Below are 132,294 nucleotides of genomic sequence, written 5' to 3'. Positions count from 1 at the left end.
ATCTAGGTGGACAGTATATTATTGTCACCCTACCAGGAACGTCTGAGTGACAGCAAGTCTGTGCGGCTCATCTGGGAAGAGATAGTCCAAGGAGTTTTTACAGCTGAGACCTACGTAGTGAACGTTGGCTCCTTTGCTGAGGATATTGTTTTGAGACCGTTTCTGGCGCCATCTAAAGTTAATTTTTTAAAAGCCTCTCTTCTACTAAGTGCACATTTTCAGTGAACAGATTAATATGGACCTTACTGAGGCACCCTTGGGCCCTAGCACAGACGTTTAGTGTAATCATGTGTGTGTGTGTGTGTGTGTGAGAGAGAGAAAACAGTTGTAATATTTTAAAGAGCAGGGATGCTGATTCGTAAGCACCCTCACCGAACGTTTCTCGTGTGTTGAGCTCAGGGAAAAAAATTGTTTCCAGTCCAGTTGACTTTGAAGCAGCAGAAAGGCAGCTGGGGAGGGTAGTGATTGGCTAGTGTCTATAGCTTCACCAACAGCAGTTGTTTGGCCCCAGTTTTTTAAAAATGTGTCTCAATTGGGAGGAATTTAAGGAGGGATACACGTTAATTTTTTTAAAGGTGTCAGCACACCTAGTACACAAAGAGAAGGATGAGAGTCCAAGACAGCTGAATGGATGGGTGATCCAGTGTTTGGGTGGAATGAATGTCTGTAGTGCAAATCGTTAAGTTGGGCTTAGAGCCAGGGTGAGGGTCCAGCCATGGCTGCTCTTAAAAATCTTCTCTGTCCTCACCCAAAAGCTCTTGACCCTGTTCTGCCTGTTCCGTCAGCACGACCAGGCAGGAGGGCACCCAGCCGAACGTGCAAACTGCCAAAGAGGTGGCTTATGCATTTTGGAAGCGAAATGGGTCCAGAGGACCATGCCTTAGATGTCACTTCAGCAGGGCTTTGTGCCCCTGGAGACACCAGTGCCCACAGGCCTCCTGTGGATGGGGCAGAACCACGCACAGAAAAGGATGCAGCCGTTCCACTAAAAGTCCAACGAACACACAACAGTACCGGACGCAGCTCCTCGGATGTGCAAAAAATTAACTTTAGCTGGCAGCGGAACCAGTTTCTAAAAACTCTTCTCGACTATCTCAGTCCCGCCGGAGGGGAAATACTTGTGACCCTTCCCTGTGTGAACCCCACCCGCTCACCCTCCTTCCTTGTCTAACTCCTTTTCTTAACATCTGTAAATATACAAGAGAAAAGAAACATATTTACTGAAAGTTGTTTTAATGCTAAATATTTTTCAGAGGTTGTTCTGCATATTGATTCCACTGCTCCTTTCATGCTTGAAGTGTCAAAAAGATTTTAAAAATAAGCCAAATTATATTTTAACATACGTCAAGCACTTTTTTTTTTATAAAAATGCATTGATTTGTGGGTGTTTATACACTGAATTCCTTCATCGAGGTCTTGGTGGCATCTTAATGTGTTTGTGTGGTTTCATAGCCCAAAAAGTGTTTTAAAGGGTTCTGGTGTTTTGTTCCATTTGTTTCTGGCAACAGAAGTCTACTGAATAAAGTGCTTCCATTTGAAAGCAAAGAAAGATCTGGTGAATGGTGAATTGGGAGGAGGGGGAAACCCGTTCTAAATATATATGGAAAAGAGTTTTTCAGACTAAGTCTAGATGGTACTAATTTTTACTCAAGGAATAGTAAACAACTGGCCTGTTTCCTTCCAGAGGAAAACAGTGATTCACTCCGGAGGCATTCCATGCTCTTGTAGAAGGACCTGCAAGAGGCAGAGCGCAGGCAAAATCTAGTCCCAGGGAAGAACAGCCATTGGCCTGCAGTGGCTGCGGCTGATACTCCTGTGCATTTCTTTCAGTCGACGCATGCCAGCTGCCACTTAAGATGCCAGCCAGGTGGGCCCAAAAGGGAAGGGAGCAGCTTGGGGGCGTGGGGGGGGGGGCTGGTACGAGGTGTGAGTAACCATCCTCTATTACAGCTGTCTTCAACCTGTCCAGATTCAGGATCCACCTTTAACTACCACCACCAGAGCCATGATCCACCCAACAGCTGCTGACAGAGCTATCCTTCTCCTCGAACGTATTATCAAATCGCCCTTTAAAGCCATCCAGCCTTGATGAGATGAAGCACACACACACGTGTGTGTGTGCGCGTTTGTGTAAAGTGCCTCAAAGTCACAGCCGACTTATGGTGACCCCTGGTGGGGTTTTCAAGGCAAGAGACATTCAGAGGTGGTTTGCCATTTCCTGCCTCTGTGTAGCAACCCTGGACTTCCTTCGTGGTCTCCCATCCAAGTACTCACCAGGAGATCAAATAGGCTGGACCATCCAGGTCACGCCAAACACATATTTGCTACAAGAAAATTAGTAGATTTCAGCCTCTCCCTGAAAACCTTTCTTTCTCATCCCAGCTGGCTGGAACAGTGGTGCGAGAGGACTGCCTAACACTATTCTGCTATAATTTCATGCAGATTCTGGGACTCAAATTAAGTCCTGCTTTGCACGGTGCACCCCACAGGCCATTGCTGGCCCAGGGACCCTTTTCATGTGGCCTGCAAAGAAGCAGGGCGGGAGCTTCCAGCTGGACCTCTAACACCGAGCCAAGCCTCATCTCTTAGCCTTAGGAGACATGGTATTGTCCAAAGCACTGCTGTCATTTTCACCAATATGGAGACCATGGTCCTTGTCAAAAGGGAGCAGACCCTGCCCCCCCCCCCCGCCCACAACAGTTTTTGCATCTCAGGGTGGCCACAGCATGGCAAGCAGGAGGCAGAGCGCACAGGGGCAAGACACTGACCCAACATGAATGCCAGTGAGTTTATTGGTGGATGTTCTCAGCACAAAGGAGGGACTCGAGCAAGAGCACAAGAGTTATATTCAAGCTCACTGCCCTGTGGGGCAAGAGACACCGACTCACACCTGATAAAAGATGCAGAGAAATGGCAGTGGTTACAAGGTCTCCAGGTGCTCCGTGGACACAAAAGAGGATTTTGTGTGTGTGTGTTTACAAACCCACACCAGCAAGGAAAATAGAGATACATGGAGTAATATCTGCTTTCATTTCCAGTGGCCTTTTGCACCAAACGCTTAGCATTAAAAACAAAAACAAAAAAACACACCCTGTCTCAGAAGACCCGCATTTACCGAAGATCTTTGTCCTCATCATCCCATTTCTCTGTCCCCACAGAAATCAGCTCATCTTGCAACTCACCAAAACAAGGGGGAGTGAGTTGGCATGTTGTTTCCTGGATGAGCGGGTGGAGAAGGGAAGAGACAGGGGCATGGTAGGGGCCTCTAGACAGCCAGGCCCCTCCGATGCAAATGTCAAGCTGCCAAACACCCCCTCACTCTATAGATTCTGTGTTAGCCAGAATGTGGCCATCTGCAGGAATGGGCTCTCTCCCCGCCCTTTCTCCATCCTACTCCTTTCCAGTTGGCTAGCAAGAAAAAAATGCAGCAGCAGTGCCCCCGCCCCCCCAGAATGGTGGCTGCCTCCCCAAGTGCACCATGCTGCTTGGGGTACGCGGCCATCCCCAGAGGTGCCCCTCTGCACAAACTGCTTACACATCCTGGGTCACGAGCAGCTCCAATTTCAGCATCGCTGCCAGGCGGCTGTGGCAGGAGGAGGGGTGAGCTTGCCCCTGCCTCTCTGCCTGTTCAGTGTATTCTGCTTCTCGTTGCTAGGTGGGCTGCAGCGCCTCAAGCGCAGGAGGGAGAGAAAGCCTTCTTTCTCAGGGATGTTTGCTTGCAGCAAGGTCCCCAAGATGTGCAGGAGTCAGGCCAAGAGAGAGGGCTTGTCCAGCTGCCTCTGCACACGCGAGGAGCCTTCCCTTTCTTCAGGGAGGCCAACCTCAGTGGGAAGGGGGGGCCAAGAGGCTGAGCGGTGTGTGTTTGGAAGGGGAGAATGGAAAAGAATGTGAAGAAGGCGCTTGGAAATGAATTAATAAATTCATGGATACCCCCCCTTCCAATGTTTTGAAAAGCTCCTTCCCATTGGGACGGGAAGCAACAGGGAAGGGAGGGCTACTGTGTCAAAAATAGGAAGGGACTTTCGCCCTGTGCCTTTAGAGTTGCAAACTGCTTCTGGATGAGAATATCTTACAACCCCCCCCCCCCCGCCAATGTTCCCAAGTCCTCCAGAGTCTTGCTCCAGCAGAACCTGCTACTTCAACCGCTGAAATGGTGCAAATCCAAGAGAAAGGTGCGTGCCTACTTGCGGTACCCAAAGAGCGGGCAAAGTGACAGCTACACAAGGCCACCAGGCTCACCAATGGGAATGGCACAGATGAGAAGCTACACAGGCAGCAGGGGATTCTCCTCCTAAGGTCCTTTGCAGACACAGCAAGCACAACCCAGACCACCCGCCGGAGCTGTTTGGGAGTGGTGCGGCACACCAAGAGTCCCGGCAAAAATGCCCTCTTTCTCAGCCGGAGACACGCAAACTCCGACGGAGGCAGCCTTGCAGATCATATCTCGCCTGTGAGGCTGCAAGCGAAGAGCTCCAAAGGCCTTGGAGGCTTCGGTTAGCTTCAAATTCACATCAGGTTCTAGTCGCAGTGTTATTCACTATGAACAGGAGAGGGCGGTTGCTGCAGCTTTGTACATCTGAATTCCAAAAAAACAAGAAAGTGTCCGGATCTGCTCCTGGGATGCTGAATGTCCACTGGCCAGGGAGAATCCAGACGCTGGCACAGCCTGGAAAAAGCAGAGACACAGAGACAAGGATTACCCCTCTTTCTAGCGGGCATTCCTCTCGGCCCCACCCGGTCCTTTTCATCCCGATTCTCCATGCTTGACGCAGCCTGCAGCCCAAGTCCTAAGGGCTGCTCTCGGGTCGAGTATTGGTGAGCGTCCACCAGGAATGGCGGCTGCTGTGCCATAAGGTGCTCTCAACCACGAGGTGGGACATTTGCCATATTTACATACTCAGGAAAGCAAAGGAAGAGTAACTGTCAGTGACAAGTGGGGTGGGGGAAACTGTAAACCCCAGAGCACTTCCAGACACCCAAACATGAACCCACAAGTATTTCCAAACTAAAAAACTAAATGCATTAATTCAATAATGCCTTTAACTAGGGCTGTCGATTCGGTTCGGCCTGAACCGAAAACAGCTGAATTTCCCCCGATTTGGCGGTTTTTCGGTTTCAATTGAACCGAACTCAAAAAAGGGGGGAAACGGGGAGCCGAATTCAGCGACTTCGGGGTGTTCTTGAATAAATTCGGTGAATTCGGGCCCTTTAAACAGATCTGCGCCTTCCAGCTGGAAGGTGCAGATCTGTTCCCCCCCCCCACGCCTTCAGGGAGCTTCCCTGAAGGCGCGTGGGGGTCTTTAAACAGATCTGCGCCTCCAGACGGGAGACACAGATCTGTTTAAAGATCCCATGCGCGCGTTCAGGGGGCTTCCCTGGAGAGGCATGGGGTGCCCTTTAAATAGATATGTGCCTCCCGGCCGGGAGGCACAAATCTATTCCAAGCCCCCTTGCGCGCCTTCAGGGGACTCCCCTGAAGGCGCACGGGGGGGGGGGGGGCTTTAAATAGATTTGTGCCTCCCGGCCGGGGCCCCCCAGCAGGAAGGCGCAGATCTGTTTAAAGAGCCCCCCGCGCGCCTTCATGGAAACCCCGTGAAGGCCCGCGGGGGGGGGGGGGAAATTTCCCCCCAACTCCGGATCTTGCCCGAATTTCGGGGATCCGAAGCGGGGGAGTTTGGACTTCGGCACGGCCCGAATTTAAAAGGGCCGAATTTTGCCAAAGCCGAACTTTACCTAATTTTTTTTTTCAACAGCCCTGCCTTTAACACAGGGAGGCTCAGAACGAGCTCCTGGGCCTCTGGATTTGTTTACTAGGACTTAAAAGTAAAAAACATTCGGCATATTTTTAAAAAAATGAATTGTGAGAAGAAGCGACTGACTGAACCCGTCCTGACAAGCTTGAGTCTGGAGGACCACTGAGCTTCTCAAACGACAGTCAGAACTCACCTCTTTGACTGATTCAGAGCAGCGTCTGAAGAGAAGCTTCCCACAGGAGCAGGGACATATGTGGAACGTCACATACGCTGTGGCCTGTGGGGTGTCCCGAGACTGGCAGTGGCTCTCCAAGGTCCCCAGCCCTCTGCTCTTGCACGCCCCGCTCCCAGAGATCATTTCAATGGGAGATGGCAGGGACTGAACCTGGGACCCTCCTGCATGCACAGATATCACTCTGCCACTGAGCTATGACCTATTCTAGGGTTCCCCAGTGTGGTGCCCGCCATTAGTTCCCTTGGTACTCACCAAGCTTTTCAGTAAGGGGGTGGAGCAATTCTAAGGCCTGGCTTTTCCACTGGAGGATCAGGCAAGCGTTTAAGCACCTGGGTTTCCCATAGTCAGTGTGTGGTTTCCCTCCCCCTTTAGGCTTTCCTTCCCAGGAGGTGTGAGGAGGGAAGTATTCCATTCACCTCCTTGAAGGGCTGTCATAAGAGGATAGTGCCGAGTTGTTTTCTGTTGCCCCAGAAGGTCAGACCAGAACCAATGGGTTGAAATTAAATCAAAAGAGTTTCCGTCTAGACATTCGGAAGAATTTTCTAACAGTTCAAGCGGTTACTCAGTGGAATAGGCTTCCTCGGGAGGTGGTGAGCTCTACTTCCCTGGAGGTTTCTAAGCAGAGGCTAGATGGCCATCTGTCAGCAATGCTGATTCTATGACCTTAGGCAGATCATGAGAGGGAGGGCATCTTGGCCATCTTCTGGGCATGGAGTAGGGGTCACTGGGTGTGTGTGGGGGGAGGTAGTTTGGAATTTCCTTCATTGTGCAGGGGGCTGGACTAGATGGCCCTGGTGGTCCCTTCCAACTCTCTAATTCTATGATTCCTGCAGAAGCCATTTTGGGTTTGGCTCTGCCTCTCCTCGAAGCCATTTTATGGGTGGTTCTCACCCCCCCTCAAAATTCCAAATGTGCCCGCCAGCTCAAAGAGGTGGGGGTACCCCTGTCCTGTTTCCATGATATGAACACATGCAACACCTTGCACCAAGCCAGCGCATTAGTCCACCCGTTCACCACTGTCTGGGCTACTGGAGAGCCCTGCAACAGGCCAGTGTTCCCAGGACCTTCTGCCTACAAGAGATCTACCTCCCCTTTGCTGTCTGAGCATCCTCCTGACTGCTGGGTGTTGCCACTTCAGTAAGGTAATCTCTCTACCACTACTCTTTTGCGGCTGAGGTCGGCCTCAATTTAATGCCGACATTCTCCGAGATGAAGCCTGGAGAGAAACAGAAGCCCCGTTCTCTTGTTTCAGCCTACAAGAGGAAGAGTTGGCTCTCAAGTAGTGCTCAAGACCTGTTCCTGGAGGCCACCTACCATAACTGGCTGCAGAGAGACGGCAATGTCAGCCTTGTTCACTGGAAGCCTCAGTTCATACAGTCACTGTTAAAGTCTGGCTGCCAACCCTCCCAGAGCAGCTGCCCTCAAGCAACTGCCAGGCTGAGGGGCCCCAGCTGCCAAGCCAGGACTGGGAAGGCTGCCTTCTGACTACTCGCAGGATGACCCGGCGCCAAGCCGCTCTCTCTTCCCCCAGTCCACCTCACAGGGCTCTCGTTATGCTCTGAGTTCTTTGCAGGGAATTATTAGCATTTTATAAGCTGCTTTCAGCACGTAAAATGCGTCACTCACACCCACACAGTTATCTTGGTGTCATCCTTACAACAACCCTGTTATGTTACCCCCATACTGCCTATGAGGGACTGAGGCTGAGAGTGGGTGGCTTGCCAAAGGCCACCTTGTGAGCTCATAGAAGAGGTGAGATCTGAACTGATGACCTCCTGCAGAGACAGACTGGGAGGGGGGGAAAGACCCTGGAAAAAGGCCCCATCCCCATCCCGCCCCCCTAAAAGAAGGAGGGTGAGACACCCTGTCTGTCCCACCCCTCGCCCCAGCCACCCAAAGGAGGGAGGGGATGCAGCCTGCCCACCCAGTGGGCCGCACAGCCTCCCCACTGCTGCGTGAAGCTTGGGCAAGCCGCCCACAGTTCACGGCCCAGCCAAGGTATTAGGAAAAGTCCTGTCCTATCAAGAAAAGTCCCACTAGCCACAATGGCCAGTCTGCCCCTGACCTCCTGGATCATGGCGCACTGTCTTAGCCACAATGCCACAACTGTATGTCAAAAAGGTAATCAATAAAGGTTAAAGAAATCTTGTACTTTGACCCACAGGAGCATGGTGAGCAGCACACAAGAACGGCAAACAAAATTCTCCATGAAATGTTTTCCTCCTGCTTCCTCTAATGCCCAGTAGATGGCGATCATGGATTCCAGATGCCTCACTTTGGGGGCCGGGAGGAGGAGACGGAGGCCCTCCTTCCTCCTCATGCGGACCCTCCCTTTCCAGCTGCCCCACAAGTGCCCCCACCCCATCGCGACTTCTCTCAGACAACCTTCTCTCTTGAACCCCTCAGCTGAACTAGGTCTGTCTGACTATTTATTTATTGGAAAAGCTAAAAAAGAAAAAAAAGAGCAAAGGGGGAAATCTCAAAAGCCAGCAACTAAATTAGAATTAAAAAGAAAAAGTACACATAAAATAGAGCCAAAAATATAACTATGGTGGGGGCAGATCTACACATATGTTTTTAGATATTTGGAAACCTTTCATACAAACTTAAGTCCATGCGCAATTGTCATCTATATCAGGGCTTCTTAAAGTTTTCCCATTCACGACCCCTTTACGGCTGAGAAATTTTTACACAACCCTGGGTATATAGGTATATAAAATAGGTATGCCTTGGATTGAGAGTGGGGAAAAGGGTGCCTGCAGCAGGCTCACCAGCCCAAATTGGGACTGGGTGGGGGGAGCCTTGACTGGCTCATAGGCTGAATAAGAGCTCTCAACATACGGCTCCCACGGGCCCTACGTTTCACACCCCTGGTTTAAACTATCAGCTGAACTAGGTCATGCTGACAGAAGCAGAGACCCCTGCTAAGGATGCTGTCCCTGCACCCCATAAAGAGAAGCTGCTGAAGGAGAGACATAAAAACTGGTTTACATGAGGGAGTTTCCTCACCAAATTCAGCCTGGGACGTTTAGCAGGACCATGAGGGGATCCAAAACAGAAAACCCCAACTGACACACCACCTTCCTGCAGTTCTCCCTTCATTATAAAAAATTCTTTATGACCCGGGCATTTTGCACAAAATGCAAAAGATACCCAACACACACATTGACTCCAGTACAAATATGTTTTCTACAAGTAAGAGACCATTTAAATGGTACTTTCAGCGTTGCCAGACTCGGGGGGGGGGGGGCATCCCATCCAGGGCCAGGGCCATCCCATCCAGGAGACCTCATAGGTGGCAGGAGGATTACCTGCCAACACGCTGGGACCAGCTGTGGCTGCGGCCAATGGCACGCGGTGGATTTTTTCACTTGAATGCAAAGGAAGGGAGCATCGGTTGAGTGTGGGTTAACCCTCATTTTCAAGGGTTTGAACTAACAGCAGAAGCTGCTGTAGCTCAATGGTCGAGCCTGTGAGTTTGCATGCAGAAGGTCCCAGGTTCAATCCCCAGCTTCTGCTGTTATATTGGGTAGCAGAGAGTGGAAAAGACCCTTCTCTGCTCATGACCCTGGAGAGCTGCAACCAGTTAGACAGCATTAGGGAGCAGCAGAAGCCTACCGTTCTCTGTTCTGCTGTGTGTTCAGCCATTTCCACTCCTGGGGAGTGGAAATTCTGCAAACTCTGATAGAGCAGAACTCTATGACTGGAGAAGGAACAGCCTATTCTTTGTTTACCCCTTCCCTTTTTTTAACCCACATTTTCCCCCAGTGTCTGCAGAGACTGCGGACATGAGGAGCAGAAGAGTTCTGGTCCAAGCACTCAGAGAACCAAGTTCAAGTACTTGGATCACTTCCAGAGAGTCCAGAAGGCCACAATTCTTGGGCTCTGAGACTCCACCAAGACCCTTGTAGAATGTTCTCCAAGTGAAGTCTTGGGATCAAGAGAGACTGTGGCTCGGTGGTAGTGCATCAGTTTGGCATGCAAAAGGTCCCAGGTTCAATCCTCAGCATTTCCAGTTAAAAGAGCAGGCAGCAGGTGATGCGGAAGACCCCTGCCTGAAGACCCTGGAGAGTCGCTGCCAGTCTGAGTAGACAAAACTGACCTTGATGGACCAGGACTCTGATTCGGTATAAGGCCACTTCATGTGGGTTCATGTGTCAGACTGTGCATCAGAAGTCCATAGGGATGGAATCTGGATCTGGGTTTGACTACATCATCTGATCTAACTGGGTGCCATAACCAGCCCACACAGCACTGGGTAGAAGAAGAAGAAGAGTTGGTTTTTATATGCCAATTTTCTCTACCATTTAAGGAGAATCAAACCGGCTTACATTCTCCTTCCCTTCCCAAAACAGACACCTTGCGAGGTAGGTGGGGCTGAGAGAGTTCGAAGAGAACTGTGACTGACCCAAGGTCACCCAGCAGGCTTCATGTGCAGGAGTGGGGAAATGAAACCAGCTCTCCAGATTAGAGTCCACCGCTCATGTGGAGGAGTGGGGAATCAAACCCGGTTCTCCAGATTAGAGTCCGTTGCTCTTAACCACTAAACCAGTAGCCTGACTCTACATAAAGGCAACCAACCTCTCGGACTTCAGCTTGTGACTGTTTCCCCAGCATACCTTCCCCGCACGTTCCGCCATCACTCAGGCAGCTCGGGTCTCAGCTTCGATCTTCTGCTCCCCGTGCAAACTCTCCAGCTCTTGCACTTGCGCCACGTTCTGCCGGATCGCGATTTCGGGACCCCCACCATATAGCGTGCTCAAGTAAACCCAGGTCTCCTCGGAAATTTGCCCATAATCAGCTCCTGGAGGGGAGAGGGAAATGCTGCCAAAGAGGACTCCACTCGCTGCTGTTGCAGCGCTCCCCCATCATCTTGTCAAAAACACCCCAGCAAGGTAGGGCACTACGTCTTGTAAGTCAACCTGCTCCCCAGTGAATTCTGCCTACGGCTCCTCCCAAAGACCCAAGCTTTCAGTTCCACCAAGATCTGCCCCATTTCCAGCCCCAGCACAAGAGCGGGATAGGGACGGACAAGAGGGAGGAGGAAAGGAAGAGGCACCAAGGAGAGCCTTACCCTGCTTCACCTGCATGTGGCCACCTCCTTTCGCCACAGCAATCTTGCTGTTGTCAATTGGTCCGGGCGGCTCTGCAAAGGAGAGGGGAGTTCAGAAGCTTGGAGGGCTTTAAGAGCGGAGTGGACATGTTCATGGAAGAGAGGACTCTCCAAGGCTACTAGTCAAAATGAATGCTAGTCATGATGGATACCTATTCTTTACAGTCTCAGAGGAGCATGCCGAATATATCGGGTGCTGTGGAACACAGGCAGGAGAATGCTGCTGGAGTCGTCTTGTTTGGGGGCTTCCTAGAGGCACCTGGTTGGCCACTGCATTGAACAGACTGCTGGACCTGATGGGCCTTGGTTTGATCCAGCACGGCCTTTCTTATGATCGTATGTTCTAAGCTGCTCCCTCCTGGCCTCCCCGCCTTCCTTTCTCCTCCCACGCCGATGTCTGCTTTTGCTGCTCAGCCAGAGTCCGCATCCACTCGAGAGGCCATCAGTTCATACGGAAAAGGGCAACTCGAAATCAGTTTCAAGAGAACCTTGCCACTCCAGACACATCTGCTCAAAAGGCAGTGCCACAGTCTGGGTTTTCCTGGTTGCGTTCTCAGGAACTGTCACCCTTTTCTGTCTTGTCCTTTGTCTTAAGGCAGGGCCCCTGGGTTGCTTCCTCTTCTGACCTGCATGGCTAGGAAGAGTCGTCCCCCCCCACACACACACAGCTGCCACTTCAAATGGATCTACTCTGCTCTTGCCTTGTGCATATGAGAGTTTTGCAAAGAGGTGGCACTGACGGAAACCTCCTGAATTGCCGGGCTTTGGGGCTCCGGTGTCTGCAATACTTTTTTCCCTTCCATACTTGTGTGTGGTATTTATTTACCCATCTAACTGCAAAATGGTGGCATCATGTATCTGACAAAGCAGGTAATGCTCACTCTCCTAATTGGCACCGTCCAGCCTAACAGTTCAGGACTCTACCATTTCTTTGCTTCCTTTAGCTGCCTGCTTAGATTAAGCCATAACTAAAGGAATCTCTGGCTAAACCTTAATTTAAAATAAAGCATCTTGACCATAAAATAATTTGTCTCCATTACTGGGTCAAGAGATTCACCCAACAACAGATGTCCTCTTCTGCCTGAGAAAGACTTGATTTCTGAATTCAAATTGGCAGCATACACCAATCTTACGCAAAAAATAGTTTAAACATTACCTTTCCCCACAGAACCCCCATCAGGAAGAACTGATCAAGACTCACCTGAGGCATAAATTACCCACCCCAACTTGAGGCAGACTGGAAGGTGGCACAGCCAGAACAGTGATCTGTGCAGAGATACAACGGTCAACCTCCTCTATAGGCAAATACTCCAACTACAGGAGCCTGCTCAAATCAGGAATACACATCAGACAGACAAAGGGAGCTTTGGTTCTTGAAAGCCCATATCCCAAAAATCTTGTTGGTCTCTAAGGTGCGACTGGACTCTAATCCAGCTGTTTTTCTGCAGAGTAACACAACTACCCTCTGAAACAACAGGCAGAACTGCCCAAAGATGGAAGGAAGGAACGTGGCACTGTCCCTCTGGCCAAGTGAGCTCAGACGTTGCAGCACAGAAGACTGCACTGGACTACAGAGCCGGGCCAGCCAGATCCCTCTGCTCCTCTCCCACCCCCCACCCCCGCTGCCCTAGCCTCACCATTGTCTTTGCCTTTTACGAACGCCTCCCACTCACGGAACCACTGCATGCTGATGCAATAGATGACGCTGGGGGACTCCTCTGCCTGGAACGCCTTGTTCAGCTGATGGCCAATGCAGAGAGGGCGAGGAAGGAGAGGGGCACAGGAGGGGTTAGTGGAGCTGCAGGCAAAACCACGGCCACCCCCTGCCAGGCTTCTGGGCTGCCCATGCCTGCTTAGCTAGCAGATGTTGGGGAAGACCCTCCTTTGTTCGAGAACCAGAAGAACCACCAGTTCGAGGGGCCAAGGTGGAGGTAGAGGGACCCATGGCCGGGTTCAGCCCAAGGACGCTTCCCAGGAGCTGCTGACCCTCAAGCTATTTCTATCTATCTGGGGAAGGGTCCTAGGGTTCAGCATCGGAGCACTTTCTCTGACTTGGAACAGGGAAGCGTCAGGCCCACATCTGCGCCTGCTCCCGACTGCTGCCAGAGACCCCCTTACCTTAATGAAGGTGTCGATCTCGATCCTCCTCCTCTTGGCCAGGGCTTCGATCTCCACTTGGCATACTGAACACACATAGAGGTGGTTCACGGCTGGGCCACCACCAAACCTGAACATAAAGGAATCAAGATGCAGAGGGTGCTCCCTGTATCTACAGTGGGGACTTCCTTCATGTAATGCTAGAGGTGGGCAAACCCAATGTTTTTGCCCTCCACAGGGAAGACAGAAGCAATTACGCAGAGTTGCAAATATCTGCTAGCCCCCATTTCTGGCCTCTCTCCCCTGAACATTGGCCACCTGCTTGCCAGCCTCTCTTAGCAGCTACAAGACTAAAAACTTGATTTAAAAACACAGGTCCCAAGATTCTCAGGATGTTGAACTATGCAGATGAAGGGGGGGAGGAATCTTGCAAGATGCTAAGGGCCCTCATATCTAGTGGTCACGTGGCTCTACAGAGCATGCACCCGGGAGAGGAATCACAGACACACACACACACCCCGCACCCGGGGACACATTCCACAACTCCTGGCACTGCTTGTGTGAAGCTGGCCTTCACATGTTGGGTGAGGGTCTCTTCGCCCAGTCTAAGTCAAAACAGCCTCTGCATCAGAGAGCAGGGCTGCCTGCCGGCCTACCTGTTATACAAGTACTCCCACACGTTCTGGGGAAGAATCACCACGAGATCGTCGATGTAATGGTATTTATTTGGAGGGATGCCTGCGCATTAAAACAGCATGTCAGCCAAACAGTGCACTCTTTGGGGAGACACAGGATTGCGGTAACCAAGCCCTTTTCCTATATGCCTGCGAGGAAAATCGGGCACCTGCCACGAGGTACCAGCAGGTGGAGACTGAGCCAATGGGACCTTCTGTGCCAAAGGCAATTCCCTCACTTCCCAGCCCAATGGGCACCAGTCCCTTGGGGAATCCTACATCGAGGAGGACAGCTGAAAGGGGATGAATGTGAAATGCAGGTATTTAACTGCATGGATGGAAACATGTGAGGGCAGACACAAGGCTTAGCACTTCAGTGACAGTTAGACCGACAACTCAGAGAGGGCAGAAGTCTCTCTTCAGCACACTGGGCTATTTCGTTGGAACATGAGCAGAGGCTGCAAAGGGGCTCAGGAAACAGCCATTCCCTGAACAGAGGGGCTGATCTCTAGTAAGGGCCTAGATTTATGTTGCTACTGGAGTGTACTTTCTGTGCTGTGAAATTCTGAGCTGCTTTAAGCCCCCCACCCAGGAGAGAAAGGGAGAGAGAGCACACGTGTGCAATCCAAACTATGCAAACAAGCCAGATATATTACTTGGCAGCTTGCAGAGGAAATTCTACCAGTACGACTGCCTCCCCCCCCCCCCCGCTTTTAAAAGGAGCTCCCCACCTCTTGGCACAGGCCCCAGTGACCTTCCCAACATGAAGCAGCCCCCTCACCTCCGTGGGAGCAGAGGAAGGTGTGGTTGGTGATGGGCCCCGGCTCTGCAAAGGTGTTGAATTTGTTGAGCCATTCCCGGGAGATGTAGAACTGCAGCAGACCGGGCTCCTTCATGGTGGCCAAGGAGACCACCTTCTGACGCTCCCGCACAGCCTCCTCGCTGCTCTTCCTGGGAGGGGAGAGGCGAAAGGGAGGGAGACTCACAGGGTGGGGTGTGAGGTGGAGCAGCAAATAGCCAGCCCTGGGCCTTGCCTGCACCGTGCTTGAAGGCCCCATGTGTGGCAGCCATCACCTCCATGGGAGAAAGGGGGCTCCCCACCGGTGCCCACCTGGCAGATTGATTTCATGTGTGAAGAAAAGACCCTTCTTCGAAACCCACCACCACCGCTGTTGTCATTTTAAGTGAGAAAGAGTCACATAACTCAGTCTGACACCCTAACCAACTCACTCCACTAAGATCTGGAGGATGAGGGTTCAAATTCCCAACTCTACCAAGAAGTCCACTGGTTGACTTTAGAGCAGTCACTGGATAGGACAGCAGCACAAAATGCCCACTTCACACCTCCCCCACTCCCCAGCATCATGTAAAGCACCACATTGCTGCAGGTACCATAAGAGCAAAGCTAGGGAATACTGATGGGGGGAGAGGGAAGAATGAAGAAGAAGAAGAGTTGGTTTTTATACCCCGATTTTCTCTACCTTTAAGGAGTCTCAAACTGGCTTACAGTCACCTTTCCTTCCCCTCCCCACAACAGACCCCTTGTGAGATAGGTGAGGCTGAGAGAGTTCTGAGAAGTATGACTGGCCCAAGGTCAACCAGCAGGCTTCATGTGTAGGAGTGAGGAAAGCAACACAGTTCTCCAGGTTAGAGTCCCCTGCTCTTAACCACTACACCATGCTGATAGATGACAGAGAGAGAAACCACCTATATCCACTGAGGTATTTCTCTTCTGACCCACTAAAGGAATGTCAGATCCTTGGGGAAAGTTGGAAACAAAGCTGTTCTAGGAAAAGAAACTCAATTAGAATATTTTCCAGTGTTCTGTTTTACAGATCGGCAGACTAAGCAGCCGCTCAGCCATTACTCTGCACACCAAACAAGGGAGCATTCTGGGCAGTTCCCTCCTATGTCTGGTTCATGCACACAGCAGATGAAGAACAGAGTATATATATACATACCACTTCAGTCTATTTTGAATACTCTTAAAAAAACTTACTACAACTTAGTGCAACATAAAACAGCTGGACTAATACCTCCCTCCTAGAGATGTGTGCATTTTAGGTTTGTTTTTTGTTTTGTTCTTTAACTTCCAGGGAATGTTCTTGATGTTGGGAGCGTTCCAAAGCCGGACCCTTGCACAGTCCACGCTCTCCTTTCAAGACTCCCCCACCTTGTTAGGCATCATGGCTAGACTGACTCCCATTTTCAAAAGGCAGAATTAAATATTAAAAAACAAAAACAGAATGCATTTCCCCCAGATTTCTATTCCCCTCCCCTGGAAACAGAACACTCTCCCTGCTATAGTGCCTCTGACATTTCTAGAAACGTCTCCAGTGAAAAATGCCCTTATGGGCTGATCGCCCTTGGCGTGACCCCTCACCTGTAGAACAGGACGTAGGCTTCTGCGTTCTGCACGACCGTCTCGTGCACCTCCGTGACATACTGGTCGTCAAATTCATACCACTGGCCGTTGATGACATTCTGGCAGTAGGCAATGTAATGCCCACCTGCAAAAGGAGAAGCCGCCTTGAGCGCTCTCTGGGCAGACCTGCTTGACCTGCTGAAACCGACAGGCAGATCTGAAGATGGACACAACCCAGCACTCCTTCAGCATTTGGAAGTCACCGCTCCATGACACTGTATGGTCCACAAGCATAAATGGATTTAAAAAAGAAAACTAGAGGCCTTCAGCTAAATATTTAAAATGTTTAGCTGATCAATAGGGGCCTTTTCACTCATCTGGGCACATCTATATCCCTTGCTAGGCATTCTCTGCCTTCCAATTTTCGATCTGCCTCCAGACCCCTTTGAGGAGTGCGGGGTGTGTGTGTCTTTGAGGCCTCTGCCTTCTCTTTGACTGGCCCTTGTCTTTTACTTCTCTTTGGCTGAGCTACTCTGACATCAGAGAGGGCTGGCAGTAGGCAATCACTGTAAGAGGCAACATCACCACCACAAAATCCCGCAGCGCATTACAACATAAATATTCAATGATTATGTGGAAGGTGGACTTAGTAGAGGCAGCTAGCTGTGATGGACAGCTGGAACCGTGGCTTCTGATTCTGAGAAAATTCACACCAACTAAGAGATCTGGTGACAGATTTCCAATTTAGCTTCCCTTTCGACGTCCAGCTAACCATGATCCGAAAGACAGTGGGACAGATCGCACCCAGATTCCTCATCTCAGCTCTCACCCCTCCAGTACGGGTCTCCTCGCATGCACCTTCTGGACCCAGCAAAACAACAACGAGAGGAGCCAACTTACTGCCCGCAGTGCCATGGTGGCAGATGACAGACAAAAGGTCATAGGTCGTGATCTGAGAGACGCTCTCCTTGGCCAGGAAAGGCCGGAGGTCCAGCCCTTCCAAGGGGAAGGAGACGTGGCTGTTGATTTTGAAGGAGTACATCACCTCGTGCCGGAAGCGCTTCAAGTGGATGCACAGGATCTAGGGGAGGGAAGGGACCACATGCGAGCAGCTGGCAAAGCAGAATCTGAAACCGTGACCTGAAGCCACCCATGGACAGAAGCCCAGAGATCTCGAGAAGCACGCCTTTGACTTCACCCCACGCACGCACACACACACTCTGTCACAGCTGACCGTCAGTAGCAGGGCTTTGTGGTTAATGAGACTCTGCCAGCACCTGGCCAAGACTGAGCAGTTTGGGACAACATCTGAGCATTCTGGTCAGAAGCAGGCAGGGAGCACAGACTGCGGTTTGCCTCCACACCCAGAACACAAACTGCAGTTGGTGCCATCATTTGGTGCTGTGACTGAACCAAGGTCTTTGTGCTGGGAAACCCCACGGTTCCTTGGAAACTCATCGGCTACTCGTTTACTGGAGTAGTAATACTGTACAAGCTGGGACAACAGACCCAACGTTACTGATCCATGACACTGCAGGGGAGCACTTGGTGTGTCCTAGACCACCACTCTTGATTCATGCAAGGCAACAAATATTTGTACAGTTGGGGGGGGGGGTTGTAAAACCAAGCCAGAGTTTGACGTGGCATCAGAAGCATGCCTGTGTGAAAACCTCTGAAGCCCAGTGCCAGGGGAAACATCAGGGGAAGGCCTCTATGTCCTGTTGTTGGACCTCCAGAGGAACTGGTTGGCCGCTGTGTGAGACAGGTTACTGGACTACATGGACTGCTGGTCTGATCCAGAAGATCATCCTATGTTCTTAATCCCAGGATAAAACTACTGCATAAAGGAGTTATCATGTCAGTGCTTCATATCTGGTCAGTATCCCCCTCCACAATCTCAGGATAGCTTTCACCTCAATTCTGTTTCAAACCATGCCAACGACTTTGCTAGCTGGACATTACTCCCAAACACCGTGGGCCTCTCCATCAGTGCATTTGTGGAGCTGCAGTTCAAGAGGACCTCATGCATTCTATTCTATTCTGTCCTTTTTATACAGAGCTTCTAAATGACCTAAATCTCTTTTCAGATTTTGAGAAGCTGCGCTTTCTTCCTCTCAGACTGCCAATCCAGTTGTCTCCTATAGTGTTGTCTCCAGAGTAGATCCAGTTGTCTCTTTGCCTTATCAGCCAAGAAAATTCGGGCTGATGCTGAATTTAATCAGGGCATTTTTTGGTCAGTCTGTTTTAATGATATTATTTATAACTAGGTTTTATATGACAGATTGTAATGGCCGGCAGCAAACAGTAAACTTTATCGTATTGTATTGCATAACGGAGTCGAAACCACTAGCAACAAACAGTGTCAAAAGTTCCACCAGGAAGTCTCACCTCAGGGAGTCGGAGGACTTTGCAATATTTAACTCCATTCCGCAATCTGGAGAGGGAGAGAGGAAAAAGAAGGGGGGGGGAAATGACTCCGTACTCAGTGAAATTATTAAAAAATGCCCCCTCTTTGGAAAGCCAGCTTTCTGCCTCCCCTTCCCAACCACTGAAAATTCTCCTTCCATTTTAATAGGTTATGAATTCAATACGGAAGCAATTTGGTATGCTGTGAATTTATGTAATGAAACTGACAAGATTCTGAATAATAGATTTTGAAAAGAAATTATTAAAAGCAATTGATTGTTCATAAAATAGCAGTATCAAACTTTTTAAAACATAAAACCAGTCTGGAACAGCAGAGCTTTGTGCAATATTGATCTGGGATACTGTTCTGTTGCGCCTTCAGCTCCTCTTTGATTGTGAAGTGTTTTAAAATTAAGGACAGGAAGGAAGGATTTGGGTTGAGGAGGAAGGATAAAACCACCACATACAGTTGTAAAATGGTTGGGTACAGATGAAGAACACAACAAGCCAGTTTCTACCTGCTTCGGGACTCCACAGGCATGAATTTATAAATGGACTAAAAAAGAAACAACCCTGCAAAAAAACTCCAAACAGAAAGCTGCCCTGGTGAGGACCGAACACACTCCAAACAGAATGTCCAGAGCAGCAGAACCAGCTAAAAAAAAGGGGGGTGGCGGAGGTGGGACGGGACTCCTCAAGCTCCAGAGAGGGCCTGTTAACCACAGCAGTTTCTACATTTCTATGAGCACCATCTGCTATTTTACTTGCATAGTGCTTTATGAGATTATAAATTGTTGCTTAGTTTTAGTTGTTATCTAGTAGGATTTTATTGTATTTTATTATACTATTTTTATTGTATTGTTTATATATTGTGAGCCACCCTGAGCCCGGCTTGTGCCGGGGAGGGCGAGATGTAAAGCTAAATAAATAGATAAATAAATAAAGGGGGAAGACTTTTGAGGGGTGGGGTGAGATTCCCAAATTGTGTCTGCCACCTCATCCGCTCGATTTGCCACCAGCTGACCCTGCATCACAGTTTCCGGTCTCCCTTCCGATTGGGACCCAGCATTTACTGTCTCATCATCATCACTGTGGCACCCGCGTCAAATAACTAGGAGAGGAGATGGAAAGAAAACAGCCCACTCCACAAGGGCACCATGGGAAGAGACACTGAGGGGAGGGAGGGTGCAGAAGAGGACTCCAGAGACTTACTTTTTACACCGTTCACAACTGTACATGTTGTCACCTGCAGGAAAAGGAAAGGAAGACCTCAGAACAAGTACACATGGACACATGAAGTTGCCTTATACTGAATAAGACCCTTTGTCCATCACAGTCTGTACTGTCTACTCAGATGGGCAGCGGTTCTCTGGAGTCTCAGGTAGAGGCCTTTCATATCACCTACTTGCCTAGTTCCTTTAACTGGAGATGCTGGGAGTGCCAGAAGGGGTCATCCCCAGCAGTTTGTGGCATCTGTATCGCTTTCCAGCACCTGGGAGCTGGCACAAAGGCTGCCACAAGGGGTGAGCGGCAAAGCCCCGACTCTGGACCCACATGGCAGCTCCTCATGGGGCCATCCTGCAGGCATGGCAGATCCATCTCTCTTCCCGCCGCTGGGCTCTCTCATTTGGAACTGCCTCACAGAGGAAAGAAGGAGTCTGCCCACCTTGTTAGCATTTAGGGGAGTCTACAAGGCAGTTGTTTCGAAGAGCTTTCTTTGGGAGGAGGTGAAAGCTTGCACCGGCTGCTTCCATGCAGCAAGGATGTTCGGTGTTCCTTTCATCACAGCCGCAAATACAGCAGCATGTGTGCTGGCAATAGAGCTTCCGTGTGGAAGAGTTTTGCACACTTTCCTCTGTCAGGCCTCCGTGTCTTCCACTTTCCCTGCCACAGCACCAGAAGGCCTTCTGAAAAATCAGGAATAGCTACAGCATTATAGTGCTATACCAATTACCTTGGTTTTGTGGGGGCGGGGTTGCTTTAAAGGACTTCAGAGAGCCCTCTGGTGGCACCAGCAAGGAAAACGGGAGCTGTGAGGGGCTGTCAGCAGGAAAACACTGCCCAGATGGGCAGGATCTTTGAAAATGCACACCCGTCCTCCCAGATGGCGGGATAATCCGCTGGGACTGAACTCGCCCCCAAAAAGATTAGAACAAAGCTGAGTTGGGAAACAGTGTACTGAGAACAGTGAAAAGACAATGACGGCACAATTCGGCTGCTTGGATTCTCCACCCCCCACCCAGCAGGAGTGCTCCACATCAGAAACTAAACAGGAGAAAAAACCCTCCATGTGCCAACCAGGGCTTTCCTGCTGTGGTCATTCCCCCCCCCCCAAATGCCTCTTATTTGTGTATTTTTTTCCTCAACTTTTCATTGACTTTTCTGTTTTCTTGAGTTGATGGCTGTATCCTAAAACAGTACAGGTACAGGTTCATCTCCTCAACGAGAACCAAGCCTCTTCTTAGCGTTCTTTGGGGAGAATAACTCAATAGGACAAGCGTCACTGCCAGCAACTCACAGGGAGGCTTTCTCAGGTGTCCCACTCCCCTGCAAAACATACCTTTCAATTCGTCAGCAGCAAAGAAGGCAGCCAGACAGTCCTCCAAGGTGACCACTGGACCCCAAAACCAACTGGGGATGCAGGAAACCACAAACCTGGAAGGAAGGAAGGAAGGAAGGAAGGAAGGAAGGAAGGAAGGAAGGAAGGAAGGAAGGAAGGAAGGAAGGAAGGAAGTTACTTGGCACTGAGTTACTCTGGACTCTAAACATTCCTTCCCAAGGCGGCTTTGTTCCTACAGATGTCTTCAGGATGGAAGAATCTGGCCTCTTGTATATGATCAGCAGGTCATGGAGGGCCGAGGACTCATCCAGACCATACCCTTCTCATACTCCCCGCAGGTCTTCAGGGGAGTGCAGCTACCACTTCACTGCTCACTGGGAATCCTTCCCCCTGGCCTGTTCCAACCAACATGGACAGTACAGATGAACTTTTTCCTGCCCTGGAGACCATCTACCCAGGGTTTCCACAAGGAAAGCACATGGCTGGGACTCGCGTCTCAGACCCCACCCAAACATTACTCAACAGCACCCCACTTTCTGAATTAGGGTGGAAGGGCCATGGCTCAGTGGCCGAGCATCTGCTTAGCATGCAGGAGGTCCCAGGTTCAATCCCCGGCATCTCGAGTTAAAGAATCTGGCAGCAGAGTCTGATGTGAAAGACCTAAGACCCTGGAGAGCTTCTGCCAATCTGAGTTGACAATAATGATTGTGATGGACCGAGGGTATGATGAAGCATGAGGCAGCTTCATGTGTGTTCATGCGTGTGTGACCAGCTCCCTGGTTCAACACACTGCAGCTAATGGGCTCATCAGCAAGGATTGCGTGCTGAAGAACTAATCCTTTTATTTAGGGAAAGGGGTGGAGGAGGCAGAGACTGCTTGCTATCGTTTTTATGGGGCAAGTTGAAAAATCACCACAGCATATAGAGCAGTGGTTCCCAAAGTGGGCAGTACCATCCCCTGGGGGGCGGTGGGATTACCTAGGGGGGCACTAAGAGGCTAGAGGTGGGGCCCTTCAACTGTGTTGTTCACTAATTTACAATAGTAAATGGCACCATGCTGGCAAATTTGGTGGAAACTACCAGAATTTTTTTCCAGACTTTGAAGAGCTGGTACCACTGGATCAAGTCTATCAGTTTTGTTGAATAAAGTTCAACTAAAAAGTTTTAATATGATTTTGAATAGATGTGCAATTAATTGTTACTGTTTTGAAATTTTATTGTTATTATCTTCTTGAGTGAGTCATGCAAACTCCCATTTTGAACACTGCTTTTTATAGGATAGGGTAGGGGGTGCTGGGGTTGAGGTTGTGGCACCAAGGGGGCAGGGCAGTGGCCCGAAAAGTTTGGAAACCACTGATATAGAAGAAGAATAGTTGCTTTTTATAACCCGCTTTTTATAACCCACTTTAACCTTTAAGGAATCTCAAAGCGGTTTACAATTGTCTTCCCTTCCCCTCCCCACAATAGGCACCTTGTGAGGTAGGTGGGGCCGAGAGAGTTTGGAGAGAACTGTGACTGGCCCAAGGTCACTCAGCAGGCTTCATGCAGAGGAGTGGGGAATCAAACCCGGTTCTCCAGATTAGAGTCCCCTGCTTTTAACCGCTATACCATGCTAGCACCCCCAAATTAAATTTTTACTTATAAGAGTTGTCAATCCAGCCCTAAAATGCCACCCCACCACTCTGAACAGCCCCCCCCCCCCTGGCTCTTGTACCTTCGGATATACTCCATGATAAAGGCAATCCAGCCCTGCGAGGCATAGTTGTCCCCGCAGGCTCCCGTCTTGGCCGGCACATTCTGGTAGATGGCCGAGTGCAGCTTGGCCAGGTCCTCCTTCCCGGGGATGGGCAGCGACAGGTCCTGGAATGTCTCAACAGTGGTGGAGACCTACAAGACGCCGCAGGAGAAGAAGAGAGCTTCAGGGCTTGCCCTTTTCCAGGAACGCTGCCCAAACGCAGCAGGGACTCCCGCAACAGCAGATGTGAACACATGTGAACACATGAAGCTGCCTTATGCTGAATCAGACCCCCTTTGGTCCATCAAAGTCAGTATTGTCTACTCAGACCAGCAGCGGCTCTCCAGGGTCAGGCAGAGAAAGGTCTTTCACATCACCTACTTGCCTAGTCCTTTTAACTGGAGATGCCGGGGACTGAACCTGGGATCTTCTGCATGCCAAGCAGATGCTCTGCCACTGAGCCACAGCCCCTCCCCAAAACAGGTTGGGCAGCCGAGCTGTGACGTTTTGTCTTTGGGGTGGAGAGCCTCTTCGTGCACTCTGCTGCCAGTATGGGAACTGCCACAAGGCTCCTTCTGGAATAGCAGGGATGTCGTGATAAGCCCTGGCCCATGTGAAAGAACCCCCGCTGCAGCTCCTCCTGCTGCACGCGTCTCCTCTCCTGGGAGTGGAGCAGTGTTCCGATGGAGAGCGGCTGCTGTGTGAGCTCTGCCTAGGACTTCCCACACTACCTGAAATGGCACAGCAGCTGCCCACGTGGCCTCGAGAAAGGCCAGTTCTTACGCTGCCTTAGAGGTGCAGCTTCTGCTTCTTTAAGTCATAATGCCTCGTAGAGCAGCCCTTACAGCACCATGTAAGGTGGGCCACAATTATATTGCAGATGCAGAAGGGGGGCAAACCCCAGTGTGAGCAGATGCCGCATGCCAAAGACCTGCTACTGAGCCTGCAGCCGAGAGGAAATTCAACAACCTCCCTGACAACCTCCCAGATTGGCTTTTAGCCCCCACACTACATAGCAGTTTTGTGGTCGCTTCCCATGCAACCGGAACAGAAGAATTGGGAGAGAGGAGGCAGATGTCATGAATCCCCAGCTTCCCCACAGTCTCCCCAATCCCAAGGCTATCAGAGTGGTGAGAGAAGTGGACCCTGAAGCAGCAGCAACACCTTCTAAGACAGAGCAAGAATCAGGCCTGGCTGGCTTACTAGAGCAGCAGCAGAGCCATTTGTTCTCAGCACCAAACAAATAATAATAATTATATATTATTAAATTCTGCATTCGGGCAAATGGAAGATTCGCATCAGCAGATGCAGAACTGTGCAACCTGTATAATCTTTGCAACTTCGCCAACGTTCATGTTACTTTGCATAACTTATTCTGAACCTGTAAGACACAGAAAGAGGCACCGAAGCAGCTCTGGAGACCTTATTCAGTCTCCCCTCTGCTTCCGGAGATTTCAACCAACGTGCGCCACAGTGGCAAGGGCTGGAAACATGTTGCTTTTAAAGCTGAAATTCTCAGGAACACCAAGCACCATCTTCACATTCTGCATTTCCCTCCAGGTGGAAGCAAAGCGCACACCCTGGCCTTGGCATAGGCAACGGGAGTCCAAGGCAAACCCAGATTTGCATCTTTCTTGCAGCTATTAAAAGCTTGTTGGCTGACATCAAAAGTGGTTCCTTCAATTTATTCTCCTTAGTAACACAAGCCATTCTGCAATGAGTTAGCTGCTCCCCCTATGCTGGACATTCAATATAGTTCTGCTTGTTTTCCTGGAGCAAGCAGGAGGAGCAACCTGACCTGGAGTCCCTCCTCCACCAATGTGGAACCCATCCACTGCCAACATGGTAATAGGGTTGCCAGCCCTGGGTTGGGAAATACCTGGAGATGTTGGGGGTGGAGCCTGAGGAGGGTGGGGTTTGGGGAGGGGCTTCAAAAGGGTGCAATGCCATAGAGTCCACCTAAAGGTGGAAAATGTGCTTCTGCTCCTCAGCCTATTCAATATACCGGGTGCAGCGAATGCACCACCCACCTTCCAAGAAGGCTCTCTTGACACGCTCCTGCCCAGTCTGGGCTCATCTCCTTCCATCTGGGCAGCATTCCCACCAAGCCACCCAACAGTGGCCTACAAAGGAGAGGTGCCACTGTGGCAGGGATGCAGAACTGAGACCCAGCAGTCAGGAACCTTTTCAGACAGCAGGTTCAACCATCACAAGACTGTCCAGCCAGGGGAGGCATCTGGAGGAAAGGAGGTGCAACGTACCCTTGGGTTCCCACACCCTCTCTCTCCTTCCCACTCTTACCCCCCAGCCAAAGCGCTTCTTCCTGGACTGCTGCCCAACCTGTTTGCCGATCTGAGCACGCAGCAAGCCACGCACACTCCGATCTCCCCAAATGCTCACGAGGGAGTTCCTCCCCTCACAAGAATTCAGGAACCATTTGGGCTGCCTTAGTAACCTTGTAAATTGGCAAGGCAACCCCTGCATCTTCCAGCATGTTGTTAAGGGGTCTCAGCAGACAAGTTAGTTTCCTCAACCTGGCCTCCCCTGACCCTGCTGCTGTGGCAACAGGATTGGACCTCTCTGCCAAGGCAATGCAGCAGCAGGTGAGGAAGACATCTGACTGCGCTGCAACAGAAGTCAACCTGGCACACGAGTACAACTTGCTACACAGTATGGAAAGAGGGATAGGAAACGGGCAAGGAGCAGGGGCTCTTGTCCCGAAGGGAATGGGAGGAAAGCTGAATGGAGGCTGTACGGTGACCCAGGGGCGCATTGAGCAAATGGCGGGTTATTTTCCATATTGTGCTGCTCAGGCACTAACAGTGGTGGGGGTTAGGATTGTACTTTACGCAGGTGACCGTACACCTTGAAGCATCCCTGCAATCAGTTGAAGGCATGCTCATAACAGTGACTCATGCAGAGGGGTGCTTCTGAAGGCAGGTAATGCTTTGTTTTCAGACTAAAAATAAACCTTGGCAAGTACATGGGCAAAAGGTGGGGAGGAACAGCCCAGTAGAAGAGAATTTGGCTTTCCACACAGAAGGGCTTGAGGTTCACAGGATCTCGGGCAGCAGGTGAAACAGACCTTTCTGTGCCTGGGCCTCGGGTCTCACTTATGGCAGCTTCCTGTGCTCACACATAAGCATGGTTTCCATTTTTAGCTGAGAAAAAGGGAACGCATCCCTGCTAGAAGCATTCTGGCAAACATCATGCTCAGGGATGCAGGAAAGGGTTCCCAGTGGCTGTCCTGCAAGCACGATATCCGTCTCCCAGAGAAGACGTTTTCAAAACGCACACCTGTGCCTCTTCGCAAGGCCTGAGCGCCCTTCAGCCCTCCAGATCCCGAAGAACTGTAAGCAAAGACCACCTCCCCACAGGAGGGGACCCCGAAAGAGCCAGTCCCTTGCCATTTTTACTTGATCGGCAGCAGTAAGGAGACGCACTCTGTCACAGGTGAGGCACTGCACGAGGCTCAGGATGGAGCCGTCGAAGATGTCGGAGATGACGCTGCGGTAGCGGACCTCCTTCTTCTTTTTGCCAGAGGCCTGCATCTGGGCTGGAGAAAAAGGGGGGAAAGAAACAATTATCTCACCATCTCTTGGTAGAAGATGTCCAGGGAAGCTGAGTGCGCCTGGTGGCAACTGAACACTTGCTTTGAGAAACATGAGCGCTTCCAAAGAAAAAAATTTACACACACAAACTTTTGACAGTTTTAAAACATCCTTCCTGTGCTTCCCCCCCCCTCCCCCAATTCACCCCCTTTGTGAGGCAGACCCATGAAATTTAGCCTGGTGCAGAGGGAAGAGTAGGACTGGAGAGTTTCGGGTTCAAATCCCCATTCAGGCTTGGGTGATCTTGGGCCAGTCACTCTCTCTCAACCTCACAAGGGTATCGTGAGGATAAATCAAAGGAGGCAAAACCCATGGATCTCACTGTGAGCTCCTTGGAGGAATGGCAGAATGAAAATGGGATCGGACAGATGGATAGAGAGGGTTGCCCCCAGAAATGGAGGCCCCCATATGAAGCTCCCTGTCCCTATCTATGGAATCAGGGACCTGCACTGTTGTCGATACATCCGACAGAAACGGGGTAGAAAGTAATATGCCACTTAGTTCTACGGGTATTTCCGACTGCCCTCTACCACAGAAGAACTCCCTGCAAGTAGAAAATCGGTCAACAAGACTGCCCAGCCTTTTGCCTGTCATGATGGTTTTTCTGTTTGCAAGGGGGTCTTAATATAAGGGTGTCCCAGAACATGGTATGAAAACAAATGTGCTTGCCCTATCGTAAGGTTTAGAGCAGGAGTGTCAAGCATAAGGCCCACGGGCCAGATCCAGCCCCTTGAGAGATCTTATCTAGCCCACAAGCCAGCCGAGGCAGCCACCCCTCCCCCACTCTTGACCTGGGCTGGAGAGGCATGGCCCGACCCGACAAAGTGGCATTTATGTCATATCCAGCCCTTGTAACAATTGAGTTTGACACCCTGGTTTAGAATTTATGCAGAGGTCAGGATCGTGGGTGGGGGCGCTTTTCCATACTCTTTGCCATACTCTTTGCCACTGTTGGGAGGCGTGGCACTGCAGCTAACCACAACCTAGGCCCCAGCGACGGTAGCTTCCCTGCAACAGGTGCCCAAAATCCTTGGGCCTGCCCTGACCCTCTTGCCTCAGGGCTACATTTTTGGCAGGAATATTATCCAGTATCAATACACACTCGGATGCAGAGAAAATTATATTTCTATATTGATGCACATGCATCATATAGAGTCTCTTTGTTTGCTCTTGCAGCAAAGAAAATAAGGTCTAACGTGGTATCGGAAGGATCAGCTACTTTTCTTTTAGACAGAAATGTTTTAGTATATCCTATTATCTATTTAATATTTTACTTGCAAATCTATTGTATTTGTATTTTATTTATTTGTTTTAGCAAACTGTGATGGCCAATGGCTAGATACAATAAATCTTTCATTCATCCGTTCATTTCCTGACTTGAAATCCCCAATGCGTTACGCATATTTGTAACTTACTGAGCTCCTCAGAGATACTTCAGCTTGCTAAAAGTTAACCCCCTGCAAAAAAAAAAAGCCTTTCACATTACACACCTGTGCTTGTCCCAGCAGGCAGACAGATGGAAACCATTTGTGAGCTGAAGCATCTCCCTGCAGCCCCCCAAATGCCCTAGACTGTTCTGGCTTTACCTTTTGACCACCCAAATGCCCCAGACTTTCTGGCCTTACCTTTCTTCAGTACGTAAGAGGGTCCCAGCCTCACTGGGCTCGAACGTGGAGGACTGCTCGAGAGCTTGGAGTGCATGTCCTGGTGAACAGGGCTACAGGGTCGAGAGGAGCAGCGGGTGTATGCATCATTGTCTGGTTCTGGGGGGAGGGAAGAAGGAGGATACACAAAAATCTGATTTGCCAACTCCATCACTCAAGGGACCAACTCCCTCTACCACTCAACTATTTGACTTGAATCCTGACCATACTGTATTACAATGCATTAAAAAGTCTCTGAAAAGGTTTTCTTTAAGCGTACTTTTTGATCAAATCATTTCCAGGGAGCTTAGAATCGATTCACACAATAGTGGCAGCACAGCTTCAGATGGAATGTGGCTCCCAGTTCATCTCTTTATGTTGAAACCGCTGGGTAGGAGGGGGAATGCAAAACCAAAGATGCCCCCCTTCCCTGTTCTCTGGTGTTCCTACTACTATTGCTGGTGCCGCCACCAGTCTAATGGAAATAGCCCCAGATGCCTGCTGCCAACCAACACCCATTGACCCTCTCGCTAGCAGCAGTGGCTTCTGCCGCACATCCCCCCCTCCCAGGTCAGAGAACATGGGTTAGGGCTCATCTCCCGGTAGTGGAGCTGCTAACAAAGATGCTTCTGTGAAGCTCCCATTCATTTCAATGGGGTTTGCACAGGATGACAGGAAAGGGTTTTTGTCCGGGGGAGGCAGGACAAATAGGAGACAGAGGAGAGGTTTGAAAAATAAATATGAACGGTGGAAGAACATTTCTTTTGCTATCTCCTACAAAACTGGGTCACTCAATCAAAACGAATGGCAACAGATCCAGAAGAATTTTAAGAAAACTCTTCTTCATGCAACACAGAATTAACTTGCAGAACTCACTGCCACAAGGTGTAGTGATAGGCCGGCTTTACAGGGACATCAAACAAATGCACTGAAGGACAAGCCCCTCAGGGTCTACTGATCATGACAGCTAAACCGAGCTTCCATGTTCAGAAGCAGAGTACCTACGCAAGCTACCTGCTTGTCAGCCAGGGCATCCATTCGGACCCCGGATAAGCATATGTTTAGTATCAAAGCCACTTCCTTTCCCGTGGGAAGTTGAAGTATCGGTGTGAAGACCGGAGGCAGCGATCTCCACTTCAAAGTAAGCCTTCCAATGGTAAAACTGCTATCTGCTCTCGAGGTGACAAATACTCTTCCTTTGATGTAGCTTACCCTTTCATGTCCTACCAATGATGTAACCAAATGTATTGTATGTTCCCTATAAAGATGCCCTGTATTCCCCATATCTGCATTCTGACCTTAAGTTCGTTAGACCTACTGACCTGTTAGCTTTTCTTAATAAATCTTTAAACTCTCTGCTACGTCTGGAGTAAAGTTTATTGCTGAGACGCAATGGGGTACTGAAGCCTGACACTGCTGGGCAGCAACAGAAAGTGAAGGCAACTCATGATTAGACCTTTGGTCTAATCTAGCAGGACTCCTCTTATGACCTCCTGGCTTCCCAGCACCTTGCGCCCTTTGCGGGAGGGCACCCAGATACTTTAGGACAGCCCAGTCCTCACTCCCATTCATTTCAGTCAGGCAGGCATGAAAGGAAGATAAATGTACAGAAAAGTAGCACTAATGACTAAATGGAGACTGTTCAAACAATACTTATACCAATAAATATAAATATGTAACCAAATCACGATTGTGTATATTGATTTTATCACAACGTGCAATATATATGCTCTTAGAGAATCACATATGCTGTTATGCAAGGATACAACAATAACACACAAGTATACAAAAATTACATCCTGGTCATGATATTCCACTCAAAACCATAAACTAGTGCAAGATGCATGCCAATGAAGTAGAGAATCCAGTGTCAGTCACTCTAAGTGGACAACCAGGACCGAATAAACCTCGGTGAAAAGGGACTTTTACCGGAACCCCTTCTCTTCGTTAGTTGGTCTCACTATGATTTTTCTACATGCTTCTATTTCCAATTTAGGATGTTTGTACAGCGCTGGAACCTATTGGGTTACCATTTGTACACTCTGGAACTTTCTAAATGTCAATTGAAGTTTGCAAAGTTGTTTGTTATGTTGTTGTTGGTGTAAGTTGTTGGTGTAATTTTTGTATGTGTGTGTGTGTGTGTTAAGAGCTGTCAAGTCGCTTCCAACTCATGGCAACCCTATGAATCAATGTCCTCCAAAATGTCCTATCTTTGACAGCCTTGTATACTTGTAGTATTATTGTTGTAACCTTGCATAACAGCGTGATTCTCTAAGAGCATATATATTGCACGTTGTGATAAAATCAATATACACAATCATGGTTTGGTTACATATTTATATTTATTGGTATAAGCATGTCAACATATGGTCAAAGTTATGGCTAGTCTGCAGTTTGCTAAACAGATCATACTGATCAGAGTGACAGCTAAGTCATGTGATGATGCTGGTCTGATCCAGTTTGTACAGCCAGGAATGGGGATTTCCAGAATGACTCATCTCAGGTGAACTGTGATTGGTCATAAATGTGTATATAAGTCTGTGTAGTGAATGTGAGTTACCTCTTGCCTGAAATATATATGCTGGCGGAGCATGCTGTTGCTCAGAGCTGTGAATGTTAACAGCCAAAGGACTCTGTGTAGATATTGTAAATGAACTGTACATAGCAGAACTGCGTGGTGTGAAGTTGCTACCAGGTAAACTCCTGAAGTCCAGACAAGCTGTGCGCGACAGAGTTATGGGCCTAGATAGACTGCGCTGAGAGCTGGAGGTTCTATTGGAGTTGGTGAGCTACTGCTGTGAGTTGCTGCTGTGAGTGGTTTGGATGTCTACAGAGGCCAGCGACGCTGAGGACCTTGATGTACAGTCTGAAGACGGTTCAGTTGTTTCTGACAAAGAGTCGGAGGAGGAACCAGGGGAAGATAATCAGCTACTGCCGGTGAGCGAAGATATCATGGCGCAAGCTGCTTCTGCCCTGCTGGTTGATAAACTGACCGCAGATAACTATGCCGTGTGGTCCCTGCGAATGGAGCATTATCTTAAGTGTGAGTCATTGTGGACGTATGTGGATTCTCCCCCACAAGCTCCCACGCCTGAGGAAAGTTTAAAAGACCAGAAGGCATTGGCCACGTTGATATTAAGTGTTGCTGATGACCAGTTGGTGCATGTGGCGGGACAGGGGTCAGCTAAAGATGCCTGGAATAGCCTTAAGGCTGTATATGTGCAAGACACGGCTGGATCCCTTATTTCCCTGATGAGAAGGATTTATAGAAAGACTATGGAGCCAAATGAGAGTGTTAGAGCTCATTTGAATACCTTAGCCACGTATTTTCAACTGCTGGCTCAGAGGGGAAAGCAGATTTCTGACCAGGACCAGGTGTTTATTGTCTTAAGTTCCCTAACGGAGCGTTTCAACCCACTTATCTCAGCCCTTGAATCTGTGGATGCAGCAAAATTATCTTTGCAGTACATCTCAGGGAGATTGTTAGCAGAGGAGGCGCGATATACGCAGCGGGAGTTGGCAGTCGGCCAGACCGGGAGCTGTGCCAGGCAAGAGATAAGGAAGGATACAAGCCTCAGCTGTGAAGCAAAAGTCTCTGAAGCAAGTAAGCCTATACCTGTAGCTTTACGTGTCAGATGTTACAGATGTGGGAAAGAGGGACACATTCAAAGATTTTGCCCTGCTGCAAGGAAATACAGAAGGAAAAAAGACTCAAGTTGTGACCAAACAGCAAGCTACGCTGGTGAGAGTGAGTCCAGACTCCCTGAATGACTCTTGGATAATTGACTCAGGAGCTTCACAAATATTTGTGAGGGAGGAAAGGCTACTAATGAACTCACATCAATCGGCGTTAGGTCATGTAAGTTTGGCAGATGGACGTTCTGCAACTGTTTCGTGTGAAGGAAGTGTAATGTTTGGAAGTTTAAACCATACATTCAATGATGTGCTTTGTATACCCTCTCTTGAGAAAAACTTATTAAGTATAAGTGCACTAGATTCTGCTGGATTCAGTGTGACTTTCAGAAATAAGTGTTGTAATATTCTCAGAGGTGATAAGATTATGGCAGTGGGGAATTTGAAAGATAATGTGTATGTGCTAGAGAACATGGCAGGTAAAGCACAAACAGTGTTAAATAAAAACCCTCACCATAAATGTATACATTTGCTACATAGAAAACTCGGCCATGTGGGCTGGGGCACCTTGAATAAAACTCTTGCCCTGCTGGGCAAAGAGAAGGTTGAAGGGTGCAAAACATATCTGGATTGTGATGTGTGCAAGCAAAGTAAGTCCAAAGCACACCCAGTTGCACCAGAGAGTGATAGAGTAACAAAACCCCCTCTATATCTTGTACATAGTGATGTGGTAGGCCCTTTCCCAGGCAGTATATCTAAAAGAAAATATCTTCTTCTTTTGATAGATGATGCCACAAGGTTCACATGGGTGTATCCCATAGCAAAGAAGTCAGAGGTGTGTGACACTATAAAGATGTGGGCTAACAATGTGCAAAGGCAATTGGGGCATAAAATTTGTAAGTTCCAAAGTGATTTTGGGGGCGAGTACATGTCTGGTGAAATGGCTCATTGGTTTAAGACTCAAGGTATTGAACATAGAATTGCAAATGTATCTATGAGTCAAGAAAATGGTGTTGCAGAGAGAAAGGCAGGAGTACTGCAAACAATGATAAAATCAATGCTACTTGATGCTGGATTGCCAAAAATGTTCTGGGCTGAAGCGGCAAAAAATGCTTGTTATATATCAAATAGAATTTGGACAAGTGCCACAAACAATATTCCATACAAGGCTTTGTATGGGAAAGATCCCAGTTTGGATCATATCAGGATATTTGGCAGTAAAGCATGGGTTAATATACCACTGAAACAACGTAGGAAAGGTGGTGAAAGAGCAAAAAAGTTGACATTCCTGGGGTATCAGACAGGAATGAAATCTTACCGTTTTGTAAATAACCAAAATGCATTAAGTTTCAGTCGTTCAGCTACATTCTGTGAGGATGCTAATTGGCCTAAGATACATGCAAACCAATTACCATTCACAGTATTGTTACCTATGAATGATGATTCTGATAACATGCCAGAGGTAAAACAGGAGGTGCAGTCACCAATACATGCAGACTCTGAGAGTGCAAAGTGCAGATCAGAGAGTAGTGCCAAGAGTGTCCTCTAGATCTACAAAAGGTATTCCACCTCAAAGGTATGGTGTAACTGCTAACCATGTGTTTGTTAAAGTTCCAACTGATTACAATGATGTGTTAAGTCTAGCCTCAGAAGAGAAAAATGCTTGGCTGCAAGCCATGGAGGCGGAATATAACTCATTGGTGTCAAATGAAGTATTTTCCTTATCCGAATTGCCGGCAGATAAGAAAACTCTGAGTTGCCATTGGTTGTACAGACTCAAAACCTTGCCAAATGGGAATGTTAAATATAAGGCAAGATTAGTTGCGAGGGGATTTACGCAGGTGGTTGGACAGGATTATTATGAATCATTTGCCCCCACGATTCGCATGGAAACAATAAGAGTTGCATTAACCAAGGCTGGAGCAGAAGGAATGCTAGTTGATCATTTTGATTTTGATACTGCATATCTGAACGCATCTATTGAGGAAGAGTTATATCTTGATCAAATACCAGGGTTCAAATGTCAAAATGCCAAAACAGTATTAAAATTGCACAAGGCATTATATGGCTTAAAGCAATCTGGACATGCATGGAATATGTGTATAAAAAATGCTTTAACCAAAAAAGGGTTTAAGCAGAGTGTGTCTGATCCATGTCTGTATCAAGTGGAAATATGTAAACAAACCTGTTATTTATTACTTTTTGTGGATGATGTATGTTTAATGTACCACAACAAGGAACAGCTGAAATGGTTTATGCAGACCATACAGGAAATGTTTAAAATGAAACATCTAGGCCCAATTAAGAATTACCTAGGGTGCAAGTCTCCAGAAATGAGAATGGTTGGTTTGAACTAAGCCAGGAGACTAAAATAAGTGAATTGCTGGAGAAGTATAACATGAGTGAAGCGCATGAGGTTACAACACCTATGACAACAAGTTACAATAGGGAACCGGATGATAAAGTGTTTGAACAGAAAGGATTGTATCAATCACTAGTGGGATCTCTACTGTACATAGGATGTTGGACCAGACCTGATATATGTGTTGCTGTTCACTGGTTATGCAGAAAACATGCCTGTCCATACCAGAAGGATTGGGTGGCGGCAAAGAGAGTTCTAAGATATTTAAAGGGAACCATAGCCAACAAATTAGTGCTGAAAGCAGACCAAAAACCAGCATTAATGGCTTACAGTGATGCCAGTTGGGGTGAACATAATGATGGCAAGTCCACAACAGGATTTACATTATATGTTTTAGGATCCCTAGTACAGTGGAAAACAATAAAACAAACCAATGTTTCCACAAGTACATGTGAGGCAGAATACTCAGCTTTAAGTGATTGCCTAGTACAATCAGAATGGTGCATTCAATTACTGTCTGACTTGAAGATAGAATGTACGGTACCAATAACTATAATGTGTGACAATACTGCAGCGCAACAATTAGCAAATGACCAGGGAGTGCGCACTAGGAGTAAGCACATTAATATACGGTATCAAAATGTACGGGATGCTGTGAATAGAGGGATAATAAGTCTGAAATATTGTACCTCTGAAAATAATGTAGCAGACATATTTACTAAATGTTTGAATACTGAAAGGTTTCAATACTTAAAGAAATGGCTGTGTTTAACAAACATTTGACTAGGGAGGCGTGTCAACATATGTCAAAGTTATGGCTAGTCTGCAGTTTGCTAAACAGATCATACTGATCAGAGTGACAGCTAAGTCATGTGATGATGCTGGTCTGATCCAGTTTGTACAGCCAGGAATGGGGATTTCCAGAATGACTCATCTCAGGTGAACTGTGATTGGTCATAAATGTGTATATAAGTCTGTGTAGTGAATGTGAGTTACCTCTTGCCTGAAATATATATATGCTGGCGGAGCATGCTGTTTCTCAGAGCTGTGAATGTTAACAGCCAAAGGACTCTGTGTAGATACTGTAAATAAACTGTACATAGCAGAACTGCGTGGTGTGAAGTTGCTACCAGGTAAACTCCTGAAGTCCAGACAAGCTGTGCGCGACAAAGCATTGTTTGAACAGTCTCCATTTAGTCATTAGTGCTACTTTTCTATACATGAAAGGAAGAGAGACACCTGCTGGGGCTGAAAAAAAGAAGACTGGAACCCTCTTAGCAGATGCGCACTAATGAGCCAAGCTAGTTTACCTTTCTTTCCCCAGGGAACACTGGGAACTGTAGCTCTGTAAGGTCAGCAAGGAGATCTACAGTACAAAGTTCTCGACATCACCTTTGCAGGACCACAAGTGGTCATGGGTGCGGGGGGGGGGGAGGCATGACAGCTCATTCGGTCTAAAATCCATGGGAATTGGTAGTGCTTCCCCCGCCCCCACTGCGCGCAGAGATCAGGCACTGCTTTCATCCTCAACAGTACCTGGCGTTCGTGAAGGGCTGACTGGATGAGGAGTGGGAAGAGGGAGGGTTTCCGGGGAAGCCCTGCCATCCACGGGCATCACAGAAGTATCTACGTCAGCATCCTCATCCACCTGTTCAGAGTTGCTGCGCCGGTGGCTACATGTAAACTTGCGGTCCTTCAACCTCTCTTTTTCAGAGATCCCCCTTCCGGCCTCATCCTGGATCAACAGCTCTGCCTCCACCAGCAAGCCTCCTGTTTTGCTCTGCCCGTCTCCTTCGCCTCGGTCACTGCTCGAGTCACAGGAGAGGAATTCGTCCTCCGAGGGACAGCGGTCGCCCTCTCGCTTGTCATCTGTGTCGCTCGAGTCAGAGTCCCGCGTCTCAGCGACGATCGGCTCCTTCAGCTCTTCGTGAAGCTGGTCCATCAAGCAGCGGAGGAATTCTTGTGTGTCCTGGGGAAAAGAAAGAGAGAGACCTACGTCACTGATGGCCAAGGGGAGAAAGACACACTGATCTGCAAGGTCAGCCTTCGCCCCAACAATGACTTTTTTCTTTGTTTCCCCCTGTTCTTAGACCAGGGATGGGGAACCTCCGGCCCGCGGGCTGGAAGCAGCCCGCGAGTTCATTTTAAACAGTCCCTGGCCCGCCTGCCAAGGCTGGGAGTTCCAGGGCCTGCCCGCCGAGGCCGGGAGCTCCACGGAGCTAGCTGCCGTTAGCCAGGGTCTCCTCTCAGGCTTTGCTGGGAGGCAGGAGTGCATGCCAGCCCTGAACCTCTCTCCCCCTCCCAGCTTGCCTGTGTGGCGGGGCAATCCCCCGGCCACACCCCTGTGCGGCGGACTAATGCTGCTGGGGCGGCCAAGACTCGCGCTGCCGGGCCTTGCCGGCCTGCGCGCCAGCTTGGTGGGCCCCTATACAGCCCTCCCCCTGCTCGACCCCTCCGCAGCCAGTGCTGAGGGGGCGACCGAGATTGGTGCCACCGGGGTCTTGCCGGCCTGCGCACTGCCCGCCCCGCCAGCTCGGTGGGCCCCTGTATAGCCTGTCTGAAGGGTGTGGGTGTGGGGGAGGTGGCGGCGAGGCCTGGCCGGGTGGGGGATCATCCTCCTCCTCCTGCTTGCCCCGGGCACGTGGGAGGCAGTGGGGCCCAGCCCAGTTGGCAGGCGCGCCGGGAGCCCGGCCAGGAACTCCGTGGGAGTGGCCAGCTCCGCCCCAGTGCACCCACTCCTGTGATGTGCCGCGCCACGCCGCTCCCTTCTCCCTGGCCAGGCAGAGCCTGCGACCTTCGCCCCGCTGTCGAGTCCCTCCGGACAGGCAGGCAGGCAGGATGTGGCCCCGGGCGCTGCTGTTGCTGGAGCACAGCCAGCTTGCCCGGAGTGCCATCCCTGCGGGGCGCCGCTGGCCAGGGAGCGTGGCTCAGCGCCATCGGGGCAACCCACCGCTCCTGTCCCCGCCTCCAGGCAGCCTGAACCGGTGGCTGATGGGCCCGCACCCTTCAGCTGCCTTTGCAAAGGGCCCCTTCCTGCCGCTCGGCAGCCTCCACTGAGAATCCCTGGGGAGGGGGGGTTACAGTTCTAATTCCTCTCTCTAAGAGGGTCTGACATTCTTCTCTCCCCCCACCGCAGAAGAGCTGCTCTTCAAGTTCCGGATGCATCAGGCGTTGGGCTCGGCTGGGCAGGGGCAGCTGTCAATGGGGCAGGACGCCGAGCCTCCGCGGGGGGGGAGGGGGTCTCCCGGCGCCCTGTTCGCTGCAGGCTGTTCTGTGCACCCCCCGATTTCTCTGTTGCGGGCCGAGGGCGGAGGTGGGGCCGTGTGTGTGTGTGGGGGAAGCGGGAAGGCTTCATTCCATTCGGGTGTCTGTGGGGGAAGGGTTTTCTCTCTTCCTCTTTTTCTGTCACTCTCGCCTTTTCTTTGTCTCCCTCTTTCTCCATCTTTTTCTCTCTTTCTTTCTTTGTCTCCCTCCATCCTTTTTTTCTTTCTCTCTTTCCCTCTCTTCCCTTCCTTCCTTCCCTCCCTTTCCTTTTTTCCTTCCTTCCCTCTTTCCCTCCCTCTCCTAAGGTTGCCAACCTCCAGGTACTGGCTGGAGATCTCCTGCTTTTACAAGTGATCTCCAGCCAATAGAGATCAGTTCCCCTGGGGGAAATGGCCCCTTGGGCCATTGGGCTTTATGGCACTGAAGTCCCTCCCCAAACCCTGCCCTCCTCAGGCTCCACCCCCAAAACCTCCCAGTGTTGACAAAGAATACCAGGCAACCCTAGAGCCCCCCTCCCAAAATTTACGGCCGGATGGCCCCTGAATGATTTTGTAAATATGCAAATGGCCCTTGGCATGAAAAAGGTTCCCCACCCGTCTTAGACCGAGGTCTTGAATAATAAAACCGTAAAACTTAAATAAGACCCATCTCTAAAAACACTTCCCTTCGACTCTTCTCTGCAGACTCCAAAAAATGAACAACAAAATAAGTACACTGAGGATCAGAGTCCAATGACCTCAGTCAGAATCTACTAGCACTAAGATGGCAACAATTTACTTGATGGATCAGAACAGATCAAGGACTGCTGAGCCAAGAATTCTGCAGTCAGTGTTCTGCAAGATCCAGAAGGTAGGCTTGAAATGACAGGAAATCCGCCATGTTTTAATAGTCTTGCAGACACTAAACCGTCTCTGTCTCCAGCAGCAAGAACATATCTAAGCCCCATGGATGGAAGCAGAAATCAAACAGACCCTGGCCTGTTAGTCAACTCCCTGCGAGGCCAGCAAGACCCCCCACAGTGGGTATCAAAAGAACTTGTTAGACATCTGATTCCTGTAAACAACTCTGTGAGATGCGCTAGCTCAGGTCCTTCCATTCAGAGGTTCTTGCTACATGCCCCTCTTCTCGGCTGGAGTTCTCCGTCAACTGAACCTGGGCCAATCACAAGGCAGAACGGATTCCCAGTTCAGACTGCGAGTGCATCCCTCAAATGCATCAGAGAGAAAGGTTGTAACTCAGACCTTTCCATGCCAAGCTCACTTTATATTTGCAGAGAGGGGGTGTCCAAAAAAGGAGACGCCCACTTCCCTGCCTCAAGCAGCAGAGTCCATTTCACCAACTGCTGTATGCACAGACAGGCCTTAGATCCCTCATATTTAGCAAGCTCCCACAAAGGTGGTTGTGCTTTAGATCATGCCCTGCTGTTTCCCAACACCAACAAAGGGAATGTTACTGTTTAAAACAATATGCCCTTTAGACATTTTGGCAATCTTATGTGGCACAGAACCAAAATGAAGCATTTGGGAATTGCAGTGGTTGTTTCTACACTGAAATCAATAAGGGGTGGGGTGGATCTCAGTGGCATGCCTCAGGCACAGCAGGGTCAAACCCGGACCCTGATCGGCAGCTTGAACCCACACAAGATGTAGCAATCCACTTCCTCACGGATGCAGGGAGGACCTTACATCAGCACCTCAGTACCTGAACTGGCTTCCTAGAACATTCAAAAGGAGCAGCTGCTATCCTGGAGGAGGATGCATTTCTTACTGGCGTAACAAGAGGATCAGAAAGTACCAGGCAACAGTGATGCTCTTTACGGGCTGACTCACCTGTTGTGCGTACCCTCGAAACATGGGATTGACCAGCTTGATACCATGGGACAGGCTGCTCGGGACAACGTAGCTCGGGCTGATTAAAGGAAACCAACGCAAAATTAAAGGAAACCAATGCAGGGCAATGACTAAACTGAGGCTGTCATACTTTGGTCACAGTCTGAGAAAACAAGCATCACTGGAAAAGACAGTCATGCTAGGAAAATGGAAAGCAGCAGGAAAAAGGAAGACCCAACAAGAGATGAATAGACTCTATAAAGGAAGCCGCAGCCCTCAGTTTGCAAGACCTGAGCAAGGCTGTTCAAGACAGGACGTTTTGGAGGACATTGATTTATAGGGTCGCCATGAGTTGGAAGTGACTTGACGGCAACACACACACACACAACATAGGGAGCCAGCGTGGTATAGTGGTTAAGAGCGGTGGTTTGGAACACTGGACTCTAATCTGGACAACTGGGTTTGATTCCCAACTCCTCCACATGAGCGGCTGATCTGGTGAATCGTGTTGGTTTCCCCACTCCTACACTTAAAGCCAGCTGGGTGACCTTGGGCTAGTCACAGTTCTCTCAGCCCCACCTACCTCACAGGGAGGTAGGGGAGCGGAGGGGAAGGTGATTGAAAGCCGGTTTGATTCTTCCTTAAATGGGAGAGAAAGTCGGCATATAAAAAAACCCCAACCCAACCAAGAATGAAAGCCACTTTATGCATAAGGGTCAAAGGCACGATTCACCAGCCAGATCTTTGACTACAGGCTTCTAGTACAGCTTAGTTTGTTTATTGTTTGTTTCTTGTTGTTACAGCCAATGGCCAGCATAAAATTACAAAACAATGCAGATACATATATGCCGTTAAGTGAAGATAATAAAATAACATGATATCCTAAAATAGACAAGTTAAAATACATTTATCAACATATTGGGAAAAAGAAGAAGAAGAAGAAAAACCTTGGGTCACCCATCACTCATCATCTGCTGCATCACAAATAATATAACCCCTTCTGTTTTGAGCATTCCAACAAAATTTGGCTACATCATAGGATAAAGCAGGATTTTTTATCCTCGAGCAGAAATTGAATAATTAAACTCTCTTTGGTTATAGATTGATGTAAAAGGCCAAATCGTTGTAACCAGGGTTCAATTGTGGATCTTCTAAATTCCAAATAAAATTCGCAATGTAATAAAATGTGTGACAGGGACTCTTCCACTCCCGCTGTACATAAGCATTTTCTCAGCTCTCTGGGTTGATTTAAGAATCTATCCAGGAGAACAGCCGAGAAGAGGGCATCAAATCATGCTCTAGAGCAGAGCTTCTTAAACTGTGGGTCGGAATGTTGGGGTTGCGAAAAAGTCAGGCGCTCCATCTACAGCAGCCCGGAACTGCTCTTCCTGGAGGCTGTGATCCGCCCCAGCTGACCACCTCGCACCTCCTGCACTCACCTCATCCCTTCTTCAGCCCGCGAGTCAGCTGAAGCAGCCCCCTCCCCCTATCCGGGCTGCAGACTTTGAAAGGGGGAAGAGAGAGGATGGCCTCAGAGAGGCAGCTGCAGCCCAGCTGCTCCATACGCAGCCCTGGCCGAGCACGTGAGCCTTTCCCTCTGCCGCATGAGTGCAGGAAAGCAACAAGAGGCTCAGCTGCACATGCTCTCCCCTCATGGCGCAGGCGATGTACACTTTCGCAGCCCTGACTTAGCTGCGTTAAGGGGGAAGCAAAAAAAAGGTAACTTTTCCCCTGGCTCTCGAGGGCTGCCCAGAACAGAAGGGATTAAGGCAGGAGGCAGCCGCCTTGGAAAGGAAGGTGCTGCTACCGCATACCTGGGCAAAGGGCTCACACCTGCACGCTACCTGGCAGAGCAGGGGAAAGTTTGCTCAGAGTTGTGCGCCCCTTTGGGTGGGATCCTGCGCCCTGCAGTCTACACTTGAGCAGCCCACGGTAAGTGCTCAGGGCCAGCAGGGACAGAGGAAGGAGGCATCAAGTTACTCACTGCGGAAGGCACCTCTGACTCCTGAGACCTTTTCTATTGTCCCTTTCTTGCGGATGCTCAGGGGCTGGAAGGGAAGACTACATAATTCTACATAAAAAAACCCCAAGGCTTGATCCTGGCATCCCTCCCAGGTGGTCCTGCAAAAAGCCCCCTCACTTCCGGAGGGCCACGATCCTTCCCGGGTGCTGGATTGTTGCCCAACTCAAAGCCCCAAAGAAACATGTCGCAGCCTGTAGGATCTCTGCTGTTGTTTTTTCCAGTGTTCTAATTATTTTAATACATTAATTTTTCAGTGCACCTTTGGGCATAGCAGTAAATATTTCCTTCTCGGTTGCATGTGTCAGAGTCTGCTCCTTCCTGGTAGTTTTTGTATGTGTGTGCACATGCAAATGGGTTTGTTGGGCTCTTTGGCTTTCTTAATGCTTAAAGAAGTTTGGGAAGGGGGGATTCAGAGCAAGTTTGACCAGAGGCTGTTCTACAGTTGGATTTGTTCAGTCTTAATTTGGGTAGGGCTGAAGTTTGCTTTGCAGGCTGCGAAGGGGGGGATGTACTAAAAGGAATGATAGGATTGCCTATTGGAAACAATGGGAGACGCTTGAAGGCCCACTGGAGATAAGAGGAGCCAGGAATGCCAATTGCCTTGCATGGGCTCCATTGAAATACATTACAGCACAAAAAAGGTTGCAAAGAAAACGCGGAATAGATTTTTCATTATGGTCTCTGGTCCCAGACAGACTACTTTGGGTCTGGAATGACAGCCTCGAGTGGAATGATGGTCCATAGGAATAGAAACAGTGCTTTGGGACTGGAATGACAGCCCCCAGAGTGGAATGACTGTCCCTAGGAATAGAATCAGTGCTCTGTCAAGGGAATTACAGGTCACTGGAATGACAGCCCCTTGGAACAGAATCTGGGCTCTGGGACTGAAATGATAGATCACAGAATGGCATGACAGCCCCTAGGAGTAGCAGAAATGTTCTGGGAATGGCATGACAGCCCCCAGAGTGGAAGGATGGTCCCTAGCAATAGAAGGAAGCAAAGACAGTCATTCAACTCTACAGCTGTCATTCCATTCCCAAAGTACTGATTCTCTTCCTAGGGATTGCCATTTCACTCTGGTGGCTCTCATTCCGGTCCCATTAATTGGCTTTGCCTGTGTCTGTGTAAACCAAAGAATTGATTTAAAATAAATTTCTTTATGATTTATTATCAGTAAATGTTTGATTTGTATACCTGTAGGCCTGGGGTCCCTTAAAAAATTCTCAGGTGAAAAGGGGTCGCAAGTGGAAAAGGTTTAAGAAGCCCTGCTCTAGAGAATGCCCATCTCAATTGAGGTGATGTAATGTTGAAGAGATATGGGGCCATGGCTTTGCCACCACAGGATAATAAATCTCTATACACCCCAGAAAGTTGTGCCATCTCCGACTGATACTCCATATCACACAAGCATTGGTGAACTATAGCTTTTGCTCTGTCCAACCCTAGATCCATCAAACGCACAGGATTGATGCCAACTGAGGAAAGTTTATGGATTATCCTAGCTGACCACTTTAGATACAGAGTAGCTGATAAAAAATATCTTAGTAGACCTATTGGGTTAAGATGCATTTTCAGCCAGTAATTAATAGTGAGAAGCCATATCTTTGTTTCCACTTTGAGGAGGCCAGCCTCCAGTCTGAGTACAGCATTCAGTATATAGTTAGGTACATTAAAAAGAGCCCTAAAATAAACAGACTGAACTCTTTCTAGTGTGGTGAAATTAGTATAGAAACCCAATTGTGCACCGTAACGAAGTTGGGACAAGGATTTGGCATTAAATACCTTTATGGCCGCAGGTATACACCCCCCACCCCTTGTCCTAACGAACCTTAAAACAGCATTAGCACTCCTTTGCGCTGACATAATCACAGATTGGGTATGAGCAGTACTCTTGCCATTATATGAGTATACTACTCCCAAGTATCTGAAGGAACTTGCTCAATCTGACATTCGTTGATTTGCCATGATGATTTCCAATATCATGAATTAAAGCACATTATCTTAGACTTCTCATAGTTAATCTCTAATTGATCTAGGTGGCACTGTCATGTTCGTTTCTCCAGTGCACATTTTAACCCCTTCTTAGTTAATGCAAAGACAACTGCATCATCCGTGTACATGAGAATAGGAAGTTTTTTCTGGGCGGATAAATATGGAGCAGTTACATTCTCGTTCTGCAAGCATGTTAGAAGAGAATTTATATAAATAGTAAAAAGAAAAGGGGCTAGAAGGCAACCTTGTCTAACCCCTCTTCGTGTGGGTACGGGGTTAGACAACTGGCCATCCAAACTAACTCTTATCTGTAGACTTGTGTTTTCGTGTAGTTTTATAATTAGTCAGAGAAGCCGTTTATCCATAAGTACAGCTTAGAAACGACGCCTAAAAGGAGGTGCTGCTATCCCATATTGCCTTGGGGGAGCATGCATTTTTTAGTGCTACAGCAAGGGGGGGGGCAAAAATGTCTTGGCAAATATTGTCGTCTTACAAATGTTGTTAGCTACTTTGAAGATACCATATTTTAAAAAAGATTTAAATCTAATACTTTGGTTAATATGAAAACTTAGAAGCATCCAATCTTCTCATGGTCATCAAGTACATCTCTTGCAGTTAGTTCACACAGAGACACTTGCTCAATCCCGTCTCACAGTGGGCTATTTTTCCACATACAGGGTTGCTCCCCCCAAACTGGTACAGTCCAGGAAAAGCCTGCAAGCTCTCTTTCTATGTATGTATTAGGGTTGCTAGCTCTAGGTACTAGCTGGAGATCTTCTGCTATTACAACTGATCCCCAGCTGATAGAAAGCAGTTCACCTGGAGAAAATGGCTGCTTTGGCAATTGGACTCTATGGCATTGAAGTCCCTCCCCAAACCCTACCCTCCTCAGGCTCTGCCCCCAAAACATCCCGCCGGTGGCAAAGAGGGACCTGGCAGCCCTAGTATGTATGTATGCATGCCAGGCCTAAACTGGAAGCAAAAAGAGTGCATTGGAGGTCATTTAATGTTTCTGAAAGAAAGGGGAAGATCTGCCGGAGGGGTCTTTTTTCCAGAAGAGCCTCATTCACAAAAGGCAATATTTCGCTTGGTTTTACACACAAACATACCCTGCTCTCCCACTCTCTCTGCTGGATTTACTTACCGCTTCTTGTGCCACACTTCAGAAATCAGCTTTTGGTAACTTTTGCAGAGCGCCGGCTTCTTGTCTGTGCGCACGAGTCCACCACACTCCAGGAAGAACTGTGTGAGTGGGGGGCTAAGAAAAAAAGACAAGAGGAGGGTCAAGTGAGAATTTTGCTAATCACTTTTTAAAAAAAATTAAAGTGAAAACATGGAGGCCTTTCAGAAAAGCTAAGCTCAAGAAGCGACGGTGCAGCTCAGCATCCCCACTCTGTCTTAAAGCATTTTTGCCATTCCATCCATTCTATTTTAAAGATTTCTACCCTGAGTTTCTGCCATTTACTGGTTCAGCGTTCTGAGTAAGCCTGAAAGCTGCCAGTTGCTGAACACTGTGGCAAGAACTATGGGGCTATTATGGTTCCTAGAGAACCAGGCCCACAAATTGGTACTGTGCAAAAGAAGAGCAACACAAAGTTCAGCTAGACAGCTGGGACAGAAGTAAACAAGCACCGTGCACTGTTTAAAAAAGAGGAGCCTTCCAGTTTCATGCCCTGATAACCCTCAAAAACTCACTCTCTCTCTCCACAAAGAAGCAGCACTGCAAGAAGAATGAAAGGCCAGAACCCCTTTCCCTTGATATGCTAGAATCACAGAATCATAGTCGGAAGGGACCACCAGGGTCATCTAGTCCAACCCCCTGTACAATGCAGGAAATTCACAACTACCTCCCCCCACACATCCCTAGTGACCCCTACATGCCCAGAGGATGGCCAAGATGCCCTCCCTCTCATGTCTAAGGTCATAACATCAGCATTGCTGACAGATGGCTCTCTAGCCTCTGCTTAAAAACCTCCAGGGAAGGAGCGCTTATCACCTCCCGAGGAAGCCTGTTCCACTGAGGAACTGCTCTAACTGTTAGAAAATTCTTCCTAATGTCTAGATAGAAACTCTTCTGATTTAATTTCAACCCATTGGTTCTGGTCTGACCTTCTGGGGCAACAGAAAACAACTCGGCACACGCCTCTATATGACAGCCCTTCAAGTACTTGAAGATGGTTATCATATCACCTCTCAGTCTTCTCCTCTTCATGCTGAACATACCCAGCTCCTTTATAGGACTTGGTCTCCAGACCCCTCACCATCTTTGTTGCCCTCCTCTGGATACGTTCCAGCTTGTCTACATCCTTCTAAAAATTGCGGTGCCCAAAACTGAACACAATATTCTAGGTGAGGTCTAACCAGAGCTAGTTTTCTCCAGGCAGGGAGCTGGTTCTAGCTGAGCAAATGGCGAGAACCAATCCTCCTCTTAGGCCCATGAGTTCATTCCTGATTTCCTGAGGTACACCCACCCACGGGAGGAGGGATTTATTTCCTGGAGCATCCTGGCGGCCTACCAATTAGAGAGGGCTTGAAGTGCAGCGTTCATGTAACAGGAGTTCCCGAGGTTTTTCATTCCAGTAAGGCCTAGAGAAGGAAGCAGAAAACAAAAGTAGAGAATGCTGTGTTTCACATCTCATCCTCTTCTCCTTTCAGCATCCTTGCCTTTTTCTTCCTTCAAGGGAAGGACAATGAGGTCTTTTCCAAAGTCCAAGGCCATGAGGGCTTACCTCTTGGTTTGAGATCATCATCTTCTGATTCTGACTCCCCTTCGTCAGCCACTGCAATTGGAACAGCTTTCAGAGGATGAACAAGTGGAGGAGAGTCCTGGACATGAAGATGGGGCAAAAGGGGAAAGGGGGAAAATCAGTGGTGAGTCTTCTTTGCAACAAGGTAAGGATACAGAGAAAATACAGCCAGACACTCAGATAGCCAGCATACAGCCAACAGTTTTACAAGCACGCCAGCGAAAACACGTACCTGGTCTGTTCCTTTTGACTGTGGGGCTGGACTGTGGGCGGCCAGCCGCTGGTCCAAGAATACCTCCTTTTCACATGCATAGCACCACACCCGGAATGTCGTCAAATTCACTGTCAGATTGTGCTTTTTGGCCTAGTGCATTAAAAACAAAAAACAAAAACAGAAATGCAATGAGACGGCATTTCATGTTTCAGATTTACATGCCCCAATAACCAGGAATGTACATATTACAGACTAGAGCCATATATAATCTTCCATAGCACTCAGGGCACATATTCAAAGTAGTCCATATCTCAGTGATATTTTATTATTTATTTACTTCATTTACACCCCCACTTCTCTCCCCAATGGGGGACCAAAATGGCTTACAACCATTTCCTCCTCTCCATTTTATCTTCAAAACACCCCTAATAAGGTAGGTTAGGCTCAGAGTGTGTGACATGCTCAGTGTTACTCAGTAAGTTTACATGGCAGTAAGAATTTGAACCTGGTGTCCCTCAGATCCTAGTCCAACCCACTAACCACTACACTTACTCCCGAACACTGTGGACCTCTCCTCTATGTATTTGTGGAGCCATTCCAGAGGACCTAATTCATTACACCTTATTCTGTCCTCTTTACACAGAGCCCAGATCTAAATTTCTCAGAGCATTTCTAAAGGTCCTAAATCTCTTTCCAGATCCAGAGAAGCTGCTCTTTAACTCCAATCAGACGCCAATCCGGATGTTTCCTACAAAGTGTCACTCTTAGCTTTAGGAGCCAAGAAAATCCAACCTAAAGCTGTTTTTAATCCGGGTGTTTAACGTATTTAATTGCTACCTTCTTGGGGGTCAGACTGTTTTAAAGTTATTTTAATGTTATTTTGTTATTTTAATGTTTTGTATGATAGATTGTGATGGCCTTTGGCCACAAACAATAAACTTTATCAACCACTACACCATGTTGGATCTCACATGCTTTATATGCAGACGGCCCCTGCTTCAGTCTTCGGTATATAAAGGAACTCAGGCCTCAGGCTTTAGGAATGAACCTGTGCTGGAGATCCTGAAGAGCTTCTGCCGGTTGGAGAAGGAAGCTCCAAGCTATGCGGGCGGCATAAAGTGGATGCATGCCCAGATGATGGGAGGGCCTGTATCACAGTGGCAAAACATATGCTCTGCAGGCAGAAGGCCACAAGTGGAGAGGAGCTCAGAGAGCAGAGGTGCAAGAGACTTCCTTGGCTGGAGGCCTTGGCGACTGGCCGCCAGAGCAGGCAGTCCTGGAACAAACAGGCCACAACATTTTTAAAAAATTATCAAGCTCTGTGTGTGGAACCTGTGCTGGACATTCAATGTTGCTATTAAGTTTTTTGGTTTGCAGGGTTGTGTCATCTTGCACAATTTGTAGTTTTGTTTTCCTTTTGCAATGACAGGTATCTCAACCTCAACTTTTCTGCTCTGGAAGACCAGCAATTGTGGGAAAACAGAAGCCACAGGATCGGAACTATATAAAGCAATCCCAATGGAAGTACCCCTCACCAGTGTCCCAACAAATCAGATATCTTTCCAGACACTCTATAGCACAAAAAACATCGACATATTTTCCAGTTTGTTTCCCTGCTCATGAGGCCTAGAAGAACCAGCCCAAAATAAATAAACGTGGCCATGTGACATCCTTTTGATTCTGCTGAAGGTACTACAATCCATCTTAGAAACCAAATCCTGTGTTCCAAAGGGCAAGAAAGCCAGCAAGATGTCAGATCTAGGCTCAGATTTGGGAAGCCTCATCTTGGAAGCTCTCTGGCTGGCACTGGGCAAATGGGCTGAATCTACTTCACGTGGTTTGTGCTGAAACTAAAGTGCTACTTGGAACTCCTTTGAAGAGAAAAGAACACAAAATCATTGTAAGCCCTTGGCAGGGCTCATCGTTTTTCAAGGCATCCTGGACTGGAGAGAGGACTGTTCAAAGTGCAGTTTAGGTACTGGGATTCATAGAAATATATGAAGTTGCCTTCACTTGAGTCAGACCATCAATTCATCTTGCTCTGTCTATATATACTAACTTGCAGCAGCTCTTGAGAGCTTCAGGCAGAGGAAGCCTTGCCCAACATCTGTGCCATAAGATTCTTTAACTAGAGATGCCAATGATGGAGCACCAGGTACTTTCTGCATGCAAGTAGATGCTTGACCACTGAGTTCTAGTCCCACCCCTTCACAACACACCTGGCACCTTGTGACAAAGGACTCTCACCTGTGCATGAAGGGTGCTGTGATCAGTAAAGGATTCCCCGCAACCAACATAAGTACAACCAACCTAGAGAGAGACAAGACAGAGCAGACACGATGTATAGAAGCGGCAAAAGAAACAACAAAGGGCAAAGAGAAACTGTATGTGACAGACATTCCCAGAATGTAGTGATCTGACACCCGAGATGAAGAAAATGTGCCCGATGCAATTCTGCACTTTACCAGTTCTGCACTTTACCATGGACTTGGTTTAAAAATGAGGAGAACTTAACTCTTGCAGACAGAAACGCATCTTTGAAAGCAAAGGGTTTTATCGTTTTTTACCTGAAGGCAGGCCCACAGGTTTGGTCCCCCTGCACCGCAAGACTGGCACGTCCCCTGGGTTCGCAAGGAAAGAAAGGAACAAATCTCAGGGGACCTCAATCCTTTTTTATGGCCCACAGGCCATTGAGAAACAAAACCCCCCCACTATTATAACATTAATAATGTACATCAAATCTCAGCATACATCATTTATCCTAGTATATCTAATAGTTTACGGCAGAGGTCCCCAACCTTTTTGAGCCTGCGGGCACATTTGGAATTCTGACAAGGCATGGTGGGCACAGCAGTAACATGTCTGCCACAAAAGGGCAGCAGCAGGATGCGGAGCCAGCCACAAAATGATTGCCACAGCTTAACTTCTGTAACGCAATATAGAATCTTTGTGCTGAAAAAAATCTGCACAGCCAATCAAACCTACAACAGTCAATCAAAAGTCTTGATGGGCAAAATCCCCTACCTGGTCCCACCCGCTTCCTAAAAACAGTTGGCAGGAGCCAGAAAAGGTGCCAGTGGGTGCCATGGCACCCATGGGCACCAAGTTGGGAACCCCTGGTTTAAGGGTTAAAATCTGAGTAGATAATACACCGGACATTAATTCGGCCTATATGTTTAATGCAGAGAACAGAAACTTAGCCACAGACACAGGACATTAACAATCCCTGACTGTACCGGCAATCTCTGACTGTAAGAGTGAAAGTCTTCTGCTCAAAGAATAGTTTTTTTAATCAACCAACACAGTTTCCAATAAATCCAAGGGCCCCTGTACATGAAATCTACAATGGAAAAACACATGAACTAATGTTTCAATCCGGTTAGCAGAGCAAGGACAAAAACTACAATTAGATGGAATGTTTTTGCATCTTTCTGTCAAGAGTGCAGATGGTAGCACGTTAAACCTAGCCAGCATAAAAACATGGCAATATCTTGGTACAGTTTGTATTGATAGATAACGTGCAATCCTCAGAAAAAAGACTATTATCCCAAAAGTCACTCAATTTTTCCTCTTAGGAACAAGCATCAGAGGTTTAGGGCATATATAATTGCTTTGAGCTCATGTCAGAAAAGCGGTATATAAATATTTTAAATATATAAATAAAAAATGCCACCAAGGACTTTTGCAGGTTTTTTTTTGGGGGGGGGGGATTAAAGCCTACAGCACCCGGTATTCCCAGGCAGTCTCCCATCCAAGTACTAACCAGGCCTGACCCTGCTTAGCTTCCGAGATCAGGCATGTTCAGGGTAGTATGGCCGTAGGCAACTTCTGCAGGTTTAACTGACCTTTCCTCTTCCCATGCAAACCTGAGATCTGTAGCTCTGCATGGTGAAGCCAGGAATCTCTAACAAACAATCCTCAGCATTCTCTCCAAACTAAAACCCCCAGCATTCGTTGAAATGCTTAACAAGAAAACTATAATAATAATACTTGGCATTTCTACAGTGCTTTCAGTGTACAAAGTGCTTCATGTTATCCTAGGAATTTCCCATAACAGCCCTGTAAGATAGGCCAGTACTAGCATCAACATATTGCAAATGGGAAGCTGAGGCTAGAAGAGAGGGGCTTCCTAAAGACACCTAATGAGTTCATGGCCCAGGCAAGATTTGCAGTGGCAACCTCCACAGTCACAGCTCACTGTCTTAGCAACTATGCTATGCCAGCTCTAGAGTCCCATCTCTTAAAGCCCTCAAGCCACACTGTGCCTGCCAAGCTCTTTTCTGTTCTTCCTTCCCCTCCCAGTATCACCTATTCCCCTACCCATGGGGGGGGGGGATCCCCTTCCACGTTTCCTGCCCAGGTTGCTAGCACTCCAAGTGAAGCAGAGGTGAGAATGCATGTAGCCCAATGAACAGCAAGTATGTAGTAGTAGGAGAAAGTGCAGTCAAGTCACAGCCAACTTATAGCAACCCCAGCAAGGCTTCTGATTGGCTGTGCAGATTTTAGAAACACTGCTTTGCGAGCAGCTGCTACCACATCTCAAGGATTCTCATTGTGTGTCTGAAGTTAAGCGGTGGCAATCATTTTGTGGCTGGTTTTGCCTCCTGTGGCAGCCATTTTGTGGCTGCGCACACTATGCCGTGTCAGAATTCCAAATGTGCCCGCAGGCTCAAAAGGCTGGGGACCCTTGCCTGAGGGTTTTCAAGGCAAGAGATGTGCAGAGGTGGTTTGCCATTGCCCAGCCACTGCTAAGCAGCCCTGGTCTTCCTTGGTGGTCTCCGATCCAAGTATTAACCAGGGCCAACCCTGCTTAGGGTCCAAGACCTGATGAGATCGGGCTAGCCTGGGACAGACTAAAAAAAGACAGGAAGTGGGCTGAATGTGTCTCTCAGTTCAATTAAGCATTATAACAGAGAAACAGGCTCTCCCATTGCAAATCTTCATTTACCTTTGACTTGAGAAGCAGGTCTTCCTTGGTGACCTCACCTATGGAGTCCAGGTGAGGACAAATGTCTCTTGGGTCAACCATTTTGTACCTAGTGCACCTATGCGGAGAGAAAGATGGCAGAAGAAATTGGTTTAGTTTCAAGTCTAGCTTTGCTAGTGTACGTCTAAAAAAAGGGGACAAACAAAATTAGCTTGACTTGCTGTTTTATGGTGAGGCTACACTGACTTGGAGAGTCTATTAGATGAGAGTTTTGTATTTTAAATTCCTGGTTCTTGCCTGTTCACATGTATGCCATTTTAAAATAGAAAAGTAGCCCCTAAATTATCAGTTACAGGCCTATGGTAAATGCTTGGCTGGTTGCCTCTTAAAGCCCCAAATTTAGGAAATTCAGTTCTCTACAGGAACTGTCCTACAGGGTTGAGGTGAAGGGGAAGGTGCGGAGGAAGCTTCAGAATAGTCCGCCAGGTTTTGTTGCAAGTCCCCATTTTTGGGTGGGCCACCTTCCAAACAGCCACTCTCAGGACAGTTTGCATAAAATTAAACAGTTAAAAACAATTCAAACAAACAAAAATACAACAAGAAACAATGATTAAAACAGTAGCAGCCAAATGCCCAAAGAAATAGAACAAACCCCGCCAACTTTATTAAGAGAGGATAAGGCTTAAAAATCAGTGGTATTTGATATTGCTTTGGGTAGCTATGGACAGAATTATCTTAACACACAGAACTAAAAACAGAACATGCTTCCAAAGACAGCAATTTGAGCACGTAAATATGTTAATGGCCAAGATTTCTGCAAAACAACTGAAACTCCAAACCTCTAGGAAGGAGGGAATTCTGCCATTCTGGAGATACCTACTAAAGGGTTATTACATTGATTATTCAGATTTTGGGGGCACACCAACTGTATAAGCCTACACAGATTTTTAATGTCACCCAACAGACCAGTTTGGATTGAACAGGTGCAGCTGGGATCCTACCTTGAAGGAAAGTGAAAGGAGTCTCAGAATCCAAGCTCCTGCGACTCAGTCTGCATCATTGCACGCCCAGGAAGAACCTACCAAAAGCAATGGGTTAGTTCTTATTTACAGAGCAATAACTCTGAGGAGTTCCCACAGTGTGACTGCAAGCAGTGTGTGAGGATGTGAAATAACAAACCAACTAGAATCAGCCACACTGGAGAGTTTCTGATCATGTGGGAACTCAGCTTTGGAGAATCTGTAGGTGGTCACCTTGCCCAGCAGCAATGCTCATCTCAGACTATTGTTCAGAGTTGTTCGGCTACGTATCTCAATTGCTATGGGGAGGTTGGGACGAGAATTATAAAATGTGCATCCTCATAGGCAAGGCTGAGTAACAACTTCCATTTAAGTCCTCTTGCCCAAGCAAACGTATATTAGTAAACTGTGGACTACCAGGAACCTTGGGGAGGGGTAAAAGAACAGCTCATTCTTATCCAAAATACAAAAACTTCACCATTTGCTCACCTGGCAGTGATTCATATGCAAAGGTGAGTAGCTCTTAACTACATACTGAAAATTTAAGGCTCAAAATAGCTTGCTGCACTAAACAATTCATGCAAAAAGGCCAGTTAGTTTTGCAACCCCTTGCTCAAAGAACTCCACACAGGATCTGCAGGGACTCCACTGACAGTCCAAGATATTCCAAGCACACAGTTAGGATTTTGTTTGCACAAAGATTTAAAAGCTTTTGGTACACAGTGGGAATAGATGAGAGTCCAATATCCTTGCACATGTGCATAAGTGCACCATTTTAAGTCTATTTCATCCAGAGTTGGGTCATATGTTGGACTGAGTTAACTGACACAAGGAGCAGCCAGCATGCGTCTAGGATGCCCTGCTAACAGCCAGGCCTTAGATGTAAGATAAAGAGAAAACCCTGATGCGACATCTAACTCTTACCAATCAAGAGATAAAACAGTTTTGCAGAGTGAAGGGGGAAGAACCCCACGAGCCATGCAAAGTGTGCAATTCTGCATGCTGACAAACTGGTACCAAACAGAATTTCAGCATTATTTCCAGCCAGCAGGCTTATCCACAGCCACTCATCTGGGTCATCCTTAGGCAAGGAAGGATTGCTATCTCATAACCGGCTTTACTGAAAACAAAACAAAACAAAAAGGTTCTCTTTTAGGCCACAAAACTCTATGTGTGGACTGGCAGGCTGGTGGGACTTTCTGTGGGCTACTAACTTCTTTGAAGACACAGTTATGCTTGGTGTTTTGTTTTTAACCACATTTTGTGCGCCCATCAGTGTCTTTTTGCAGCACTGAGGTCATAACAGTTCAACTAAGCAAGAAATAGCTTGTTTAGACGGTATGGCAGGTATGGATGAGAGATCTGGGGCCAAACCCTGTTCAGTTTTTGCCTCTCAATGTCACGTTAAGCTTTAAATGGCAGCCAGGTTATACCACCAATTCCTATCCTGAAGGGCACACGCACCAACACCAAACAAAAGGCAAACTCTTGGGGACTATTATTTTCATAGTGGAAAAGGGAGGAAAACCCAGACCTCCTCTTTAAAAGAGGAACAATGTTCCCCCATGTGACTGTGAATGCAACTGTGAATGTTTCAGGAGTAAGGCTTGCTCTTCTCCCTTGAAATACAAAAAGGAGCCAAGAATTCAGACATATTGCCAAATGACTTTGGTGAACTGCACATCCAGGGTGTAAAAACAGCATTATGTGAGCTGTAACTTAGTAGCAGAGGTCAAGCTTTGCACTGCGAGTCTAATTCTTGGACCCAAAGTAGAAGGAAAGACCTAGACTTACTTTAAAAATGTCAACACTGCCTTTCCTAAAAGCCCAAAGCACCTTACAATAGTAATTACCTTAAAACCAAACAAATAAGCCAATGCAAATTAAACACCTTACAAATTGACCCAATCACTATTTGACTAACTGCCCATAGCTTTCTGCTTTTATTTACTTAAAGAGGCTCAAGAACACAAGAAGCAGCTAAAATAAACTCAATGGACCAGCAGCCCGACTCAGTATGCTATATCATTAGACGATGTTTCTGCTTGGTTTTTTAAAACTTGTCTTTAAAAAACACACATTTATTATGTATGTTTTAAATCTGTTAGCAGCCTTGGTAGCTTTGATGAGAACACAAAAACAGAGTATAAATTTTATAAATAAATACAATTAAATAAATAACAAAGACCTAGTTCTCATTGGCGACAGCCAATGAGGCATAGTGGTTAAGGTGTGGGACTAGGATCTGGGAAACCCAGGTTCGAATCCCCACTCTGCCATGGAAACTTGCTGGGTGACCTTGGGCCAGTCACACACTCTCGGCCTCGATCCTGGCAAAGGTTTGGATGGGAGGCCTCCAAGGAATACCAGGGTCGTGACATGGAGGCAGGAAATGGCAAACCACCTCCGAACATCTCTTGCCTTGAAAATCCTACGGGGTCTCCATAAGTCAGCTGTGACTTGACAGCAAAAAAAAAAAAGTTCTCATTGAGGCAATGATCCAGTGTCTATGTTATACACTAGGATCAAACGATTAACTTTTTAAAATTCTCAACACTGAAAACTAGATGATCAGGAAAAAGATTAATAGACAAGGTAAGGTAAAGGTCCCGTGCAAGCACCAGGTCATTCCTGACCCATGGGGAGACGTCACATCCCAACGTTTTCTAGGCAGACTTTGTTTGCGGGGTGGTTTGCCAGTGCCTTCCCCAGTCATCTTCCCTTTACCCCCAGCAAGGTGGGTACTCATTTTACTGACCTTGGAAGGATGGAAGGCTGAGTCAACCTTGAGCCGACTTCCGTCGGGATCGAACTCAGGTCGTGAGCAGAGCTTTTAACTGCAGTACTGCAGCTTAACACTTTGCGCCACGGGGCTCCTGACAAGACTCCGCCATAATTCTCTAGTTTTCTACAAGCACAGAATTTATTTTGTACAGAGACGTAGCCAGTCATGGGAGCCTGTACTTGATGGGGTAGAGCCCCGACACAGATGTTACAGTTTCAGGGAGAACTAAGCAACAGAAATTCACTCTTGGGTAAGCTGCCAACACAGCAGCATTTAATATTTTTGGGGCTTGGTGTCTTCTGGTAAAACTCATTTTTAAAAACAGAAGCACCCCAACTCTGTTCCCGTTTTCAGCATCCCTCCTTCCAACATGCAAAATGGCCCTTGCCCTGAACCTGCTGCTGAATAAGCAAGTGGGGGGATGACCCAGCACAGGATCTGGGAGAGAAGTATGCCCTGAATACACACCCACCCCACTTCTAAATAGGTGACTGGATGCACTCTTACGAAAACGTTGGAATTCCTCTTTCCATGGTCTCTATCCCCTGCAGGTCCAGGATGCTCATGCAAGCCAGAAGACAAAAGCCTTCGGTTCCTCCAATGTAAAGCAAAATGCTTCTCTGGAAACCTTTCCCTGCTAGTCTGCAAAGGACCAGATGGTTATCCTGACAAAACAACTCTTCCCCCACGACTATCACTGCAGAGCATCCAAGGCTGAGCAGCAGACTGTCCTTTCCGACAGAAGAACAAGGCATTACTCATCATTTTTTCTAACAGCTGGTGCTGCTGCGTCCCCCTGTCCCTTTCTGCCCAAACCCTCAGGTTTCATCTTCTCAGTTTCTTGCAGATGCCTGGAGGAGGAGCAGAAGGTGAAACTCCAAAACCTTGCAGGTACTCACAGGTCTATTTGCACTGCTCATCTTGAATACCACGTCTGAAGAGGTACAGCTATGTACAATCCAAGCTTGTAAAACCATTGCAAAACGCTTGCTTGTTACTTGTCATGGATCGTGAAGCTTGAGGTGATGCAATGAATTGCCTTGAGAGTCAGACTAGGAACAAGAAGACAAGGGCTGAAATTCCCACTTGGCCGTGGAAGCTTACTAGGTCACCTTGGACCAGTCACTCTCTCACTCTAGGCTACCTCACAGGGCTGCTGTGAGGATACAATGGAGGAGGGAAGAATCCTGCATGCCACCCCAAGCATCCTAGAGGAAGAGAAGGGTAAAAATATACTAGATAGAATCCTGCTTATTGAGGAACTCAACCCTCATAATTTTGTAAAATCTGTCCGATGCACTAGATGTGCATCTTCTGATGGTTTTTGTAGGCCAGTTGTCTGCTCATGCAAGAGGATGCAGGCACCTTACAGCTTCCACGTGGCTTCTCCAGCTCATCAAAGGACATCTGCACCAAAATCAGAAATCCAACTTGCGCAAAAATTTGTTGCCTGGCCTGCTTTACCACAAACCCTCCAGTATTATCTAAAAGCCATGTTTTGCATCATATTCTGGCAGTATTCCAAAATCGAGTCTACCACCACAAAGTCCACTTCTCAATCCTCTTGGGCATTATTCCAAACCTAAGAACACACCATATCACAAGTATATAGGTGTGTTCCTGCATTCTTCCTCGCACATGCTCCCCAGAGATCATGGTTAAATTGACACCACTAACTCCCTAGTATTTATTCCACAATTACCACTGCCACTCCTGGTCCCACAACATGAACCACAAATTAGCACAAGACTTGCATTTTAAACATGAGAATGCTTTAAACTTCATTTCTGCCTACTGTGTACGAAATGGGATGTAGAAGTGTTAAACGAGAACTGATCTTATGAAGCAACCAAGATTCTCAAAGAGATTTTGCCTGATAGGATTTATTTATTACATGACAAAGCACCTTCAAGTCTACCACATGCCAACTCCCCCCCCCTTCCACCCAAGAAAATATCCAAGGGGGAAAATCCAACATATCCCAATTCAAAACCCTATGCAAAATCAATTTTTCCAAAGTAATGACATACCTGGGGGAAGGGGGGGGAGAGCAATAAATTTGTCTCAGGATACTCCCACTGTAACATTCATAACTAACTCTGGGGAGGGAGGCACATCTTGCAGTCACCAGCACCATTCAGAGCGGCCTCGTCCATCAGCACTCCAAACGTGCCCCATACAGTAGTGATCACTGCATAAATTGACAATGGGGAGGATAGCAAAGAACCACCCCTCTACATTATTTCCCCATGTTAATCCCTGGGGAGGGGTAGGTGGGGGAAATCAGCTGCCTTGAATGCTTTTGGGGGGAATCTGTGCAAAAAAGGCAAAGTATAAGTAGTTTAGCCCTGACCTGGATGGGCCAGGCTAGCCTGATCTCGTCAGATCTCAGAAGCGAAGCAGGGTCAGCCCTGGTTAGTATTTGGATGGGAGACCACCAAGGAATAGCAGGGTTGCTGTGCAGAGGAAGGCACTGGCAAACCACCTCTGCTAGTCTCTTGCCCTGAAAACCCCAAAAGGGGGTCGCCATAAGTCGGTTGCGCCTTGACGGCACTTTACACACATACACAACCTGGAGGGTGCAAGCTAGCCCCATCTCAGAAGCTAAGCAGGGTCAGCCCAGGTTGGCACTGGGATGGGAGACCACCAAGGAAGTCCAGGGTTGCTCTGCAGAGCCAGGTAATGGCAAACCACCTCTGCTAGTCTCGTGCCTTGAAAACCCCAAAAGGGGGTCGCCATAAGTCCGCTGCGACTTGAAGGCACTTTACAAACACATATAAGTAGTTTAATTAAATCCCCCCCCAAAAAAATTAGCAACAAGTTGTGCAAAGACTCAGCCCCCCCCCCCACTTATCCAGCTCCAAAGTCAGTGCAGGTAACAAAAACCCCTTTCAGGGACCCTCCCCACCCCTCCCCAGCTGATAAGTAATATTGACAAGAGTCCCTGTCCCAAACGAACAACGAGAAGGCCCTGCGAAGCCCGCTCCCTTTCCAGCCCCCTCCTCACGTCAACGGTGGGGATCCTGCCACCCTCCACCCTCACTCCCCTACCCCGAGATAACGGTGACACCCCCACCCCCCCAATGGCTCGAGCCCTCCTTTCCCTATCCCCCTCCCCTATCCGAACTCCCCCTGACACCCGCGCGGCCCGCGAGACCCCTTCCCCCGGGAAAGCGCCTCTCCCGGGGCGAACGCTTAGGCGAGGCCGGGGCTTAGGGGGCCGCGCTAGGCCTCGCCCCTCGGAGCGGGCGGGCGAGGCGACGCGGGCGAGGCGAGGGGCGGCCCCGTCCGTTCGAGGCCCGGACAGCCGCTTTTACCTGCCGCCCCGGCAGGGAGAGGCGATGGCTGCTGGACAGCGACCGGGCGGGCGGGCAGCTCCGGCAGGAGAAGGCGGCCGCCGAGCAGGGAGGGAGCGGAGGCGGGCCCGGGGCCGGGCCGCGGAGGCTGGGAGGGGTCGGCGTCTCCCTCGTCAGCTGTGGCGCGGCCTAGACGGGAGAGGCGGGCTCCGGTCTTTCCAAGCCGGCTCTGCGGCCTAAGAGAGGAGGACGCCAGGCTGCAGCCCGCGGGCCCATCCTGGAGAGTCAAGAGAGAATATTTGCAGTGATGAATGGGGCCTTTACGGTGCTTGGCCCACATCTCCCTGAGTGTAATGTTCTACTGCCTTATTGTATTAATATTCAATCACAATAAAACAGTTGGAAGCTGAAGAATCAAAGCAGGTTATTTTATTGGCCAATATAACAAAATGCTGGTGAAAATTGCCTAAAGCGCAGAGCAATTTTCCACACACATCAAAGGATTGCAAGCATGGATATAGACTTTGATAATGGGTGGTTACAGAAACGTAATACACACGTAACACTGAACTGTTCAATAAACCTCTTGGACGTATAAGCAATTATTTGCATATCCAATAGAAAATGCTCTTCAAGGCGTTGCCTAATGGTTAATGAGGAGGCACAGCTTCACATTCCAAGATGACATGTCTTGTCTTAAATCAAAGCTCCAGGCTTAATTAAGCAACCTGCCTGTACCAAGAGGGAATGACCTCACCTAGTCAGCTGCCTGCAAACTGCTTGCTGGGTCACTCTGACCCAGGCTCCTCAGCAATGAATGTAGCTTGACCAAAGTACATGTTACCCATAATGCAAAGTGATTCTAGACTTGTACATAAGAATCTATATATGTGTGTGTGTGTGTTATGCTATGTGAATATGCATATATGTGACAGCATATATGTTTTCTCTATAAACTAAGTTAATTAGGGCACTACATGAGGAGACCTAGGCCTGCTCTTTTTTGTTTATTTAAACGGTTTCTGCCCTGACTTGCACTCTCCAGAACCAGCCCTGAAACCGTGGTTACCTCATTGTCTCTCATAAAGGTGGTTAAGCCCACCTTCGGAGAGGGTTTGGCTGAAACGAGGCTATCCCTGCTGTTGCTGTTCTAAGAAGATTGGTGTTGGTTTTATTTGAATGTGTTCAATTTTTGAAAAGGCAATATGTTAACCTTTGAAAGAACCTAAGAGCAATGAACTCAGAGCAATGCAGGCCAAGGGGGTAGATTCAGAGCTCTTATTTCTTGTTTTGGAAAAAGAGATTGCCGCAACCAGAGTGGGGGGTGGTGGTGGAGGGAACAGAACGGATGGAGCAGAGGCAAGGGAGATTGATCAATGCTGATTGGGGTGGGGTGGGGTGGATGGCATGCCTATGTGAGGGTCTGTACGCCTTGCCTTGGGTAGGCCTTTGCCTTGTATGTTCCCCCCCCCCTCCCTGGACTCGTAAAAGCAGTCCAAGCCTCTTGACTTTCCTTGGTTCAGGCGCAGCGTCTGACGGGCCCCAGGTTGGAATGTCTCTTCCCTCTTCCCACGTCCCTCCCTTGCTCTCACTGACTCCCTTCCACCACTGTGGCCTTGGTGGGTAGATAGTACTAACAAGCTCCCTGAGTTCTTTGATGTTTTGTACCATGCACAATTATCTCGTAGATTCCCATAACATACGTTTGACATCTGCTTCCCTGTAGGGGTTATAATTCTGTCTTTGTGAAACTGTATTCACTTGCAACTTTACCAGTGTAAGGCCTGTACTACCTGAAGCTTCCAATAAAGTTCCTTGTTTCTTCATGATAGTCTGAGCAAGTGATTTTATGGAGTTTGCACAGGAAGGTTGGGAACCCTCACAGCCTAGCTTGGTCATTCAACCTAGCTTGGGGCCTATTGCAGAGATCTCATGCGTCAAACCAGATGGTCCCAGGGTGAGAGAGTGATCAATCCCACCCTGCGTGTTATGCCTTCACCTCTGCTTCCTACTGGGTCTGTACCCACAATCAATAAAAAGGGTGGTGGAGGTTTGTTTGTGCTGCTGCTTTGCCCCAGGCACATTAAAACGTTGCGCCCTTTGTGTCCCTTAGAGGCATCATAATTCATAAACTCGAAACAAAGAATACTGTGCTACTATTAAATACTATTAAATGGACATAAGTCTGACATCAGAAACCACAATATTGAAAAACTAGTGGGTGAACATTTCAACCTTCCAGGACATTCTGTTGCAGATTTAAGAGTAGCAGTTCTCTTACAAAGGAATTTCAAAGGGAGATTGGAAAGAGAAACTGCTGAATTACAGTTGATATTCAAACTAAAGTCAATGCATTTACCTGGGCTGAATAAAGACCTTGCATTCATGGCCCATTACCAATGCTGATTTCTCCACACCCATCTCTCCCCTGGACATCACAGACTCTTCTGCATATCACACCTAATCCCATCAAGCCTGCTATTCACATTTACATACTGTTCCTCTACTTAAAGACCGATGGATTCACATTCTAGCTGTATCTGAAGAAGTGAGCTGCGGCTTACGAAAGCTCATACCCTACCAGAAAATATTTTTGTTAGTCTTTAAGGTGCTACTGGACTCTTGCCTTTTGACTACTGTGCTACCGTTATGCTTCTCTATCTGTCTGTTCGTCTTTAAGATACAGTTTTGATGCAACAGAGAACGGCCGCCACTTTAAAATCATATTCTGGTTTTTTTGTATTTTAATGTTCATCACTTCTTTATCTCCTTTGCAACTGTGTCTGCACTCCAGGCAGACGCTGGAGATCCACTTGTTCTCCTCTTGGCATGCCAATCTCTTTCTCAGTCTCTGTGACACCAACATAGCTGAAGCAGGCACCCAGAGGCAACTCTAGAAAAATTAGCAGGCAAGTCCCAGCAAACAAACAGTAAAGGCTGTCATTGGGGCGGGGGGGGGGGGGCAAGGATTTTTCTGTACACACATGACATGTGTATACAAAGGTATATTTTACATGATGGAATGCCAGTAAACACAAATTTAATCCGTGCTAGAGGATCTTAATATGTTGAGACTGAAAGCGTAGGGAGCAAAAGGAGCCATGGGAAATACTGGGGCCGGTGGGCTCTCTCAGTGCTCTTTGGTACTTGGGTACTCCGTGGCTCCATGGTAGAGCACCTGCTTGATATGCAGAAGATCTCAGGTTCAATTACCAGTTAAAGGACCTTAAAGAAGAGGTTGTTGGAGAGCATCGCCAGACCAGACAAAATTGGTCAAAATTGTTGGGAATTTATATACTTCCGCATATTTCTACCTAGGTGAGTTTAAAAAACATGTTGAGTGTCCTGTACACAGAACTCCCAGTGTATTGTGTAGTTAGGTTCTATTACTGGCTTTAAGCTGAAAAATTTATAAGAATCAGCTCTGTGTACTTTTTCAGTTGCTTTAGCAAACAGGAACATCTTCAAGTAAAGATTCGATGTAAATCCTATTCTTATCGGTTTTCTGAACTGTTGATTTTGCTTCTTCTAGTACCATCTCATTGGCTGGCAAAGCTGTTATTTCAGCAAAGATCTAAGACTGTCCTAGTGCCTGGACAATCAGCAGGGTTGCCAACTCCAGGTTGGAAAATTCCTGGAGATTTGGAGGTGAAGTCTGGGGAGCTGTTTGAACAGGGAAGGGACTTCCATAGGGTATAATGCCATACAGACCATCCTCCAAAGACGCCTGTTCTTCAGGGGGAACTGATCTCTGTAGTCTGGAGATCAGCAGTAATCATAGGAGATCTCCAGGCCGTACCTGGAAATTGGCAACCCTAGGCTTCAGCAATGATTTTATGTGGGTATGTGTGTCCATGTGTGTGTGAGAGAGCAAGAGAGAAATAATTGCCTTCTCCAAACTTAATAGAGAAAGTAGTCCATCAGCCTCACTAGTAAGATCCTTCCTATCTAGGAAGATACTTTCCCAAGCCAGTAATAATGATGGGAAACATTATAAGGCCACAGCCAAGGATTGCTCATTAGAAAACTACTGGGATTTCTCAGCCTGGACTAATTTCAACTGCAACCTCCCAGCATCTTTTTTTTTTCTTCAAAGGATGTTCAGCCATTTTGGACTTGGGTAGGAAAAATCCATTAAACCGTTGGCTTCTAAAATCCATTAAACCGTTGGCTTTTGAAGATTCTGCACTTTCATACTTCTTGGCACCAACAGCCTCTACAGGGCAGGTCGGAGCGATCAGGCTTGTACTGTTGTCTGAGCAAAGCTTACCTTCCACCATAGATTTCAGAGAAGTTCAGCTTCACCAAATGCACAAGCGGCTACCAGATTGAGATCTGGCTTACAAGCATTTAACTCCACGATGTGGGCTGTCACAGAAGCAGATGATGTCGGAACATTTAGACTGCATGTGTAAGGCCTGAATCCTTGATGCCCACGGACACCAAGCATCCATCAGTAGGCCTGCCAACCTCCATATGGTGTCTGGAGATCTCCCGCTATTACAACTGATCTCCAGGTGACAGAGATCAGTTAATCTGGAGAAAATGGCCACTGTGGAAGATGGACTCTATGGCATTATACCCCACTGAAGGTCCTCCCCCCCAAACCCCGCTCTTCTCAGGCTCCACCCCCAAAATCTCTAGGTATTTCCCAACCTGGAGCTGGCAACCTTATTCATCAGCCATGTATGAAAATAGCTCTACTGGAGTGAGAAGCTTTTTTCAACTGCTGAGTCATCTGCCATTGCACTATTGACTTCTATCTAGCAAATTGTTTTAGACAGAAAGACAGGGAGCGTTTGCCAGTCTTGTTTCAAGCCAGCATTTTGTCAGGCTGTTATCTCGGTTTCTCTGTTGCCTCGGTTCCTTGGCTGAACCGTTCAGACTTCAAGGACAACTTCACATACCAAAGCCTGGGAACGCTACTCTTGGGAAAGTGTTCTCTGTTTATGCTTTGTGTGTTGTGTAATCACCCGCCTTGTCCAAGCCTTATATTGCCAACTAACGAGCAAGACCCTCATAGCTGTCATCTTATTCTATATGCACTGTAATACCTATTTGACCAGTAAAAGCCATCTGCTTGGATCCTGACTGTCTCTGTGGTGATTTCTGGTTCAATGGGTCAAGGGCTGACACATTTATTATTATTTACTTTGTTTTATATCCCACCTTTCTCCCCAATGGGGACCCAAAGCACCTCACATCATTCTCCTCTCTTCCATTTTATAGTCACAACAACCCTGTGAAGTAGATTCAACTGAAACAGTGCGACTGGCTCAAGGGCACCCAGCGAGCTTCCATGGCAAAGTGAGAATTCAAACCAGGGTCTCCCAGATCCTTGTCTGACACAGTAGCCACTACACCGCGGTGGCTCTCAGGGTTAAAAAGTGAAAAATCAATTTTCAGACTATCAGGGCTTTTTTTTTTTGTCCCAGCCGAACTGGTAAGACTAGAGTTATTGCTGAAGGCTACAACTTTTTTTCTTGCTCCAGAAAATTGAGCTTTCTTCCTTACTCCACTCTCTCTCAAAAGAAATAATGTTCTCATGGCTGCCTCTACAATGAGGCAAAGTGAGGCCTTACCCAGTGGATTTTGGGGGGTGGCGGCCTCCACAGCAGCCACCTTGCCACAAAACCCCCACTTAGGAGCCCAAATAGCTACTGCTCTGTCCCTCCTCAAGCCCCCTGGGTATCTTTCAAGATGCCTTGGGGACAAGGAAGGGAGGAACATTGGCTACTCTGGCTCGTGGGTAGAGACGATGGCAGAGGGTATGAGGCGGGGGGGGGCAGCAGCAGCGGGGGGACTGGCTCAGACAGCTCCCCCAGCCAAGTTGCCTCTTCTCCTTCACTTCATCCTCAGCCTCCTCAAATGCCTACTGCTTCTCCTCGGGAATAAGAACACCTTCCCTGCCGGAGCCATCCTGGCAGAATAATAGACAACTTAAGCCAACATGGTGTAGTGATTAAGAGTGGTGGTTTGGAGCCGTGGACTCTAATCTGGAGAACCGGGTTCGATTCCCCACTCCTCCACATGAGCAGTGGATGCTAATCTGGTGAACTGGGTTGGTTTCCCCACTCCCACACATGAAGCCAGCTGGATGGCCTTGTGCTAGTCACAGTTCTCTTAGAGCTCTCTCAGCCTCACCTACCTCACAGGGTGTCTATTGTGGGGAGGGGAAGGGAAGGTGATTGTAAGCCAGTTTGATTCTTCCTTAAGTGGAAGAGAAAGTCAGCATATAAAAATCAACTCTTCTTCTTAAAAGAATGAGCAAGATTGCAGACCAGTAGCTTCTTAGAGATCAACAAGATTTTCGTCAGGTACCTGACAAAGGGAGCTTTGACTCTCAAAGCTCATTACCCCCCCCCCCAAATCTTGTTGATCTCTAAGGTGCTACTGGACGGGAATCTAGCTGTTCTACTGCAGACCGACATGGCTACCCCCTCAAAAGATAACAGAATTAAAAAGCTAACGTGGCTACTTGTCCAAATCATGCCCAGCGGAGAGTGAATGAGCAGCTGCTCTCGGCCCAGTGGCAAATGCAGCCAATTCTCTAAGTGCTTCTAGCTTGCTTTGTTACCCCAATTAAACAGTTTCCGTTTTAGTTGGGGGAATTAGCGTTCAGAGACTAAGCTTAGCAAGAGGTTTGGGGTACAGGATCTTTTTACCAGCTTTTACAGCGATAAGCCTCCTTGGAAAACTCTTAAATAAAGAAGCATTGTTTCTAAGTTTTATGGTTTTTATTGAAAACAGTTGAAACTCACACACAGCAACAAATCACACACCCGAAACACAGAAGAGCCTAAGATATAAAAGGGAAGAGGGGTTGGACACAAGAATATGAGGGGTCGAGGACAATATTTACCTGTCCAGAAGAATTTGACGTCCAAATGATAGCAGCGGCGAGCGGCAGAGAAACGGACCAGCGTCTCTCAGAAATAAAAGGACCTTACACATAAGCGAGGGGTGGTTGTTAGATCCAAAACACACACACACACACACATTTGAATGGCGAAAAGACCACTACTTATAGCAAAAATCAGCCCTGAGGCTGCATGAGGAAACTGGCTAAATAACGGTTTTTGCCAGGAACAAAAGATTTGATTATTCCTCAAGTAGCTGAGATATTAGGATATGAATGGGCATGAGGTAATGGCAACAGGGAAGAACATCTTAGTTTGCCTGATTAAGTACTGGTAAATACTTTTGTATAGATTTCCAGATGTGTGAAGATGTTTGTGAGGTTTTCCCAGGAAGGAAGAAGTGGGCAGATGTCTTGCCTTAATCTACTCTGTATGCTAGAGGAGGCTGGAGGATGATTCAGATATGCAACTAACTAGTCAGAGTTAGTTGAATAGTTCCCGGATTGCTGATGGGATCAAGGTGCTTCATTAGGTATGTGAGGGAAGTGATTTACTCCCTATGGTTCCCAGCCTTTCTACCTCAAGGTTAGAGAAATACAAACAACCTGTCTCCACCTGACAGCTCCCAAAGTTTGCACAGGTCACCAAGATGGAGTCCAGAGCCCTGGACTCTTGGGTGCACCTGGCAGTGCCCTGCTTTTCCTGGCAGCTTTGTTCCCATATGCCCTCATGGCATATCAGGTTGTTGGGACAGATAGGGGGCCAAACAGCTCATCATCACGAGTTTCTTGTTTATTTATTCACTTATTCTATATTCCACCTTTCTCTGCTGTGGAGACCCAAAGTGACTTATTACTCTCTTCTCCATTTTATTCTCACAGCAATCCTGTGAGATAGGTCAGGCTGTGAGCATATGACTGGCCCAAGGTTACCCGGTAAGCTTTCATGGCAGAGCAGGGAATAGAACTTGGGTCTCCCAGATCCTAGTCTGACCATTACGCTACACTACACATTGCCCACCAGCTGTTGGCTTGTTTTCATTCCCTTCTGTCTTCTACTCCCTCAGATCTTCACTAAAAATAAAAAAAATCCCTTCCTTAAACTCTTCTCAGATCCTCCCTCAGACTACTGGGACAAAAATAAGCATGCATCAGTGGGTTAAATTGTCAAAATTACAGAGGTTATCGGAGGATCTGTCTGTTTGCAAATACTTACAGCAGGGGTGGGGAATATCAGGCCTGGGGGGCCGTTTAAGGCCCGTGAAATCATTTGGTCTGGCCCTTCGTGGGTCCTGGCAGATCTCTAGCTCAGAAGGATCTAAGGCTGGTGATCCGCCCCCTCCCACGAACAGGAATAGCCTCTATTTAAGGCAGATGTGAGTTTGTTTTGCCGAGAAAATGAACCTTTTTCTCCCTTGCAGAAGAGTCATTAGCTATGGAGCTGCTAAGACTGCCCAAGAAACTGTGTTAACCCTTTCCCACCCAGGGCCATGGAGAAACGAATTCCCTCTGTACTACAAGAGGGCTGCGGGTGGAAGTGGCGACAATGGAGGGGTTAAAGGAGGCAGGGCCAGAATGCGTGCCAGGGGAGGGGGAGTTCTTAGCCAGCATGTCCTCATTTCATCCCTGCAGGCAGAGGTAGCAGGAGCCGGCTGTAGAATCCGTCTCCAACCATGTGGAGCAGGAACAACTCCGGCGTGCGGCTGGATGGCTATGCCCGGCTGGTGCAACAGACCATCCTTTGCCACCACGTGGGCAAGTGCGCCACCGGTTGGATGCCTGCCTGCTTGCCCGTGTCCGGGGGGGTGTCATCTGGGGCAGCTGCCTGCTTGGGGCTTAGTCTGCTAATTTTTAAGTTGATAATTTTGTATGGCCCGCGAATGATGTTATAAATATCCAAATGGCCCTTGGCGGAAAAAAGGTTCCCCACCCCTGACTTACAGGCTTTTCAACAAGGACTATTGTGGCACCCAAAAGAATAACACACAGACTGGGGCCGAGTTTTCTGTGAGCCAGGGCCTACTTTCGTAGCTTCCACAAGCCTACTACATTTGCTAATCTTCCAGATGCCACAAGATTCTTTGTTATTTTGGTGGTAACAGACATGACAAGGTTCCCTTCTGGAATTTGTCATGATGGGCAGAGGACTTCCTTGAAGATGGATTTATAGTTTTTGTGGAATAGCTCTATTGTAGTGCAGTCCACAGAGTTACACCCTTCTACACCTATCAACTTAAATGAGGCTTAGAAGGGTGTTTAGTCCATTGCAGCAAAAATAAATGTGAATGTTGGGACACTATAAACACTAGAAAGTTTTTATTCAAGCAGGTTTCATTCATCCATTTAAAATAGTCACGGACGACAGCCCAGTTTGTCAAATGCATGTGACAGGTCTTTGCTAGGCAGATTTTATATGTATATATAAAGAAAAACTTCTTTAAAAAGCAGGGTAATGGAATGCAGGAAGGACAAGCTGAGAGGTACTTTGGTAACATTCCAACCTAATGAAGAAAAGTACAGAGGCCATTCACAAAAGCAGTAATTGGTGAGAATGCAATTTTCCTAGTTTTGCTAAGCCACTTAACTCCTGTAATGACTGAGGAATTCCATGTCAGTCCTCAGAGATAGCATTACCTGAAGAACTTTAATTCAACAGCTGGAATCCCCTTTTGACGTTTGTTTGCTGGAGAATGGCAATTTTTCAGATCAGCAACAGGGCGCCCTGAGAGACTGAAATGTTCTCTCGCTGGCTTCTTGGAATACTACAGGGAGTACTGCTGCATTCTCTCTACCCTACTTCCAAATTCTGTTTATTCATTTAAAACATTTTCATGCCACCGTTCCATCCGATTAGAGTCCCCAAAGCAGCAAACATTAGAACATTTGAACAATTAAAACCAACAATAATTAAATAAAAACACATAAACACCACCAGAACCAGGGAGGAGGGGGCAGTAACCATTATTGGGGGTATGCCAAACAAAACTAAAAAGTTTTAATATATTTTCCTATGCATTCCCCCACCCCTCTTTTCTTCTGTATCCCACTTATAATTTAAAATCAACAAAAAAATATTTATATATAAAAAAAACTAAAACCAGACTAGGGAAGCTCCTGGCCAGGCCTGGCTGCAACTCTACCACTAGGGTGGCCAGCTCCAGGTTGGAAACTACCTGGAGATTTTTGGGGCGGAGCCTGAGGAGGGGCGGGGTTTGGAGAGGGGAGGGACTTCCATGCCACAGAGTCCAACGGCCAAAGCAGCCGTTTTCTCCAGGGGAGCTGATTTATATCACCTGGAGGTCAGTTGTAATAGCGGGAGATCTCCAGCCACCACCTGGACGTTGGCAACCGTATCTACAACCCCCCCCCTCCCCGGGCCCCTTGCAAAATGATCCAGAACCGTCTACCTGTTGGGAAAACCGTCCTCCGCCCCGCAGCCGTCCATCCCCTCTCGTCGTCTCTCCGCCCTGCAGAGCAAAGCCCCGCCTAGCCGGAAGTGCCCTGCCCGGACGTTCTAAGGGCACGAAAGCGCCCGGGCTGCGGCTTCGGCGCGCTCTGCGTGCGTCATCGCTGCGCGCCAGAGGTTGAGCGCCACGGAGGCGGAGCTCAGCAGCAACAGCCGCCGCCATCGTTGCTGGCTGGGCAAGGGGGTCCGCCGAGCTCCGTGCCCGGCCTGCCGCCGGAATCATGCCGGCAGGGAAGTCTTTCCGACGGAGGAAGGCGGATTCCGAGGAGGAGGAGGAGGAAGAGCAGGTCACCGAGGAGGTCCGGTGCGTGCCTCGCCTCTTTCGCGCGTCCAGGGTTAGGGATGGGGACCGGCTGGAGACGGGCCTCCTTGGGCCGCCTCAGATACTCCACCTGTCGTGCAGTTGGCCGTGAGCCAGTCGCGCCTTCTGTGCCTGGCCGACTTTTCAGGGCTGTTGTGAAGATGACACTGAGAACGTTATGCGCTGTCCCGAGCACCTTCGAGGGAGAGAGAAGCAGGAGGGTGGTGCCACCGCAGACTAACGTATTGTGGAATAAAAGCTTGTGCTGGGATAAATTGAATTAGATTTGTACCTGGCTTTCCATTTAAAAACCTTTCCTTTTCCTTTCCTTTTATCCCCTAGAAGCTCCTTGATCAATTGATCTTGAGCAGCATATATCTAGTGTTGGAGGGATATAAGGACTGAAACAAATCTTGCCACTGACAATGTAGCCTTGGGGTCCCTGTCGCTTAGTAAAAAAGGCATTATGTCAGTCACAGAAGCATTGGGTTTGTATATTAAAAGGGGGGAAATCTAGCGCCATTTAAGTTCCTCGTAAAAGCGGCCTTCCAAAAGGGCATGGGCTAATGAGTCAATAGAGCCAGAAGAGCAGGGGCAGATCCTGTCTGAGTAGGGTATATTCAGAATTTTGCCCTGCATTACCATAGAAGGGTTAGCATTCAATCTAGCCAAGCAAAAAGCTCTACAGAGACGAGGAGTTGTCAGATAATATGTATAGGCAGGCAGACCACGTGGAGGGGGTATTCCGAAGAACTGGGATGAACAGACGCGATGAGCACGGAAAGTAGTGCTGTTATAATCGAGCTCTTTAATGCGCTTTTTAATTTTGGCAAAAGCTTCAGTTTTCCCAAGGTCTGATATCATATCCTGCGAGAAGCCCAACAACGCCAGTTTCTCATCTAAGATTTTTTGCCATGAGGATTTAAAAGGGTCATGCTTCAGAGAAGCTAGGAACTCCTCAGTGCTAAAGCACGGTTTAAGGGGTAGTTAAAGGCGGCCAACCACGCCCTAGCTTCAGGTGACATTTGGCCAAACTCGGAACGAAGAGTAACGCCAGCAATACATCGAGGGGCATTTAGGAGTTTTCGTAAGAACTGACAAAAGACAAAAGAGACCCCCTCACCTCTGCAGGAGTATATCGTATACCTTGCAGCTGTGGAGAAGTTTACATCGGGACCACAAAACGCAGCATACAAACAAGGATAAAAGAACATGAAAGATACTGCAGACTTGGCCAACCTGAGAAATCAGCAGTGGCTGAACATGGACTGACACAAACAGGACACAGGGTCTTATTCCAAGACACTGAAAGACTGGACAATTCTACCAACTATTTTGTCAGATTGCACAGAGAAGCCATTGAAATTCATAAACATCAGCACAACTTTAACAGAAAAGAGGAGAGTTTAAGAATGAATAAGGCTTGGCTTCCTGCCCTGAAAAACCTCCAGACAAAGACAACATTCAACAATAGCCATACAGATTAGCTTTGGATTACACACATTAACAGATCACTTCAGGATACAATGGTTCCATATTAACATACCATACCCTCATTAGCACATTATCTTGATACTTACAGGACAATACTTTTGCAGGACAATACTCAGCTCAAACCCAACCCCTTTCTGACTATATATTACTCTTCCTACACCCTTGACACTGAGAGACACTGTCCTTCAGTGTTATTACTCTGAAGATGCCTGCCACAGTTGCTGGCGAAACGTCAGGAAAGAAAATTCCAAGACCACGGTTACACAGCCCGGATAACCTACAAGAACCAGAGTACTACTGTGTTCTTCCATTACCCAAACAGCATGGGATTGAGGCAGGAGGAAGTAACTAGGCCACACCTGTCATGCCAAAGAATATTTTATAGGGCCACTGTCATGCAGGTGGCACTCAGGAATGTCTGTGTCAGGACTCAAGTACCTCTGGCATTCAGATATCAAGGCAAATGGGAGATTGGCTTCCCAAATTAGGAAGTTCAGTCATGCAGTACTTGTTAGAGGTCATGCAGAGACATGATAGAGGTCTATAAAATTATGCATGGTATCGAGAGAGTGGACAGGGAGAAGCTTTTCTCCCTCTCTCATAATACCAGAACACGGGGTCATCTGCTGAAGCTGGAGGGTGAGAGATTCAAAACAGATAAAAGGAAGTAATTCTTCACACAATGCATAGTTCAACTGTGGAACTCCCTGCCCCAGGATGTGGTGATGGCTGCCAACTTGGAAGGCTTTAAGAGGAGGTGGACATGGTCATGGAGGAGAGGGCTATTCATGGCTACTAATAGAAATGGATCCTAGTCATGATGCATACCTATACTTTCCATGATCAGAGGAGCATGCCTGTTATATTAGCTGCTGTGGAACACAGGCAGGACAATGCTGCTGCAGTCGTCTTGCTTGTGGACTTCCTAAAGGCACCTGGCTGGCCACTGTGTGAACAGACTGCTAGACTTGATGGGCCTTGGTCTGATCCAGCATGTCCTTTCTTATGTCGGGGCGGGGGATGCTTTGAATGTGAGACTGTGGCAAACTAGCCCTGTTTTGTGGCTATTGCAAACTCTGGCTTCTGAATAGCCAGGGGATTGCCCACGTTTTCCTAGTGAGTGTGTAACTGAGGCAGGATTTGAACGAGTAACGTTCCACGTTTTGTGTACAGCAGCTGGTATTCAGTGGTATGCTCCCTCTGTACACTGAGAGGGGCTGTGGCTTAGTGTAGAGCATCTGCTTAGCATGCAGAAGGTCCCAGGTTCAGTCCCCACCATCTCCAGTTAAAAGGATCAGGTGGTAGGTGATGGCCCTGACCTGGCAGGCAATGGCAAACCACCTCTGAAGGTCTCTTGCCTGTGGGGTCGCCATAGGTCAGCTGTGACTTGACAGCAAAAAGAAAAAAGAGAACAGGTAGGTGATGGGAAAGATCTCTGCCTGTGACCCTGGAGAGCCACTGCCAGACAATTGTGACCTGGATGGAAGCTGGTCTGGTTCAGTATAAGGCAGATTTATGTGTTCATGTGAGGTTCCATTTTTAGCTGTCATGTGTCAATGCTGCAGATTGTGAATTTATCTAATAAGAATGGCATAGTTGCCTTGCTTGAGTCATTCCCAAATTATTTCTAGTCCAGCATCCCGTTTCCAACAACAGCCGGCCAGACCTGTAAATGAGGCACAAAAGCATCATCCCTTCATTTGTGGTTTGCCCCCAGTGACTTGTACTCAAAGTCTACACTAAGAGCATGTTCACATCCACTGTCTTGTGCTCAAAATTGTGTGTTGCGCAGAGATAAATTGCAGCCAGTGGTATTGGACTGGTTCTAACCATGGCGTTTTTTTTCCAGTTTGAAACTTGAGGAAGCAAAAGAAGTACAGAGTCTGCGGAGAAGGCCAAATGGAGTGAGGTAAGGGGTGTGGTGGAATCCCCTCAAAGCTTTCGATGTAAGTTTGAACTTTGTGCAGCTGGGTGACCTTGGGCAAGTTACAGCTCTGTTGGAACTCTCTCAGTCCCACTTGCCTCACAGGGTGTCTGTTGTGGGGAGGGAAAGGGAAGGTGACTGTAAGCCGGTTTGACTCTCCCTTAAGTGGTAGAGAAAGGCAGCGTATAAAAACCAACTATTCTTCTTCTTGTAGAGAGGTAGTGATATAATCTTCATACTGATTTTAGATAGAGTATTACTTGATTAAGTGCTATGAGTATTTTAGTTATATTAGTAGCACTGTTTTAGTTTTTTAAAATAATTTGTATCATTAGTATTTGATTCTTTTTAGTAATGTTATATCTATGTTTTTTCTTTTATTGAAAGGTTAAATGTTTATAATAAAAAAAATCAAAACTGTCAAGTCCCTTTTCTGCAGATTAAATTCTTGTCTGATATAAGTCAGTAAACCATGCAACTCATTCCTGTTTAACTTGCATGGGATTCTGGAAGTACTGAATAAATGTTGCATATTGATTTTGTTAAAATGATAATCTGTGGTTTTTGCGGCTGTGTTGCCTTTGGGCACCACCTGCCCATAGCGGTGGGGCTCTTGAAGAGTTGGAAAATGAAACTGCTCCAACAGCTTTAGCAGGTGGCTTTCCAAGGTGTCCTTTCCTCTTACTTTTGGTCCATCCACAGCGGTGTCTCCACATGCTGCACAGGTGTAACATCAATAGGGTGTGGTTGTGCTGTTGCTGTCCTAAGCTTACAATGTGCGCTGCAAATCATGGCCAGCCCCACCATATCAAATAGGCTGTCTCTCTGTAGACTAGCAAGCAGATCAGGTGGAAATCGATGGATGTGAGTTTCAGCACCTGCATTTTGTTTTCTTTTTGGGTCACAGAACAGCTGTCTTAAGGGATATTAATGATAATAAAAAGGTGTCTGGGAAGATAAAACCAGGCTGCCACTTGCTGCTGCAAACTTTTATGTTAGGCCCTAAAGAACTGGGCTGGGGGTTTTCTTGGCTGACTCGACTCTTTCTTTTTGTGTGTCTCCTTTTGGCCAGTGCCGCGGCCCTCCTCGTAGGGGAGAAGTTGCAAGAAGAGACGACCTTAACGGTAAGAACAAGCAGAGGGGATGGGAGGAGACCATTTCTCTAATAGGAACCACAAAACTGTTTCCGATTCTTAGGCATCGTTTGTCACGTTTTTAGAGGAACAGGGGTGATGAAAATCTTTCCGATCAATAAATTGCCTGCGTTATGTTTAACTCGTTCATTGATTAATTGTGTGACAGCCCTGCTTGCAACATGGGGGAAGGGATCAGCTTCATCAAGCATTGGCTACCTTTACTAAGATATGCTGGTCTGTTTTGATGTGTTTGTTGCCTCTGAACACATCGGTTGGCTACCTGTGGCCAAAAAAAATGCCAGCAGCTTGATGGTGATGGTATAAATTACTGTCAAGTTGCAGCCGACTTATGGCAACCCTGTAGGGCAAGATGAACAGAGGTGGTTTGCCATTGCCTGTCTCTGCGTAGCAACCTTGGACTTCCTTGAGGGGGAGGGGTCTCCCGTGCAAATACTAACCAGGGCCAACCCTGCATAGCTTCAGGGATCTGACAAGACTGGGGTAGCCTGGGCCATCCAGGTCAGGGCATATTACATGTATGGTGGTGGAAAGTGCTGGCCCACTGCAGCCAACCTATGCCAACGCTGTAGGGTTTTCAAGGCAAAAGACGATAGAAGGTGGTTTACCATTGCTTGCCCCTGGATGTCCTTGGCAGTCTCTCATCCAAGTACTAACCAGGGCTGATCTTGCTTAGCTTCCAAGATCTGATGAGATAGGGCTGGCCTTGGCCATCAAGGTCAGGGTGCCAGTAGCTTACGCTATAATCACATCTCTCTCACTTTTCAAAAAAATCCCTCTCCTCACCAGGATGACCCTTTTAAGATAAAAACCGGTGGAATGGTGGACATGAAGAAGCTGAAGGAACGGGGCAAAGACAGGTGAGTCTGTCTGGGTTGTCCTGAGGTCTGTAATAAACCTTGTTTGCTGTGGAACAAGCCATAAGGATGCAGGAAACAACAACTGGCATCTAATTTTCTGCAATAAAGAACTTGGTGAAGGCGAAGTTTCTCAGTAGTATTGTTCCTCTGTTCTCTGGTTTTTATCCTTACCTCTCTTGCTTTTCTTCTGTGGGTTGATATTTAGAATGTAAAACTCCCACAGAGGTGGGTGGGAGGCCAGTGGTACTTTGCAAAAAGCCATGGATGTTTGAGGGAGCTGTATAAATCACTTCTGAATTTTGATCCCATCCCGCCTTCAAGGAGTTCGGGACAGCATATGTGGTTACCCCCCTGCTCTTTTTCTCCTTGCAACATTCCTACGAGGTAGGTTAGGCTGAGAGGTTGGCCAGAGGTCACCTGGGAAGATTTGTGGCTGGAGATATGAACCCTTCTCTCTCAGATCCTAGTATAAACATTCTGCACCACGCTGACTGCAGCTTGCCACTCACATTTTGGCTGCACGTTTGTGAGCCAATTTGTTGAGCATTTGGTAGTCCCATTGGTGTCAACAGAAGGGTATCAGGCATATGCTTCTGTGTTGAAACCTGTAGGCTGTAAAGTGCTTAACTTTGACTGGATTGTGCCTTAAAATATTGTTATCTGAAAATCCATCTACTTAATCAAAATGGCAAAAACATTATTATAGCTACTACTGAGACATCTGTATTGTTGAAGGAGCATGTTTAGCTTGAAAAACTGCAGTACATAAGGAAGTGTTCCAGTAAAACACTTAACGATGGTTTGGTGCAGTGTCTGAATTAACAAGCATGGTTTATGATCAGTAAGCAAGTTGTAATTGGAAGTCATGGCTCTGAAGTGGATTTGTAAACCATGGCTTGTGCTAACCATGGTTTGGTGTAATGTCTAAATTTACAAGCCATGGTTTGCAATTAGGTAGGAAAAGCAGGATCATAAACCGTAGTCTGACTTGCAGTTGCAAACTATGGTTCATGCTAACTATGGTTTGGCATTTATGATTGGCTGTCAAATCAGCATGTGATGCCTGAATTCACAAATCAGCATTGCAGCCGCAGTTCTGCCTCCAGTGGCTGCTGCACCATGGAGATGGGAGTGATCTTGTGAAGCTGAATGGATAGAAAACCAACCAAAAGTTTGCCTATACACGTTTAGAAGCTCAAACCCTGGTTTGGGTCTAATCTACAATGAGTACAAACCATGGTTTGGCATGATGTCTGCATGGTGCCATAACTTTTATCATTTTTTCTCTTGTTGTTGGTTAAGATTGATTTTGGGGTGGGGGTGTTTGTCTCATAACAGAATCAGTGAAGAAGAGGACCTGAACCTTGGGACCTCCTTCTCTGCAGAGACCAACAGAAGAGATGAAGATGCTGACATGTAAGTTGTATTATAAAAACATAAGAAGTGCCCTGATGAATCAGACCAAAGGTTCCTCTAGTCCATTATCCTGATTCACACAGTGACCAACTAGGTGTTTTGGAAGGTTCACAAACAGTAGCACAAAGGGCAGGGCGTCCCCTCTTTTTGCTGCATAGTAACTGGCTTTCAGAGGTATAGTGCCTCAGAACATGGAGGTTCCATTCAACTGTCAGGCCTAAAAGGCCTGTGATGGAATTCTCCTTCTGCCACTACTTTCAGTGACAGCAAGTTTTTCAAACTCCAAGTGATTTGTAGTTAGCAGGTTGGGACAATTTTAAAGGTTCCCCATTGCCCAAAATGTATCCTTCTCAGAATATAATGCATTTTCTGCTCTGCTTTTGGAAGCTTGGTTTATACAAGCAGGGATCTAGAGGGTATTTTAACTGGTTGCAGCTGACCTTGGTGGCCCAGGCCTGCTGAGATTTGTGCTGTATTTTCCTTAGCAGTTTTCTTAAGCATGTATTATTAAGGCTGATTTGCACAGAAGGTTTTAAGTGAAGGTTTTTTTGTGAAAAAACTGAAGATTTGTTTAGCCTGTTGGAGTAGGGGGGAAACCACCTTAAATGGGATCTGCATGCAAATAGTGTTGGTGCTTTAATATAAATGGAGTATGGAATGAACCCTTCGAAAGGGTCACAGGAAATAGCTAAGAAATAATAAAATTTCAGGAAGAAACAAATGTAGAAAGGAAATTGTTCAAGGCAGAGAATATTAGGCATTCTCTCTTTGTGTGTGTGTGTGCGCTTTAATAATTATATTGGGGGTTATGTACATAATAAAATGCTTTATGTATGTTAGAAAAGGTAGAACAGAAAAACAAGCTTGTGTTTACAAGCACATATCATATGCACATTAGGGAATCATGATTCCCTAACTGTGATTTCCATTGAACAGATGTTCAGTTGCAAACCCAGGATTGCGATACATTCAGATCTCACAAACTGTGGCTTGTTCATGACAAGAATGAGCCGCAGTAGTCTGTGGCCTCTCATGCTTCCCCCCCACCCTGTGTGTAGTTTGGAGACTGAATACTTCTTACTTTTCTAACAAACCACAGTTTGTCATGGCATCCAAATTGATGCCAAATCAATGCACACAAGGCAAGACTAAACCAAGTTTGAGAATTCTGGTTTGTAGGCAAGTGAATAGGCACCGTGTGCCAAGCCTTCCAGTCTGAATGTTGCAACAAACTGATTTGTTCCAAACGCGGAAGCATTCAGTCTCTGAGCCGTGCATGAAGGAAGGAAGGAGGAAAACATGAGCTTCAGAGCTTCTCCCATTGAACAAACTACTGTTTGGCCAATTATGCAGGGTTATTTCCCCACGGTCACCCCCGCCAAATGCTCCAGTGCTTCATTTTGATTATGCATGCCTTTCCCAACTGTCAGCGGTTGTCTCATTCTCCCCTTGCATTTCACCCGCATTTTCTGGATTTTTGCTAAAACAGCATCTGGAAAACATGGGCAAAACATGCGGGGAGAGCGAGATGGCCTCTGACACCAGAGCAGTCGGCGGGGGTACCACAGGGAAACAGCCCGGCATAAATGGCCTTTGTGATGTGACATCTGAGCAGAGCCAGTGTGCAACAAGGACAGTGAAGAGCTAGCAGTCAGGAGCTTCATCAGCAAGTCATACCCACCAGAGCCTGTAGTTGGTAGCTAGATGAGATCTGTGTGCTCTCTCTTGCTCCTGAAAAGTGTTGTCAGGATTAATTACCACTTTTGCTTAAACTTGACTGGTATAAAGGGAAGTAGCTTGAAGCAAGAGGATGAGGGGCTGTTAAGGGAAACGGAAGGCAAGGCCAAGCAGGTTTGGGTAGAGATGCTTGAAGGCATCTTGGTTGACGGGAAACACAGTGCCCTGAAATTACATGTGCCTGACCTAAGAAGTTCCTGTAGAACATCCAGGCAATGAGACGTTTAGGCTGGCAAGCAAACAGGGCTTGAAGGGTCCTTGAAGTTCCTGGTTCTTTGAAGGTCTTCCAGCAAAGGCCAGGCAGCTGTCACCACTGCCACTGTCCTGGCACAAACTGGGTTATAGTCTGGGTGGGCACTGCAATCTGATGCAAGCATTGCATTCCTGTTCAGGATGAAGTACATTGAAACCGAGCTGAAGAAGAGGAAAGGGATTGTGGAAAATGAGGAACAGAAAGTGAAGCAGAAGAACGCAGAAGACTGTCTTTATGAGTTACCAGAGAGCATCCGTGTCTCTTCGGCCAAAAAGACGGAAGAGATGCTGTCCAATCAGATGCTGAGCGGCATTCCCGAAGTGGACCTTGGAATTGAGTGAGTGACGCGGGCACTTGTTTCTTCAGTACCTGTACCTCAAAAGCGAGGGAATGGATAGCTGTCTTGGCAAGTTCAGGTGATTTATAGGCTGAACTTTCCTTAAGAATGCTCAAGACAGTTGGCAAAGCAGAGACCTTGAGCAATACAAATTTGGTAAAAGAACCATGAGAACAATTGAACGGAATTTAGAGCAGCAGCAAAAGACAGTTCAGTGTAGCTGATCACGAGCAGAAGATACAATACTACAAAACAATATAACTTCAAAGTAGCCGATAAAAACAGCAAGGAAGACAATATAAAGGAATCAGAAAACTAATAAGAAACCAAGGGAACATTATTTGAAACAAAATGCCCAAGTGAACAACCAAGTTTTCTCCAGTGCCTGAAAAGTAGCAGGTCAGGTGCCAATCAAACCACAATGGAGGCACCACCACAGAAAAGGCTCTGTCCGTAGTGGCTGGAGGGAAGCTTCCATAGCAGGTGGCAAGATGCTGGCAGGCCGGGCTTAAAATAATCGGGTCCCTGCTGACCATACTGAAAACTCTAGCATGAAGGAGGCCAGACCTTTGTTGGTTTTTTGATCGCTGATAGGATACCGTTATTCTCCTAACCCTTTGGAGGTCTTTGGGAGGGTAAGTGGGAGAAGTGCTTGATGGTGCAAGACTCACCTCTGTGGACAGAGCCGGTAAATCTCCCGGGCTCTGCGTGACACGTTTTGGTGTCAGAGCTATGCTTAAAACGAAGGTATGAGGAGTAAAGACCAGGAGGAGGGGCAAAAGGGGAAGAGTGCTCTGTCACCCTCTATGAAGCATCTTTGACTTTTTTTCCTCCTTTTTTTTGGTCGTCTTCCTTTGTCCGTTTAGAGCCAAAATCAAAAACATCATCTCCACCGAGGAGGCCAAAGCACGTCTGTTGGCCGAACAGCAGAATAAAAAGAAAGACAGCGAGACCTCCTTTGTTCCCACAAACATGGCGGTGAACTACGTCCAGCACAACAGATGTGAGTTTGGGGGTGGTTGCTTTATCCACTGATCTCAGGGTTGGCCCTGCTCACACAGGGATTTCAGTGGACATCAGCCCATGGGCCTGTATTGGACCTGGCGACCCTGTTCCTTAAAGGGACCTTTGCACAGGCAAACTTAAACACTTAAGAAGAAGAAGGAGAAAAGTTGGTTTTATACCTCAATTTTCTCCACCTTTAAAGGAGTCTCAAACTGGCTTACAATCGCCTCCCCCCCTCCCCCACAGCAGACACCTTATGAGGTGGGGGGGGTTGAGAGAGTTCGGACAGAACTGTGACCAGCGCAAGGTCACCCAGCAGGCTTCATGTGGAGGAGTGGGGAAACCAACCTGATTCACCAGATTAGAGTCCGCGGCTCATGTGGAGTAGGGACTCAAACTCGGTTCTCCAGATTAGAGTACACTGCTCTTAACCACTACACCACGCTGGCTCATTTCACCCAATGGCCTTGAGCAATATCACACTAATAAAGTTAAAAACAATCCTAGTAGCCCGATTACAGACGCAGACTCGTTTTTTTATTCATATTATTATATCTTGCACAGGCATAGAAACGCTTAGTTCGGGCCCGGCTGTCAGTTGCCTGGCTGTACTCAGAGAACCATTTGGTTAACAATTATCTGATTGGTTCCATTATAATATTTGGAGATACTTTTATTTAGCATTTCTTCCAAGGAGTTCAGGGAGGCACACGTTGTCCACCCCCCATTTTATCCCCACAAAAACCCTGTGAGGTGAGGCTGGGAGGTGGTGACTGGCCCAAGGTCTCTGGTGAAACTTCCTAGCTGAGTGGGGATTTGAAACCAAGTCTCCCCGATACTACTATGACAGTTTTAACCACTGCACAATACTACCTCAGTATTTGAAATTGGTTGGGGGTCTTCTTTCAGTTTATCATGAAGAGCTGAATGCACCTGTGAGAAGGAACAAAGAGGAACCTAAAGCCCGTCCGCTGAGAGTGGGGGACACAGAGAAACCTGAACCAGAGCGTAAGTTTCTTCTGCAGTAATGTACACTCAGCTTTCTGAAATACCTTTTCTTGTTATGTATCTATGAGATGTAAAAAAATAAAATAAATCCTGCCCATTCTCCAAGGAGGTTAGTGCAACATCCCCCCACCTACATTTCATCTGCAAAACAATCCTATGAAGTAGGTTAAGTTAAAATTTTGTATAACTTCCTTTGTTTAAGGAGATCAAAATGGCATATGTGACTGTTCCCCTTGTCTGTTTCTCTTCAAAACATCCCTCTGAGGCTAGTTAGGCTGACGGGGACTGGCCCAGTGAGCTTCATGGGAACCTGGGTCTCCCTAGTTGTAGTCCACCACTCTGGTCACCACACATTGTGGTGGAATTGTGGAAGCGGCGGGAGAGGAAGAGGTGAAACACTCTCACTGAGGGCTCCAAATTAATGTTTAAAAATTTGCCATGCGTTTTGACCTGAAACAGAGTGCCAAAACTAAAGCCACTTTATGAGTTCATGGCAGAGTTGAGATTTGAACCAGGGACTTCCTTGCCTTTCATTCAGAAGCCGTTACGTTCCCAAGGAAAGTCAGGGTCCCCCAGAACGCAGTCTAAAAGGAGAATTGTGGGCATAGAAAGATGGAGGGGCGGTATAAAAGTGAAGTGGGTCCTAATTTGGAAATGGAAGTTGGAGCACGGGGCTTAAAATATTTTGTTTATACGTATCCTGCCTTTCAGTCAAGCACTGATTCCCAACATGGCTCCCAAAATCTGATATAAAGTTGAATCTCAGTCTAGATACCTATGTTTGAATTAATACTTCTTAACTTTTCTAATTGTGTGTTGGTAACGGCATGTGTATAGTGTAAAAATATACAGTAACAAATAAACTGTAGCCAGTTAAAGTTTAATACAAATTTTGGGGGGGGGGGGGAATCCTTAGCTGAGCTGGATCCAAGTGTGAGTCAGGGATGCCTGGCTACTTCCTGTGCTGTCTCTGACACTTGGATGCAGGAGAATGGGCAGCTGGACCTGAGTTTCTGCCTGCCTCCTCTCTCTCTCTGGCCTTTCTGGTAGCGATATCTGGGAGGACAGAGCTCTCAGCTGGTCCATGCACAGGAGAGGAGTGCCTGCCTGCCTCTTCTCTCTCTGGCCTGGCAGGTAGCAATATCTGGGAGGACAGGTCTCTCAACTGGAGCTAGGTCCATACACAGGGGAGGAGTGCCTGCCTGCCTCTTCTCTCTCTGTCTGACCTTGTTGGTAGCAATATCAGCAGGGGGACGGGGCTCTCAATTAGAGCTGGGGCCATGCACAGGAGAGGGGGGGCTGCCTTCTTCCTGCCCTCCCTGAGATTGTTCCATCAATTGCTTTCTAAAAATACCATGCTGGTTGTCACACTAAATTTCACCTCTATCTTCTAAGTCATTCACCTATGATCACGCCTGTGTTGGTTTTCTTTCAGGGTCCCCTCCAAATCGTAAACGTCCACCAAATGAAAAAGCAACAGATGACTATCATTATGAGAAATTTAAGAAAATGAACAGGCGCTATTGAAAGCTCTGTGTTTGGATGACAGAACTGTTTGAGTTTATTTTCTTTCATTGGCTGGAGAAGCATATGTAAACATATTTTGTAAGAGGGCACATATCCTCTTCTCCTGTGGCTGTTGGTTTTGCCCAAAGTGTCTTCCGCGGACTTATCTGTACAGTGACCACTGACTCTCTTTTCCGTGGGGCAATGTGTATTGTGGCTTATTTTCACTGATAAAACTTTGTATTTAAAAAACCAACATGTTGGTTTGAATTACTTTTTTCTTGTGCATAATGAACTAGGATAATCAGACACTTAGAAAATAGAGAGTTTTGCTTTATAAGATATCCATGGCAGGAGCTGATAGAAGAGTATACAAAGGGTTTCACATGATAGAGGTTTGGTCAAGAAAACACGACCCTTCTGAATCTGGAAAGCTGAGTGGATTTCACAAGGAACCAAAATGGAGAGAATAAATATTTCTATAGCAGGGGTCCCCAGCCTTTTTGAGGCTGTGGGTACAGCGTGGTGGGCGCAGCCACAAAATGGCTGCCACCGCTTACTTTCAGTCAGTGAAGATCCTTCTGTTGTGGCAGCTGCTGCCAATCAGAAGTCTTGCTGGGCGAAAGCCCCACCTGCTTCCGCCCTATTTCTAAAAACACTTGGGCACCATGGCACCTATGGGTACCATGTTGAAGATCCCTGTTATAGAACTTCTGCTAAGTAGTTGAAGATTATAATTCCCACATAGTGGGGGGTGGGGGTGGGACTGAGGCTGAGAGAGTGGCTTACCTAAGGCAAACATGTGAGCCTGTGGCTGAAATCTGAATGGGCAGCTTCCCATTCAGAATAGCTACTATTCTGTTATCAGCACCGTCCTTCATTTACTTAATAATGTGAGAGGATATAAGCAGTTGGGTAGGTCCTACCGCTCCATTGAGCAATATTTGAAGCCTGCCTCCAACCTAAGGAGCCTTCCTCAAACTGCCATGGCAGGAAGAGCCACATAAGTTAGACGAAGACTGGACCCATGCCAGCATCTGTATCCTGCCTGTTTTCCATCCTGGTACTCCAAGTGGTAGATGTAGGGCTGTCTTATGGAAGCTTCTCATCAAGGCACTGAGCATGCCTAGAACTGTATTAGCTTAAGAAGGTGACTAGATCAGACCTGAACTAGAAGCTAAAATGACTAAACTGAGGCTATTGTACTTTGGTCACATTAGGAGAAGACAAGAGTCACTAGAAAAGAGCATAATGTTAAGAAAAGTCGAAGGCAGTAGGAAAAGAGAAAGATCCAGCATGAACTGAATGACTCTATGAAGGAAGCCACGACCCTCAGTTTGCAAGACCTGAGCAAGGTTTTGGAGGGCATTAATTTATAGGGTCGGAAGCGACTTAACGGCACAACACACACACATCATCTGCCTTCCAACCGTATCCATAGGGATGCTGCTGGCAAAGTCCCAGTGTTGAATTCTTGTACTCTCCACCCAACAAGGGCAGAACTACTTAACCGGCACTGGGAACAGTGGCATTAGGAGACCATGTGGCTGATTTTGATGAATGACCATACTTGGCGCCTTAAAAGATGACAGGAATCTACCACCACCCAACTTTCCCATTTCAGGCTGGAGGTGGCCATGGAAAAGATTCCCTGCAACTGAAAGGCTAGAACAGAGGGAATGGTTCTAGTCCAGCCTGCTCTCGTGTGTAATTTTTCTACTGGCATGTAGTTTGTTTTTTTTAATATAGGAAACATTAACAAATGTGTACTTTTAAAGGCTGGGCCTCTGTCACTTTACTGTTTTACTTCTGAACCTATTTTTCAGTCATTTCTAGGGTTGCCAACTGTGGGGTGGGAAAGATCTGGAGTAGAGTCTGCCTTCCAAAGCAGCCAAAGGTGTACTGATCTCTGTCACCTGGAGATCAGTCAGAATTCTGGGAGGTCTCCAGCCACCACCTGGAGGTTGCCCTGAGATCTCTCTGTGACTTATTTAAAAACAGAAATCCCTGTAAATCCTTTTTTCGGGAGGCTGGGGTGTTAACACCAACCAAAACAGCACAACACCGTCATTCTAGCTGTATCTGAAGAAGTGAGCTGTGTGGCTCACAAAAGCTCCTGTGTGTGTGTAAAGTGCCATCAAGTCGCAGCCGACTCATGGCGACCCCTTATGGGGTTTTCAAGGCAAGAGACTAACAGGGGTGGTTTGCCAGCGCCTTCCTCTGTATAGCAACCCTGGACTTCCTTGGTGGTCTCCCATCCAAATACTAACCAGGGCTGACCCTGCTTAGCTTCTGAGATATGACAAGATCAGGCTAGCCTGGGCCAAAAGCTCCTGTGTGTGTGTGTTAAGTGCCGTCAAGTCGCTTCCGACTCATGGCGACCCTATGAATGAAAGTCCTCCAAAATGTCCTATCTTTGACAGCCTTGCTCAGATCTTGCAAATTGAAGGCTGTGGCTTCCTTTATTGAGTCAATCCATCTCTTGTTGGGTCTTCCTCTTTTCCTGCTGCCCTCAACTTTTCCTATCATGACGGTCTTTTCCAGTGACTCTTGTCGTCTCATGACGTGACCAAAATACGACAGCTTCAGTTTAGTCATTTTAGCTTCTAGGGTCAGTTCAGGCTTGATTTGATCTATAACCCACTGATTTGTTTTTTTGGCAGTCCACGGAATCCGTAACACTCTTCTCCAACACCACATTTCAAAGGAATCTATTTTCTTCCTATCAGCTTTCTTCACTGTCCAGCTTTCACACCCATACATAGTAATAGGGAATATGATGGCATGAATTAATCTAGTCTTGGTGGCCAGAGTCACATCCTTACACTTCAAAAAGCTCCTACCCTGCCAAAAATGTTCTTAGTCTTTAAGGTGCTCCTGGACTCATGCTCTTTCCTATAACACCGTGTGCAAGCTTTCAAACTCTGCAGAATTCTTTGTCAGCTGGAGCTAGCCAAGGCTATTCAGGTATTGCGCGAATGCACTTCCTCAATCGTTTGCAAGTGGGACTTTGCTGTTTCGCACAGTAAAATCCAGCTGCAAAGTACATTGAAAGAGAAGGGAAAGTGCATTATTCGGTAGGCGTGAAAAGCACCCCGGGTCTTTTGCGGCTCGTGCACGTTTCCACCGGCGGGGCTGACTCCGGAGCCAAAGAAACGAGCGCGAGTCCAGTCGCACCTTCCAGACCAACCAGATCCCCGGGCGGCTCCGAGCTCTCGCGCCCCGCCCGCCGCGTGGAAAGGAGAGGCGGTCACGTGGCTCCCTCCGGCGAGCCAATCCCCTGCCCTTCCTGCCCGGCAGCGAGATGGCGGCCGCGGCGCCGGAAGTGGCTTCCAGGAAGCGGAAGCGCGGGTCCTGAGGTAAACTAGGTGGGGCGGTGAGGCGGGGGAGGAGGCGGGGGGTCCGGCAGCCGGCGGCGATGCAGCTGCGGCGGGGGCGCGCGGCGGTGTGGGGCCTGGTGCTCGTGCTCGTGCTGGGCCAGCTGGGCCCGGCGGCGCAGGCGGTGGAGCCCATCAGCGTGGGCCTGGCTCTGGCCGGCGCCGCCGCCTCGGCTCTGACCGGCTTCATCTCCTACCCGCGGCTTTACTGTTACTTCGCCGAGTGCTGCTTGCAGAGGCCGGGCGCGCGCGCGGGGGCAGGTGAGGGGAGAGGCCGGGCTCGGGCTTTGGGGCCCCTGGCAGGTGGGGCGGGCCTGTCATGGCGGGGGTGGGGAGAGGGCGGGGGGGATGCAGTCTGACGTGTGGGAGGATCCAGAGGGGGGGAATGCTGTGACGTCAGGGAGGGCAGACGGGTGCGATTGGTCAGTGAGAAGGAAGGATGCTGTGATGTCAGGGAAGGTGCCCGTTATCACAACATGTGGTGTGCATAAAGCAGGTAGGGCGGTAGGAGGAAGCATGGTGGGATGGGTCCTCTAGCCCTGTTCACATGTAGCGGTGAATACATGTATCTCCTGGATGAACTCCTGGGTAAGGATTAAGGGGGGGGTCACTGGGGGTTTCCTGCATTGTGCAGGGGGTTGGACTAGATGACCCTGCTGGTCCCTTCCAATTCTATGCTTCTACATGCACGTGTCTCTTTGTAAGGAAGAGTCGACGCATGCATTCACTTTACAAACAAAATGCATTCACTTTACAAACAAAATCAAGGAAAGTGGGGTTTTCATTATACTTTGGCAGTTAATGGGCTCTGAATGTAACATGAGAATTACCCCAACACGAGTACAAGGAATACACTGGGGGGTTCCTGCATTGTGCAGGGGGTTGGACTAGATGACCCTGCTGGTCCCTTCCAATTCTATGCTTCTACATGCATGCGTCTCTTTGTAAGAAAGAGTCGACGCGTGCATTCACTTTACAAACAAAATCAAGGAAAGTGGGGTTTTCATTATACTTCGGCAGTTCATGGGCACTGAACGTAACATGAGAATTACCCAACACGAGTACAAGGAGAAATCTAGTGTACGCTGTGCAGAGATTCCATGGGCGTTCACTGTAATTTGTGAACTGGGCTTCTGATGTTGGGCAAAGGATTGTGGTTAGGGAAAAGGGCTGCTGGAGCGAGGTTCTGTGGGTTGGAGATGAGGAGCCGGTGCCTTGAGGACAGGGGAGGGCTCCTGCATAATAGACGCTAGCGTGAGGCTACTTAGTTGGGTGCATAGGAAGGGGCTGACTGGTTCCTTTCATATTAGCAGTGATAATGTCTTCCTGGAAAGTAATTCTCTCCTGTTCCCTACAGAATGCACAGGGGGGATTACTGTGAGATATTCACTGGTGAAGGAAATGTGTTCTGCACCGTGTTTGTGCCACACTAGAAGGGGGCCTGTTTTGTGGAATGTTTTGGTTGAAGGGAGTAGTTTAAGGGAATTGAGGGTGTTTGAATGTATTCATTCTAGGACTTGATTAGGTAGGGAAAAGAGATAATATTGGCAGGATTGCTGTTATCCTACTGTTTTTTGCAGGGATCTCAGCATTCATTAGTAGGATCACTCCCTTGTATGGGTTTATTATTTGCCTCCCACAACAGCAGAGCCTGGCATTTCAGGTGAGGGAACCTATACTAACACCTGGGAAAGAATTGCGAAGGGACTATGAAACTATACCTCTGCTTGCAACCAAAGGTGCTGAGTTAAGGCTTTTGTGGTCTTGAGAGATGATCTCCTAGTGGAGCCCCCGTCTCAGGTAGCGGCTTTATATCTTTGGATTGGTATCTACACAGAGCCCTCTAAAAACGGCAGGTTGAAACACAAAGGCATTTCTGTGGAAGTGGCTCTGATTCCCATTGAGCAGATCGTTGTTGTCCTTCCTTTCTAGTGCTTGAGCAGGAGTTGGACAAGAAGCTCTTTGGACAGCATCTGGTAAAAAAGGTGGTTGTGAAAGCTGTCATTGGCTTTTTGAACAACGCAAATCCGAAGAAGCCTTTGACCCTCTCCTTGCATGGTTGGACGGGCACTGGCAAGAACTTTGTCAGCAAGATCATTGCGGAGAGCATCTATGAAGGAGGCCTCAACAGCAGATATGTCCATCATTTTGTCTCCACTTTGCATTTTCCTCATCAGCAGAACATCACCCAGTACAAGGTAATGTTACATCACTAAAACATTGTGGGTGTAGTTGGAGCATATGAACTGTTTTATTACAGTGGTTTTCAAAGTGGCATTGAGGGAACTCTCGTCTTCCTCACAAGCTTAGTGGCAGACTCAATGAAAAGATCGCTAAATGTAGTCGGGAAAGGGCGGTGTATAAATCTAATCAAATAACCATACACAGAAGTCTGTCTTGGCTGGTGTTAGTTGGTCAAGATTTGTGCTTATAGTTAGCCCTTAGGAGAAGAGAGGGTGTTAGGTCTCTGATGTTACACTGTGCTTTGGGTTGACAACCTCCAGGTGGGGGCAGAATTACAACTGATCTCCAAACTACAGAGATCAGTTCCCCTGGAGGAAATGACTGCTTTGGAGGGTGCACTCTATGGCATTATACCCAACTGAAGTCCCTCCCTTCCCCAAATCCCACTCTCCCCAGGCTCTACCCTCAGAATCTCCAGGCATTTCCCAACCCTGAGATGCCAACCCAAACTCAGGTGCTTGGAATAACCAGCACTCTTGTGGGGAAAATCCGATGCCCTCTTTCCCAGGTGTAAAGCTGGAACGGGGAGGTGCAACTTTATCCTTGTCATATTCAGTTTCATGATTGCCAGACTGGTGATGATAAAACTATGAAAACAGTGTTTTGCTCACCTGTTCTTGGAGAGAGCGCCTTTATCCAGATTTCAACAAATACACTTACATGTTCTGATATGTTTTAAATTTAACCAATTTCACACTGGAGTTTGTCTTTGAAGTTTCTTTTTTGAACATTGATGACTTTTAGGTTAACAGCATAAAGTCTCAGTAGCTGCAGATGTTATGTAGTACATGTGTGAAGAGGTTCTGTGAGGGTCTCTGTCTTTGTGTCTCTGCTTTCCATCACCTGCGGTGTTATCAGTGAACTCGTAAAAGCAGTTCACACCTTCTGGTCTCAGGCGCCAGGCCTGATGGCCCATGTATCTTCCCCCCCGCTGTTCTTCCTGCCAGTACTCCCTCAGGCCGGTGCGGCCTTGAAAGTGTGATAGCCGCACCAGACTGCCTGGGATCCGTCTGATGTTTTGTATTATGCCAAGCTTGTAACTTCCCACAACAATAAGTGTGAACCCCAGTGCCCCAGTGCCCTGGAGTCAATATATTCTGTAAACCCGTATAGCCCCTCACTTGCAACTTTCTACCTGTGCCTGTCTCATCTCCTGAAGGCTTCAATAAATCTATTGTTTCTGTATCAACGTCTGAGCAACTGATTTGGAGAAGCAAACTCAGAGAGGGGGGATCTCTCACATTAAGTTGCAAGTCTTTGCCTCTCGGACTGCAGCTGTACCGCTTTGGACAGAATGTCAGCCGACGAGGACACTACCCCTATCCCCGATGCCCCCAAGGAACCGGACGAGCCGGAGAAGCCGGACCCGAAGGAGGAGGGAGCCAAGCCAAAGAAACCGATGGGTCGCGCCCCCGACCAAGATCGGGACGGACGTCCCCGGGGGCTTACCTATTGGCTGGACTCTCCCAAGGGCTGGTCGCTCTCGCGGACTGCGGCGAAAGATCGCCGGTTGGCCTTCCCCAGCACGGGACTCGAAGGGGACCCGGCCCGCAAAGAGGCCCTCATGGAGGAAGAACGAAAGCAGTGGCAGGAAGACCGCCGGGCTATGCAGGAGCAGATGGAGACCATGCAACGCGTAATGGGTGAGATGGCCACGGCCCTAGATGCGCTAAAGTTGCAACCTCCGGCCGGTGCTCCCCCAGACGGGGCGCCGGTAGTTCCGCCCGCAACCCCTGCCCCCCCGGCCCGTCGGGACCTGAAAGTCACGTATGACGGGTCGGGGGACCAGTTGACCTTTTTTATGGTCCAAGTAGACATTTTTATGCGGGAACAAGGCCGAACCTTCGTTTCTGAGGAGTCCCGGGTACAGTACGTGGCTTCCTTACTGCAAGGAGAGGCGGCTGCCTGGATGGTGTTGCAGTATGAACTCCGCTCGCCGGTGCTGCGAACCCTGGACGAGTTCATGGTAGCACTCCGAAACCGTTTTGAGGACCCGACTCTGGGTGAGCGGGCTAAAGCCTCCCTGATGCAACTGCGCCAAGGGACTAAGTCGGTGGCGCAGTATGCAAGTGAGTTCCAGTCACTGGCTAGCCGAATTCTGGACTGGAGTGAAGCTACCTTGGTACAATGTTTCAGGGAGGGTCTCAACCCAGACCTCCAACATTGGGCCTTCATGCAAGGGAACCCCCCGGATGTGGAAGGTTGGGTTCGCCATGCTTCTGACATCGAGAATCGCAAACAACTCCTGAACTTGTCCAAGCAACGGCTTGGGCGAGACCCCAGGCCCCGAAGTGACCGTGGCCGGGAACTCCGGCAAGGGGGTGGCGGGGGTCTCTCGGCCGCGGAACGCCGCAAGCGGTTCGAGGCCGGCGTCTGCCTGATCTGCGGGGGAAAGGGTCACTTTGCATCGCAATGCCCCTCTCGCTCAGGCCGTCCGACCCCCCCCCGCCAAACCCAGGCCGAGCCGGCGAAACCGGCCGCCGACAGCCAGCCTCGCCGCAGAAGTGGACCTCTGAGCCGGCGCTCCGGCGCACCCTCCGCTCTCCACGCGCTCCCCCAGGATGGGGCATCCGACTCTACGGTCCCATCGGGGTCCCGGATTACAAATACCGTCTTTGATTCGGACGGCTCCCCGGAGGCCACCACCCCGTCCCCCTCTTCCAGCGAGGAGGAAGAGTGGGAACAGCCGGCAAAAAACGCCGTCGGTCTGCTGTAGAGGGGGCTCCGCAGCAGACCGTCCCCATCGTTGTGCAAGGAGCTCCACAGATGGTAAGCGCCCAAGAGGACAATGTATTTGTGCGTGTTCATCTGTCCCTACCCAAAGGGGGTCCCCCGTTAGAGGTCCCCGCGTTGGTCGACTCGGGGTGTGCCCGCACCATGATAAATGAGGAAACTGCCAAGAAGTTGGGTGTCCGGCGCAAGCGGCTTCCGGGACCCCTCCGTTTTTCCCAAATGGACGGGAGTGACTTTAAACGGGGCCCTGTGACCCACAGAACTGCAGCCGTGATTATGTCCGTGGGGGAACATTGGGAACGGTTGTATTTCACCATCGCCCCTATTGTAACCCCTGTGGTGTTAGGGATGAACTGGTTAAGGGGACACAATCCCTCCATTGATTGGGTTAAACGGGTGCTTTCCTTCCCCGAAAACCCCTGTGGGTTGCATGACAAGGAACGGGTGCTCAGAACTCCAGCCGCCGCACTGGTAGGGTCCCCCGCCCCAGGCTCTCCTCAATTACCCTCCGAGTACTCGCAATTTACTGATGTTTTCGATGTTAGAGAGTGCGACGAACTGCCTCCCCACAGAGAAACGGACTGTGCAATCGAGATTGTAGGGGAAGGCAAACTGTCTAAGGGAAAGGTTTACCCCATGAGCCCTAGTGAAAAGACTGTATTGCGAGACTATCTGGATGTCAATCTGGCGAGGGGTTTCATACGCCCCTCCAAGGCTCCTTATTCAGCCCCAGCTTTCTTTGTAAAGAAAAAGACGGGAGATTTAAGACTGTGTATTGACTTTCGCAGACTGAACGCAGTCACCCAGTCTAATGCTTACCCCCTCCCTCTTATTCCTGACCTTCTAGCACAATTAAAGGAGGGGCGAATCTTCACCAAACTGGACTTGGTAGAAGCCTACCACCGCATTCGCATCAAAGAAGGAGACGAACCCAAAACGGCCTTTTCCAGTTGTTTTGGGATGTTTGAGTACCTGGTCATGCCGTTCGGACTTTCGGGGGCTCCGAGTGTCTTTATGCAATTAATTAATGAAGTTTTGCATGATTTACTGTTTCGGGGGGTGGTGGTATTTCTCGATGACATTCTTATTTACTCTGAGACCATGGAAGAACATGTGCGCCTAGTGCGAGAAGTGCTCCAGCGGCTGCGGGAGCACAAACTGTATGCTAAGGTGTCCAAATGTGAGTTCCACCAACCTTCTATTACATTTCTGGGGTATGTGATTTCCCACCAAGGGTTGGAAATGGACCCCGCCAAGGTCCAGGCGGTGCGGGACTGGGAAACCCCCACTACCCGCCGCCAACTTCAACAGTTTTTGGGGTTTGCCAACTTTTACCGGAATTTCATTCCCAACTTTGCCCAAGTTGCGCTTCCCCTCACTGCCCTGTTGCGTACCAAGGATAGGGGGGCTAGCGCCGCACTCCCCTCAGCCCGTCTGCAATGGTCTCCCCAGTGCCAGCAGGCTTTTGAACGTTTAAAGCTGCTTTTTTCATCCGAACCCGTTTTGGCTCACCCGGATTGCACCAAACCCTTCGTGGTGCAGGTGGATGCCTCGGATGTAGCCATGGGCGGGGCCCTATTGCAGAGGGATGAGGGGGGACGGTTGAGGCCATGCGCCTACTTCTCCAAGAAGTTTTCCCAGTCCGAAATCAACTGGGCCATTTGGGAGAAGGAGGCAGCAGCGGTCAAACATGCCCTTACCATATGGAGACACTTCTTGGAGGGGGCCGAGCAGCCGTTCGAAGTGTGTACAGATCACAAGAATCTTGAGGCTCTCAAGGGAGCTAGAAAACTCAATGCCAAACAAATTCGGTGGGCCCAATTTTTTGCAAAGTTCCGGTTCACCCTCAAACATGTCCCTGGCAAAGAAAATGCCCTAGCTGATGCTTTGTCACGACTTCCCCAGTATCGCAACGATTTCGATCGCCCCGTCGACTCCCTGTTCACTCCCGAACAGCGAGGGGAAGTCCCTGGCTTGGCCGTCACCACCCGGTCCCAAGCCCGCCAACCAGAGACCCCCCCTACGCTCAAGGGTATCCCGGAAGCATTCCAACAGCGACTCCGGGACGCCTCCTTACAGGAGGAGGAGCACCATCTCCTCCCCACTGGCCTGGAACGGACCAACACTTGGTGGGTGCAAGGGGGGAAACTATATGTCCCATCTTCCCTTCGCAAAGAAGTATTGGGACTTGTACATGGGGCCAGGCTGGCGGGTCATTTTGGTTTCGTAAAAACGCTTCACCTAGTTCGAAGGCAATTCTGGTGGCCCGGTATGAGATCCGATGTAGAATTGTATGTGCGCAGCTGCCCCACCTGCGCCACAGCCAAGAAACGGATGGGAAAACCCCCGGGGCTCCTCAAACCGCTTGAGAACCCCTCCCGTCCCTGGGAAGTCATCGCCATGGATTTTATCACCGACCTACCTCCAAGTCGGGGGAAAACGGTCCTCTGGGTTATCACTGACCTCTTTTCCAAACAGGTTCATTTCGTTCCATGTGCAGGTCTTCCTTCAGCCCAGGGCTTAGCTAAACTGTTCATCACGCACGTCCTCAGGCTACACTCGATCCCGAGGAAGGTCCTCTCGGACCGGGGGGTCCAGTTTGTTGCCAAGTTCTGGCGGGCTTTCCTAAAGTTAATGGGAGTGGAGGAACAGGGCCTTTCTTCCGCCTATCACCCCCAAACGGATGGTCAAACGGAACGAGTAAATGCGGTAGTAGAATGTTATTTGCGTTGCTATGTAAATTTCCACCAGGACGACTGGGTCGACCTGCTGCCATTTGCCGAATATGCGTACAACAATGCGCCCCATTCCTCTACCGGCTTTAGTCCCTTCCAAGTTATATACGGGACGGATTTTGGCCCTTTCGGTTCTGCCCCCGTTTCGCCAGAGCTCCAGTCTACCCCTGATCTTCAGGAGTGGATTCAGGTGGTTAAATCCACCTGGCCATGGTTGCTCAAAAATTTGGAAAGGGCAAAAAGCAAGTACAAGGAACAAGCAGACAAACACCGGTCTCCGGGATGGGAACTCAAGGTGGGGGAGCAAGTCTATCTGTCCACCAAAAACCTCCGCTCTCTTCGCCCCTGCAAAAAACTGAGCGACCGTTATGTAGGACCTTTCCCCATTACCAGGGTGATCAACGAGGTTACCGTGGAACTGAGTCTCCCTAAGACTCTCAAGGGGGTTCATCCAGTCTTCCATATAAGCCTCCTCAAACCTTATGTAGCAGCTCCCCAGTTCCACCCCCCTCCCGCTCATGAGATTCCTACCGTAGTAGGAGGGGATACCCATTTGGAAATATCCAAGGTTTTAGATTCCAAATGGAAGAAAGGGAAACTGTTTTACTTTGTTCGCTGGAAAAACCTTGGCTCCGCTCATGACGAATGGGTGGCCGCACCCCACATGGCAGCTCCTCGCTTGGTCCGAGAATTCCACCTCGCTTATCCCGATAAGCCTCGTCCTCTCGGAGGGGGGCCTTAAGGGGGGCAGAATGTGAGGGTCTCTGTCTTTGTGTCTCTGCTTTCCATCACCTGCGGTGTTATCAGTGAACTCGTAAAAGCAGTTCACACCTTCTGGTCTCAGGCGCCAGGCCTGATGGCCCATGTATCTTCCCCCCCGCTGTTCTTCCTGCCAGTACTCCCTCAGGCCGGTGCGGCCTTGAAAGTGTGATAGCCGCACCAGACTGCCTGGGATCCGTCTGATGTTTTGTATTATGCCAAGCTTGTAACTTCCCACAACAATAAGTGTGAACCCCAGTGCCCCAGTGCCCTGGAGTCAATATATTCTGTAAACCCGTATAGCCCCTCACTTGCAACTTTCTACCTGTGCCTGTCTCATCTCCTGAAGGCTTCAATAAATCTATTGTTTCTGTATCAACGTCTGAGCAACTGATTTGGAGAAGCAAACTCAGAGAGGGGGGATCTCTCACAGGTTCCTTGGCAGACTGGAACAGGTCAAATAGCAATAAAAACTATGCCTTAAGGCAAGGGTGACAAAGTTAAGGCCCGTAAGCCGCATTCGGCCCTTTGAGTGCTATTATCTGGCCTGTGAGCTGAGGCAGCCATCCCCACGCCCCCAATTCTGGTCCGTGGGGACCTTCTGATCCATACCACTTGCTAGCTGGGGCCTCCATGTGGAGGTCCAAGCCTGCAGGCAGCGCAGATCAGAAGGTGGGAGCTCCAGCCCAGTGCTTGGATCGCCCTCCCTCGCCACCCCTGAAATCGGGCTGCTGGGGAGGGCGATGTACGCGCTGGGCTCGCCAGCTGAGGAGGCTCCTGATCTGGGCTGGTGAGCCCGCTACGGACTCACCAACAGAGGCAGCCACCGTCCAGTCCCAATCTGGGCTGGTGAGCCTGCTGCTGGCTGGTACACCTAGCTGATCTGGGCTGGTACATTATGGCCCGGCCATATGACATTTATGAATGAATGAATTCGACACCCTGTCTTAAGGAGTTCACATTAATTGCTTGAAGAGAAATGATCGTGGGTTAAGTTCTAAACGTGGTTGTATCCGATATTAGTTTATAGCTGAACAGTTTTAACCATTTGTAGCTCCTAAACCAGAGTACTGAAATCTGCAGGTTCTTGATAAAATTAGAACAATCGGACTGCCATTTTTTTAATAAAAAAGAACATTAATTCTTAGTATTCACAAATACAGAGAGGATGAAAAACATGATGGTATTTTTAAAAACCGAGAAAGCAAAGTGAGAGGACCTTGCATCTCCCGTGCTTTCTGTCAATTATGATTTCTAAGCTTTGTTTTTAAAGTGCTGACTTGTGCCATGGAACATTCAATGACCAGAGCTAGAGGAGGAAGTCTCTATCACTGTGAAGATGCTTGATATACTTCTTTAACTGATAGGTTTAACTTCATGAAACTGGCTTCCAGCGGTATGTTTTATGAGCAAAACTTTTATTTCTTGAATATGTGACCATAAAAGATGGTTTAGAATCTGAATGCGAAATTCCAGTGTACTCCCACCTATAACATAAGAAGAGGAGTTGGTTTTTATATGCTAACTTTCTCTACCACTTAAGGGAGACTCAAACCGATTTACAATCACTTCCCTTCCCCTCCCCACAACAGACACCCTGTGAGGTAGGTGGGGCTGAGAGAGCTCTAACAGAGCTGTGAGTTGCCCAAGGTCACCAAGCTGACTTTGTGTGTAGGAGTGGGGAGACAAACCTGGTTCTCCAGATCAGAATCCTCCGCTCCAAACCACCGCTCTTAACCACTACACCACGCTGGCTCTCCAGTCTTACCCCTAGTTCCTCCATCAACCTTTCCTCCAATTAACCTGACCATGTGTGTACCTTCCTCAACAATAGCTACACCAACTCTGAATGTTCCATGAATGAATGTTCTGAAGAGGTACATCAGTGATGATTTTGCGGCTCACAGCCAGACAACGTGTTTATCGTTTGTGGTTTTTTATTTTTTATTATTATTATTATTTTGCTGTCAAGTCACAGCGGAAGTATGGCGACCCCATAGGGTTTTCAAGGCAAGAGATGTTCAGAGGTGGTTTGCCATTGCCTGGTTCCGCATCATGACCTTGGTATTCCTTGGAGGTCTTCCATCCAAATACTTGCCAGGGTCAGGGCTAAAAGTGTGTGACTTGCCTAAGGTCACCCAGCAAGTTTGCATGGCAGAGTAGGGATTTGAACCTGGGGTTCCCAGATCCTAGTCCAACACCTTAACCACTACACCATGCTGTTACTTTACAACTAATTTATTTGCAAATTTTAAGATTATCTAACTAAAGGTGTCAAAAAACTCACTACCTAAAAAGTGCAAAAGGGGACACACTTAAATTTTCCGCCTTAAAACTGCCACTTTTTAGCTGGAGGAGCACTGGGAGAGGAATATGAAGAGAAATGGGCCTGTGGTTAACTTGGAAAAACACCCGTTACAGTGTGCCTTGCACGCTGCATCTCAAAATCCCTTCACAAGCACCAGCGCTGCCCTCAATATTCAGGTCTCCCTCCAAACTCCTGCCCATCTATGTGTTCCTGCCATCCAAGCCTTTTTCTGTGTAGGCATTCCACACCTGTAGGCAGATCTCAGGCTTCATGGTCCACTTGCCCTGCTTGTTCAAAGGAGGTGCTGGAAGAGGCAGATGTGGAAGGCATCATTGGCCATCATGAGCTGTCATGCTTCTTCCACTACTGAAGGCAGCTCTAGCACTGAAGATGGTAATATTTCAGTTAATTTGTGGTGGAACACTGCAAAGGCTGTGATGAAGCCCACAAACCTGACATTTGACAGTCCAGATACTGGCTGTGTGGAAGGATCCTCATCACATGGAGCTTAATAGTATTGCTGTGGAGCACAATTTTGCACCAAATGAATTCTCAGATTTAAAGCAGCCTCATTTCTGTTGTTTCCCTGTTGATATCCAGATTGCGGTGGCGAGGGTGTTACTCAGAGCAGGCTGCACAAACAGTTCTGGAGGTCCAATTCAAAGTGCTGGTTTTGATCTTTGATGGCATAAAGAGCTTGGGGCAAGGTAACCTCAAGGGCTGCCTTCTCCCAAATGCCATCCATAGTGGGTGGCTATGTGAGTCGGCCTCTTCAGTAGTTTAGAAATGGCAACCAAACCATTATAAGGGGATGGAGCTCCTGACTTACAAGGAAAGGCCAAGGGCTGGAGGCTGTTTCCACAAGAAAGGTGTTTAGTGTGTTATGCGTTGGGTTGCAGAAAGTGGCTAGAGAGAATCTCCTCTTCCAAAGTACTAGAACATGGTGGCACCCAATGTATTTGGCAGGTGCTAGATACAGGACAGACACCCTTCCTTACCACATCATTGTAGAATTCGTGGCCATAGGGTGATGACCACTAAGTGACAAGGCTTTAAAAGGTGATTAGGTAGAGGCATGGAGGACCGATCCATCCACTGCTTATAGCTGCAGTGACTAAAAGGAACCTCTTAGTTCAGAGGCAGAAACCCCCTTAATAACAGTTGTAATGTTTTCCCCCTTTATGAGACCACTTGTATCGTAACACCTGTAATGGCACATCTCTGTTGTGCTCTGAGATGACGTCTGTTATGCTGCCTCCTTGACTGCATCATCATTCCCTAATGGTTTTCACTGCCACCAAGTCTCTTGCCTTAGACCTCTTAGTTTCACCTGAAGAACAGGATGGCTTAGTTATATTTGGTAGAATGACAGAACGGTCAGCACCTGGGGGTGGCTTTGAGGTAAAAGGGGATCCTTTATTCGAAATAAAACAGCTTAAACAGAAATAGAGTTTACTTAGTATTATAAAAGTTTAATAATTTCAGTGTGGTTCTTAAGCATGGTTTCCTTAAGACTACTAGCTTCCTGGTTGCAAGATGAGCACAATTCTTTTTTCTTTCAGTTCCCTAAATAGACCTAGTCACAGACTTATTTTTACCATTTGCCACTTAGGCTAATAACTTCCGCACAAAGAACACAGATTTATCTCTCCCTCTCCACAAAACCTCCCTCAGTCTCTTTACCCACTGAGCTCCCTCCTTCTCTCTCACACCAACCACTGGGAGGCAATGTGGTGTAGTGGCTAGGAGCGGTGGACTCTAATCTGGAGAACTGGGTTTGATTCCCTGCTCCTCCATATGAGCGGCAGACTCTAATCTAGTGAACCAGGTTGGTTTCCCCATTCTTACCGATAAGGCCATCTAGGTTACCGTCACAGCTCTCTTAGAGCTCTCTCAGCCCCACCTACCTCACAAGGTGTCTGTTGTGGGGAAAGGAAAGGAAGGAGAAAGTCAGCATATAAAAACCAACTCTTCTTCTCTTTACAAACCAGTCAACTCCGCTCCCTCAGGTACAGCTACCATCCAATCATAACCCACTTCACTCACCCATCCAACCCCCCTCTTCTTTATTCGACAGGCCTACATTTTAAATCATGGCAAATGTATATATAAACCCCAGCATTAATTCGCAGAAATAAAACATGCATGAAATATGTACAAAGCAAAGTGCCACACCAGTGCTGGAGGGCGCCGCCACCACCAAGGGGAGGTTTTGGCTTTCTTGGCCTACTTGTGGGCCTTTCAGGGGCATCAGGCAGGCCCCAATGTGGAACAGGATGTGGACTAGATGGGCCACTAGTCTGAACCCAGCATGGTTGCTCTTATGCTCACCGAAACTCCCATCCTAAGGACACTTGCCTTGTGCTCTCCTAGTCAGCAAGTGAAGGCCCTTCTATATGAGAGGGTTCTTGGGATGACAGATGATTATCTATTATCTGCCCTGCCAGTTCTTGTTGCATTGTATGTTTTTGTTACTTTTGATACTGTTTAATTATGTCTTTGGACGTCCTGGATCTTGACAGACAGGAAAGAGAGATGGAATGTGTAGAATTCTCACTCTGCATTTTAGGACCAGTTGCAAATGTGGGTTCGGGGCAACGTGAGCGCCTGTGCGAGGTCGATCTTCATTTTCGATGAGATGGATAAAATGCACGCCGGACTCATTGACTCCATCAAACCTTTCCTAGATTATTACGAGCAGCTGGACGGTGTGTCTTATCGGAAAGCCATCTTCATCTTCCTCAGGTGAGCTGGGAAGGTATTTCCATGCCTGGGTAGGGGTATCAAAACTCTTTGCTGCAGTTCTGAGGAGGTTTGGAGGCTTATCTCAGAGTTCTGGGTGTCAGCATTAAGCCTCTGATCTTAGGTTCATGAATTGCTTGGGACTGTACCAAGCTTTTCTTTGAGATCTTGTAGGACTCCAAGCTGTTCTTCTAAAAGAGAAAACTTGTTGACTGATATTCTCTTTCCAGCAATGCAGGGGCTGAAAAAATAACTGAAGTGGTGCTGGACTTTTGGAGGAGTGGAAAGAGACGGGAGGACCTGGGACTGCAAGACCTGGAGTCTTCGGTGTCTGTGTCTGTTTTCAATAACAAAAACAGTGAGTTACACCAGTTTCAGTAATCAGTAGCGAGGATGATAGTGGTCTGCACTTACTTGATAGCAAGTGTCACTGAACTCTGGGATTTGCCTCTGGGTAAATGCGGATAGGCTCAGAATGTAATGGTTCATGTGTACTTATTTGAAATCCCGTGGAATTCAATGGAATTTACTGACAAGTAAGTGTGTACATGGTTGCATCCGTGATCTTTCTCTCCCTCTCTGTGAATGAAAGATGAATCCTGATTTCTTAGGTCTCCCCTCTGGAAAGCTGCCCCTTTCCTGAGGTCACAGCCATACAAGTCCTGCAGGGGTCTCCCCCCCCCCCAACCCCCATCCTCCCAGCAAGTTCCTGTTTTCAGGATTAATTTTATTTTTAAAAAGCAAGCCTCTGGCTCTTTTAGTTATGAAAATATAAGGACAATACATCCAGGCACAATTCTGATTGACCTAGATTTTGTGTATCTCATGCTGGCTGCTAAGACTTCTAATATTGCCAGTGAAGCCGTACAACTTGAGAGCCCCTGTGTTACAATGGGACTAGTACTCGAGTTCAGCCTCTCCTCTTCCATGAAGCTTGCTGGGTGGTGATCTTGGGCCACTAACTCCATCTTAACCCAACTGTCCTTTCTGGGTTGGTACATTCCCCCAAAGCTCATCTTCCACTTTTTCTCCAGCTTGAAGTTACATTGAAATCTATCCACCTGCCTATAGGGACTTCCCTAAAGATAATCCTGGGTAATTGATCAGAGTGTAGGACAAAATGGTCACCCCAGCTTCTGGAGAGACTCAAGGAATATTTGGAAAGGCAGGATCTTAATGAGCTCTGTGAGGCCTTTCTTAACCCACGGGTCGACTGTTCGCCTTGGTATGTGTATGAGAACATTGTTTATAAATTAAGACCTGGTTTATTCTCCCATGTACACAATAATATATAAAAACAATTCCGCATTCTAAACCGTGCTTCGATAAGGAATGCTTAGGGGCAAAAAAAAGGCCTTACTGGTTGTTTACAGAGAATTTGTGGAAACGCTCGAACCTCTGAAGGAGGATGCTTTGAATTCGGTAATGTGGTATAAAAAGAGGTACAAATTATTGATTAACCAGAAAAAGAAGGCTTATATGAGAGATCAATGGTCTGTTTTGATTAAGGCAGCTAAGGAAAAGAACTCCCAGCTCTTTTGGCATATGACCTCTAATCGTCCCTGAATGGAACATTTGCCATTAGATTCAGTTATTCCAGCTAGTACGTGGGAGTCCTTTTATTCTATCATGCTTAATGACCAACAGGCTGCACCTATATCATTAGTTTCCTTAGAGGGGATCCCAGAATGGCCCCCGGTCACACAAGCGGAAATAAGATCCCACATTAGGAGGCTCAAAAACGGAAAGGCTCCCGGGGAAGATGGTATACCACTGGAGTTCCTAAAAATATGTGAAGTCTGGTGGGCACCATTTCTGGCTGCTTTATTTACCTATATTGATTCAACAGGTTATATTCCTAGGGAGTTGAACAGAGCAATAGTTATTCCTTTCTATAAGAAAGGAAATAGAAAAGATCCTGGTAATTACAGACCAATTAGTTTACTGAATATAATCGGGAAGGTGTATGCTAGGCATCTACGGTACTTGAAAAGCTTCTACAATAGTTAAATCAAGATCAAATATTTGTGCAAGCCCAGGTGGGATTTAGAGAAGGAAGAAGATGGGGTAAAGCTCCTGGATATGATGGTATCCCCCCAGAGTTTATCAAGGAGAACATTGATTGGTGGGCTCCCTTTCTATCCGCACTGCTTACCTACATAGACTCCACTGGAAGAATCCCTAAAGACTGGGGGCTGGCAATAGTCGTCCCCTTTTATAAAAAAGGAAGTAGAAAGGACCCTTCCAAATAAAGGCCAATTAGTCTCATAAGTGTCATCAGCAAATTATACGCAAGGCACTTGCTAGATAAATTAACCCTTTGGCTCAATCAAGAGGATATTTTGGCAATAGAGCAGGCAGGCTTTAGGGAAGGGAGAGCAATGATAGAGCACTGCCTTGTCCTGCAACATCTAGCAGAGAAATATTCTAATAAGGGACAACCCTCTTTATATGCTGCATTCATTGATTTTAGGGCAGCATTTGATTCGATTTCCAGACCTTTACTCTGGGACAAGCTCAAAGCCTCAAATGTAGATAAAAGACTTCTGTTGCTGCTGCGAGCCCTAGATGAACGGACAGCACTGAGAGTCAGGTGCAATAGAAGAGGACATCTTACCACCCCATAAACACCTATAGAGGAGTTAGGCAGGACGGTTTATTCGCCCCCCTGCTCTTTGCCTATTATATAAATAACATAGTGTCAGGCCTGGTCTGAGAAAGGAATGTTGTGGTTTTTCCAGGTGCTGGCCTTGGCCAGCATCGTATCCTGTAAACAGGGAACATTTTAGACTGCCCTTCGTGGGAAGTTTTCTAGCGCCCTGACAGCTCCTGGGAGGGGGGTTGCCATGGCATCCAGATCTACCCCGATTTGCCCTTTGCTCATCCATATATGCCCTGCACCGTTCCCATTAGTGTCCATTTGATTCTTAGCTTCTGTTAACCTGTGGATTTTCCAATAAATCAACTCTCTTTGGACTGCTTGTCTGTGGATGTCTGTTTATGGGATTATCATGGGACTAGAGCTCACACATAGTTCCTTGAACGCACCGGATTTACATCCACCTAAACTAGCGGACAGGCATATTCATATTCTGCTCTACGCCGATGACGTGGTACTTCTTTCAAGAACCCCAGTTGGCCTAAGGAGGGCGCTAGTGAGAGTGGGAACGTTCTGTGAGTAGGAACTCCTGACTATTAATTATGACAAAACAAAAGTAATGGCTTTTGGTAATCGCCCTAATTATATGAGGTGGAGCATAAATGGCCATAGGTTGGAACAGGTAACCCAATTCAAATATCTTGGAACGACAATCCAGGCATCTGGCTCCAAGCTGGCCCATAATACCTATGTTGCCAATTTAGGGGAAAGATCAGCCCGTTCAATAATAAATTTTCTCCAGACCAAAGGAGCACACTATATTCCAGCCGCCCTTAAACTTTTTCAGGCAAAAACTCTAGCACAAATGTTATATGGAACACAACTTGACTCTCCACCCTCATGTCTTATTCCCATGGAACGAGTGCAATCCAAGTTTCTTAGAGCTGCCCTGCAATTGCCAAGATGTGTATCAAATGCTATGATCCGTTTAGAAACTGGCATGATGACTGTGGAGGCAAGGGTTGTCTTGTCCTCGCTTTATCTCTGGCTGAAAATTAATTTCAACCCCAAGGGTCTTCTTCCATTGATTCTTTGTGATACCTTTAGGTCAAAGTGGATAATAGCCATTGAAGACAAACTAAATAACCTGGGTTTTACCCCCCTAGCACTACTTCAGCTAGGGTGGGATCAAGCTAAGTCAACTATAAACCAAAGGGTTAAAGATATCGAGCGACAAGTAGATCTAGCAAGAGTGCCCCTATTTATGGCTCCCCCCGCACTCCAAATTTATCCTTGCACCAGCAGCCTATCTCCGTTACTTAGAGATAAACAAATATAGGAGGGCTTTTACCTTGGCTAGGTGTGCAGCCTTACCCTCTGCTATGTTAGAGGGGAAATTCAAGAAGATACCCAGGGCAGAGAGACTATGCCCCTGCAAATCCGGGGATTTAGAAACCACTGAACATGTTCTCCTGAACTGTAACTTTTACACTATACCCTGTTCTAAGTTTATTGAGCCCCTTATACTGAGAATGGGACCCGACAGGGAAAGAGAAAAATAGAAAAGCTCCTACAAGGAGATAATCCCTCAGTCACCTCTCAGGTAGCAAAATTTTGTACGGCTGCAATGAAAATTTGTTGCCACAGAGTAGTCTCTTAGTCCAAATGGCAGATGTAACTTGGATGTTATTTATTTTATTATTATTATTATTATTAAGTGACTTAAGACTCAGACTGTAAACCTTTGTTGGTAAGACCATTTTAGTCCATGTATCTTGTTTTATCTGGCCAAGGGCCGCAAATAAACTATCTATCTAGAGAAGGAAGAGGTACAGGGGAGCACTGTTTAGTATTGCAACACCTCATTGAGAAGTACAGTTCAAAAAGTGCCACCTTTCTTTATGCAATGTTTGTTGACTTCAAAGTGGCCTTTGACTCTGTTTCTAGGGCCCGGCTTTGGTGTAAGTTAGGGGAATCCTCCATAGACAGGAGGCTTTTACATCTCATTCAGGCGCTACACAGACAGACATCCATCAGAGTTAGATGTAATAGAACTGGAAGTCTTACTGAATCCATTTCAACAAACAAAGGTGTTAGACAGGGTTGCCTTTTGGCTCCTGCTTTCTCCTTTTATATCAACAACATTGCGGACTATTTAAAATCAGAGGAAATGCATTCCCCTAAAATTGCACAGCACAATATTCCGCTGTTATTGTATGCAAATGATGTGGTGATCCTCTCCAGAACAGGTGGGCTTGAAAAGAGCTCTAAGAAGATTAGCTAAATTTTGTAAAAATGATTCACTTTCCATAAATTACAACAAAACTAAAGTCCTTGTGTTTGGGAAACACAGGAAAACAAGTAAATGGAGGATTGATGGAAACAACATAGAGCAGGTGATATCTTTTAAATATTTGGGGGTGTCCTTTCAGGTGAATGGCCTTCACAATGAGCATCGTAAGCAAGTGGCCTTGGCAGCAGAGAGATCCTAATTTAACGTTCTTAAATTTCATAGGACAAGAGGAGCCTTTGATATTCCTGCAGCCCTTAAATTATTTTTGGCGAAATCAGTAAGCCAAATGTTTTATGGCACAATTTTAGGCTCCCCCAAATCAAGCTTTAGACCATTGAAGAAAGTGCAATCAACATTTCTTAGAGCTCTGCTGCAAGTCCCATGTTGTGTTTCAAATTCGTGGATCCGCTTAGAATTAGGCATGCTGAAAGTAGAGGCAAGAATTACCCTAGCCTCAACTTTACTACGGCTGAAGACCCATGAAGCTTCAGAAGGCTTGCTTCCCTTGCTTTGTTTGGACCAGTTTAAATCTAAATGGTGGATGGAATTGGTTAAAAGATTAGAACTATTGGGTCTCTCTCCCCAATTATTAATAACACTCAATAAAGAACAAGCAAAGTTGACAGTGAGGCAAAGATTATATGACACTGAAAGACAAACGGATCTTAGGTGCTCCCCAACTTACCTTGCTCCCTCCCAGGTAAGATACCAGCTGGCTCCTGCTCAGTATATTGATACTATAGAAGTAAACAAAGGCGAGCACTAACCCTCGCTAGAGGTTCGGTACTTCCCTCAGAAGCTTTGGAGGGAAAATTTAGAAAACTCCCAAGAGCTCAGTGGGAATTTCCTTGTGGGGCCAGAGAAATGGAAGACTCTGGCCATGTTATTCTTAGATGTAATTATTATAATGACATTAGACAAAAGTTGATCCATCCATTGGTGAACCTAAGGGAGTTTGATTCAGAAGAAGAGGAAATGAAATTTCTGCTGTGGGAAGGGGACACCTTTAGTCTTTCCCAAGTTGCTAAATTTTGCTCAGTGGCTATTAAGGTCTGTTTGAGAGAGACCACTAATGGTAATGTCAATATTGGTCACAACTAACTTTTCGGTAAATTTTAGTATAATATATTTATTGCAACTATTTTAGCATTTTAATGTATTTATGTTAAGCTATGGAGATACTTTTGATTTGATATCCACCCTTTTAAAATCCTTTTTAAGATTGTAGTTGTATACTATGTTCTGGCAAAAGCTGTAAACAATAAATAATCTCCCAAAGCTCCTTGGTGGAAGGGCAGGATAAAAATCTAATAATTTTATTTATGTATTTATTTTATTGATAAAAATGGCTAAACTAGCAATAAAAGGAGCATCAGTAAAATACAACCAGTAAGACAGTAAATGATCTTTAAATGATCTCCCAAAAGCCTATATACAGCAGAGTGACCCAACACAGTAAAGTATTTCCTCCCCACCCCATGCAATGAAAGAAGAAGAAACAAAGGCAAAGTCAGACAAGAAAGATAAAAATAATCCAATTTTTGGTGGGGAAAGCAAAGTCTTACCTGATGCCCAAAGCCAGAAAGGGCCAGGAACCAGGCAAACATCTGTTGTTAGTCCCAGTTGGGTGCAGTGGTTGGAATGCTGGGCTGTGAGACCCATGCTCAAATCACCACTCTGCTATGAATTCTGGGTTGTTTGTGAGGATAACGTGGAGAAGGGGAGAAATTGAGTTTACCATCCTGAGCCCTGGGGAGGAGGGAGGGATAAATATGTGACAACTCTGGTTGGAGTTGCAGAGGCCCCTGCAGAAAAGGCCGTGTCTCCAGTGCCTGCTTGCCTTGCCTCTGGAGGTAGGGGGGCACAAGGTAGGGCCCCTGCAGGAAGTCAACTGAATTCTGTCCAATGGCTTGGATAGGAGGATCTCGGTTTCTGCCTTCTGGGCACTGGTTGGCTGCTGGGGTCACTGGCGCCTATAACCTGAGAGACGGCAAGGCTCCCATCAGGGAATGTAAGGCGCTTACAGTCAGGAAGTCTCTCAGGTAGCCGCTGAGGAGGCTGAGACACATATAATGCCAGCAAAGGTTCTGGATTACATGCTGCTCAACCCTCCCTGGGACCATCTGCTAGCAAAGCTTAGACTGAGCTGTGACTTTGCCCTTCAGTGGGCCTACTGATTAAAACCAGTTAACACAAAATTTGTAATCCCTTAAAGCCAGCAAGGGGAGCCCCCTTGCTGGCTATCTTCAGAAGGTGTTCAACTAGATTTGAGTTCAGTACCTTAGAAACCAACAAGATTTTTGTATCTGACGCAGGGAGCTTTGACGTTCTAAAGCTTATACCCCAGAAATCTTGTTGGTTTCTAAGATGCTCCTGGACTCAAATTTAGTTGTTCTACTGCAGACCAACATGAAACTATCTTACACCCTCGTTTGCCTGCCAGTTCCTTTGATGGGCTATGATCAGCAGGTATCTTTGGGGGGGAGGCTATTTGGGGTTTTATTTACTTGGTCTTAATCTAATGTTTTAATTATTCCTTGTAAGCTGCCTTGAGCCAAGAAAGGTGGGGTACAAGTATTTTATTGAGAGTCAGCGTGGTGTAGTGGTTAAGAGTGGTGGACTCTGATCTGGAGAACTGGGTTTGATTCCCCACTCCTCCACATGAGCGCTGGAGGCTAATCTGGTGAACCAGGTTGGTTTCCCTTCTCCTACACAGGAAGCCAGCTGGGTGACCTTGGGCGAGTCACACTCTCTCTGCCCCACCTACCTCACAAGGTGCCTGTTGTGGGGAGAGGAAGGGAAGGTGATTGTAAGCTGGTTTGATTCTTCCTTAAATGGTAGAGAAAGTTGGGATATAAAAACCAACTCTTCTTCAAAATAGCCCCCGTTTCATGGCTTTCCATTGCTCGAGCAGCTGCTTTCTCAAAAGCCAGAGTACTATCTTTCCTCCTTCCTGACTCTTTTCTTTTTCACCAGGTGGGTTTTGGCACAGCAGCCTCATTGACAGAAACCTCATTGATTACTTCATCCCTTTCCTTCCTCTGGAATACAAGCATGTGAAAATGTGTGTCAGGGTTGAACTCGAGTCTCGGGGCTACGAGGTGGATGAAGAAATCGTAACCCAGGTAGCGGATGAGATGACCTACTTCCCAAAGGAGGAGAGGATCTATTCCGATAAAGGATGCAAAACTATATACACAAAGTTGGATTTTTACTTGTGATATTTTTATGATCTCGTCCTCAATGAAGAAAATGAACCCAAGCACTGAATTTGAAGGATTTTTCCTCCTGATGTTTAAAAAGGGTTTAAAATAATGTAAATAGACAATAACATTTGTTCTTAATTTAAGCAGCGGGGAGAAAGCGCTTGACCCTAATTCCAAAATAACCTCAGCCTGGTGGCCTGGCGTTAAGAACTGTCCGTGTCTCAGTCCTCCCATTCCTAAGCATTGTCTTAATAGTGCCTGTATACTGTGAAGCCGTTTGGACTGATGCTTTCTTAGAGCAGTCGTCAGTCCGCTAGGCCAGTGCCTCATGATGTTTAGGTGTCCAATTGATAAGGAAGCAGAGGCATTCTGTACAGGGGACTTAAAGCAAGAATTGTGTGAATTATTCCCGAGAAATGAAGGGAGTGTTCTCCAGCCTGTTAGACCTGTGGGGCGTTTTTATATGAAACCAAACTCTTGGGTGCTTTGGGCCAATATCTGAATGCAGTAACTATCTGCAGTAATGGAAGATTTCAAGCTGCTGGGGAATGATGGGGAGTCCCTTTAGATTTGATCAAAGCACCCTTTAGGAGCCCCTTACTAGCAGAAGGGGAGGGGTTCCCTTTCCCACTAGCATTCGCTATGTCCACTACTGGCACTCTAATCCCCTCTCCCCAGTGTAAGCCCTGAGAAATTCTTGGATGCTTTCTAGAATACACCCCTCGCTCAATGTAACAGGGAGACCTAGCCAGGATCCTCATCTCAACTGGGATGACCTTCCCAGAATCCTTTACAGTGCACAGCTGCTCTCTGGGGGACAGGCAGGGGCTTCTCACCAAAATAAGTTCCTGGAGCTGGACTACTTGAAACCGCTGCTTATAATAGCAGAATCTTGATTGATAGCTTAGCTTCACTATTAGAATCCTCAATCTCCACTGGTATTTCAAGCACAAATCATGAAGAATTTTCCTCCGCGATGAATCAGAGGGCCACTGAAGCCGGGGTCTTCTGTGGTGGCCTAAACTAGCAGTCGCTGTGCCTGGGTCATGTCTATCTTGTGTTTCCTGGTCAAGAAAAAGAGGGGCAGGGAATGGGGGGAACTGGGTGACTTTCAAGAGAACTTGAAGCAATTCTGGGAGGATTTGTACTACTTTTTCCAGTTAGTGGTGACAGTCTGGGGGAGGAAGGTTGCCTCAGGCACCAAACCCATGTTGGATCTTTCCATAAGTGTGCGTGGCATATGGGCCTTGTCCCAGAAAGGGGGCAGTAAGAAGTGTTTCAGGTGCTGCTTTGCTGGAGATTCTATGTGCTATTACAAATCAACCACTTTGTCGTCTTCCAGTAAGCCCTCTGCATTAACTCGTTTCCAAGTTACCTTGTCCTGCTTTCCAGAAGCTGTTTGAGCTGCCATTTCTTCAGATAGGCTGCCTTAAGGGTGGGCTCACACACCTGCCCAGCTGCTCCTGTTGAACGCCCCCTTGCGCAGACTTTGGGCTTTGTCCAGAATAGCCCCCACACTGAGGAACGGCCACCTGGGGGAGATCAGCAGGGCTTTCTCCCCGTTGGTTTTTAAGATGAAGTGCAAGGCAGCATTCAGATGGGCTCTTGGGGTGCTAATCAGTGATTTACTGGGGTTTGTATCCTGTTGGTGTGTTGTAAAAACATAAATGTATATAATTTTTACCTTACTCAATGTTGTGGGCGGCAGCACGGACTGTTTAGCTAAATAAAAATGGCAAAAACAACGGGGTCACTGCAATAAGCAGTCTACATCGTTGTCTGTTCTCCCTTCAAGAACCAGCGCAACTGGCCCTGTGTCCCACTGTCACTATGTGTGGGGCTGCCGCTAGCAAAGATAGGAAAAGGTACATCAACTGACATCAAGATGCAGAGCTAGTTCAACAGGGCCGCCACAAAATTACCTCTTCCTGTGCAGCTCCAAAAGGGTCCAGGGCCGGGTGTATTCAGAGGGCCTTTGCAGGATGTGACATTTGGGGAGCAGAGGTCAGGTGATGGGCCATGGAGAGAGGCTGCAGAAAACACATTGGGAACTCTGCTTTGAGGTAGGAATGTAATACAGGGGGTGTGAGTGAGACTGCAACATTTCCCCTGTTGAAACCATGCCCCTCTCTAATAGCTGTTGGAGGGTGAAACAGTAGGCAAAAGAGGATGTCTCTTTTCTCTGTGGTGGTAGAGGAAAACGCCACCAAGTCACAGTCATCATACAATGACCCCTCAGGGGGTTTTCAAGGCACAAGACGTTCAGAGGTGGTTTGCCATTGCCTGCCTCTGCATTGTAACCCTGGACTTCCTTGGAGGTCTCCCATCCAAGAACTCAGCAGAGCTGACCCTGCATAGCTTCTGAGATCTGGCAATATCAGGCTAGCCTGGGCCATCCGGGTCAGGGCCCCGGTCCTCCTGCCAGGCCTAAAATCAAGCGTGTGTGGGGCAGTTTCAAGTACAGAGACCATTCAAGGGACTCTTCCCCCCAATATCAAAATGTGATGAAGGAATTAAATTGACTCTTTGCAGATCGCAGCTTTAGTTTTATCATGCAAAATGATCTTTGTGCCGGTTTTTGTTTTGTTTGCTACATGTGATGTTTTGTAAATCTCCAAATAAATTTCTGTTGGCCAAATTGATATGACATCTGTGTAACAGCTTCATATTTTGTGCAGGTTAGCCTCATGCTGGAAAGAGGGTTTAGGATATTAGTTGAGGTTTAGCATCCACATTTTAGAAAGTCCTGCTGATTTTGTGGGACTTCCAACTAGACACAAGGCTGTTACTGGAAGATTGTCCCACTGAGAAACATAACTCCTAAAGGAGAAGTAGGGGCTCTAGCAAAGATGTAATAATTCTGCATAAAGCAAACTGAAAGGAAAGACTCTTTAGCGTTCTGGCAGAAAAACTGTTCAGTCACCTCTACTCCCTCATCCTAACACAGCTGCTGATAAGAATGAGACTGCAAAAGCCCTTTTTACTTAAATCATACACATCTGTAGATTTAAAGTGTGTAGGCACAGAATGGAGCATCTTTGGTGTCATTTGAATACACCTTATTTATATACTGCTTCTGCAGGTAAGGTATTTGGTTTTAACAACAGTTTTTGCAACTTAACCACCTGCACAAAGGTACGTTCATCAACACCATGCTTGCAGTCAGTGGTGTCGAAGACTTCGTTGAGAGCCCTGTATGTCTCCACTGACAAGGAACCAGCCCATCCGCTGGGCGATGGCTGTGCTGCCGTCCCCCATCCCAGCCGGCCCCAGGAGGCTCTGTGCGCTGGAAGCCCTCCGCAATGAGTCTGGTGAAACAGTTCCCAGAAGACAGGACATTTGACAGCCACGCCCTTACAAGTGGTGCGGACTTCTGGCTGAATGATGCCCTGCAAATAGCTGCACAATTTTAAAAGGTGGTTCTGGGGAGCTCTGATCAGCTCCTGAGAAAGTTCTACCCAACCCTACAATAAAACCATTCTCAGTAAACAAAAAACACAGTAGAGATAACAGAGGGCTCGAGTTTGACCAGAGAACAGCAAGAGGTAGCAACACATGAAATCTTTATTGCAGCTGCTCACAGGAAAAGATTTCACTTCCTCAAAGTGACACTCTTCTTGAATTCAAAGCATCAGCAATCCTACTGTACAGTTTTGGACTGCAATGAGGATGGGAGAAGCACACAAAGGCCTGGTTTAGAGAGGGGGAAAGCAATCGCTGAGGTTAAATGCATCAGCATAGCAGCTATAATGCTCTGTGGTGCGGCCACTTTCAGCTGTACGATTCACACATAACAGACTTGAAGACTATAGGTGACACAATATAGAGTATTTAAAAGGCATTAAAAACACTCCGATAATAAAAGTAACTCAGATGTATTTTTCAGTTCCACTGCAGACATGGCACTCTGATAGTCTCTTTTGGTAAATTATTATTTCACACACACACACACCACTGCCTCAGTGCAAGGAACCTGCACAGCAGAGAGATTAACCGGCATTCTCTGGAGCATTTCTTACAATTCTGTTCCTACGCTGCAAAAAGGTGAAAGGCCCCTTCTCTATTTCCCCACTGGTGTACATTTGTGCATTCGGAAGAGCAAGCAGCCATAGAATTTCAGGGGACGTTGAGCCTCCCGGTGGCAGCCCCCTGAGCAGGGGAGAACATGTTACAAACGTGCGTCAAGGCACTTTCTGGCCCTTTGCACAAAAGCACATGCCGTGGCAGCTCCTTCCTCAGCCGGGTAACAGAACTGAGCCAGGCGAGGATGAGGGATTCGCAGCAGCCCCTACCACCCACAGGCCCTGCTAACAACTTCAAAGTGAATCAAGGGGGAGGGGACAGCTCTTCACCACCCACCTGCAGCCGCCTACATTCTTACTGGCAGCTGGGGAGACAGGAACAATGCTGCTGCCAAGAAAGACCTGTCTGGAAAGCTCTGCTTCCGAATGCTGATAAACTGGCCAAAGGAAGTTGTTTTGCTAGAATAACCTGCCCTCCCTCCATCACAGGATATGGCTGTAAAATTAAATCTCACGGTCAGACACACGCAAGAGAATGAGGTCAGAGACACCCGAGATGGGCAGAACAGTCAAAACCAGATGGCAGATGGTAGATTTCAATTTGGGATTATTCCTTCATGTTAAGTATTGAAAACTGGAAAAACTCACCTGCCGGCCAGAAAGGCTACAGCATTTCTCCTTGGCTTGCTGTGCTGCTTTGCAGGCTGCATGAAGTTCTTAAACAGAGAGGGGTCATGCAAAAATGGGGCTCTCCCCCACCCCGCCCAGTCTGAAGTTGTGCTGCCTGGTTCTACCACCTACGTAATTCTCCTGCATGTAGGTCTTCTAAGGAACCAGGCCCTCACTGATTCTTTCAGGGTTGCCCCGGCCAACCTCCCAGTTCCCACCACTAGAAAGATATTTACAGGATACATTTAAAAAAATAATGCTTCAAGTGGCTTTAAAAATGGGGTGGGGGAGAGAGAGAAATGGACGCATTCACTCCTAAGCAAGAGTTTCCATTTCCCCCCAACTTACTTTTAAAAATATACTATATAATCCCTAATGACTTCATTCTGGGGATCAAGGTATAAAAAGCATTCTTTAAAATGTGCTAATAAAAATTTATCCCATAAAAAGGTACTAAGGACATGTTACATCGGTTGGGCGCCGTACAGAGGTTAGAAGGTCCTTGTCTGAAAAGGAACAGTTCAGTCCTTCTGCAATTGAGCTGAGCCCTGGCCTTTGGTCTATATCCAACCAGAAAACATAAAGAAACTCAGGTTTTCTTAAGAGAAGTAGTCTTTTTGCCCTCATGCTGTACCTGAGGGTCCCCTGACCCTCCTCCCAGAACAAAATATTAGGGAACTGGAACAGTAGAATGGAAACAGCAGAAATCACCTTCTCTTAAGACAACTTCAGGGTTTTCTTAACTATATTGCTGCATACAGACCAAAGATTGGTTAGGCTGTAACAGCAAAACTGGGAATGAAATCCTCATTCTTGTGTAACAGTCCGATTATTTCCTTGGCCCTCCAAAGGGCATAGAATGGCATGGGCAACCATGCAGAAATCTCTTTGGCTCTCCAATGGAGAGGGGATTTCTTTCAAGAAGGGGAAACATTGTCCCAGGGCAGAAGAACGACGTTTGTCATTCACTAACCAGTTTCCCCAGAGCTCAGTCAAATAGCTCCCATTTTGTTAAAGGTGGATTGGCATAGAGTCCTCTAAACAGAGGAACGCCTTTTCTGTTCACAGACAGCAGGCGGCACAACCCATTAGCTACAAGCTGATCACAAAGAACCAGAGGCCTCTATGATATTCTTCAAGCCATCAACATCCTGAACAATATATACAATTATCAAATTCCCATTTATCTCTACAAGCCAAAATTCCCAAAAGGAGAGGGAGGGGCCTGTGTAACAGGTGTCAGGTGACAAAATTCTGTAACATTCCCTTGTAGCTTTGCAGCCGAGAGGGAGACGAGAAACCATTTCAGAGACCTCAGTGGTCTCCTTACAGTGCTCCGCACACCGTATCTTAGTGACGCTTCCTGCTTCTAAAGGTGTCTGTGGAATCTAAAAAGGCAATCCTTTGATGGCAGCAGGGTTGGAAAGGAAGAGACCAGGCTGCACCGTAAAAAACCAGCAGCTCCCCAAAAACAATTTATGCCACAAAGATGTGCCCCCCCCACCCCAAAAAAAGTGCATCGAAAAAGCGGAGGTGGCGGGAAGCTCAAAACATCTCTCCGTCCTCCACTTCCCAGTTTAGTGTTGTTAAAAAAAAATCTCAGTAGAAGTCCAACTTGGTCTGGACTGTCTTGCAGCCTTTGACAGAGAAGATCCGCTCCTCTTTTGGGAAGAAGGTCATCTCGTCCGCTACCTTCTGGACAATGGTCTCGTCTATCCGGATGCCACGGGACTGGATCTCTGACCGGATGCACATTTTCACATGTTTGTACTCCAGAGGAAGGAAGGGGATGAAATAGTCTATGAGGTTTCGGTCTATCAGACTGCTGTGCCACAGGCCACCTGGGGAAGTGAGGGGAATAATTAGCAATAGGCTAGAAGGAGCTCCTCTCCTGGGGTGAGTAATAACTCATTCCAGGTTACCAGGAAGGAAAAGCTTTTAAAGTCAGTGTTTTACTGTTCCTGCTGAGTGACCCAGCTACTGGAATTCAGCGTAGTCTGCATTGCCAACAGGCAGAAATTTCAAAAAAATACTGCCCTCCTCCCTGAAATACAGCAGTGAAGCTAACTTTGATATAGTTACTAGGGTATCAGATTAGGATCTTCTGGGAGTCCCAGATTCAAATCCTTGCTCAGCCATGAAGCTTGCTAAGTGACCTTGGATTAGGCACTCTCTCTCTCAGCTTAGCCTACCCCACAGGGTTGTTGTGAGGATAAAATGGAGGAGAACACACACCACCCTGAGTTCCTGGAAAGAATTAACAATGTACTAAATAAACAAACTTCCTCTATACCATTTAGAGAAGCAACTCCTTGGATGGGATTTGGGAACAGGGCAATCAGGTATCAAGACCAAAATTCTGCTTACCCGTCCAACTATGGCCACATTCTCTATTCTCAGGGACAGCTCTGTTTTTCAGAAGGAGCCACAAATATAGTTTGCAATACCAATGGAGCTTCTCAGACAGAATTATAAAATGGGTGCTGTCTAGCTCCGAGGGTTTTACACCGTGAAGTAGATTTGCTCAGAAATTGCCTGGACGTTACCTACAAAACCCAACAAGGGGTGTCGAGGCACTTCAAAGAGTAACAAATATAACGTGGAACCCGCTTTTGTGGACTGGAGCCCACTTCATCCAATGCAGGACCCAAAGAGTCCACAAAACCTGTTTACAGTGCTACAAGGCCATTTTGTTGCTGAGAGCCAGTGTGGCGTACTGTTTAAGAGCGGCAGACTCTAATCTGGAGAATTGGGTTCGATCCCCCACTCCTCCACATGAAGCCTGCTGGGTGACCTTGAGCCAGTCACAGTTCTCTCTGAACTCTCTCAGCCCACGTGGAGGCAGACAATGGCAAACTACTTCTGAACATCTTTTGCCTTGAAAACCCTATGGGGTCACAATAAGTCAGCTGTGACTTGACGGGCACTTCCCACCACATTTTGTTGCTGCGCCTGACCATGCCGTATCAGAATTGCCAATGTGCCCGAAGGGTCAAAAAGGTTTGTAACAACCTAATGTAGAGGATGTTCAAGCCCCAGGAAAGACTGGTCAGAGCCACAGTGGTGCAGAAGCCCTTGAGGACTGGAGGGAAAAGTCACTGAAAAAACATCTGTCCAGCAGATGCTGTGTGCGTGTTTCTCCTGCCTTCCACTTTCTGACTCACAGTTTGAGAAACCTGTCACTCACAACACCCCCAAAAGATTTAACTTTTAGAGAGTGAAGGAGTGAGAACCGCCTGCCCTTGGAAAAGCCTTGTTCCCACATCGCTGCATGACTCACTGTTCCGGGCACCCCTCCTACGAGGGCAGGTAAGGGCCTGCTGCACCACGAGGCACTGAATGATCCAGTCACAAACAACGTAAAATTATTCAGTGCCGCCAGAAGCGGAATGGGCAGGTGGTTCACCAGAATCATTCAGAGACACAGCAGAGAGCCTCCACTGTGGGTGAGCACTTGGGGCTCACAAGAGATTTAGCTTTGTGACCCTCTCTCTTGCAATGACCAGCTTAGCCTCTACCACACAGACACTCTGCACAGCTACTGTTTAGCTCTGAGTCAACTACAGACGCACAAGGGTAAGGAAGGTTGTTTATGCCTGGGTACTTTCACTCATGTTCACCCTCCTTCTGTCTCGGTTGTTCCTTGGAGTTATGCATGAGTTTTCCTCCATTAGAGATGACCTCGCTGCCAGCCCACACAAATCCCAGGTCTTTCCATTCCTCTGTTAACTCGATTCTTCCCTCTCCCCTGAGCTCAGCCCGGGTGAAATCCCCGTGCATAAGGCAAAGCATGGGACACACAAGCTTGGTTTCTCTCACAGCCAATTACACAGCAGCGTGTAAAGAGGCGGGGATTCAAATGCTTCCTTCTTCCTTGAAGCTCTTTCTGAGCAGAAGAAATGCTTTTAAAAACTGAGTCTTGGATTTCTCCCCCCCCCTTCCTTTCAGATTGCTCCATTTTTTGTTCTTATAATGCTTTTTTTATGCAGCAATTGGGTTTTGGGGGAGGATTTTCTCTCACAGTAAGCTCTACAAAGTAAGCCAATTACAAAGCAGCATTTCAAGGGGTGGGGACTTGATTTGAGCTTGGAGACTGAGGGTGCATAGACTCCCAACAGTAAAGTGTGGGTCCAGCGAGCAATGAACCTCAGGTAAAACTCCCATGTATAAACGATTGAAGTCTCTCCCTTTCACCTTTTAAACTCTTTCCATTACACAGAATCTTCTTCTTCTTCATGCGGGGGTGGGGGGAGTAGCACACCACTCACTGTTCTTATTGTTGAAAACGCCGACAGATAACACCGGTTCCAGGTCTTTCAGCTGGATCTCTTCCCTGGCCCGTCCACTCCTCCAGAAGTCCAAGGCCACTCTGGTGATGAGGTCACCCCCCGCGTTGCTGCTCCAAAGCAGAAAAGCAGAGTGTCAACAGCTCATCGCCTCAGGTTTGTCCTGAGCCTGCTCCTTCTGTCGCCTGCCTATCCCGCCCATCCTCCAAGGAGCTTAGAACAGGTTAGGCCAGGGGTGTCAAACTCAAATGTCATCTTTTATTTATTTATTTTTAGGCTTATATCCCACTCTCTGTCCCAGCCAAGGCTGGCCTCTGAGCAGCTAACAACCATTAAAAACATCATACAATGATCCACGCATAATATACAAAAATAATTTCAATTTCAGTTTTAAAGCAGTGTTCTCTGATACTAAAATCTAATTGGCCCCCACTCATCGGCACGCCGGTCCGTGGTCAGCCCGGGAAAAAGCAGTCAAGCACAGTAACAAAAGATATGAAATAGGACAGAAACTGGAAGTAACAAAACAATGTATCTGCTGAATAAAACCTGGAAGTTATTGAATTGCAAGGAGCAAAGAATTTTTCTTATGTATATCTTTTGTACTTTGTAGCATAAATCAGTTTTTACTGACGGGGTCTTTAGCTTGAAGTCATGAAGCTACAGTGAAGTGCAGAATAAGCTATAAATCAAGAACCATTTCATCAAAGTTTATAGTCTATGGGGAAAAATGAGATATACAGAAAAAACACAGGTGAATACTGTCAGTTCTGTCTACAAGTCTATTTATGTTACGAGGGCCGGAGATGACATAAATGTCACTCGGTTGGGCCAGGCCATGCCTTGCCGGCCTAGATCGAGAGTGGGGTGTGTGTGTGTCTGCCTCAGCTGGCTTGCAGGCTGGATAAAAGCTGTCAAGGGGCCAGATCTGGCCTGCGGGCCTTATGTCTGACACCCCTGGGTTAGCCTCTCCATGAGTCTGTTTCCTTCTTATCTGGTCCTTCATGTTAGCTTCATTGAGATGGATCCTGGTTTCCAGTCAGAACTCCAATAACTGCTTACCCCAAAACCTCAATGGCCAAAGCAACATTAGAAACCAAGCTCTCCTTGCTCCAAGATCTAGGAGAATTATTTCCTGAGGCCTAGGAGAATTATTTCCTGTCTTTTCGGAGAGAGGAAGTAGGTTGAGCAGAGTCTGAGGCAAATTTATTTCGGCGTTTAATGTCCAAGTTGGCCAGAAGTTTTGCTAACAGGCCAATGTAGAGATTATTCTATTTAACATTCATATTCCTGCCCACAGCCAAATAGGCCCTCACTGTGCAGCTCAAAACAATAACATTGACTCAAAAAATCATGGGTCCATCATTCAGCCTGCTGAGGAAAGTTTAGTTGTTAGGGTGCAGTGGAGGTACAGGGATATAATTTTGGAATTGGGGTGGGTGGGTAACCGGAGGATTGAGGAGCTGGACCTAGGGGGTTGAATGGATCTATCAGAAGAAGGGAAAGGACATTTGCACAATCAGTAGAGGATGTTTTAAACAAAATGGGATGAGAAAGGAAGAGCCAACACACAGTACAGGAAAGAGGAGCAACATAGTCATAACGATGAGTAGGATAGATCGGGCGAGATGAAGGACGGTGGTTTGGACTGGAAGGCCAAGGAAGAGAAGAAGAGTTGGTTTTTACGTGCCGACTTTCTCTACCACTTAAGGGAGACTCAAACCGGCTTACAATCACCTTCCCTTCCTCACAACAGACACCCTGTGAGGTAGGTGGGGCTGAGAGAGCTCTAAGAGAGCTGTGACTAGCCCAAGGTCACCCAGATTGCTTTGTGTGTAGGAGTGGGGAAGCAAATCCAGTTCACTAGATTTTGCCTCCACCGCTCATGTGGAGGAGTGGGGAGTCAAACCCGGTTCTCCAGATCAGAGTCCACCGCTCCAAACCACCGCTCTTAATCACTACACCATGCTGGCTCTCCAGACAGTGTTGTGGTGGCCAATACAGGAAATAATGGGAGCAGGAAGTTGAGGTTTAGCTGCCTCAAATCAGAGAAAAGGGCAACTGTTACAGATGTTACAAAAATTAAAGTGGTTGGATTGAATATGTGTGGCGAATACGGTACCAGTTCAGCATAGTAAATAGCCTGTCAAACTAGACCTTGGGGGCAAAGTAGAGAAGCAGAGAACTACTCTGAGCTCCTTGAAGAGCAGGACAAGCATGTGATAGAAAGAGCAAGATGTCTGGTCTTTCTCTGCCCGTGTTGCAGACTGACAGTCAGCCTGGATTTAATGTGCTTCTTGTAAATTCATTCAGCTGAGTGTTCTTTGTTTTATTTAATAAGCACACACAAAAAATTAGTTGAAAAGCTGCTTCATGACGTCACAAGCACCAGCCAATCAGCACTGTGCACAGCTGACTTACACAACCCTCGTTTCCCACTAAGTCTGATCCCAGAGATGAGATTTTTTTTGTTGGAATTAAACAAGGCAAGTACCCTTCCCCAGTGGTCTCGCTCCCTCGAATCACACGTATTCACATGCAGCCAAAGGGTCTTCAGCTAGACTGAAGAGGCCACTGACCTGAGGAAAATAAAGATGGCTCTTTGATAGGATACGCCGTCAATCTGCTCGTAGTAGTCAAGGAACGGCTTGATGGCATCAATCAGCCCCGGGTGAAGCTTATCCATTTCGTCAAAGATGAATACAGACTTTGCACAAGCGGTCACGTTACCCCGGATCCACTTCTGCAATTGGTCCTGGACCAAAAGGGACCAGATAGACAAAGTTGATGCTGCGGCTGTTTCACACTTAAAGGGTTGTGTGTGTTTCAAAGTAAATCAAATTTCTGCAAAAAGAGGGGCCTCTGTATTCTTATCCGGTCATTACTAGGGTTGCCAGCTCTGGGTTGGGAAATTCTTGGAGATTTTGGGGGTTGTGCCTGGGAAAGACGGAGTTAGGGGAGGGACCTCAGCAGGGTATAATGCCATAGAGTCCACTTGCAAAAACAGGCATTTTCTCCATGGGAACTGATTGCTATAGCCTGGAGATCAGCTGGAATTTCTGGAGATCTCCAGCCACCATCTGGAGGTTAGAAGAAGAGCTGGTTTTTATATGCCGACTTTCTCCACTTAAGAAGACTTTCTTCTTAAGGAAGAATCAAACTGGCTCACAGTCTCCTTCCTTTCCCCACAACAGACACCCTGTGAGGTAGGTGGGGTTGAGAGAACTCTAAGAGAGCTGTGACTAGCCCAAGGTCACCCAGCTGGCTTCATGTGTAGGAGTGGGGAAACCAATCCGGCTCTCCAGATTAGAGTCCACTGCTTTTAACCACTGCACCATACTGACTGGTTAGCAACCCTAATGATTTTGTTTCATTGATTCTTTTCATTTCCCCATTCAACTTACATAACTTTTATCCTTTTGTAATTTGCCGGTTTCTGCAAGTTAAATATTTTTAATCACTTTCAAGGTAAATGCATTGTGTTCAAGTATCATTTATTATCCCTGTGATTTCCAGAGAAAAATGTCCCTAATTTTAAAGATCTGTGTTTCCTGGTGCTTGCAAGCCACCCCGTAAAATATGGGAGAAGAGAACACACCAGCTTTCGATTTTCCCTTTCTCATTCTCAACTCCTTTTCCAAGAAGCCATGTGATGAGTTTCTCCGTCTTCAAGAGCAGTGCCAAGCAACAGCTTTAAAAGGTCTCAGAAACAGAAACTAAACATTCCAGCCCTTTGTTTCATTTTTAAGCAGCAGGCAACATGGTGAAAATAAACAGATGGGCGTGCCTTTGCTAGTCTGAGCATCGATTCCTTCTGATCAGTTTTGCCTTCTCAGACTGGCAGTAGCTTTCAAGGCAGAGAAAGATCCTTCTAATGAGCTACTGGAGATCCTTTCAACTAGAGTTTCCAAGGACTGACCCTAGAACCTTCTGGATTCAAGTAGGTTCAAGGTAAACCTATGCACAAATCACAACACAAAAAAAGTATACATCGGATGACAAGCAAGATAAGCATTGCAAAGAGTTTGTGCAAAACCCTACTTTTAAAAGGCAATCCCGTTTCCATCCCTCAAAGAAGCCCTGAAGATCTTCTCCCGCTCACCTTGTACAGCTTAATGTCATGATCATGCGGGAAATGAAGAGTGGAGAGGAAAAGGTGCACAAATTTACTCTTCAGGCCCGCTTTGTGAACGTTCTCCGCGATGATCTGGCTGACGAAGTTCTTGCCGGTGCCCGCCCAGCCGTGCAGAGAGAGGGTCAGGGGCTTCTTGGGATTGGGGTTGTTGACGAACCCGGTCAGGGCTTTCAGGATCACTTCTTTGGCCAGGTGCTGCCCAAAGAGCTTGGCGTCCAGACTGAGCCTGAGGGCTGAGCCAGCCAGAAAGAGAAAGGCAGGGAAGGCTTCAGAGAGGGAAAGGGAGGGAAAGGCCACTGGGGTCGGCGGCTGCCCTGAAAAAGCAGCTCTTTCCCACCCCCACTCACTCGTCTCTCCCTGGCATTGGCCAGCCTCTCTCCCGGCCCCTGTTCGCTGTATCTGAAACAGCTCCGATTCACAGCTTCTGTTCAAGGACTCTGTGGCTCCTCTGTACCTGAGACCCTGGAGAGCTGCTGCCAGTCTGAGTAGACAATGCTGACCTTGATGGTTGCTCGCATTCCTCTCTCCTCCCTTCTCCCTTTGAAGCAGACAGATGTCTCTGGGAGCCTCTCTGAACTGTTGAGGGTTATCTCATGGGACTGTGTTGCTCCTGCTTGTCTAGTGACCTCATATAATCCAGTGTATGCCCTGTTTCCCCCATTCCTGCCTCTGGGTCTTTGCGCTATGTACTCCTGGGTTACCAGTAAAGCATCTCTTTGGGACCCCTTCGTCTCCCGGTGCGCTTCTGTGGTTTTCTCCGGATCCAGTGCTCACAGCCTCCCTTCCCCACCCTGCTTGTGGTTCTTTGGGGCCTCCTGAGGCAATGGCTTCTGCTGCCCCAGCCCTGCCCCCCCCACCAGTCCTCCTGCCCCCTAGGTAGGGATGCCAGCCTCCAGGTGGGACCTGGAGATCCCCCCCCCCCGTTATGGCAGCTCATCCCCAGGCTACAGAGATCAGCTCCCCTTGGAGAAAAAGGCTGCTTTGGGAGGTGTTGTACCCTACGGAGTCCTCCCCAGGCTCCACCCCCCCCCAAATCTCCGGGAGTTGCCCCAACCCGGATCTGGCAACCCTACCACGAGCCCCAACTGTCTTGCACCGGCTGCTCTTGACACCCCAGGCCCAGATGTACCCGTTGGGCACGTGTGGACCCAGGAAGCCGCCTTCTGCTGACCCAGATCCCCCCCCCCCAAGCCCAGTCCTCCCAGGCCCAGCCCCAGCCCCTGCTCAGCCGCGGGGGTAGGCCTGTTCCCCCCCCCCACTCCCCCTCAGCCTCCGCGCCCCCCTGGTAGGCCCCGGCCTGGCCCCCAACCGGCGCCGAGGCGGCCCCTCCCCCCACCCCCTCCCCCCGCGGCCCAGGCCCCCCGCGCGGCGCTACCGGTGCCGTTGGGCCGGTCCCGCTCGCCGGGGCAGCACTCCACGAAGCCGCAGTAGAAGCCGGGGTAGGAGAGGTAGCCGGTGAGCGCCGAGGCCGCCCCGATGGCCAGGCCCACGCTCACGGGCTCCAGCGCGGCCGACGGCGGCGGCGGCCCCGCGGCCAGCAGCAGCGCCAGCAGCAGCAACTGCATGGCGGACTCGCGGCGCGGCTCCCCGCGGACTACATCTCCCGGCGCCCCCCGCGCCGCTTCCGCCCCGAGGCCGTCTTGGGGAGGGCGTGCCCCGCCTCGGAGCCTCACTTCCGGCGTGAGCTGAGGCGAGGCCTCCGCGCGTTGGTCTCTCGTTTCCGTTCCTCGGCGCGAAGCGTTTCTCCCGTGACATCGCAGACGGTTGTGTGAGTTAAGTGCCGCCGAGTCGCCTCCGACTCAGGGCGGCCCTATGAAGGAAAGTCCGCCGCAATGTCCCCTCTTTTTTTTTTTTTTAATATTATTTTTTTATTTTTATAATAAATCGAAAAAATATATACATGTAAAAAGAAAAGAAAAAATACATATACATATATAGAGCGTAAGATTCTATTATACATTGTTATTCATATGTGTGTGTGTGTGTTAAGTGCCGTCAAGTCACTTCGACTCATGGCGACCCTATGAATGAAAGTCCTCCAAAATGTCCTATCTTTGACAGCCTTGCTCAGATCTTGCAAACTGAAGGCTGTGGCTTCCTTTATTGAGTCAATCCATCTCTTGTTGGGTCTTCCTCTTTTCCTGCTGCCCTCAACTTTTCCTATCATGACTGCCTTTTCCAGTGACTCTTGTCATCTCATGACGTGACCAAAATAAGACAGCCTCAGTTTAGTCATTTTAGCTTCTAGGGTCAGTTCAGGCCTGATTTGATCTATAACCCACTGATGTGTTTTTTTTTTGGCAGTCCACGGAATCCGTAACACTCTCCTCCAACACCGCATTTCAAAGGAATCTATTTTCTTCCTATCAACTTTCTTCACTGTCCAGCTTTCACACCCATACATAGTAATAGGGAATACGATGGCATGAATTAATCTAGTCTTGGTGGCCAGAGTCACATCCTTACACTTCAAAATATTTTCTAGCTCCTTCATGGCTGCCCTTCCCAGTCTCAATCTCCTTCTGATTTCTTGGCTGCAGCCTCCCTTTTGGTTGATGGTGGAGCCAAGGAATAGAAAGTCTTGAACAATTTCAATTTCATATATTCATATAAAACTATATATTACGCCCTAGATCAAAAACCCTCCCCCCACCACTGTGCCCATCACCAATGGACTTCCGATGAGGGGTCATGACAAAGATTAATAAATCACATTGTTGTCGATTAGTTAAAATCACTTTATACTATAATTCGTTAACTAAATTCTTAAGATCCGTTTTTGCCGATTTATCCCAATATGCAGTGGCCTTTGACCATGTAATTTTAAATTCCTCCATATCTTTATGTCCCATCTTTGACAGCCTTGCTCAGGTCTTGCAAACTGAGGGCTTCCTTTATGGCACTGGTTCCCAACCAGGGGCCCGTGGACTCCCAGGGGTCCGCGAGAACTAAATTAAGGTCCGCGAAACAAAGTTACAAACCCAGAATCAATTAATATTTTCAATTAAAAGTTATTATAAAAAATACATTCAACTAGTATTCTAAGTTTAATGTTTAACTCACAGTTGTGATTAAAGTTTATTTTCAAATTCTCGGAGTTTTTATTTTGAACCTTGGGGTCCCTGCACCGAACAAAAAAGTCCTAGTGGTCCCTGGACAGAAAAAGGTTGGGAACCACTGCTTTATGGAGTCCGTCCATCTCTTGTGGGGCCTTCCTCTTTTCCTGCTGCCCTCAGCTTTTCCGAGCGTTATTGTCTTTTCCAGTGACTCTTGTCTTCTCATAAGGTGACCAAAATACCTCCAAGTTAAAGCGACGAGTCTGATTAATAATATCAGGGAAAGCTTATCAACATAATCATCTGAAGAAGTGAGCTGTGGCTCACGAAAGCTCATACCCTACCAGAAAATATTTTTGTTAGTCTTTAAGGTGCTACTGGACTCTTGCCCTTTTCTACTACTGCAGACAGACTAACATGGCTACCCACTGTGAATTAACATAATCATTGTTCAAGTTTATGCCCCAACTACAGATGCTGATGAGGAAGAAATGGAAATGCAGAACATATAATTAGGAAAGCTAGATTAGATTTAGATGAAGGTGGAGTGAAAATTGGGGGGAAGGACATTAACAATTTGAAATATGCCAATGATACTACATTACTGGCAGAAAATAGCAAAGACTTGAAATGACCACTGCTGAAAGTTAAAAGAGAAAGTGCCAAAGCAGGACTACAGCTGAACATCAAGAAGACAAAAGTAATGACAACTGGAGAATTACTCGACTTTAAGGTGGACAATGAGGAAACTGAAATTTTTAAAGATTTTCTGCTCCTTGGCTTCATCATCAACCAAAAGGGAGATCGCAACCAAGAAATCACAAGGAGATTGAAACTGGGAAGGGCACCCATGAAGGCGCTAGAAAAGATCCTTAACTGTAAGGATGTGTTGCTGGCAACAAAGATTAAGTTAATTTATGCCATAATATTCCGTATTACTATGTAAGGTGTGAAAGCTGGACAATGAAGAAAGCTGACAGGAAGAAAGTAGATTCCTTTGAAATGTGGTGGTGGTGGAGTATTTTACGGGTACCATGGACTGTCAAAAAGACAGTGGGTTCTAGATCAAATCAAGCCTGAACTGTCCCTAGAAGCTAAAATGACTAAAGTGAGGTTATGAGTCGGCACTTAACACACACACACACACACACACACATAACAATGCAATGAGGTGTTGGGCTGTTCATGTTCAGTGTGTATATTCCTGATACCTGCATATATCATGCAAATGGAGGGTATGAAATTAGGGGGCTTTAACACAAGAAACGTGCCCCTTCAAGGGATCTGTACAACACCTTGTACGCTCTTCTGCAAAATTATGGTTGAATACTGGTAGTTACTGAGTAGGTAGATGGGAAAAAAGCAATTTGCCAAGATTCCTCTGAGGTTATCAGAAGGAGGGCAGGAAACTGCCAGCAGGGGGGGGGCCACTCCAAGAAACATTTAAAAAGTGAGTTGTTTTGTATATTGTCTTTGGATGACAAGTAGGATGAAAATATAAGTAACACAGTTTGAACTTCGGTTGAGCTCACTATGATTTTTTTTTGTTACTACATTTCCCATCAGGCATTGCTGCAGCATGAAGCTGCTTAAATGCTATTTCCTCCCCCCACCCACCCTTCATTTTACCTGTTCCATTGAAGCCTCCAAAATCAGCAGGAGCAAAGTGCAGAGTGCACGCTTTAAGCTGTGAAAACGACCGCTCTCCAAAGCAAACATTGAGAAAGTCCTAAGTCAATACAAGAAGGTCTCTGCAACAGAAGGTCACTTTACAGGTCCTGCAAAGCAGGAGCATTGGAGAGCCCCTTGCAGAGCTGCAGAGGGCTTTCCCAGTCTTCACATCAGCCGTGGCGGGCAAGAGGGCAAGCCGGATCAGGCTGCAAAGTGGGAGAAAGGTTAACCCTTCCACCCTCCATGCCACGTCGCTGCTTCTGGTCACTTCCATCCCCCCTTGCTCCCAGCCTTCTGATAATGGATTCTAGATGGACCCATTTATTTTATAATTTTAGAATATTTTACCCCACTCTCTCGATGGGAGATTGTGGAGGTGGTTAAAAATGGTCCCATTCAATATAATGAAAACATATTGCAATATAGGAATTAAAAGACATTGATAGTATAACTAAACTCATCTTAGGAAGCAAGAAGTTAAAATTCAGCAAGCAGCAGCAATAGATAGATTCGACAATGACCAAGCAATAGGTTGTTTTTTTTAAATCACTAATAGTTTAATAATGGCAAAGTCTAATACAGGCCAAGTTACTTACTTTTTTGTATAGCATTATAATAAAAGAACTTCTGTGTTTGTTACAAGTCAAGTCAATATTTATTACAGCCCATAAGCCAGACAGAAGCAGAACAAAAAATGTTAATTAATTACGTGAAAAGTGCTTTGAAGCAGCCTCTTATGGAGACCCTGTAGGGCAGGGGTGTCGAACTCAATTGCTATGAGATCCGGATATGACATAAATGCCACTTGGTCAGGCTTTACCGTGCCTCTCCAGCCCAGATCGAGAGTGGGAGGGGGTGGCTGCCTTGGCTGGCTCACCCACTGGACAAAGAGCTCTCAAGGGGCCGGCGGATGCGGCCCGCGGGCCTTATGTTTGACACCCCTGCCATAGGGTTTTCAAGGCAAGAGACGTTCAAAGGAGTTTGCCATGGCCTGCCTCTGCATAGTGACTCTAGCTTGCCTTGGTGGTCTCCCATCCAACCCTACCAACCCTGCTTAGCTTCTGAGATCTGATGAGATCAGGCTAGCCTGGTACATAGGTCAGGACAATTAATTAATTACCTAAAACAATATCTCTCTATATATCATTCATCCTAGTACATCAGATGCCCTGACCTGGATGGTCCAGACTAGCCTGATCTTTTCAGATCCTGAAAACGAGACATGGTCAGCCCTGGTTAGTACTTGGATGGGAGACCACCAAGGAAGTCCAGGGTTGCTACGCAGAAGCAGACCATGGCAAACCACCTCTGAACGTCTCTTGCCTTGAAAACCCTACAGGGTCACTATAAGTGGACTGTGACTTCATGGCACTTTCCACCATCAGACAATTAAATGGAATTAGAGGTCATCAAAGAAAATTCTGTACAAGGGATAAGTCTCTTTTCCTAGAATGCCTTTGTTTAACCTGAGATCTTTTGCACAAGGGTCAGTCTACTGATTGAGTGATCCTGCTTTTTCAGATGAAAAATTGGTCCCCAAACCAACTTAGATCGATTGCAAACAAACACAGGCATCAATTAAAATAGCATTAATTAGGGTGGTGCTTGGGAAGAGGGTTCTCACTGAGGAGATTCAAAACTGATAAAAGGAAGTATTTCTTCACACAACAGATAGTTAAATGGTGGAACTCCCTGCCCCAGGATGTAATGATGTTTTTTATATGCCGACTTTCTCTACCACTTAAGGAAGAATCAAACCGGCTTGCTGGCTTCGTGTGTAGGAGTAGGGAAACAAATCCAGTTCACCAGATTAGCCTCCGCCGCTCATGTGGAGGAGTGGGGAATCAAACCCGGTTCTCCAGATCAGAGTCCACCACTCCAAACCACCGCTCTTAACCACTGCACCACACTGGCTCCCCTAGTCCAACCCCCTGCACAAGCTAGTCCAACTAGTCCAGGAAATTCACAACTACCTCCCCCCCAACACCCCCAGTGACACCCAGAAGATGGCAAAAAAAAACCACACCCTCTTATTGTTCGTTTTTAAAGTCCCACCAGACTCCTGTTGAATCCTGTTGCTCCTGTTATTGATGCCTCACTCAGCAATTGAGCAACCATAGCTGCCAAAGGGAGGAGGCGGGCAGAGCCTGGCTGCCTGCTCTCCTCCCAATGGACAGCAGTGGCGGATTGGCCATGGCTCCTTGCCCCTCTTCTTCCTGACCTGGGGCTAGGAGGCAAAGAGGGCATTGCCATTTGACCTCCTCAAGCCCTTGCCAAGTGCTCCACCAAGTTTGTGTGGCTGATCTGCTCTGGCAACCCGTTGCAGGACCAGACATACCAGTGGTGGGCCCAGAGAAAGACCGGTAACGTGAAGGGGAGCTGTCCAGGGTCCTGGAAGAAAACACAACCTCAAAGTGGCTCATCCCAAAGACTGCTGAATGGAATTTCAGTGAGGAGTGGGAGACTGATGTTTGGGGACTTATCTCAACCATGCAAATTTTCCCCTTAGTGCTATCCTTGCATTGCCTCAATCCAGTGGCGGTAGCATGACCTTGCCTGTCTACAACCTATATGGTCTGTAACCTTGCATCAATATCAATTAGTTTTCTTAAATTTTCTTCCCGGTGATTTGTATTCACCCAGCCTTGTTACTTTGCTCTTTTGTGCCCCAGCAGAAGCTGCAACCTCTGACTATGCTCCTCATTTTTTATGTATAAGGATTAGTTCAGTTTTGGTTCCTTACACAGAGAATTACACTTGAAATATTTATGATGCCATTCTCACCCAATCTCTCTCTGCCTCAACTCCTCCTTCCCCCATCTTCTGTAATTTTCTGTATGAGTATTCCTCATTTTCAGCGTGGCATCCATCTACAGATAGCTCCAAAGAGCGGAGCCACAAACAGACAACAAGACAGATCTTTCTACAAACCTGAGAAAAGACTCAGGTTTGCCGAACATCTGAAATGCTAAAACAAACAAACAAACAAAAACCTCCCAACATGTGTGTGTGTGTGTGTGTGTGTGTGTGTGTGTGTGTGTGTGTGTGTGTGTGTGTGAGTTAAAAACCCCAAATAATAGAAGCAGCACCTGTATCTTTAAGAAATGAATGTCCTCCATGGTCATTGCTAGGCAACCACAACAGTGTTGCCAATTGAAATTAAATCCATGGAAGACAGAGGTCCTGTGGGTGGGTGAGGGAGGATCAGAGGCAGTATGCTGGCTCCTGGCTCTTGATGGTGTTAAATTGACTCCTGTGCCCACCATCAAGAGCCTGGGTGTGATTCTGGACACCTCCTTGTCAATGGAGGTCCAGGTCACAGCCATAGCCAAGGCAACCTTCTACCATCTCCACCAGGCGAGGCAGCTGGCACCATACCTCTCCTGCCCTGACCTGATGCGATAGTCACCTTCAGGCTAGATTACCGTAACTCGCTCTATGTGGAGCTGCCCTTGAGACTGCTCCAGAAACTCCAGCTGATCCAAAATGCAGCAGCGAGGGGATCCTGCTGAGAGCACAAATCCAACCGGTGTTCTGGTAACTGCACTGGCTTCAGTTGGAGTACTGGATCAGGTTCAAGGTGCTGGTATTAACCTTTAAAGCCCTACACGGTCTGGGACCATCATATCTGTGGGACCGTCTCTCCTGGTATGTCCCCCCAAAAGTGTTACTCTGCAAATAACAACCTGCTGGTGGTTCCTGGCCCGAAAGGTGTCCGGCTTTCTCTGCCCTGGCCTGGTGGAACTCTCTGTCTAGTGAGACCCAGGCCCTGCAGGACTTGATGCAGTTCCACAGGGCCTGTAAGACTGAGATGTTCCCCAACGCCTATGGTTGAGGGCAGCAACAGTTTCCACTGTAGCTGGCCTCCCCCCCCCCTTTCTCTGCCTTTACTTTATTTGGGCTGATTGATTTGGGGACCCTGACCATTCCCTTCCGGGCTGGCTGCTATCCTGTGTGTTATATGCGTGATCCTTAGTTTTGTTATTCAGATGTAGAACTCAGCACTTAGCCTTGTTGAATTGCATCTGGTTCACATCTGCCTACTTTTTAGATCTCGTTGAATTTTATCTTCTAAGGTGTTTGCTACTCCTTCCAATTTGGTGCCATCTGCAAATTTAATGAGTAGTCCCTTCACTCCCTCATCCAGATCATTTATACAGATATTGAAAGTACCAGGCCAAGAACCAAGCCCTGTGACACCCCACTGGACACCTCCCTCCAATCAGATAAAATGCCACTAACAACTACTCTTTGGGTGCCGTTCGCCAACCAGTTCCCGATCCACCTCACTATCCTAGAGTCTAGTCTGCAGTGCACCAGCTGACCCATCAGAAAGTCATGGGGAACCCTGTCAAAAGCTTTACTAAAATCCAGGTAAACAACATCAACGGAGTTCCCACGATCCAGTAAGCCCATCACTGGATCAAAGAAGGAAATGAGCTTGGTGCGGCAGGACCTGTTGGGGACAAATCCATGTTGACATCCCCAGATTACCAAGTAGTCCTTCGGATGCTCACAGACTGGCCCCTTTAAAATCTACTCCGATATCTTCCCTGACACAGAGGTCAGACTGACTGGCCTGTGGTTTCCTGGGTCATCCTTCCTCCCATTTTTGAAGACTGGGTTAACGTTTGCCCTCCTCCAGTCTTGTGGCACATCTCCCGTCCTCCAAAAGGTCCTGAAGATTATGGGCAAAGGCTCTGCATGCTCTCTTTCCTTTCCTTTCTCTGTTCTCATGTACCTGTGGCATATCAAAATGCATTTCTTCATGCTATGGTTTGTTGGCTATGCATCTCTGAGCATCTCTTGCCTTGAAAACCCTTCGGGTTGTCATAAGTCGGCTGCGACTCGACGGCACTTTCCACCCCCACCACCTTTGGAGGGGAAACAAATGGTTAATGCTTTGTACTGAGCTAACTCCCGCCTTTGAGCGCCTGTGTATCCTGTCTGCAAGCTCAGGTAGGGTTACGAACCTGTGAGCAAGAGGGAAAGAAGAACGAAGGCATCTCAGCACTGAGGCCATCGCCAGCGGTAGAGGGTTTGCTGAGGTAAGAGTCTCTTGCTTCTGTTCACATCCCACCTTTTCTTGGATCAGCAGCATAGCTTCACAACAACCCTGGGAGGTCATGGAGTCTGAAAGAGGAGTTTGAGAGCCATCTGCCCTGAGTGCGTTTTATTAGGATGAATACAGACAATATAGACCGGGGTCCCCAAAATGGTGCCTGTGGGCACAATGGTGCCTGACAACACCTTTTCTGGTGCCGGTCAAGTGTTTTTAGGAAGTGGGTAGGGCCAAGAAGGGCTTTTGCCCAGCATGTCTTCGGATTGACTATTGGAGTTTTGATTGGGTTTGCATTTTTTAAAAATGTTGCTTTGGCAGCAGCTGCCACAACAACACAAGGATCTTCACAAGTTAAGCGGTGGCAATCATTTTGTGGCTGGCTTCGCCTCCTGCAGCAACCATTTTGCAGGAGCCATTTTGTTGCTGCACCCACCATGCGTGTCAGAATTCCAAATGTGCCCGCAGGCTCAAAAAGGTTGGGGACCCCTGACAATTGCTGAGTTTCAACTGATAACTTAGCACATTTGGGTTAAACGGGTAACCTTTAATGGTTCATCCCGTCATGCCCAGCCCTAGACAGCTGGAGTAGCATAGTGGCTAAAAAAGTATGAAACTTGAAAGCAGTGAACCACTTTTTGGTTTCACTCTTGCCTCTGCCACCGATTCACTAGGCAGCCTTAGACAAGTCACCTCCTTTTAGTCACCCCTTGGCAGTAGGGGCAAGTTCTAGTGAGAGCCACTGTGGTATAATGGTTAGGAGTGGCAGACTCTAATCTGGTGAACCAGGTTGGTTTCCCCACTCCTCCACATGAAGCCAGCTGGGTGACCTTGGGCTAGTCACAGTTCTTTTTGAATTCTCTCAGCCCCACCTACCTCACAGGGTGTCTGTTGTGGAGAGAGGAAGGGAAGGTGATTGTAAGCCAGTCTGATTCTTCTTAAAGGATAGAGAAAATTGGCATATAAAAACCGACTCTTCTTTTTCTTCCAATGAGGATGAGAGGAGAGACAAGGGGCACAGACTGGACTATTGGAAAAGTCAGTTACAAGGTCCCTTGACCAGTTCAAGGTATTCTGTCACCCCAAACAATGTCTACTCATCCTCTCTAGGTCTTCTCCACTGCTGGCTGGATCCAAGCCAAGCCACTATGGCATTGCTGCAGGGGCTCAGGAGATGACACTGGCCATCTTCTTTGCATCTGGGAGCAAACTGAAACCCTGTGGTACATTGTCTCCCTCTTCGTTGTGCCTTCCCAAGCAGTTTCTCATTTCCAAACCAATTCCTCCGTCCCACTGGCTAGCCTGGTCCCTGGAAGTAATTTCAACTAGTGGCAGAAGCAGCTCCATGCTTTGCAGGGCATAGGAAAAAGGGCATCCCACTAAATGCCACTCTATCATGCCCATGCACAACCTCCCGGAGGGTAGAGAGCAAAATGGGACTCTTCCATGCTCCTTAGCCTTGCTGGCATCCGTGAGAGCCAGTGTGGTGTAGAGGTTACAGCATCAAACTGGGGTGCTGGGTTCAAATCTGCATTCATCCATGAAACTGGGTGATCTCGGGCTACTCACGGTTTCTCAGAGTACCCTACCTTACAGGGTTGTATGCTGGGTAAGCTCCTTGGAAGAAGGATGGGATTAAAGAGGCTTAAAGAATGGTGAATGAGTTACATCTTGCTCCCACCAGGTGTGTCTCCCAGCATGGAAAGGGAGATAATCTTGAATATTTTATGTTCTCCTAGGCAGTAGAATGAACTTGAAACTTCATTGTCAGTAATGTATATTCAGTGAATGGTAGAATAATCCAATATTTATGACGCATGTAATTTATAACTCTGTCTAGGAGATGCTCAAAACATCTGCTTCAAATGTCACTCTAGGAAGCATGAAAAGCAGATGCATGAAACCTCTTTGTGGCACTATGCAAAGCGATCCTAAACTGAGAGCAGTCTGGGGTTTAGACCATAGGAAAGATATATGAAATTAGTGCACCTCTTTTGGTCCATGTTACTCTTCCTGTTCGATCGACTTGGGAGGTTTTCATGGTGCCTGCAAATTAATTTGACCAGGAGCTGTCAACTCAGGAAAGCTGATACTCAGGAATCAGCATCAGATGCAAATCAATTATATGGCTCATTTCAGTGCCATGCAAATTGTTTTCTGGGTTATAGAACCTTGCAAAATAGCTGGTATCCTATTGTCCTTTATAGATCTACAAGGGTGGGCCCACCAGACTAATGGGGGGGATCCCTTCTCCCCCCATCCACTGTCTCATTGGGCCTAGTGTGTCTCCGGGGCCCTGCTGCTGCAGCCACCAACAACCACTCAGGAGGTAGGTGCGCTCTGCAGTTGTGTGGAGAATGATCTTTTATTTTGGGGAGAATTTAAACCCCCCAGTGTAATATTTTTAGATTTCAAATTTTTCTGCAAACCTAGAGGGTCCTCCAACTTTGCAGGAAAATCTGTTTAGTGTCAGCGTGGCCCCAATCTGTGGATTTAGGTATCCGCAGATGAAGGTCACACCTCCCTATCAGATACATAGATGGTGCATTCTCATTTGGAATCCTGCATACAGTTGCCACAACTCAAAAAAGAATCTTGTAGAGATGGAAAAACGTCTGAAAAAGACAACCAAAAATTATCACCTTCCCAGTGAGGAAAGAATAAAGCTCTTGGGGCTTTTCAGTATAAGAAGAAAAAAAAAAACTTAAAGTGTAGGGGACACGATTTAAGTTTATAAAATTATGCATGGTTTAGAGAAAGTGGTTAGAGAGACCTTTTTGTCCCTCTCACATAATAC

General features: G+C 47.5%; 4 protein-coding genes and 1 pseudogene across 4 annotated transcripts; 2 read left to right on the top strand and 3 right to left on the bottom strand.

The window, feature by feature from the left end:
• Positions 1-10,631: 10,631 nt before the first annotated feature.
• Positions 10,632-51,296, bottom strand: USP20 (ubiquitin specific peptidase 20). The gene is made up of 23 exons (XM_056860280.1): positions 51,205-51,296; positions 48,824-48,877; positions 48,504-48,566; positions 46,275-46,406; positions 46,025-46,121; positions 45,812-45,881; positions 44,440-44,553; positions 39,281-39,359; positions 35,724-36,156; positions 28,175-28,312; positions 26,355-26,494; positions 22,918-23,090; positions 21,204-21,298; positions 19,856-19,889; positions 18,626-18,671; positions 17,138-17,318; positions 16,256-16,382; positions 14,654-14,823; positions 13,855-13,936; positions 13,220-13,328; positions 12,739-12,841; positions 11,063-11,134; positions 10,632-10,792 (listed from the first exon to the last, which is right to left on the bottom strand). Exons 1-23 carry the CDS (start codon positions 51,283-51,285, stop codon positions 10,632-10,634), a joined length of 2,754 nt encoding a protein of 917 aa, XP_056716258.1. The 5' UTR covers positions 51,286-51,296.
• Positions 49,971-50,079, bottom strand: LOC130487506 (5S ribosomal RNA; annotated as a pseudogene).
• Positions 51,297-68,816: 17,520 nt separating the features above from the next.
• C14H9orf78 (chromosome 14 C9orf78 homolog) lies at positions 68,817-81,644 on the top strand. Its single transcript, XM_056860282.1, has 9 exons — positions 68,817-68,912; positions 72,253-72,312; positions 73,400-73,451; positions 74,271-74,341; positions 75,680-75,757; positions 77,887-78,084; positions 78,951-79,087; positions 79,999-80,097; positions 81,533-81,644. The coding sequence occupies exons 1-9, from the start codon at positions 68,830-68,832 to the stop codon at positions 81,622-81,624; spliced, it is 870 nt and encodes a 289-aa protein (XP_056716260.1). The 5' UTR covers positions 68,817-68,829; the 3' UTR covers positions 81,625-81,644.
• Positions 81,645-85,021: 3,377 nt separating this feature from the next.
• On the top strand, positions 85,022-106,687 carry LOC130487080 (torsin-1A-like). Its single transcript, XM_056860462.1, has 5 exons — positions 85,022-85,241; positions 86,913-87,178; positions 98,329-98,504; positions 98,732-98,859; positions 106,370-106,687. The coding sequence occupies exons 1-5, from the start codon at positions 85,022-85,024 to the stop codon at positions 106,612-106,614; spliced, it is 1,035 nt and encodes a 344-aa protein (XP_056716440.1). The 3' UTR covers positions 106,615-106,687.
• A 6,195-nt stretch (positions 106,688-112,882) lies between these two features.
• Positions 112,883-121,276, bottom strand: TOR1B (torsin family 1 member B). Its single transcript, XM_056860187.1, has 5 exons — positions 121,087-121,276; positions 119,679-119,944; positions 118,156-118,331; positions 115,559-115,686; positions 112,883-113,131 (listed from the first exon to the last, which is right to left on the bottom strand). Exons 1-5 carry the CDS (start codon positions 121,274-121,276, stop codon positions 112,890-112,892), a joined length of 1,002 nt encoding a protein of 333 aa, XP_056716165.1. The 3' UTR covers positions 112,883-112,889.
• Positions 121,277-132,294: the final 11,018 nt, after the last annotated feature.

Source organism: Euleptes europaea, chromosome 14 (genome assembly GCF_029931775.1).
Source record: "Euleptes europaea isolate rEulEur1 chromosome 14, rEulEur1.hap1, whole genome shotgun sequence".
NCBI lineage: Eukaryota > Metazoa > Chordata > Lepidosauria > Squamata > Sphaerodactylidae > Euleptes > Euleptes europaea.
Note: the sequence above shows the minus strand (reverse complement) of the source record. Positions and strands in the feature narration are given on the sequence as shown.

Bases quoted from the DNA above. Each gene is read 5' to 3' on its own strand.
- USP20 (XM_056860280.1), bottom strand. From the start codon at position 51,285: ATGGTTGACCCAAGAGACATTTGTCCTCACCTGGACTCCATAGGTGAG. The intron at 46,407-48,503 runs GTGAGAGTCCTT...TTAATGCACTAG, and splicing joins ACAGCACCCTTCATGCACAG to GCCAAAAAGCACAATCTGAC. The intron at 46,122-46,274 runs GTACGTGTTTTC...CTTCATGTCCAG, and splicing joins AGTCAAAAGGAACAGACCAG to GACTCTCCTCCACTTGTTCA.
- C14H9orf78 (XM_056860282.1), top strand. From the start codon at position 68,830: ATGCCGGCAGGGAAGTCTTTCCGACGGAGGAAGGCGGATTCCGAGGAG. The intron at 68,913-72,252 runs GTGCGTGCCTCG...TTTTTTTTCCAG, and splicing joins CAGGTCACCGAGGAGGTCCG to TTTGAAACTTGAGGAAGCAA. The intron at 73,452-74,270 runs GTAAGAACAAGC...TCTCCTCACCAG, and splicing joins AAGAAGAGACGACCTTAACG to GATGACCCTTTTAAGATAAA.
- LOC130487080 (XM_056860462.1), top strand. From the start codon at position 85,022: ATGCAGCTGCGGCGGGGGCGCGCGGCGGTGTGGGGCCTGGTGCTCGTG. The intron at 98,505-98,731 runs GTGAGCTGGGAA...TTCTCTTTCCAG, and splicing joins GCCATCTTCATCTTCCTCAG to CAATGCAGGGGCTGAAAAAA. The intron at 98,860-106,369 runs GTGAGTTACACC...CTTTTTCACCAG, and splicing joins TGTTTTCAATAACAAAAACA to GTGGGTTTTGGCACAGCAGC.
- TOR1B (XM_056860187.1), bottom strand. From the start codon at position 121,276: ATGCAGTTGCTGCTGCTGGCGCTGCTGCTGGCCGCGGGGCCGCCGCCG. The intron at 119,945-121,086 runs GTAGCGCCGCGC...TGGCTGGCTCAG, and splicing joins GGACCGGCCCAACGGCACCG to CCCTCAGGCTCAGTCTGGAC. The intron at 113,132-115,558 runs GTGAGTGGTGTG...TCACTTCCCCAG, and splicing joins CGTTTTCAACAATAAGAACA to GTGGCCTGTGGCACAGCAGT.